Source organism: Notechis scutatus, chromosome 1 (genome assembly GCF_049901735.1).
Source record: "Notechis scutatus isolate UNSWTSFEM ecotype Mainland chromosome 1, rNotScu1.2, whole genome shotgun sequence".
Taxonomy (NCBI): Eukaryota; Metazoa; Chordata; class Lepidosauria; order Squamata; family Elapidae; genus Notechis; species Notechis scutatus.
The window spans coordinates 239,633,600-239,777,778 of record NC_142009.1 but is presented as its reverse complement, the minus strand read 5'-3'; the positions used below and the strand labels follow the sequence as shown (position 1 = coordinate 239,777,778).

The 144,179-nt window shown below is 38.4% G+C and overlaps 2 protein-coding genes and 1 long non-coding RNA gene across 5 annotated transcripts; 1 reads left to right on the top strand and 2 right to left on the bottom strand.

The window, feature by feature from the left end:
* Positions 1 to 80,366: 80,366 nt before the first annotated feature.
* Positions 80,367 to 96,116, bottom strand: MRPL23 (mitochondrial ribosomal protein L23). The gene is made up of 5 exons (XM_026668273.2): positions 95,588 to 96,116; positions 92,245 to 92,367; positions 91,152 to 91,234; positions 88,548 to 88,621; positions 80,367 to 81,885 (listed from the first exon to the last, which is right to left on the bottom strand). Exons 1-5 carry the CDS (start codon positions 95,659 to 95,661, stop codon positions 81,724 to 81,726), a joined length of 516 nt encoding a protein of 171 aa, XP_026524058.1. The 5' UTR covers positions 95,662 to 96,116; the 3' UTR covers positions 80,367 to 81,723.
* Positions 96,028 to 104,803, top strand: LOC148133288 (uncharacterized). The gene is made up of 2 exons (XR_015746663.1): positions 96,028 to 96,144; positions 104,186 to 104,803. It is a non-coding gene; the product is annotated as an uncharacterized LOC148133288 (long non-coding RNA).
* Positions 101,393 to 143,653, bottom strand: TNNT3 (troponin T3, fast skeletal type). 3 transcript variants are annotated; one of them, XM_087950918.1, is made up of 16 exons: positions 143,456 to 143,653; positions 131,831 to 131,865; positions 129,598 to 129,611; positions 125,966 to 125,983; positions 124,121 to 124,138; positions 123,285 to 123,296; positions 118,475 to 118,489; positions 113,604 to 113,628; positions 112,638 to 112,683; positions 112,267 to 112,383; positions 110,905 to 110,982; positions 110,591 to 110,704; positions 109,737 to 109,846; positions 108,896 to 108,986; positions 108,357 to 108,397; positions 101,393 to 101,894 (listed from the first exon to the last, which is right to left on the bottom strand). In XM_087950918.1, exons 2-16 carry the CDS (start codon positions 131,848 to 131,850, stop codon positions 101,846 to 101,848), a joined length of 768 nt encoding a protein of 255 aa, XP_087807044.1. In that variant the 5' UTR covers positions 131,851 to 131,865; positions 143,456 to 143,653; the 3' UTR covers positions 101,393 to 101,845. The 3 variants fall into 3 exon arrangements, with proteins under 3 accessions (XP_087807044.1, XP_087807045.1, XP_026524051.1); XM_087950919.1 differs by lacking the exon at positions 108,357 to 108,397 and adding an exon at positions 104,271 to 104,311; XM_026668266.2 differs by lacking the exon at positions 125,966 to 125,983.
* Between the last annotated feature and the right edge of the window lie 526 nt (positions 143,654 to 144,179).

Here is a 144,179-nt window from a genome sequence, read left to right as displayed (position 1 = left end):
CCTTCCCTCTCTCCTTCGCTGCTTCAAAATCTTCTTTGGGAAAATGTTATTTTTTATAGTTCAAATTCCAGGGTACCTTACGTTGTTGCTTTTTCAGTTCAACCCGGTCAACCAAAACTTTCTCTTCTTATCTTCCTCCTGCACATTCTTTTCCAGTCGAGTTCTTCTTTGAGGTGGCCATTTCTGACCACCACTGCAACCGCCTTCAGGAAAAGGAGTAATGGCCAGCTGAGGAGGAGAGATGTGGCTCTCCTTGACCCTGCTGGTGGTCTCCCCCCTCTTCACCACCTCTACGAGATGACTTAGCCCTGAATCCAGCCAGTTCGGGGCGCTCCGGCAGTGAGCACAGATTGAAACTGTGCACGATCATGGATTTCGGTCCATTGCCAAAGAAGCTCAAACCGGAAGTCCAACAAGGCCATTTATGTCAAAATTGAACAGCCCTCTCTCAGTAGAGGGGGAGGGATACAACATCATCTATCTCCAGTCTACAACACAGTCCTTTCAGCAGTTCCAAGAAGGAGCCACACCCATTTGCACTACTCAGGTGACCCTGAGGACACAGATAAACCTCCAGTTGGCCTCAATGTCTCACTAAAAGAATGCAAATGACCAGCTGTGTGCAATAAGTATAAATCCTTCCATTGCCCACCATCCAGTCAGAGCTGAAGAAGCTTCTTAGATGAGAAGCGAAACATTTTCAAAGAAAAACCAGAAAGTCCAGTTGCCGCTTTAAAAAGCACTTTTCAGACAACTATGACCTGGATGACTGAGAATCTCCATAGATATTTAGAGAAATACCAGGATCAGATTTCTACTTTAATTCAGAAGATTATTAAAATAAATATAAAACTAAAACCAGAAATTTTTCTTTTCCTTTCTCTTTTCTCTTTGTTTTTTTTCTAACTTTTTTTTTGATGTTTTTATCTTATAATGAAAATAATAATTAAAAAAATATTTAAAAATAACAACAATTTTTCAAGACAGAGTGTACCACTTCCTCTTCTAAATCAGCCAACATTAACCCTTTAACCCCACCCTAAGAGAGACATAACCACCTTCCAAATCTAGCCATACACAAGCTACCTTGCTGTCTCAAGGACTCTAATCCACAAATAGCATTGTTCATACTACGGAGCACCACATCTGCTTCCTCAGGTTCCATATGTTAATTGAAATTCCAGATTGCCATGCAAAACAGCAGCAGCACCTACCTCACATTGGTCTATCCAAATGCATCCAGACTTCAGCAACTATTAGCCACTAGATATGCTTATTATAAGCAAACGTTAGAATCAACGATAGCCAATCCCTGTATTATATTGTATTATTTGATTCTTAGCCAATCATAACTGATCTTAGAATTCTTAGCCAATCCTTGTTAATCTTAGAATTCTTAGCCTATCTTTGCTAATCTTAGCCAATCCTTAGCCAACAGAACTGTGTAAGGATTTAACCACATGTGGCTACATGATTATGACTTACCACATGGCACAAATTGGAATACTTAGTAATTTTTTGCAGGGCAGGCAGTGATTACTATTTTACCAAGACTGTGGAATTGGACTTAACCATTGAATAAGTTCTTCTAAAATTAACAGATCAGGCCTACAGTTGTGTTGGGAATGGGGATGCTCTTTATTTGAGGTACAATTAATGTATGTGCAATGCCTAAGTGGAGTTTCATATAGACATAGCCTGTATCCAGATTTAATTAGTTTCAGCAAGAATATTAGATTATATGACCTTAGACTGTCATGAAATTGATAGAATCACTCAATACAATGTCCCATAAAAGTTATACGATGAGCCTGTAAGCGCTAGCTTCCATTTCTCTGGCTCAAATTTTATTCTGCATTTTTAAAGCCAGAAGATGATGTCATCAGAACACTGTTCCACTAACCAGCAGTAATAAAGAGCTTATCATGAGAAATTAAAATTACATCCATTTCTGCATATGAAAGTAAATTACAGTGCAGCTCTTTTTATAAATCTTTTCTAAAGAGACAGTAAAATTTCTTAGCTGATCAATTGGCTAATAAGGGAAAATCAAAATATTTCTGGCTTGAAAAATGTATCTAAGACATTGATAATAATCATAACGGCATGCCAGTAATTAGAATATAAGCAGACTTCTTCAATGAATGTGTGAATATATACCAACCATAACATAGACAATTTCATGATAAATACAACGCCAAAACAAAAAGAAAAACTCAGCATTAATTGGAAAAATCATATTTTGCTTTGCTATTCTGGGAGAGGAAGCATATATAATAAGGGTAATTTCAGGCCTTAATTGCTTCTTAATCCCACAATACCAGTTTGAAGACCAACTGTTGTCATTTTTCAAACCTGCCACCCTCAAAACGCAAAACAGAAAGAAAAGCATTAATGTCTCATCTCAAGTTGTTGATGCAATTAGAGAAAAGGGGGGAAACATCCCTTTATTACTAATTCATACCAAACAAGTCTTAAAAATTGCTTGCAGAACATCGCTGTCTATGTCCTTCATGTGGTATCTCTTTGTCTGCTTATGTCAATGGTAAAAAAAAAAAAATCCCAATGGTTCTTATGGAAAAAAAGTCAGACCATCTCTCCGATGAAATAAACCCAAAAGCAGGAGCTAGGAAGTAAGGCAAGGAGGCAGGCTTCCTGCCAGCTCCATAAAACTGCATCCCTTTCCAAAAAAAAATTCCTAGTTAATTGAGGATTCAAATGCGCCCTATTTATGCTAGGAATAAATGGGCTCAGGTCTCAAATATATGTTGTGGCATCCCAGAGATCCCAAGCTGCTTATGAGTTACTTAGTGAAATATCTTTACTACAACTTGCCTTGTCTGGAAGTTGAGTCATTAATTATGATTTCACAATTTATTCTGAAAATGAACAATGTAATCTGTTATGTCTGCTCAGCAGGAAACTCTATTACTCTTTATTTAAATACGTCAGTCAATTTGGCAGTGGGGTTATAAACATGGACACTGGTCAATACAATTATTTACTGGGGTTCAATCAGTTGAATGTAACAATATGAATATAAATCACGAAAGGATAAGATAATAATAGATGTATAATCCATTATTCCCAAGACTACTGTACAATATAATTTTCTTTACAAAGCTATAGCCATAATAGAGATATAAACATCCCACAACAATGGTTTTAATACAATTTAAGGTGGGCATTCCTTTGATTTTCAAAGCAAGTAGTCTAAACTTTTTCTCAATCATTCAGAGATAAAGGAAAGAGTAAAATATTCAAAGATCAGTTAATGAGAAAACTTATCTTTGAAGCTGCTTCTGTTCTGAATTTCTTTTATGCACATAAGGTCTCACAAATTTAGAATAATGGGTTTCTGGTAATTCTTATTTTATGTATTTATGAGTCCTTCATCCTTCACCATATAGCTGAACAATATAGAAGGAACTTTTATGTGCTCTTTTTGAGCTAAAGGCAGTTTTTGACTTCAGGAGAAACTGACTTTCTTCTGTTGACCAATGCCTGCTATTTCTATCATGAAATATGTGAAAACAATTTAACATAGGTCCACTGGGGAGCTTCAGAAACCTTGTCGCCCATAATTCATGTTTACAAATAGCTGAAGGATGGTTGAATTTTGGCATTCCTTCTTGTCCTTACAAAACCCAACTAAAATCTCCCCTATGTCAACTACTAAATCTGTCTGGAGTCTTTCTATATGTAAATAATGCAACAATCCTTCCTTGAACCTGTGGGCCTGAAAATGTTTAAATTTGTAGTAATGAGCAGCAAGTTATTAATTACGGTAAACTTTCTTTCTTTCTTTCTTTCTTTCTTTCTTTCTTTCTTTCTTTCTTTCTTTCTTTCTTTTTCTTTTATTTATTTGACTTGTATGTCATCCATTTCACCTAGTGGGGTTCAGTATTGTAAATATTTTTATTTTCTAAATAGCTTGTTACTCATTGCTATTCCTGGAGAATTAATGGCTCTAGCATCAAACATATTCTTCAATTTATAAGTATCAGAACATGTATTTCCAAGGATTAGTCATTTGGAACCAGCAGCTAATGGACCTGGGACCCCAAAATTTTCAAAAAGGAACTCTGTATTGTGCTAAATCAGAATGGCAATACAGGTAGTCCTCAACTTATAACCAGCCAATCTACTCAACAATGTCATTTCTTTTATTTTAATCAATAAGCATAACACTTTCTCTTTTCTATGTCTCCAAAAGGATTTCTTTTTTCATCCCATGTTATAAATTTATATCATGGAATAAATATTTTTTTAAAATAAGCGATATATAACTTTAAATCTAGAATTGCTGAGCTCTTACCAGTAGAGCTCTTACCAGTAACAAAAGGCATAGTTTGCTATTTTGGGAGAAGCTTTAATTGGGCTTAAATCCCAAGGGAACTTGGGCATGATGCCTGCAAAACCTAGTGTCATCTTGATCCATGCCAGAATTCTGCTCTGATCTGAAGAATAAGATCTATAAAAGCATCAATGAAGCTTTTCCATCTTTGATTAAACAACATTAGTTCAAAGACTGGAAATATAAAGAATAGCTGAACTTTTTCCAAATGATCTGGCTCAACGGTTGAAATGGAAAATGCAAGCAAACTTGACATGTTTTTTGACATGAATAAACCATCACAAGAAGTTATTTCTGAGTCCTGTCACTTTTTAATTGTTTTTCCCATTTTTTTTCCATACTAATTTGGCCATTTTTTTCTCTTAAAGCATGCATGACATTCACATTTCAGTTTTGAGAATTTTGAATGTATACATTTGGGGTTAATGACTCCACTGAAAACATTCAGAGAAAGGAGACATCTGATGAACAATTATGTTCCAAACCACAAGCAAAAAAATCAATTCATAACAGAACTTACAACAGTATGGTATTCACTGAATAACCCTGTATATCGGGGACGGGGGAGAATAAATTCAGGAATAGGGTTGGAATCTTCACATGTAAGGGGCCCACAAATATATCCTGCATAGCTTGGTTGTTTCTAGATTCAGTCCAGGGACAGTTTTGCTATCACAGTTGCTAGCCCTGAATGTATATTTGACCCTGGTTTATACTAAACTACAGTGAAAACTGAATATACTGAAACAGCTGTTTTGATTTACTACATTAAAATGCTTTCTACTACAAGCTTCAGTGTTTCTTTTGCATTTAGCTAAGCCAGCTTTTCTGTTTTGGCCTATGGAACCTGTTAGTATTCGTATTAACAACCATTCCAAGGCTAGGACAAGAGTGTATTTTACTAAAGCGTGCAAACAGATGATGCCAAAGACCTGAGTCAGGATATTGGAATGAGAAAACGAGTCCCGTTAGTTCAAGGGTTGGGCAAGCTTATTTTGCTTGACTGTAGGGACTACCCAGTCATTGTGGGTTTGAAAGTTAGGCTCGACTATTACTGTGGCACTTTTTCATGTAGGAAAAAAAAATCTATGGGGAAAAGGAAGGGTGGAATAGAAAAATACCCAAAGGGAAAATAAATATATAAGTGAATGAGGAGCATCCCATCTACAAGTTGGATTGCACCACATAGGCCTGTTTCAAAATACACACTAATTAAAGAACACTGTTTTAATTGAGTGGTTTTTGAAAGACTGCTATAGCCAGACTATAGGGGAACATGAATTGCACTGGAAAGAGATATACACTAAATCAGTGCCTCAACTCAATGCAAAGCTTTTAGCCCAGCATGGTATGAAGCAATTCAGAATGGCTTTTAACTTTGACAAGTGCAGGATAAAATGCCTAAGTCTCCCTACCCCTGACTGTGAATTGCTCTACCCAGAGATGCATTCAGAAAATACAGCTCCTGGGCAATGCTAATGTAGGCCATAAAAGAGAGCAAAATCAAAACTGTCTTTAAAAAAGAACCCTACCTCTTAATTGGAAAGGAAAAAATTGGCAGAGAAGAATCCAATTATGGTGCCCCTTGCTATTGGTGGTCCTAGAAACAGCCATTGATGTGTTAGCAGGGTTATGGGAAAGAGAGAAATATATGTACAAATTAATTAGTTTTAACCATCCACTCGTGTCTGACTTTTAGCGACTTTATAGGCAAGTGCTCTCTATGTTACCCTGTCAAGCACACCATCTTTCAGTTGTTGGATGTTCATCTTTGTATTAGTTTTGATGGTATCAAGCCAGCAAAATCTTTGCTTGTCCCATCTTCTTGATCCACTAACCATTCCTAGCATCTTTCACTTCTCTAATAAATATTATTATTATTTCTTTTATTTTTTATTTTTCTTATATGTATCCATGTATTCATAACTATGTTTTTACTTATACCTATTATCTTGTAAGCAATTGACATAAATAAATAAATAAATAAATAAATAAACAAACAAACAAACAAACAAACAAACAAACAAACAAATAAATAAATAAATAAATAAATAAATGATGCATGACATGGCCAAAGTAAATCAGACATAGTTGTGTGATTTTGGCTTCTAGTGATGTTTCTGGATTTATATGATTCAGCTGTCCATGATACATGCAACAATTTATGCCAGCACCACAGTTCAAAGGCATCAATAATGTCCAGTTTTCAGATCCATACATGATTGTTATGTCCCACCTTCTAAAATAAACAGTTAAGGCTGAAAGCAGCAGTCCTTGTAAAGAAAGGCAGCAAACAGGAAAATGTTATGTCCCACCTTTTAAAGTAAACAGATAAGGCTGAAAGCAACAGTCCTTGTAAAGAAAGGCAGCAAACAGGAATTTTCACAGATAGCTCCAATAAGTAAAAGTTCCAACGAACTAAATCCAAGACTCAACAAGATTCTTCAGATCAAAATCCTTCACAAAATAATTCCAATAAGTAGAAGTTCCAACGAATTAAATCCAAATCCCAACAAGATATTTCAGATCAAAATCCTCCAAACTGTGCTCTTCAGTTCTCCTTGCAAATAGACACTTTGTTCCGGACAAAGTGCAAAGTCATATCTCTCCCTTTATAGAGTAACTAATTAGTCTAATTGCTGGTCTGCCCTCCTACTGTATCCTCGTTGGTTCCTCCTTGTCAGGAGACGTCTTGTCCTGACATCTACCCAGCAATCATCCAAATTATCATCTTCTTCACCTGAAGATATCATTTGTTCCTCATTATCACCCGTTCCCGGCTGACCACCTAATTGAAGGGTGGAGGAGTTTGAAGGTTCAAGCCGATCTTGCAAATCAAATGCATTCATCTCCTCCTCATCGTTAGAACTTGCTGATTCATATAAGTCCTCCTCGCTGGAGCTGTCATTCAAAAACCTGTAGCAGATGCCGGAATCACAACACTATCCCTCACCGCAGGGCCCTTCCCCTGGGTCTGGCGATCCGGATGCGGTTTCGAAGGGAAGCGTGCATGAAAGTCTCGAAGCAGATCCGGCATGAAGTGTAGACGCATCCGTCCAGGAACAAACCTCCGAGTCATCTACCCTCCTCCTGACCAAATACTGGAAGCGACCTTTGAGCCAACGGGAATCAAGGACGTCGACCACCGTATCGTCAACAGCAGGCTCCTCAGAAGGCAATGATAACGGACCCGGTTCAGCAGAATCACGTAATCGACAAACAGAAGAATCAGGAATCAAAAGAGATCGATGAAAGACGGGTGAATACGCATGGATCGTGGCAAAGTGAGGCGGTATGCCACGGGATTAATAACTGCCTCAATCGGGAACGGACCAATAAACCGATGATCAAGTTTTCTAATAGGGCGATCGACCTTCAGATGTTTTGTAGATAGCCACACTTTATCACCCACAACTAACGGAGGTGTATCTCGACGGGACCGATCTGCAAACCGCTTATAATCTTCTTTTGCCTTGTTCAATTGTTGTATCAGTAGACGGCGAACTGCGTGTAGTTCTTCCAAAAACTCTCGGGTCTCAGGAACCGGGGAATCCATCATAGTTAATGGGAAGAAATGCGGATGATAACCCATATTTGCAAAAATGGCGTGACACGGGTGGAGGTATGCTGCGAGTTGTTAAACGCGAATTCTGCTAACGGGAGGTATTTCACCCAATCGCTTTTGTCGCAAATTAACAAAACATCTCAAATATTGAGTAAGAATCCCAATCACCTTCTCCGTCCCGCCATCAGTTTCCGGATGGTGCGCTGACGCTAAACATACTTTCACTTGCAAAGCCGCCATTAACTGTTTCCAAAATTCTGCCGTAAACTGGACCCCACGATCAGAAACCACTCTATCAGGCAGTCCATGTAGACGGAAGATATGTTGCAAAAATAACTGAGCCGTAGTGCGGGACGATGGTAATTTCCGACAGGGAATGAAATGGGCCATTTTAGTCAACATATCCACTACCACAAGCACTGTTGTGAACCCCGATGAAGACGGTAAATGTGTCAGAAAGTCCATAGAGATCGCTCCCCATGGTCTACTTGGAGTCGGCAAGGGTTGCAAAAGTCCAGGAGGTGCACCGGATGCTGCTTTCGCTTGCCTACATTGAACGCAAGAAGCGACGTAAGAAGACACATCATGACGAACTCGAGGCCACCAAAAAGTCCGAGTGACCAAATGCAAGGTCTTGTGTAATCCAAAATGACCAGCGGCTGGGTTATCATGACATTGTGTCATGATGAGAGCCCTCAACGGTCTGGTAGGCACATATAATAAACCCCGATATCGAAGCAGATCGTCTTCAAAAGACCATGGAGAAGTTGGGCCAATGTCCTCCCGTCTCTGCTGCGTCCACACATCCAAACGTTGCGCCTCTCGTAGTTGGGCCCGTAAATCTACCGGTTCCTGCAGTACGGCTAGAGATTCCGGTGGTAACACTGTCCGTAAGGAAGAGGATCTTCGGCATAAGTATACTCCGGTTTCCGAGATAATGCATCCGCCCTCCGGTTCTGACCACTTGGAACGTAAGTAACCGAGAAATTAAATCTGGCAAAAAATAACGACCAACGAATCTGTCTTTGATTCAATTTCCTAGCCGTGGTCAAATGTTCCAGGTTCCTATGATCTGTCCGAACCTCCACCTTGTGTCGAGCTCCCTCCAAATGATGTCTCCAAATCTCAAAAGCAACCTTAATAGCTAACAACTCTTTTTCCCAAATGGTATAGTTATGCGTTCCGAAGCTGTAAGCTTCCTAGAATAATAAGCGCAAGGAAACAAAAGAGCGCCATCCTCCGAAGCTTGTAACAGCACTGCTCCGATAGCGACATTAGAAGCATCTGTCTCGACCACAAATGGGCAATCCGGATCAGGATGCTTCAATATGGGTTCAGTTATAAATGCTTTTTTCAAAGTGTCAAAAGCCTGTTGTTGTGGAGGCCCCCACAAAAATGGAACCTTCTTACAAAGAAGCTGGGTTATGGGATCCATTATCTTCGCAAAACCTGGAATGAAAGTCCGATAATAGTTGGCAAATCCTAAAAGTCGTTGCACATCTTTAACCCGACGAGGAGCTTCCCAACTACACAACGCCTCAACCTTTTTGGGGTCCATAGCAATGCCCACAGGAGAAATAATGTGTCCCAAGAATTCGATAGACGACTGAAAAAAAGAAACATTTTTCTAATTTAGCATAAAGTTTATGTTCCCGAAGACGCTGAAGCACTTGACGCACCTGCTGAAGATGTTGCTCTTTAGATTTTGAATAAATCAAAATGTCGTCCAAATATATGACAACAAACTTATCCAACATGTCTCGAAAGATATCGTTCATTAAATGTTGAAATACAGCAGGAGCGTTGGTCAAACCAAATGGCATAACGGTGTACTCGAAATGACCATAACGAGTGCCAAAAGCAGTCTTCCACTCGTCTCCCTTACGCATCCGAACCAAATTGTAAGCTCCACGTAAGTCAAGTTTCGTGAAAATTGTAGCTTCCCGTAACCGCTCCAACAATTCGGAGATGAGCGGTAAAGGATAGCTATTTCTCACAGTGATAGCATTTAAGCGTCTATAGTCACAACAAAGACGAAGTTCTCCCGACTTCTTCTTGACAAAGAGAACGGGTGCTGAAAGAGGGGATGACGAAGGTCGAATAAATCCCGAGCTAGATTTTTATTCAAAAATTCTCAAGTGCAACTAGTTCAGGCTCAGACAAAGAATACAACCTCCCCTTTGGTAATGGAGCGTCCGGTATCAAATCCACGGGACAGTCATAAACACGATGTGGTGGTAATTGATCTGCCTCCTGTTCACTGAAAACATCGGGAAATCCGACAGCTCTGAAGGAATCGAGGCAGCAGAAGCGACAATATGTTGGCCTGCGCAGACATGTCTCAGGTGGTCCACACATTGCAAGCTTGGAAAAGAAACAGCGTTCTGCGCCCAAGCCACCAACGGATCGTGTAGACGCAGCCAGGATACTCCGAGTACCAAAGGAAGATGGAGGTTCGAAGTGATATAAAAACTTATCGCCTCCTCGTGATCCCCAATACGCATACGCAGTGGTTGGGTGGCAAAGCGAATAGGTCCCGACTTGAGTTCGCGCCCATCTACGGTTTCCACCTGCATGGGGGATTCACAGGCACTAAAGGAACTTTGAAATGTTTTACGAAATCATAATCCATAAAGCTAGTCGTAGCCCCTGAATCCACCAGTGCCATGGCAGGGATTCCCTCCTTCCGAGATTGCAAGAATATGCGAGTGTCCAAAAGTAAATGTCGAGGAGGGCCAGAATTAACTTCAGCAATTTGAGATGAAAGTGAATACTGTGCCCGACCTAGGGTTTCCCTGAGGTCGGGCCTACCCCATTTCCCGACGGACCAGCAATGGGTTTTGATACAGGTCCACGAGTCCCCTTCCGAGTGCAGGAATTTGCAAAATGTCCCGAACCCCCGCAATAAAGGCACAAACCTTCCTGAAATCTTCTCGATCGTTCCTGAACTGTTAAACGAGGGCGGAGTGCGCCTATCTCCATCGGCTCCTCTGCTGGAATTCTGGATTGGAAAACCCTCATAGACGGGGTGCGTGAACGAGGAAACACAGGTGGCTCTGCAATGGTCCGTTTACACCCACGATGTTGTAGGCGAGCTTCAATACGTAAGCATTGAGTAATCAATGTGTCCAAAGTTGAAGCACGCTCTGCATGAATTAGTTCATCCTTGATAATGTCGGACAAACCCTCTTGGAATGCTGCCATGTGAGCTGGTTCATTCCAGGTGGAGTCCATACACAACAAGCGAAATTCTGCAACGTATTCTTGCAATGAGTGTTTACCTTGAATAATATCCCTCAATTTTCTGTCCACAGTTTGAGATTTAATTGGATTCTCAAACATAACGTTCATCTGTTGAATAAACCCCTGGAAATCGTCCAGTAATGGACTATCTTGTACTAATAAGGGAGTAGCCCATTTGGCAGCCTGCCCGGTTAACAAACTAATAATAAAGCCAATTTTAACTCGATCGGTTGGAAAATCCTCCGGCCTCACAGAAAAATACAATTGGCACTGACCCAAAAATGTTGAAAACATGTCCGTTTGCCCAGAAAATTTATCTGGCATAGCTATCGGAATTTTTCTCACAGGGGGTGCAGGGGGGAACTCCAGCTGCAGCTGAAACAGTTTGAGAATTGGCAACGAACGATAATAATTGTGTTACCTGATTTTGAAGGGATACGTTGCTCTGGAGTAATTGATTTATTTGCATCTGTTGCTGCTCCACCAATTGTTGCATTTGAGTTGAATCCATCGTTGCAAAGATGGTCTGTTGGGTCCGGAACAAAAATGTTATGTCCCACCTTCTAAAATAAACAGTTAAGGCTGAAAGCAGCAGTCCTTGTAAAGAAAGGCAGCAAACAGGAAAATGTTATGTCCCACCTTTTAAAGTAAACAGATAAGGCTGAAAGCAACAGTCCTTGTAAAGAAAGGCAGCAAACAGGAATTTTCACAGATAGCTCCAATAAGTAAAAGTTCCAACGAACTAAATCCAAGACTCAACAAGATTCTTCAGATCAAAATCCTTCACAAAATAATTCCAATAAGTAGAAGTTCCAACGAATTAAATCCAAATCCCAACAAGATATTTCAGATCAAAATCCTCCAAACTGTGCTCTTCAGTTCTCCTTGCAAATAGACACTTTGTTCCGGACAAAGTGCAAAGTCATATCTCTCCCTTTATAGAGTAACTAATTAGTCTAATTGCTGGTCTGCCCTCCTACTGTATCCTCGTTGGTTCCTCCTTGTCAGGAGACGTCTTGTCCTGACATCTACCCAGCAATCATCCAAATTATCATCTTCTTCACCTGAAGATATCATTTGTTCCTCATTATCACCCGTTCCCGGCTGACCACCTAATTGAAGGGTGGAGGAGTTTGAAGGTTCAAGCCGATCTTGCAAATCAAATGCATTCATCTCCTCCTCATCGTTAGAACTTGCTGATTCATATAAGTCCTCCTCGCTGGAGCTGTCATTCAAAAAACCTGTAGCAGATGCCGGAATCACAACACATGATTATAGGGAAAACTATTGCTATAACTAGCTTGCTTTTGTATTTGTATCAATATCTCTGCTTTTCCAGATCTGATTCATGTTAACCATTGCAGTGCAACCTAAGGTTTTCCTGCATTTGATTCCAGGTGTAGAACTGCCATCTTGAACAATTCTTGATCCATAGACAACAAATTCTTGAACTACTGCAATTTCCTTCTTGTTGATTTTAAACATCTAAGGTTATGGGAAAGGAAAAAATAAATGTACAAATTAGACAAACCATTACAGCAATCCAATTTGCAATAGTGCCTTGCATTGAAAAGTTGAATCCCTTCATCTTGACACCATGACAAAAATAGACCTCCTTGGTTTAGCTGGCTACTTCAATACAATGCAAAGAATCACATGTAGCTCCTGCAACAGTTAGGCCACTCTGATCCAGCAGTTCAGAGGGGATCCCCCAGTTGAAGGTTCAGCTTTGAGGGGACACTTCAGACAAAGCTTCAGTAAATCAAGGTGCCTTTCAAAGTTTCATGCAGCATACATTGCTGTCACTGCATTGCACCATGTTATTGCCTAGAGTTTCTTTTGAAGTGGTTCTATACATGACTGTGATCTGTTTTACAAAACACCAATTGACTTATAATTCAGTCAATGCTTCTCATTCCTACTCTCAATGGTTTCTCAGCTTATTTAATTTCCTGTCTTATTCTATTACTTCCATTCCTTCTGTTCTGGTACAATACATTCCATTCTGTTCCAATGTTTTATTTTGTTTAATGTCAATGATGATTCAGTTATGTTAGTTCTTACTAATTAGTTTGGGGTTTTTACTTAGCCTTCCTCTCAGGTTCATTTTAAAATATTCCATTCATTTTATTTTATTATTTTATTTTATTATTTATTTAACATTGGCAGGCTGTATTTTTTCCTCAACATATTGCTTCCTTCTTCAAAATGCTATTTATGTTTATTAAGACAATTTTCTGCTTGCTTATTATGGTTCTGAGGCAATGTACTTTATCCTCTGATGGGAATATGAATGTGTGTGTGTGTGTGTGTGTGTTTTCGTAGATTTTTACGGGTACAGGTATGTAGGTCTAGGTGTGCTCGGGTCTTTTCCCGTGTAAGATTAAGAGTATCTTGGTGACGTTACGGTGAGGTCCCACTCGCCATCCTCAGGCTGGTGCTTTCAGCTTCATGCCAATGCACTGGCACGAAATCGAAAGCATCAGCCTGAGGATGGCGAGTGGGACCATGCCGAATCGTCGCCAAGATACTCTTAATTTTACACGGGAAAAGACCCGAACACACCTACACCTATATATATATATATATATATATATATATATATATATATATATATATATATATATATATATATATATATATATAGTATTCAGCTTTGTTCGGGTATTTTCCCACGTCATTATAGTTGTGCTTTTAAAGTTGTAGCAACATTTCGGCAGAATCTCATTTGCCATCATCTGGCTTCTGTATTGTGTTCATCTGTGAGTCCTATATATATGTTTTCTTAAGTTTTCGCGGGTATTTATATGTATGGTATTCAGCTTTGTTCGGGTATTTTCCTGATACCTCCAGCTCAAACACACCCCAACCAGGCACCCAGATGAAACCTAGCTTCCAAATAAATGATAGCTGTCCATTTACTCGAAGCCAAGCCACACTAAAAGCCTCCAATTCAGGAAACACAATGTTGCCAGCCAGTCAAGACAAAAAAAGACAAAACAGACAGAAGATATTAGAAACACCAATCAAGCAGAACACAGCAAACTCCAAGACCAATGAACAAAGACCAAGACTCCCAACCAATCAGGATGAAGAAAAAACCATTCTGGCACAGCGTAGGCCAGCACCAAATTTAAAACAGAAATAGCTGTGAAAGTCTGACTCACAGACAAACACTATACAGAAGCCTGATGATGGCAGATGAGATTCTGCCGAAACATTGCTACAACTTTAAAAGCACAACTATAATGACGTGGGAAAATACCCGAACAAAGCTGAATACCATACATGTAAGTACCCGTGAAAACTTAAGAAAACACACACACACACACACACACACACACACACACACACACACACATATATGTAAATCAACAAAAATGAATTTAAGGAAAAAGGAGGCCTATAGTTCAGAAATTCAGAAGAAAAGCAAAAATAATCTAACAAGCAATAAAACTGTATTGAAAAATTGGTTGCTTGAACATCATTACTAAATTAATGGAAGATACCCTGTCTAGGCCATTTGTTTTTCTACCTCTTCTGTCCTCTCTTAATGTCATGCACCAAGCCATATATCACTTCTAGGTAGCCAAGCATAGTTCTGCACATTGCACCAGTGGCCAGACTTCAAGCTGTTGGAATGGAACAATCCATTCCATTTACCTGGAGGAGACTCTGGAGAGATGGACCACAAATTTTTCTGTTACCTACGTTGCCTACAAGTAATAGATATAATTTTGCAATTTATTAAGAGCTATATTATAATGTAGTAATGGAGAATAAGACACACAACTTAGAAGAATGGAATGTCCTCCCAAAGTTGACCATTTTTCTCACAAAGTACTAGCAATTCCTATCTAGACCTAGCCAGGAAACCAGTAATTTCCATGGAATGAGATATGACCAGGCATCTTATCTAAATTAGATAAGAATCAGTTCCTGTGCAGAAAAGAAGTGGGGGGGGACTGAATAATGTAAGATGAGGCTAGAGGAACTAATATGCTCAGAGATAGGGCAGAAAGCTGGAGGAAGGGGTATCACACTTTAAGCTTAGTCTTCAGTGCTCCTACTTCCCTTCTAAGTATGTTGCCCATTACTGAATATTTTGTATAGTGGATCAATGATATCAGGTCTCCCAGACCTTCCTCGGAAAAGTGCCATACCCTGACATTGTGCAGCTCAAATGTCAACTCTATAGCACAAAGGAAGCATGAGAATAGAAGCAAACACACCATGTCAAAAGAGCTACTCCACAGCCTTCCCAAAGGTTAGCTTCAAGTGTGTATGATTATAAGAACTACACACCAAAAAGACTGCCAGAAGACTCTGATTCTCTTTGTCAGGATGATGATAAGTCAGGATGATGATAAGTCAGGATGATGATAAGTCAGATGTAGAACTTATGGATCAGGAGTTAACTGGCTTACCTGTGCCAAAGTCAATAGAGGATCACTTGATTGAGTTAATCTGCAGAAACACAAATCTCATTTATGAGCTTTCTGGATTTGCCACTCATATGGTAGCCAGCCATAATCAAATGTCTAGGTTGGATCTTGAACCAGATTCTCATTTCATAGAGGAAAAAAAAATACTGAACTTCTTGGGGCAGCCTTGGAACAAATCTGCTGTAATGTCAAGAGATGAGCAGTGACATTTTCAAATCTAGCCCAGCATAAAGATGATACCCAACAGTGTAATTGAGCCTGCTAGGAAGATAGAAAATATGATTTGGAAGAATTGGTCTGTGTTTTGATAAGTGCATACTCAGAAGCTTGAAAGATGTCTAAGAGAAACAAGTTTCAATCAATGCTTTCCTTGTTGAAGATAATCAGATGGGGTTATAGTAGAGTTTTATTATGTCACCATAGACATAGCATTAAATATACAAAAGTCATGAGATGCTTGTCCAACAAATAGATTAAAGTGGCTCAAAAGATAGCATATGGCTTGATCCAATAAGGCTCTTATGTTCTTAGATGTTTCCTCAAGAAAAGGAGGGAGAGAATAGAAGCGCGCGCACACACACACACACACACATAGAGAGAGAGAATATTTGCTACCTCTCCATTGCTTGATAAACACATGATAAATTCCTAATGTCTATCTTGAACACTTGTAATCCAAAACAAAAGAGATTTGAAAGAACAGGTATGAGACTAATATTACCAGGTACCATTGATTTTAGAGGGAGTTCTTGTAAACCATAATAATTTACAGCCGAGTCTGTCTTTCCCTCCAGAATATGATTACAGAACAAATAGCAGTGTTTTCCATTTCTAAAATTCTGATATTGCAACATCAAGAGGTCTGGCAGGTAGCCAATCCTAATCCACAGAAGCAGGGGAAATAAGATTCAAGCATTACAATGGTAGAACATTAGGAAGGTAAATTCCTGATACCAACATATTATCCTACTTTCCTAGAGATGGTTTGGCAGCATCATTCAGTAACTGGCATTATTGGAGCATTATATCTGATTATATTTGTATTTATAAAGTTAGGCTTATATACTGATATCAAAGTGTTTTAAGTGGAAAAAAATGAATGAAAGAAATAACATCAAATGTATGGCATTTGGGAGTGGGGAGTGGGTGGGAAATATGATTCTTAGGCATCTTCTGGTATGATATTGATGATAATTGTTGAACCTGATAATAGGGTAAGCAATTAAGAATCAACATTTATATCCGTACCCTTGATTTGTCAGGATTTCCTTGGATGGTGATTTCTGACACATACTACAGAATATGGAAGAAGCAAAGCACCCATTTTACCTTCCTAACCAATTAGGGCCTTGAGATCAGGAATAACATCACTTTCAAACCAGCCAACAGGGAAATGGACTTTGATGATAGTCCTTTAAGTGTGCACATTTTAAAAGCAGACAGTCACCAACTGGGGGAAGAGTTTTTGGTTCATTATCACCAATTCACAGGGTATTTATGAGATGTGGTTGAAGAGACAACAACCCTCTGAGGTGCTTTCTGGAAGGTGATTCATCAGCTTACTCATATGGAGCCTCTAACCCAGGGGTGGGCAAACTTTTTGGCTCGGGGGCCTCATTGACTTTTAAAATTTGACAGACGGGCCGCTACCTGGTGTCGAAATGCCTGTCATTACAAGTCAAAATCAAATGAATGCAATCATTCAATCATTCACATCAAACCTTAATTCTTCGGCGGGCCGGATTAAAAAGACCAACGGGCCGGATGTGGCCCTCGGGCCGTAGTTTGCCCATCCCTGCTCTAACCATTTTTTAAAAACTTTATAGAAAGTTGAAATATCAAAGTTAATTTCTGTATCACCCTCCTCATTTTCTGATCTAAGGAGATGGTGAGCTCATACATTTCTCAGTTACAAACAATGGAACTAGAAGAAAGCATTCTAACGGGGGTGGGGGGTGGAATGTGAAATCATGCCTATGCAATGCTGTGTTGTTGACTATGTTTGGAAAGCTACAATACTTAAGACACAATTGTACCACCTTTCTGGCAAAAGGCCCTTCTTGCCTCTCTCTCTCTCTCTCTCTCTCTCTCTCTCTCCCCTCCCCCATTTCACAAAGAAAAAAGAGCATCAGTATCCTAGAACAATGTGTGTTAGATTTTGCCCCACTATTTCCTCTTTTCCTGACATCCCTCTCTCCTGGGGCATGATTCTTCCATCTTTCACAGCAAGTCACAGAATCAATAACCAGTTTGCAGACAAATTCAGCAAAGAAAAGGAGCATAGTCTGTCTACAGCTATTCAGTGTCAGCAAGGATGGTGAAATCCACACCAAGGGAATCTAAAAACCCTGAAGAGAATGTTATGGATAGTTATTTAATGAAAAGGAATCAGATTTATTAAAAAATAAATATAACAGGACATATTAACAAAGCCTCTATAGAAAGGAGAAGGTCCTAAATAGGAAATATGCATGACATTGTACTGAAACTTAAGACTATAACAAGCACCACTGAAAGCAGGAGACTTAGCGCTTAAGGCTTATAGAGTCTGCCTTGAGCAGACACAATTATTCAGCCACAGATTAAATAAATAACAGTGTGGAATCTGAGGAAATAAAGATAATTGCTTTAAATAGAAAATCCCCAAATCAATTTATGCCTATTATATTATGAGCCATTTCAGCAGAACAAAAAGGCTAAAATCTACTGAACACAACCCAAGAATAGAAAGATTTAGTCTTCAGATATTTGAGGTGGCCTTTTTCTTCCCTCATTCGTGGAAAAGTCTTCAGTAATTCCAGTAAAGGACAGTGTTTCCTATTTCGATCAGTCCATCTCCTATTCTTCTCTGGAAGCTGAAAATGACCTACTTTACTTCCCCTTTTCATTACATGGTACAATTTCATTGATACAGCTTTTAATCTCATAGACTATCTTTTAAGAAACTCAAGCCACGCACGTGGTCTTCCTCAAAACAGAATGTTTTGATTCTACACTTCAACAGCTGCCATCAAAAAGAGATTATGGCACGATGATGGTAAGATTGTGCATAAACCAACATAGACTGAACATATTAGGACTAGAAGATATCCAGCATAATTTGCCAATTGCAATAATCTTCTAGTACAATATGCAAGACAATGTTTTTCATCTCATTTCAAAGACCTTGATCTGCCTGACCCTATCATGTACTGTATTACATTTGAATAGTTGCAAGAAGTCTATTTTTCCTAGATCTGTTCAATAATGGCAGCTCAAAGGAGAAGAAATATCTCTATACATATTTTTCCATAAAGCTTTGTAAGGAGAATAATGAAAGGGAGTCATTGATGACTCTCACTCTGTCAAGGACCTTGGAGTACTCATATCTAACCACCTAAGCACCAGAGCTCACTGTAACAGCATTGCCAAAAAGGCATTAAGAGTTGTAAATCTAATCTTATGAAGCTTCTCCTTCGGAAATATTGAATTGCTAACTAGGGCATACAAAACCTTTGCTAGACCAATACTCAAATACAGCTTATCTATCTGGAATCCGCACTGTATATTGGACATTAATACAATTGAGCGAGTCCAGAAGTATTTCACGAGAAGGGTACTACACCCCTCTGCTCGCAACAGAATACCCTATATCACCAGGCTTGAAATTTTGGGCTTGGACAACCTAGAACTACACCACCTACGATCTGACCTAAGCTTAGTACACAAAATTGTCTACTACAATGTCCTACCAGTCAGCTTCAACTGCAACAATACAAGAGCACACAACAGATAAAAACTCAATGTAAACCACTCCAAACTTGATTGCAGAAAGTACAACTTTAGCAACAGAGTGGTCAATGCCTGGAATACACTACCTGACTCTGTTGTTACACCCTCAAACCCCCACTCCCTTAACCTCAAACTATCCACTATTGACCTCACCCCATTCCTAAGAGGTCTATAAGGGGCGTGCATAAATGCACAATTGTGCCTACCATCCCTGTCCTATTGTCCCCATTTATTCATACCTATTTCCTGTATTCTTACTCATGTTTATACTTATACCTATTATCTTGTAAGCGATTGACAAATCAAATAAATAAATAAAATAAAAAATAAAAATTTCTTCCCCATTGCTTTGCATGCCAAAGTCCAGCCCTGTATTGCTGTGAGAGGTGAGGAGAGAGGAGAAAGGAGGATGGGAGGTGAGGAGAGGAGTCAATTCCTTCTTTTTGTGGCAGTCCCTCAAGCATGGGAAAACAGTTATGTCCCCCTAAACCTCCTCTTTGATAGCCTAGACCAAAGTCTCCAAACTTGGCAACTTTATGACTTGTGGACTTCAACACCCAGAATTCTCCAGCCAGCATAGCTGAGTTGCCAAGTTTGGGGAGCCCTGGCCTAGACATACCTAACTCCTTCAAGTGTTCATTGTATTATTTAGCCTCCAGATCCTTTATCATCCTTGTTGCTCTTCTCTGAACATTTTCCAGGATCTCAATTTTTTTATATCATTGTGACCAGAATTGGGCACAGTATGCCAAGTGTGGTCTTACCAGCATGGTTAAAGCAATGCTATCACTTGTCATTGTCTTGATACCATCTCTCTGTTGATGCAGCCTAGGACTGCATTGGCTTTTAGGCAGCTGCACTGCTAGCTCACACTTAAGGGATAGTCACTAGGACACCTATATCTCTCTCATAGTTACTGCTATTGACCTGCTACCGCTTATTCTATACCTATGCATTTGGGTTTTTTTTCCCTAAGTGCAGGGCTTTACTTTTCTCACCACTGAACTGCATCTTGGTGGATAGGGCCCAATGCTCTAGTATATCAAGATCCTTCTATATTTTGAGTTTACCTTCCATAGTGTCGACAATTTCCCCAAGCTTCATGTCATCTGCAAGTTTGATGAGTTCCCTTCTAACCCCTCATGTAGACCATTTATGAAGATGTTGAAGAATGTTGGCCCCAAGACTGATCCTTGAGATACCCCACTGTATGTTTCCCTCCTTGTAGAAGTAGTTCCATTGAAGACTAACTGCCGAGTGTGGTTGGTCAGCCAATTGCAGTGATAGTGACATTGTCTATCCGACATTGTTTTATCTTACCAAAAAGTAGATTGTGGTCTACTTTGTCAAATGCCTTATTGAAATCCAAATATACTATGTCCACAGCATTTCATGGATCCACTAAAATACTTTTGGCTTTCATATGGTTCCAGATAGTCTTTCATCCAGGTATTGCTCATCAGAATTGACCTGGTCTTCATATGTGAGCTATCAGGATAGCATATATATATACAGTCTGTATATAGAGTTTGAATTTTACTTGTGTTCTTAGAATAATATTGAAGTACAAAAGAATCCTTGCTTGATTGCTTTCTTATGAAAAGCTAAAAACATTAAGGCAAATCACCGAATTTGAGAAAATCCTAATATAAAAGCATGCTCCTGACATTTTGTTTACAATGGTATTGTAAAGAAAGGAAAAGGGTGATTGGGGTATTCACCTCTGCTTCACTTAGCGGAACTCATGTGGGTGCAGGATTAGAAGGGAAGGGATTGTTGAGAAGCTGGAGGCAGTCAATGAGAGAGGAGTCCAGTTTCCATCTCCTTGTTCCCATTTCAGGGTAAGATTAAGCTAATTCCAGGAATAGGCTTGGACAGTACAGCTGCAGAGTTGGAAAAATACTTCCTCTGGCTATGACAGTTCAGTTCCAGTTGCACTGAAAGACAAAGGGGCTCTTCAGAGAGGAGTGGGGAAGAAGTGTAAAAACAAGAGTAGGATTAGAAACCTGAGACTTTGGGGATTTCCTGAACAAAGTGAATCAGTGGACTGAATTATTTGGTATTTTCCTTCACAAATGATTATCTGTTTGACTTGGCTCTATGTGTTGAGATGATTAATTTTCTTGACATCTCTAGCAGGTCATCTTCCAAGTGAGTTCCATGGAAAATGGCACCTCTGCCCAGAAGAGCCTATAATTTAGAATAAAAACACCTGTAATTGTAAAGTTGGATCCTTCCAGTTGGTTATTTGGATTTAGATCAGAACCTAAATTGCTTACAAAAGGAGCAGAAGAAATGAAAAGGCTCTAAAAAATCATATATAAAACTGGTTTTCAAGTCTTCAGGCATGTAATGAATATATGGTATCAGGTAATGTTCCAAAAACACCCATAGGTTGAATGGAAAAAAAGATGATAGCTTGGTGAACAATGCATGGATTGACCTAACAAGGCTTCATAAACCAATGAAGAAACAAGAGAAGAACATTATGACTCTTGCACAATTGACAGAAATAAGAACTTTATGTTTAGCTATGTTTCCATCACGTATAAAAGGCATGACTTCTTTAAAATATTTTCCCCCACTGAACTCCTATTTCAACTATTTACATTCTGCATTCCAGATTTTAAAATGGACTTGTTGCTCTTCTTTTGAACATACTGTTCTATAGATATCCTTTTATAATAGAGCTGCAGTGCCAAATTGACTGCCATGACACCATTCCTATATTATGGCGCAATAACCTCTTTTGGCCAGCTAAGTCCCGCCATCTGTATGATGTATCAGTGAAATATACAATATTGCAATCCAGATTTTTATTGGCAATAGAAAATTGTAATTTCCATACAATGTACCAAGGCTGTTTGAAAATATCAATGGAAAATATCAAAATTAAAAATATAAATAACATTTTAGAATCATAGAAAACTGACAGCAGAAAAAGACTGCTGTCTTTTCTTTCCTTTCAAATTCTATTGTATCTATAAAAATGCATAGAAAGGTACATTTCAAGGGTTAAAAACAAATGGAATCTATATTAAGCATAACCTAGAAAAAGCAAAAACTGAAAATCTTAAAGTAGCAGGAACACAGAAATCATCAATTGCCTCCTGAAGCATAATTAGCAATCAGAACAGAAACTATATGCAAAGACTATGATGCAATTAAAGTAATACTTAAACCACTGCAAAGAGATGTGTAGAAATAAATGAGCAGGCTACTTCTAGTCCATGTGATTAATGTTTGATCTATTATTTTTCTTCACATGATGTCTAATATTTTAAAATGGCACATAAGGTCTCTTGCAATTTAAGTGTGATAACAAGAAGCACATATAGGTTTCCTTAACGTTTCCTTTGATGAAAAGTTAGGGGAATTCCTAAAGCTGCTATTCATTTACTGACAGTTTGCCTGGTTATAATAAAGATATCAATCTGCGCAAAGCTTGTTTCTTAAGTGCCAATATGACTCATTGAAAGCTTTGAGAAAAAAAATAGCAAGAAATTGCTTTTTTTAAGTGATGGGTATTTTTTTTATTTGAACTAACACAAGCATTATGGGACCTGTATATTTTGTCTGTAGTTTAAGAACTGGTAAAATTTGGAAATATTTTGAAATGATACAACCAGACCTAATGTATCCTTTCACCATTAATTTTTAAGGAAGTTTAGAATAAAAAATTCCCATTTCTAACCTTGCACATGGGCAAACTTATCTAGGCTCCATTTGGATTTGCAGTAGAAGTTACTATCCTAGAGGAATGTTTTAACTTTTGCAGGTAGCTGATTTTATTAACTTCACCTCTTTTATGTATGGGAATAAAATAAATTAACTTGAATGGGAAGGGTTATTCTTTTTAAAAAAAAAAAAGTAACTGCAATTCCATTAAACACAAATCTTCTATTTGGCTATATTTTCATATAATTGTTCATGCCCATTGAAGTCTTGCTTGAACTGCCCAACCCAAGAGCATTACCAAATGGGACGGTAAGATGATGGGGGTGTTAAAACTGATAGAAACACTTATAAACTGAATCTACCCTATATGGGAATCAATAGAATGTAAATTCATTGACTTAGAGGAAATTAATTTGACCTTCAAGGCAAATCACTGAAGGGAAGAAGTGCTACAATATGACATCTTCCTCTGATTAATGTTCTTCAGAACACAAAATTAAAAGCATCAGACACAACAGTCTCTCCAGTTGAAATGATACTGAAACGAGTAACAAAATAGCAGAGCACAGTATGATGCATGAGATGGACAAGTGCCAAGGGAGCACCTGTCTTTACCTTGGACCAAGTGCAAAGAGTTCCCCGGGGTTTGAGTGAAAGTTCATATCTCCGAGTGCTCCTCAACATCAGAAATGGCTTCTCCCATGCATTGAAATGTAGCATGTCAAAGAAAGAATGCATCCAAAGTCAACTTTCTACATAACAGAAAGCCTCTTTTAACATAGGAGAGCACTGAAACAAGGAGCAGTGAAACAAGAATCTACAACCTCAAAATCAAGGAATCATAGAATAGGTTCCTGAAGATCTCTAAGAAGGCTATTGAAAGTAAGAAAATCCAAACCAAAATATTCTTGAACTATGTCTGCTTAGCCTGTGTGTGAAAATGTTCAACAAAGAAGATGTTATCTCCCTAGGTAAGTAGTTCCATTGTCAAACTGCTCTTACTATTGGTTGCAATTTGGTTTGGTATTTCTAGATTATCTACAAATAGAAACAGAACATTAGAGCTAAGGAGAAGTTGAAGGTTTCTTGCAAAATTTCTGTTATGGAGTAAAGCTGTTTTCCATTCTCAACCACAACCAAGTAGCAATTATAATATCCTGGTGTTGTAATAACTTTCAGTAATTAGGAGGTACCAGGAATACCACAACGTAGCTTTCCCAGAAATCTGATAAACCTAATGTTAAGTATTATTATAAACAAAAATGTTACTTTCTCCACCTAAAGAAACTCATAACCCTGACTGCAGAGGGCAAATTCCATTAGTTGCTACTATCGGTAAAGTAAAAGGAAAATGCCACAAACTCCCGTAATATCCTTCAGGCAGGAAATGAAGACAAAGTTCTAGAACATTGCTCAAAATGATTTAGAGAAAGAAAATGCAAAATATGGGGAGAAATAAGTAAAGACAGAAGGTTGTTCTTATCAGTACTCCAGATATAGTGAAAACACTAGTTTCCTTCCTTCCCAGGATTTAATGACAGCCAGTTCTTTCCAAAAAGCCTGATGCCATCTCTTAATCTTTTTCAAAGGATAAATATGGGAGAATGCATCATCAACATCCTTAGATTCATACTAAATTCTGAACAATGTTGGCACAAATAGCAATGTATAGTATGCTCTTAGGCTCTGCCCGAATGAATCATATGTGCAGAATATAGATCACATGAAATTTTTGCATATGAAAAGGGCTTTGTTGAAGTTTTCAGTGGAGGATGGTTGCTGTGTCCATGTCATACCTCCCAATTCTAGTTGAAAAAGGCAGTCCTGAAATACAGCACCTCAGCACCAAGCCATAAAGGGCTTTATGGATTGAAACCAGCACTGATGTGGCAGCAGCACCTTTGTGAAACTCCCTACTTTATTTTATTTTTATTTATTTATTTGATTTGCCAATTGTTTACAAGATAATAAGTATAAGTGTATACATAGTTGTGAATACATGAAATGGGTACATATAAGAAAAATAAAAGAAGAATAAGAGAAACAATAGGACAGGGACGGTAGGCACGTTGGTGCGCTTATGCACGCCCCCTACAGACCTCTTAGGAAAGGGGTGAGGTCAATAGTAGACAATCTAAGGTTAAAGTTTTTGGGGTTTGGGGAAGAGACTACAGAGTCGGGTAGAGTATTCCAGACATTGACCACTCTATTGCTGAAGTCGTATTTCCTGCAATCAAGTTTGGTGCGGTTTACTTTGAGTTTGTATCTATTGTGTGCTCTTGTGTTGTTATGGTTGAAGCTGAAGTATTCATTGACAGGTAGGACATTACAATGTATGATTTTATATACCATGCTTAAGTCAGACCGAAGACGGCGTAATTCAAGGTTTTCTAGTTCTAGAATTTCAAGTCTGGTGGCATAAGGTATTCTACAACGAGTAGAGGAGTGGAGAACTCTTCTTGTGAAATATTTCTGGACTTTCTCAATTGTGCTAATATCAGATACGTAATGTGGGTTCCAGACTGTAACTTGTATTGCATTTTTGTGAGAAGATGCTTTAAATGTACCAATAGAAGGGAATATTTGTAGCTCAGGGTAGAATTATGGGATCCTGGGTGCTCTCTGAGCTTGGTTATTTTCTTGCAGATGTTTCATTACCAAATAAGATAACATCAGTGCTAGAAGGGAATGGATTTGCTCTCATTAGATATATTAGACATATTAATTGATAATTTCCTGAACTGACAAACATGCTAAGCTAATGAAACAAAATACTATGATGATTAAAGACTGGGAGACTTTGGTTTATATCTTCCTTCAACCAGAGAACCTCATTGGGTAATTTCAGTTCAGTCTCCCACTCTACCTCATAGGTCTTTACAAGTTGGAATCAAGGAGTATTACATACATGGCCTTGAGCTACTAGAGAAAGGATATCATATAAAACAAAAAACAAAATACAATGCATGATGCCAGTACTAATATCAAAGCCAACTGTAGGTTGTCACATATGAGCTTCTCAGTAATACTCTGAAGCTAAACATTATAGTAAATGTAACCATATAGTGTTATCTTCATCAATATGAAAGATGCTACTAGTTTGTCCAACAATTAACTTAGGACCAGATCTTCTAAGGAACTGTCTGTAATCTGTCTTTTCAGACTAAAAAATTGATAATATGGTTTTATTTAAGAAGTTTTTGACAAGTCAACTTTTAAACCTGGAATTAATGGTTCCATGGTATAGTTTGTCTATGTGATAATGTGTGTATGGATAAAGTTTTTCCCAGGCTTTGGGCTAGGGTGGTTGGAGTCCCTTGCTGGGTATATGATACACTTGTTTTGCTGATCAGATTCACCAGCTTATTGTTTTACATTCCATTTTTGATTGTATATTTGTTGTCTTGTATTTTTGCTATGAGCTGCCCAGAGTCAATTAGAGTCAAGCGGTGTCAAATGAAATAAATAAAATATGATTGCCTTGAAGGTAACATGTGTGCCAAATTATAACATCAACAAATCCATGTTATTTAAAAAAGATGTCTAATGGGAAATGAAACTAGCATGTTGAGTGAGACATTACAATCCTACACTGAGATGAATGTGGAATGAAAATGCAACGATATTTTATAAATCACAGTTCATTCTGAGAAGGTATGTTACCATGTTTTGTGTACTGCAGGGATATTTAAAACAAAGAAAACTAACTAGGCAGAGAACAAGAATGCATTTGGATGTGCTTCCAAGAAAGTAGATATGGAGCAGCAGCCATGGTACCATAATATATGGTTGCATATATAAAGGATACAGCAGGCCTGTAAATACACTCTTTCCCCAGCCAAGTTGGCTCTGCAATTGCATTATTTATGATGATCCAAAAGAAATTACTAAAATCTTACAAAATTTTAGTGTTTTAGGCTTTAGGCAAAGTTAGGCAAATAACTTAGGCAAAGTTATTGGGGGTGGGGGGGTAAAGAGACTGTAGATTCTACCTGTCCGTCAACAGAATAACTCTTTCAAAACAAAATCAATATATGGAACTAAATGTAGTGTAATGAGAGAAACTGGCAAAAGAAAGTACACAGAAATACACAGAGGCTGTATATATATGTATGTATGTATGTATGTATGTATGTATGTCTGTATGTATGTATGGCATTCAGCTTTGTTCGGGTATTTTCCCACGTCATTGTAGTTGTGCTTTTAAAGTTGTAGCAACGTTTCGACAGAATCTCATCTGCCATCATCAGGCTTCTGTATAGTGTTCGTCTGTGAGTCAGACTTTTACAGTGGTTTCAGATTTAAATTTGGGGCAGCCTATTGCTGTGCCAGAATGGTTTTTTCTTCATCCTGATTGGTTGGGAGTCTTGGTCTGTGTTTATTGGTCTTGGAGTTTGCTGTGTTCTGCTTGATTGGTGTTTCTAATATCTTCTGTCTGTTTTTTGGCTCTTTTTGTATCTTGATTGGCTGGCAACATTGTGTTACTTTATTGGAGGCCTTTAGTGCACCTTGGCTCCAGGTAAATGGATGGCTATCATTAGTTAGGAAGCTAGGTTTCATCTGGGTGCCTGGTTGGGGTGTGTTTGAGCTGGAGGTATCAGGGGGGATCTGTTTGTGCCCAGGTGTTTGCCTGGCTTGTGGTGTGGAGATTTTTTTGTTTGTGAATGCAGGCTTCCAAATGATTGACAGTCTGGTGGAATCATCTCTTCTATTCATGCTTTCTGGTCTTTTTTCAATCTCTATGGCTTCTCTGATGATTCTGTGGCTGGGGTTTTCTATAGTGGCTAGGGTTTTGGTGCCATTGAAGTTGATGCTATGACCTGTGGCTTCCATGTGTTGGACTAGTGAGGAAGTGTGTTCCAGCTTTTTGACTGCATTTTTGTGTTCATCCAGGTGGGTACTTATTCTTCTATTGGTCTGTCCAATGTATGTGGCCGGGCATGATGCACAGGGGACTTCGTATATGCCTTGGTTTTCCAGGTCAGTTTTGTCTTTGGGGTTTCTGAGGATGGCTGCTATTTTTCTGTCTGTTTTGAAGGCAGTCTTGATGTGGTGTCTGTATAGTATCTTACTAATTTTGTCTGTAGTGCCTCTTATGTAGGGCAGGACAGCTGTTCCATGGGTCTGTTCATCTTCTGGGTCTCTATTATGTCTCAGTGTGTTTTTGTGGATCAAGTTGGTGATTTTGCTTTTGTGGAAGCCGTTGGCTGTCAATATTTTAGTCAGGGTGCATAGTTCAGTCTTAATGTGTGTCTTGTCTGCCAGGCGTTTGGTTCTAGGAATGAGTGTTTTAGCCATGGAGTTTATCTGTGCTGGGTGGTGGTGGGATTGGGCGTTGAGGTAGCGGTTAGTGTGTGTGTTTTTCTGGTATACGGTGTGTCCTAGTGTGCCATCTGTTTTTTTGTAGATTAGTACATCTAGGAATGGTAGTTGTTTGTTTGTTTCCGTTTCCATGGTGAACTTGATTTTGGGGTGTGTGCTGTTTAGGTGTGTTAGGAAATTGTTTAGGTTTTCTTTTCCATGGGGCCAAATCACAAATGTGTCATCAATGTATCTTAACCATAGTTTGGGTTTGTGGATGGCATTGGCCAGGGCTCTGGATTCAAATTCTTCCATGAACAGGTTTGCAATGACGGGTGACAGTGGTGATCCCATAGGGGCTCCTTCAATTTGTTTGTATCTTTGTCCTTTGTATATGATATGTATATGTATATGTATATGTATATGTATATGTATATGTGTATGTATATATATGTATGTATGTATGTATGTATGTATGTATGTATGTATGTATATGTATATGCATATGCATATACATATACATATACATATACATATACATATACACATACATACATACATACATACATACATACATACATACATACATGAAAGAGAAAGGCAGATATCTAGGGCTGGCAGATAGGAAATGCCAAAATTTCTATAGATTAGACTGATATTAAAGCAAAAGCTAAGAACCTTTTTATGAATATGTGGAAACATTCTTGGAAATAAGGATGATATTGGAAAGTAGTGCCTTACTTTGCAGTATGAAAGCTACTTTTTCTTTTCATTCATATGATTGTTTTATTAGAAGTCAGATGAGGCCTGGAGTCTGTGAGTATATATACAGGCACACTGGTGTCTTTACATTCTTTTGGGAATCTAACTAATGGGACAATTCAGCCCAGTTCTGTCTGAACAATTGCTCGCCCTACAAAGTCATAATTAATACCAGGATCTTCTGCAGTGAAACACCTTCACTGCAGACTTGGAGAGACAGACTTTGAACACTAGAATTGTCTGAGAAAGTTACAGGTTGGATGAAAATGAAAACAGAACCAATAATTTAAAGATAAGTATCCATTCAAATATTGGGCATATTTACAAGAGCAAATGCTATCAAGAGAGCAGAAAAACTAACCACGCCCATGAATAAAACGGCTTCAAGTCAAATCACTGAAACCAGTGGCATATAATAAATAAATCAAATAAAGAAACAAGTAATTTGTCAGCAGCCTGAGAACCATCTTGAAAAATATCCTAGAAAGTTTTAACAAGTAAAAAGATTTTCCTTGGTCCTGAAAGAACATCAGCCACGGAGCCAAGCAAACCCTATTTTAGAAGGATATTGTATTTCCATATACCACAATTAGGAAAAAATTCCCTCTTGATTGTCTTCATAAAAATAAATGTGGGCTCAGGAGAGAGCCCAGGTATGATTTCAACATCTCTAACTGGCTGAGTGGAGCAAACATAGTGTACAAGCCATTTGAAGACAAGAAACGTTTAGAATATAACAACCTTCCATCCAGGGGTGGGACTTAAATTTTTAACAACCGGTTCTGTGGGCGTGGCTTAGGTGGTGGGCATGGCTTGGTGGTCATGTGACTGGGTGGACATGGCTTGATGGTTATGTTATTGGCTGGGTGTGGCCAACTCAATATCACTCACATCGAGGCATGCATCTCCTTGCCTGGCCTCTCATGACTGTGGGAATGCTGCAACAGTCATAAGTGTGAAAAATGGTCATAAGTCACTTTTTTCAGTGCCATTGTAACTTTAAATGGTCACTCCACACAAGAAAAGTACCAGCAAAGGAGGGGAAAAACTCCAGAGATGTTCCTGAGACAGGAAGTCTAGTCCTGCCAAGAACGTAATAAGGGTTAACGGAGAGGCAGTTTCTGTAAGCAACACCAGAATGTTTCCTTCCTGCCTTCCTTACAGGATTAGGCCAGTAATTTCTTTTAACAACTGGTTCTCTGAACTGCTTAGAATGTTAACAACCAATTCTAGGGAATAAGTGCGAACTGGTAGAATCCCACCCCTGCTTCCATCATCACCTAGTTAATCCTGGCCACTAATTGCTCTGCTTCTTAGTATTAACTCATCTGTACTCACTGAACAAAAACAAAATAGATTGTAAAGAAGGGAGAGCCAAGCCTGTTCTGTTTTTGGTAGATATAAAACAACTGTGGAGAGATCTGTCAGAACTCTTCCACTGCTTAAGACCAGCAATCAGAGAGAGGTTTCTTATGCCACACAATTTGGTAACTTCTCCTAAGGGAATTAAAGCTGAATTTGAGAGCATGATAAAATTCTCAGGCAAGAGATTAACAAAATGCCATGAGACTAAGTGTCATTTTTTTTTTTTTTTTGAGCAAGTGCTGGCTCATTTTGTTATGTCTGAGGTTTGAGTCACTTGCAAAACAATATTTTTACTTGAAAACATGGAGAAAAGCTGGTTCAATATTCTTCTCTCCAGCTTTCATTATTTCTAACATCCACAGTCATCCATATTGAGTCCCCCTTCTTGAAACCCGAACACTGAGAAGTGACATAATGCATCATCACTCAGCTCCATGCATCTTCTGTAGAGAAAGCAGCCATGTTATTTGATAACAGAGCTCCCTGAAGCTTGGAGCTGTTTTTCTGACCAGTCTTATGTTCTTTGTTCCAGCTGTTGCTTGTGGTTATCTACATGTCATCTCACGTTTGTTTGCTCTTTGATTAATGCAGACATGAACAATCTTTAACCACACTCATGTTCTGTAGCCATCAAATCCCCTGCTTTCTGTACTTCTGAATTTTAGTGGTATGATTGCTGGAACTTAGTGGTGCAGGTTCCTATAATTTAATAGTAGAAATGCTCTAAAATTATGCAGTGTAAGAGGTAAACTGGAAATTATTCAACAAAATAAGCTTAACGTAAAAAGAACCAAAGAACCAGAACCAGCAGCATGCTGGGAAAACCAATGAAAGGTAGAAAGTCTATTGTCATGCCACTCGCTATGGTCCTTGTACTCTCCAAAAATATTAAGAGGGAGCCTCATTTTTTCTACCTTGCAATGCTGATTAAGGCTATTACAGTTTTTCAATTAACCATAATTTTAAAAGTCCCTAGCCAAGGGTAATGTATGAACCCAATTTAGTCTTCCCATTAATATCTCCTAACTTTTCCTTTGAATTGTAATAATACAAAGAGAGACATCTGCATACATTCCCATCTCTAAATGGAATATTTCCAGATAATGCAAGCCAAAAGTTTGTTTTCACATTAAACCCATTTATTGTCACATGATCCTTTGACAATTTATGCTGAAGAGTATCTGGTTGTATTTGTACATGTGTGGCAGAGAGACTTTCAGGGCACCAGATGTCAAATCACCAAGACTTCCAAGTAAGAGCAAGACAGTTAATAAAGAAAGTAATTGGTATAATTATATTTAATGTGCTATACAAGCCATTTTTTCAATGCATATAAATACAAGTGATGATCCATCAAAGGGAGGCTTTTAAAACAAAATTGGCTTCTGTGTAGTTGTCCTGCTCAGTGCAATCTATACATAATAATGATAACTCTGGCCAGGACGAACATTTCCACATCTACTATTTTCAGCTGTGCACAGAATCATTTTTGCCAGGATAAGAAACAGCTGGTCACTTCCTGATTCCCTTAGTCTTCCTCTTCCTCCCTCTCTGCCCCTAAGAGAACAGTGGTTAGAATGCAGTATTGCAGGCTCACTCTGCCCACTGCCAATAGTTTACTTCTCACTGCTCAATGTTGACTCTGCCTTCCATCCTTCCAAAGTCAGTAAAATGAGGTCACAGATTATTGGGGGTAGTATGCTGACTCTATAAATATGAAGTTGTATATAAGTCTAAGTGTAATGCTATTGCTATTCCTTCTGTTTTCCACTGGTAAGTGGTCTCCTTATTAATACCAGCAAACCATCCAATTAACAGTAATGGATTAATATCACGGTGAATAGTAGCTGATTGCAACTCATGTCCAGCTTACTCTTTGTTTAAACTTAATTACTTTTTGACTCCTCTCAGCCTATCTCCAAAAGCTCATGCTATTTATTTAGTGACTTTCTCATGGGTGTCTAGACTGAAGGGCTACATATGTAAATCACCCACACATGGCTCCTGGCACATTGCTTTGGAAAGGCAAGACAATAATAGACCATCAAACAAATACTATAGATCAGATCAGATACTGTTAAACAGAATCCAGCCAAGTGTGCTTTTTTCTCATTTATTTTTCATGTTTCATTTTGGAGCAAGGTACTATTTGTCTAGGAAAGCATACTATGATGATAATTGCTTGTTTAGGGAAAAATACTCTGCTCCAGATGACCAGTAAAATATTAAAAAATAATTTAAGAGTAAATATAAGACAACAACACGAAAGAGAACACAGTGAAATAATACAGATGTTTGTCATTACATTGTTCGTTTTGACCCAAGTCAGAAATATTGGATTAATTATCACATGTTCTGTTCTACATGAAGAACTTTTCTGCACCACAGTGGCAATATAAAAGATCCTTGAAGTCCTTTCCCTGGATGTTCTTGGTGTACCAGGAGAACTATGTGAACAGGGCTCAGTGTACTAGGGGAGCAGCAGGGAGTATTGCAATGCTCTATCACCATGTATCAGTCCATAAATTTTCATTTGATCTCTGTTTGTTTCCCTAGTGCTGTGTCTTCCCTTCTCTCCATTTCCCATTAGTTCTCCTTCTCCCAGCAAATCTTTGTTTCTTTCTCACTCCTCCTTCTCTTATAAATTGGCTGCAAACTCTGTTTTCCAAGATGTGCCTTCTACAATATTGCTTCCATGCAGTGGTGGGATTCATTTTTTTTTTACTGCTGGTTCTGTGGGTGTGGTTTGTTGGGCATGGCTTGGTGGGCGTGGCAGGGGAAGGTTACTGCAAAATCCTATTCCCTCCCCATCCCACTAACCTACTTTCCAGCTCTGTTCTCCTGTGCAGGGCAACAAAAGAAAACCCAGCCAATCAGCTGGGACTCAGGAGGCAGAGAATAGATGGGGGTGGGGCTAGTCAGAGGTGGTATTTGCCGGTTCTCCAAACTGCTCATAATTTCCGCTATTGATTCTCAAGAACTGGTCAGAACCAGCTAAATACCACCTCAGACTTTCACATTTCTACAGTGAATGTAGTTCAAAGATGGCGGTGTATAACTAGCAAGGTGAGGCTCTCGCTCTGATGGTCATTTGATCGCAAGTGGGTCCCTACCGTTTCCCTTCCTGATTAAAATAAATAGTTGATTGTGGGAAGATTTGTTGTTCATCCTCGATCAAAAGAGACTCTGTTAGGTCGCCACCTGTATCAGTTATCAGCAAAAATCACCCGATCCTGTGACTGAGGACCGGTTTCGGGAGCGCTTGCCATCCTTGTGGCCACCCTGAAGGACCGCTTGTGCCAGGGATCCCAGAGCACTGGAGCTACTGTTTCCTTCAAAACGCTGTAGCCCAGAGCCCGTTGGAGCCTTTCCCACCTATAAAAACCTATAAAACCATCGCCTGCACTGGAGATCCTGAGGAGCCAAAGCTCCTAATTTCTAAAGCAGTGCTGTAGCCCTAAACCCATTGGAGCCTCGATCAATGGCAGAGCTCCAACTGCTGAACTTCCAACGGCTGAGAGCCTGATCCCAGAGCACTAACCTTCCAGTAAAACTGCTGCCCAAACTGCCGCCTACATCATTGATCATCTGCGATCGTCAAATCCCACATCAGAGGTCCTGATCTCAGAGTGCAGCCCTGCTAATTCACGCAGTAGCCTAATTTCTAAGATCGCTGACCAAAGACAAGGGGATCTTTGAGAAGACAGACCTAATCGCTAAGATTGCAAGCTGATGATCTGAAGTAACGAGTGAAGATTAACCTTCTGCCAAAAGACTTTCATAGTTACCTTCAGCCTAATATATGCCCGAAGACAAGAAGATCCGTGTGAAGGGCCTTCCGGTTTAAGTCTCTTCAGTGACAGACTGAAATCCACGATCATGCACGGTTTCGATCTGTGCTCGCCTCCAGAGCACCCCGAGCTGGCTGGTTTCGGGGCTAAGCCACCCTGTAGAGGTGGTGAAGAAGGGGGAGACTACCAGCAGGCTCAAGGACAGCCGCATCTCTTTTCCCCAGCTGGCCATTGCTCCCTTTCCCAAAGGCGGTTGCAGCGGTGGTCAGAAATGACCACCTCAAAGAAGAACTGAACCGGAAAAGAATGTGCAGGAGGAAGATAAGAAGAGAAAGTTTTGGTTGACCAAGTTAAACTGAAAAAGTAACAACGTAAGGTACCCTGGAATTTAAATTAAATAACATTGTTCCCAAAGAAGATTTTGAAGCTGCGAAGGAGAGAGAGAAGGGAAAGGATTAGTGTTTTTTTTCTTCCCTTCCTTATACTGACAGCTAAGAGACTTAAGCAAGAAATTGAAAAAAATCCACTTTGACATTAATAGGCATCTAAGCTGAAGTCAAAGGGATAATAAAGATTTCTGGATATTTAAAAGTTTTTAAAAGCAGGAAAGGAGAAAAAAAAGAATAAAAGGGCAGGATCTGGAAAAATGGAAGAGACTGCCTGGAACTAAGGAATGGAACTGTAACTAAAAGGAACTTACAGTGAAATTTTAACAAGATTCCTCAAAGATACATTTTAACTGAAACTTGGTAACAAAATAATAGAACCCCAGGAAGATAAAGTGGAAAAAAGAAGCAAGAAGAAACAGCCTTGGATTATTTGGATTACTTGGTGATTTTTGGTTTTTGCATCTAGATGACTAAAATTAACCGGGTGGTTGTTTAAAAGTCTTTAAAATGGTATCATTCTTAGAAGAACTGAAACTGGAACTTAAAAAATGGAAAGAAGATGCACAAGAAGGGAGAGGTTATTTGGGCTTCATGTTTCAATTCTTAGAAATGGAGATCTGGAACTATGAGAAACAACAAGAAACGCTTGCAGAACAAGAAGATTGGGACAAAGAAGAAGCCATCTTTAATTATCAAATAATTTTAAGTGGGGGGGGGGAGAAAAGGGGGGAAAGAGAGTGAAAGGTTTAAAACTAGAAAAAACAACCAAAAAGAAGAATTTGAAAGATAAGTATAATATTAGAAAACAACAGAAGAGGGGATTACAGATGAGAGAGTTAGAAGTAGAGAGACGAGGGGGTAAAAAGGGGAGGGAGAAGAAGAGGGGTAAGAAGGCAATGAAAAGAAGTTGTAAAAGACAGAAACAAGAAATGGAGAAACAGGGAAAAGATATAAGGATTGTAACCATAAGCTTGTTTAGAGATAATGGGTGAAAATTTAATTGTAAAAGGGATTCTGCAAAGGTACATAAGATAGCATTGTTATATTACAAACAGAAATAATTTTAGAAAATATGACTAAAATGATGGATAAAATATTTACTGTAATGTAGTGGAATATTTGTTAATAAATAAATGAATTAAAGTGATTGAGAGAATTAAATGGGAACATTTTAATTATTAGTAATGATTTATAAAAATATAAGTGAGAAATATGGGGAAAAAATTAACTATGGAAAGTTTATAAGTGTTCCCAAGGAAGTATGATATTTAATTGAAAAGAAATGTTAAAGATGTTAAGATTTTAATGAATATTGATGATAGAATTGAATTGGAATGAAATGTGTGTTTTATTTACATATATATATAATTTTTTCTTTTTAAGAATATAGTGTGTATTTTAAGAATGTACCAAGCAGAATTCGATTGGAAGTTATGTATTATATTGACTGCTATAATCTTAAAGGTATACATTGAAGCTTAAATAAGAGTTTGAATGGATAAAATTAAAAGATATTGTGAGATTGTGGCTAAGAAAAACCACCAGGATTCAAAGTTGATCCAAGGAAAAAGGTTTTATTGTAACATTTCTGCAGAAACGGGTTCCTGCCCTGGCAGGTGGGAGGAACGAAAGGCAAAGCTTAAAGGCTCTACTTTTATACGCAAAACTACCCACTACTACTCCCCCCCCCCAGTATACAAATGGCTTGATTTACAATCTATCTTTCAGGATACAAGTTACATTTTATTATCTTTCATGGTGCCTATCTCGTAACAGACACTTCTTTATCCGGTATCTAGCATTTCAAAAGCATTCCAAAATGTGTGATAGTTCCCAGCACTTCAAAAACATTCCAAGATCAGTTCTAATCAGTGCTTGATACCGCATTTCCTTACTTCAAAAGGAAAACCTCCCTTTTTCATCTTGAGTTTTGAGTCATAAAATGAATACACTTCCCACAATCCCCCCTGTTCTTGTTCCATCTTTGACTCAAACTCACATTAATTTGTTCAAGATACATGGACCAAAGGTGAAGATTAATAATAACAAAATTAAGGATCCTATTAGAGTGGAGATTAGGGTGGTCATCCCTTTCTCTTTTTCTTTGGTTCAGTCCTTCCCTCAGTTTTTTATGGAGTCCTGTACTATCCCAGAATGGTCTGTATCAGACCACCTTTGAACAGAGGGTCCCACCAGATGTGTCCCGTAGACACACAACTCCAGGCTGCATAATAAAACTGATCAGCCCCTCCACAAGTCTTTTTGTAGCTTCTTTCAGTTTTATGTCCAGGGCAGACGTAAAGATGATGTTTCTTTATGAACGTGTCATCGGTGGTGGACAAGAGGACCCTTCCCAAATCAAATTGCAGTTCTGGAAACCAAGCATTGGGAGGCCTCTTTCCGCTAGTCCAATTGACTATATCTGAATGGGAATCAAGTACAACCCAAGTAACATTCTGGGGTTGATGTGAATCCTCGCTTCCCCAGGAAGTTCCCAGTCCCAGTCCTAGAATAAAGACAATTAGCTCAGTCCAGGGTTCAGACTTCTTCATCTTTTCAAAGTGAGCTTCAGCGGCTGACCATCCACTGGAACTGCCCTCCAAGGTTTCTCAGGTTCCGGTGCCTTCTTGACTCTGCTGTAATTGCATCCAGCCTCCTTCCCAAGTGCGAACTGCAGATTCAGTTGTCAACAGCACCTGGTACGGGCCTTCCCAGCTAGGCTGCAGCTTCTCGCCTTTCCAAGTCTTTGTCAGAACCCAATCTCCAGTCTCAAAGGGATGTTGGCTCCCAGCAAGAGGTGGTCGTTGCACCAACAGTCTCTGTTTATACAGAAAAAGCAAAAAAACCTGGACAGTACCTGCAAATATTTTCTCAAAAATAAATCTTTAAATTCAGGAATTGGATTCCCTATTTTCGCCAAGTAGGGTCGCCCCAGTATCATCTCGAATGGAGAGACTCCAGTGTCTTTCCTTGGACATGTTCTGATTCTGAGCAGTGCCAAAGATAAGTTCACAAGCAAGTATTTCCAACCCCACCCCACTTCTCTGGTAATTCAGTGAAATCAATTTGTGCTCTTTGGAAAGGCCAGCCCACTAGAGGTCGCCCTCCCTCATGTACCTTTTCCAGAATTCCCCTCATTGCATTCACAGAGACCACCCTCACCCCCTCTGAGGTTCTCCACCCATCCTCAGTTAATGTACACTCTTCTCTTTCCAAATCATCTTTCTCTTTTCCCTCAGGTTTCCATTCCTCATCCTCTTCCACTTCTAGCAAGGGAATTGATACCATCACCAGCTCTATCTCCCCTGCAGCTTCTTTTGCCCACTTGTCTGCCTACCTGTTCCCAACTACCTCTGGGGTGCTTCACACCCCAGGCGTATTTGGAATCAGTCCAGATTGTCACAACTGCGAATCCTGATTTCCTCTTTCCTTCCTCAACCCTACTTGATCCATCCACAAACCATCTTTCCCCTTCCTTCAGAGAAGTCTCTTCCAAATCCTCCCTCACCTTTGTCATCAAATCTACTTGCAATAAACAATCATGGTCCTCAGCTTCCCACTCCTGTCTTCTTCCTTCTAGGAATTCTGCTGGATTCAAATTCCTATCTGTCCCAATCACCACGTCTGGGCTGGTTCTCAAAATGGTTTTCATATTTGAGAATCCGCCCTTCTGTCATCCAAGTTGTTGCCAACTGACTTAGCACAGAAGTAACCTGGTGGGGTGAATGCACAACAAGCCCCCCCAAAGGTTAACTTCCTGCTCTCTACCACCAGCATAGCTGTAGCAGCCACAGCTTGCACACACACCGGCCATCCTCTCACCATCGGCTCCAGAGTTTTGCTCAGAAAAGCGATGGGCTGGTATTGCCCCCCCCTCTTCTGTGCCAATACTCCTAGTGCCGTTCCCTGTGCTGCTGACACATACAGATGAAATGGGAGCTTCAAATTGGGCAAAGCCAAAACCGGTGCGGATGACAATGCCTTCTTCAAAACCTCCCATCTCTCATCATCTCCCTCTAGCCATTCTATACTCTCTCCTTCTCCTACCAGCTTCCTGTGCAAAAATTGAGCTAACACAGTGTATTGATCCACACAAGCTCTGCAATACCCCAACAATCCAAGCGCTTTCCTGACTTCTGTCTTATTTCTGGGGGGAGCCAGGCTCATGATCCCTTTCACCCTTTCAGGATCCAAGGACCTCACCCCCTGCTGAATATAATGCCCTAAATATTTCACCTTCTTTTCCACAAACTGGATCTTTTCCCTTGAAACTGTCAATCCTTGCTCCTTCAGCCAATTCAGCAAAGCCACGGATGCCGCTCTAACCTCCCCCTCTTTCTCTCCAGTCAGCAACAAATCATCCACATATTGAATCAACATAATCCCCTTCCTTTTCTCAAAAGACACTAACTTTTCAAAGCCTGTCCAAACAACAAAGGAAACTGCTGTTTTCTTCCACTCTCAGGATCTTCCCATTCAAATGCAAACAGGTCTCTATTTCCCTCCTCAAGGGGGCATGCCCAGAAGGCATCCTTCAGATCTATCACAGTAAACCATTTGTCTTTGGGAGGGATTCATCCCAAGATCACTGGGCTTCTCCCCTCCTGCCCAGACCTCATCTGAAATTGCTCTCTCATCTTCCACAGTCATCTTACACATCCTTACTCCCTTCCCGGTATCCCACAGCTGGATACCAAACACAGGCAACAAATCTCTTCCCAATAAATTTACTCCAGAATCAGGAATATACAACACTTCTGCTTCTGTCACCACTTCATTCATCTCCAGTCTGATTTGTTCAAACACACTCACATCCTGTGATTTTCCACTCACCCCAACCACCTTTATCACTTTCTTGGATTTATGCGCACCTTCTATTGGATCACACACAGAAGTCCGGCTTGCGCCAGTATCTATCAGGAACAGCCGCTCCTGACGGTTAGGACCCACTAAAATGTTTACCAATGGCTCCCCGCAGGTCCTCTTAAAGGAGCCGGAACACCCCTAATCATCATATAATGCATAACTCCTTTCCTCCCGGTTGGTAGGACACTCGCGCGCAAAGTGACCTTCCTTCCCACACCTGAAGCAACTCCTATCCATTCCAGGTTGCCTCATTCCCATACTTCTTCCTCTGGAACCTCTTCCTCTGCCCCGAAAACTTCCCTGATTGTATCCCCCAAAATTCTCTCTCCTTTCTCCAGTTGGACCTTTCCCAAAATTCCCACCTTTCTTCGCCTCATTCTTTGCTGCAGCTTGTGCAACTGCAACCATCATTTGTGACTTCTGTCTGGTTTTTACAGCGTCTCTGTTCACAAAAACTTGTTGGGCTGCTTTTAGGAGATCAACAATTCCCACTGCTCCCCAATTATCCATTTTCTGAATTTTCTTTTGGATATCTGGCCAAGCCCCGGTCACGAACTGCATTTTCAGCATGGATTCAAAAGCAGGCATGCTGGGATCTACCCCTGAGTACTTGGCCAGACTTTCTCGGAGCCTGGTACAATAATCTCCAGGGGATTCATCTTTGCCTTGACTTACTTCAAAGGCTTTAGTTAAATTTTTTCCTTATGGGACTGCCAATTTTATCCCCTCCATGATCAGTTCTCTCATATCCCTCATACTTGCTCTGCCAGCCGCAGTGTTTGGATCCCAATTTGGATCGGCTATTGGGAATTTTCGATCTCCTGCCTCCACCCCTTGTTGCCCATTGTGTCTGGTGTTCCAGGCTCTCCATGCCGAGGTCTGAATGAGATTCCTCTCCTCAGGAGTGAACAAATGCCCCAAAATGTACATCATCTCCTGATAAGTGTAATCATTCGGACCCATCCATAGATCTAATTGTTCAACCACATCATAAGCATTTTCATGAAGTTTTGGAAGAGTCTTTTTTTAATTCTCATAACTCGGCTGGTTTTATGGGGACAGCCACAAAGACTGTCACTGGGTTGTCTGCAGCATTGACCCCATTAGGGACTTCCCTAAGAGGAAATGCATCCACTTCAGGTTTTTCTCTGAATGGAAAATCCGGAACACTTCTCTTTAATTCTTCTACTTCTTTTCTCAGCCGTGGGTAAAGGGGCGGCAGAGGAGGGGGTTGTGCCACCGGCAATGGCGGTGGTGCCATAGGAACATTGGTGGGCGCGTTATTCAAATTAGGATTTGCGGGCGGCGGATTCTGCAGCCAATCATCCGTCTCACTCTCATTGTCTTTTTGTTGTGACATGTATTGACCCTCAATTGGAGGGACGAGACCTTCAAATTTCACATGAAACCATACATCTATGTATGCAATTTGAGTAGTCATTTTGTGTTGGAGAATATAGTCCCGCAATTTGGTCATCCAATAGCTACTGGTTTCCCCCTCAGGACTCCAGTGATATGGGAATTTAGGATCAATCAAAGAGTATTTTGGCCATCGATCTCGACAAAGATAAATCATGTTTTTCTTTTCGAGATGTCTGGTGAATTCCTTTAAATTCGGGGAGATCCACTGCTGTAGTAGCTGTCCCAAAGGCGAATCTACTGGAATTGATTTTCTGCCATTGTCAGATTTTCCCTGTCCCAGACAGGCTTCTTCCTGGTCTCCCAGACCCTTGCTTTGTCCCTTCCCCATCTTCTACTCTTTCAGACTCCCAGAGCCTTGCTTTGTCCCTTTCCCATCTCTATTCTTCCAGGCTCCCAGACCCTTGCTTTGTCCCTTCCCCATCTTCTACTCTTTCAGACTCCCAGAGCCTTGCTTTGTCCCTTTCCCATCTCTATTCTTCCAGGCTCCCAGAGCCTTGCTTTGTCCCTTCCCCATCTTCTATTCTTCCAGGCTCCCAGAGCCTTGACTCACCAGTCCTGTCCTCCAGCAGACGCTGGATTCTCCCAGAGAGTTTAAGGACCCCTCTTTCTTCCAGACTCCTAGTCCTAGTCCTCCAGCAGATGCTGGATTCCCCCAGGGAGTTTAAGGACCTCTCTCTTTTGGCTACAAATGAAAGGAAACAAAGTTTACCTGATCTGATCACTCCTGGACTTTCCGCAGTCAGTCAAAGGATGTGTGGGCGTCCCCAACTCAGATCGATCTCACATACTCTCAGCCGGCATTTCTTCTCAGTTCTTTTTCCAAGGATCGTCTGGATTTCCCAGTCACCTCGGGAGTCTGACCGAATTCGGGGAGAGGTGCCTCTCAATGGGAGGTTGTGGCCACTCTCTTACCTGGTCCCCGCTTTCCAGTCGGCCACCGTCGAGGATCCCGGACGAGCCCCCAAATTGTGAGATTGTGGCTAAGAAAAACCACCAGGATTCAAAGTTGATCCAAGGAAAAAGGTTTTATTGTAACATTTCTGCAGAAACAGGTTCCTGCCCTGGCAGGTGGGAGGAACGAAAGGCAAAGCTTAAAGGCTCTACTTTTATACCCAAAACTACCCCCTACTACTCCTCCCCCAGTATACAAATGGCTTGATTTACAATCTATCTTTCAGGATACAAGTTACATTTTATTATCTTTCATGGTGCCTATCTCGTAACAGACACTTCTTTATCCGGTATCTAGCATTTCAAAAGCATTCCAAAATGTGTGATAGTTCCCAGCACTTCAAAAACATTCCAAGATCAGTTCTAATCAGTGCTTGATACCACATTTCCTTACTTCAAAAGGAAAACCTCCCTTTTTCATCTTGAGTTTTGAGTCATAAAATGAATACACTTCCCACAATATAAAGGTATCACACTCCAATTGGTAACTACAGGGAAAAATTTGTTTAATAAGAAAAGATAATATGAAATTGAAACAGGACAGACAAAAGTATGAATATAATGATTTGAATTGAGATGAGATAATTAAAATAAAGTTGAGAAAATTAGAAGAGGGGAAAAACTATGTAGAAAATATAAAATGGTAATAAGATATGGAATAGAATATAAAAATGAGCATGAAATTGAGTTTTGTGTCTGTATGAAAAAGTGATAAGCTGGGACCATGCTATTTTCAAAAAAAAGATGTTTTATTTGTATTTTGTTTTTGTGAAAACCCAAATAAAATTTTCAAAAAAAAAAAAAAAGAAGATCCATGTGAAGACAGATCTGGTTCCCCAAAATCACTAACTGAAGATCTGAAGAAACGAGTAAAGAGTAACCTTCTGCCAAAAGACTTTAATCTATACTTCCAACCTAATATATGCCCTCTTCCTATACCCCCCCAGGACCATCCAAACTAAATCTTCTCCTCTTCCTCCCATTATTCTCTTCCTGCCCTAATTTTTCCCAATATAACTCTGTTTAATTGATTAACTGATCTTACTAAATGATTAATTAATTTTTACAATTATTTATCATTTGTGAGTAATATATTATTATAGATTATCATAGACTAGTGGTTATTGATTAGTTTAGTTAACTATTTTGAATATTAGTATGATTAGTATGTTTAGTGCAAATTAATGATTAGGACAATTAATTGACTAGTGTGTTTATTGATTAGTGTAATTAATTATGAGGGTGATTATTGATTAGTTAAATTAATTGACTAGTGTGATTAGTATAATAGACTGTTTGGCACGATATTACTTTATTGATTACCACAATACCTTGTTTGATTGAACAACCTAATCAACAAACCATCTCAACAAACCCACCATGCCAGGAAAACAATCCAATGTCAAACCTCAACCTAAAAAGAAAGAAACCCCGACTAAAGAACCACAAGACTCTTGCTCTTGCCTTATTTGTAAGGAATCTTTAAAGGAGAATGAAGATTACATCAAATGTTCTCTTTGTAACAACTACGCTCACCATAATTGCTTAAGATTACCCAAGCAAATGGCTCTACTCCTACAAACATCTGCCAATGCTTTTCCATATTTCTGTCCGCCATGCAGACCCAAACTAGAAAAATACATTACCCTGTTTGAAAGAGTCGATACCATTGAAACACGTATAACATCCCTTGACACCATTGTAGCATACCTGGACACTATACAAACTAGATTGGCAAACCTTGAAAAAAAAGAGACAGCACTAAAAAACAAACAGCAAACATCTACAGACCATATTTCTACTTAACAACCACAACCAAAACCCAATCCACAAAAAACAACAAATCCTACAAATATTGATATCCCCATCCTCATCAAAGAAGCTGTTGAGCGTGAACGGAAGCGACCAAATGCCATCTTATTTGGTCTAGAGGTCAATGACAATGATGACATCTCTAATGTTTGAAACATCATCAGAGAAAATCAAGCATCAACCATCTCCCCTGAAGAAATACTTGAGCTGAAAAACAAAGATGGCTTGATGATCCCACGCCTCTGCAGGGTTGTTTGCAAAAATGAAACAAGCAAACGCAAATTCATTCTCTCAATAAATTCACTTGCAAAGAACAACAACAACCATAAGAACCTTCGTTCTCGCCCTGATCTAACCTTACAGCAACATGTACGATCCCAGGAGCTACATTCTGAGCTCAAAAGATTACATGAATTAGGTAATACAAATCTATACATTGATTACCATGCTGACTGTATCAAAAGCAAGAGCCTCAACCCACGTCACAGTATCCATCACCCAAACATCCAATGTTAGAGATGCATGCCTCTTACTTCCTCCAGACCCACTACTTCATATCTTAAATGCAAACTACTTAATGCAAGAAGCCTGACAAATAAAATGCATGAATTCCTCATCCTTCTAAGCTCAACCACATTTGACATTATATTTGTCTGTGAGACATGGTTAAATGCATCTTTCTCAGACTCCATTACCACTACAAGAGAATATCAAGTTTTTCGGTCAGATCGCGAAATCCGTAGAGGTGGTGGAGTTGCTATATTCTATAAAAAGTCTCTAAATCTAAAAAGATCCAAATTATACAAGAGCTTGCTCTTCCAGAGACCATCATCTGTGAACTGTCCTTAAACATCTCAATCTGCTTCTTACTTTGCTATCGTGCCCCTGACTATGATATAATTCATGCAAACAAGCTAACTTCACTACTGACGTGGGCTGCCTCCTGCCCACACACTCTCATTTTTCTTGGTGACCTCAACTTACCTTTTATAAATTGGACACTAAATGAATGTATATCTGAACCCATTCATACAACCCTGTACAATGCCGTTACCACACTAGGACTGGAACAACTAGTAACCAACAACACTAGACTTAACAACTGCCTCGATCTCATCTTCTGCAACAGTTTGAATTCAATTTATCGAATACAAATTAATGAACCCTTTTCCAACAGTGACCACAGCATGACTGACTTTTGTCTCAACATATGTCCTCACAAAAATCACCATAACGACAGGACCCCAATTATAACTTCAAAAAAGGCAACTATGATCTTATAGATAATGATCTCTCATCTCTTGATTGGCAAATTCTATTCATTGGATGCAATACTGTTGAAGACCACTACAACATACAGTATTTTTACTTGAAGTCAAAACAGTCATCAAACTATGTGTACCAATAACAACTCCCAAAATCAGAAAAAACAAATTACCCATAACAATAAGGAAGCTCCAATCCAAAAAGAAATCCCTTTGGCAGAAAAACAAATCTGGTCACGTTGTCAACTTTAAAAGCCAATACAAAAATTTATGCCACCAGATAAAGACTGAATGTACCAATTATCACACTAAATAAGAGGAAAACTTATACGCACCAATTCCACCTGCACTTTCTACAATTTTGTAAACAACAAACCAAAAGACTCAAGGTCCATCCCACCTGGTAAAGACTACAACGATGACACCATTAAAGCCAAACTCTTTAACACATTCTTTGGCTCAGTATTTGTAAACAGCAATGGATCATGCCCAATATTTCCTAGTCGAACCACAGACAACTACAATGATCTAACACATATCAATTTTACAGAAGACAATGTTGAAAAAGCACTACGCAATCTAAAACCATCTTTATCTATTGGACCAGACGGAGTTTGTGCCTACTTCTTAAAAAAGCTATCCACTGCCATAGCTGAACCTCTAAGCATAATCTTTGAAAAATCTTTCAGGACCAGCTCCTTGCCAAATCTATGGACACTAGCCACAGTCATTCCTATCTTCAAAAAGGGAGACCCCAACCTAGTTGAAAATTACAGAACAATCTCTCTATGCTGTGTCACCTGTAAAGTCATGGAATCAATTATTAACCAATCCATTATCTTCCACTTAGAGACAAACAATCTACTCTCTAACAAACAGTTTGGTTTCAAAAGGAAACTGTCCTGTAACCTGCAACTCTTGCATTGTAAAAACATATGGACTACACAACTTGATCAGGGCAAAGCAATTGATGCAATTTACATAGACTTCTGTAAAGCCTTTGATTCAGTGGTACACGACAAACTACTACTAAAACTAAGGTCTTATGGTATCTCTGGATACCTGCATAACTGGATAGAAGCATTTCTGTCAAACAGACAACAAATGGTCAAAACTGGGAGAGTCCTATCAAATCCTGTACCTGTCAAAAGTGGTGTCCCCCAAGGCAGTGTTCTAGGACAAACTCTCTTCATACTCTTTATTTATGACCTCTGTGATTATATTAAGAACAACTGTGTTCTTTTCATTGATGATGTAAAGATATTCTACACCATTGACAATGCTGCTACCCTTCAAAAAGACCTTGACTATGTGTCAGAATGGTCAAACAAATGGCAACTTCAAATCTCAATAAATAAATGCTCTATCTTACATATTGGCAAAAAAAATCAAAAAATAAAATACAAGCTGAATAGTCAAGACCTTGTTGATGACAAATACTTTGTCAAGGACCTTGGAGTACTCATCTCAAATGATCTAAGTGCTAGAGCCCACTGTAACTACCTAGCCAAAAAGGCATTAAGAGTTGTAAACCTAAACCTGCGTAGCTTTTTCTCCGGTAATATCACTCTACTAACTAGAGCATATAAAACATTAGCTAGACCAATACTTGAATACAGCTCATCAGTCTGGAACCCGCATTACATATCTGATATTAATACAATTGAGAAAGTCCAGAAATATTTTACAAGAAGAATCCTCCACTCCTCTACTTGTAGCAGAATACCTTATGCCAGCAGACTTGAAATGTTAGACCTAGCCAACCTCGAACTACGCCGCCTTCGGTTTGATCTAAGTATAGTATATAAAATTATATATTGCAATGTCCTACCTGTCAATGAATACTTCAGCTTCAACCATAACAATACAAGAGCAAACAATAGATACAAACTCAAGGTTAATCGCACCAAACTTGATTGCAGGAAATACGACTTCAGCAACAGAGTGGTCAATGTCTGGAATACTCTACCTGGCTCTGTGGTTTCTTCCCCAAACCCCAAAATCTTCAACATTAGACTGACTACTATTGACCTCACCGCTTTCCTAAGAGGTCTGTAGGGGGCGTGCATAAGCACACCAAAATGTGCCTACTGTCCCTGTCCTGTTGTTTCTTTTTTTCTTATTTGTATCCATTTCATGTATTTATAACCATGTTTATACTTATACCTGTTATCTAATAATTGTTTGACAAAATAAATAAATAAAATAAAAATAAATAAAATAAATGTAAAGGTGGCGCCTTTATCTGAATAAGGGAACAAGAGATCGGCTTCCGGGCCATCTTTTGAGATGGGCAGGTTCACCTCCCAGTTTCAGACTACAAGACTATGCAGCCCTAAACAGCCTTAGTCCAACAATCTCTCCTTGTACCAAACTACCCTTTTGTGAAAAGCATCTTAGCTGCCTTTCATCAACAAAGCGCAAATTCAGAGGCTCCCATCCAACCTTTCTCTTGGAAGTTGCCAAAGAAGTCTGGTGCAGCTAAATTGGTAGGAAATAGGGCTGGCCCAGCAAGCCAAATCAGAAATTTTAGTCTCTTCTGAACTCCTTTATTATTTTCAGAATTTAGATATTTAAAATTTAAAGCAGGACAGGCAATTTGGTGTCTTCTACATAATCAACATTACAGTTCCCACACAGCTTTCCTATAGGCTTACAGGGATTAGAATCTGGAAGGCTTTATCCCTAAATTAAAATACAGTACTCTAGTTTTCAGTATCACAGCTAAGGATCTATCATAACTAATCAAAAAATATGAACTAATAAAAGAATATGAAGAATACGCATATTTCCCAGAGCATGCTTTATTGTTTCACAACATTCACAAGTTTAATGGGTTCCTATCAGGGATGGGATCCAACTGGTATAACTACCAGTTCTGTTGCTCTGCGTCGCGTGCGCATGCGCGAGTTGCACGCGTCACATGAGTCACGTGAGTGCAATTTACGACCTGCTGAGCTGCCTGGACAGCTGAGCAGTGCTGCGTGCGGGTGCACAGCAGTTGGAAAAACCCTTTTTTCTTTTTCTCTCTTTTTTAAGTTTTTATTTTTTAAGACAAACATATACAAACAAAACATAAAAACATAAAAATATCTTCCATTTTATATATATACAGTGGGTCAGTTAGTTACAAATCTTTTGTGCTATCCTTTTGTAGTCATTACTCACAGTTTATGTAAATTTTCACATTGTCAAACTAACATATGCTTCTATATTTATCAGTTATTAATCATCTATGACTAAACTATTTATTCCATCATTTTATATGAGATGTTCCAAGTTTTATCTTAAAATTTATGTTATACTTTCAACCAATGGTTATATATATCTATATTATGTTTTATATCAGTCTATTAAATTTCTATCACAGAATTATCTAGCCTATTACATTACCATGTCTTTTTGTCCAACCATTGATAAAACAAATCCCATATCATATAAAATTATTTATCTTCTTGTTCTCTAATTTCAAATGTCAATTTACTCATTTCAGCAGTCCATAATTTTCTTAATAACTTCCTCCTGCATAGGTATTTTATTGTTTTTCCAATTCTTAGCAAATGCAATTCTAGCCGCTGTTAAAACATTTACAATCAAATATTTCAGCTCTTTGTTGTATATTTCTGGTATAATTCCCAATAAAAAGATCTCTGGTTTAAAGTCTATATGTTGTTTTATCATTTTTTCCAACCATGTGTGAATTTTAGTCCAATATTTTTTTGCGTCCGAGCATGTCCACCACATATGGTAATATGAACCAGGTATCTGATGACATTTCCAACATTTATCTGATTTATTCTTAAACATTCTCGCAAGTCTCATCGGGGGTAGATGCCACCTGCAAAACATCTTATACAAATTTTCTTTATATGCAGTTGACATTGTCATTTTATAATTTTGAGACCACAATTTTTGCCATTTTTCTAAATCAATCCCATTCCAAAATTTTTCCCCTAAGCAATCAACGTTTCTTTAACTTGTTCCTCCTCCAATTTAAATTCTAATAAATGTCCATAAAGTTTTTTAATTACCTTTTCATCAGTACCCATCAAAATTTTGTCTAAATCAGTCAACTTGGAAAAGCCCTTTTTTCCTGCTTTTTCAACCGCAGCTGTGCCGTGCAAAGCAGCTGTGGTTGAAAAAGCAGGAAATAAAGGACAGGTAAGAGCCCAGGCGGGTGGGTGGGCTGAAACAGCAGCAGACACAGAACCGGTTCTGGGTCTGCTGCTCTTCAGAACTACCGGTTCTGTAGAGCCGAACAGAACCGGTAGAATCCCACCCCTGGTTCCTATCTCTCACATACACCCATGTATTTTTTTAAAAAGAGAGGTCCATCAAGGTCCATTTTCCTTTTATTTCATGAGCCCTTTCTATTCTCATATAGGGTAATTCTGCTTCACACTAAATTTCCATGGTGTTGAAAGTATACTTGAAAGTATTAATTAATCATAAGAGAAGCTGCACTTTGATAATAGCAATAGCATTTAGCCTTATTGTTGTGACCTGCTAGCGGCCAGCAGAGCTGGCAGCAGGTTTGGACAGTGAGGTAGTTGGGGAGGAACATGGGCCAGTCCTGAAGTCTGGGGAAGGTTCTGACGAGTGCTCTGCATTGGAGGCAGAGATGGGGCCAGAGCCATCTGACAGTTATCAGCTGCCTTCGGAGTCAGACATCAGTTAGGCAGAAGAACAGCTGGAGCCTGTTCCCAGTGTGCGCATGTGCAGATCTGCCAGAAGAAGGGAACAACTAAGGAATGAAGGTCAACTTGGGAGTAAAGCCACAGGTAGACAGCAAATGGTCCCTCCCAGAGGGAATAAAAGAGGAGCAAAAGGGGAGTGGGGTTTTGCAGGAGACAATTAGTTCATTTGGGTGAAGATCTGTTCCTGCATTCTTGCCAAGTATTGTCTGCTACAGTGTGGCATCTGAAAGATATCGGCCTGGCAACTCTCCAAGCCTGATAAAGGTCTGTAATTGTGAAATATCTCGAAAGACTGTTGACTTTGCTGGAGAGGAATTCACTGTAAACTAAACAAAAGGGGTTTATCGGGACAAGGAATCAGCTTCATACTGTTGGGGAAGCCTAGGTCAGAACACTTATATACCTCTCCACAGCTTTACATCCCTCTCTAAACAGTTTACCTTAGAGTCAGCCTATTGCCCCCAACAATCTGGCTCCTCATTTTACCAGCCTCAGAAGGATGGAAGGCTCAGTCAACCTTGAGCTGGTGAGAATCGAATTGCCAGACTGCTTGCAGCCCATAGCAGAAGTAGTCTGGTTGGTTTTGCAATGAAATCTAATCGTGAAATAGATTAGAATATAGTGATTTGCACTGGAATATAGTGATTTGCATTAAACCCAATCCAGATTTAGTGCTAAGTAAGCTTACTTGCAATACTTAGATCTGATGTTGAAGCTATATTGTGAAGCAAAGCATGTTTAAAGAAATGTTGTAATGGCAGAATGATGGATTAGTGCAAGTAACCGTCAAGGAAAAAAAAGGGGATTGCAGGTGCATTTTTATGGGAACTCACATGTGAAAAATTACTTCATGCTCAGATTGCAAGCAAGAAAAATACTGAGCAAGCAGGCAGGAATGGTAAAATGTTTTCAGAAGAAGGAGACAGAGAGGCTGGTTGCTTCATATATAGCGGGGGAGAAACAAAAGGGATATGTAGGGAAGACTAAGCTATATGCTGCATGCTGTATGGCCAATCTAATGAGATGGAGTAACTAAATAAACTTATCTTCAGTTCAATCTTATTTAGAATAATTATTTAGAATATTTAGAATAATTTTATCTCAGGTTTCTGGCAGTTTCCAGCTTATCTAGAAAGCATCAGCATGGATAAGATTGGACTAGCAGAAATAAAGGAAACCTCTCAACATTGTCATGCCTTGTATGCGGTAGTAACTTATGAGTAGCAGTGAATAGCATCTAAGCCAGCACTGAACATGAGTGTATTGTTAATTATCCCAATAAATTGCAAGTAGCATATATAAGATATGGGAGCAGACAAAATAGAATGTGCCAGTCGGAAAGAATCTTTGTGCTCTATGGAAACTATGAAATTAAAATATCTACATAAGGTAAACCATCCGTACAGATAGATCTACGACCTCTCAAGTAAGGAGTGGAGGGGATGGAGCCATAGAGGGTGGGGGAGGCTGGAGGAGACTCTGGGGGGCTGATGCAAACCAGATGTGAGTTGGGGAAGGCTTGGGGGTTTGAGAGACCTGGTACAGGCTGAGTTCAAGCACAGAAAGTCCAGAGGATGGTTGGCACAATGGGGGTACAAGTTCAGAAAGGCCATGGGGAAAGTCTCCAGAGTGACTTTCAACATTCCCTACCAGCTTGTGGGAAGCCAGCAGAGAAGAATTAAGGCAATCACATGTCCACAGGACTCTGCAATCCTCGTAAGTGTGAGTCAGTTGCACAAGTTGCATAAACTTGTATAAGATGTTTTATAGATGGCACTTTGCACCAGCAAAATTAGCTAAGATGTTCAAAGATAAATCAGCTAAATGCCACCAGACACCTGGAACATATTACCATACATGGTGGTCTTATATAGAAGCTAAAAGATACTGGACAAAAACACATGGTTGGTGTTAAGCCTGGATTCCCCAACGGGTGTTAAGGAAAACAAACTAAACAGAACGTGCAGCGAAGTCAGATAGGAAGACAGGTAAATGTGTGAGATAGGTTTTTCTAGTTAACACGCAGTAAAAATACAGATACGCTTGTGCTATCAAAAATATGGTTTATTCCATTTAAGAATTATAGCATAGTCAAATGTAACAGTCCATTAGTCATATATCAATTTCAGTCAAGTCTTGTCGGGGATACTCTATTTGCAAAGTCCGTGTTGAATAGCCAATGTCAGTTCACTTACAATAAATCAGTCCAATCTTTATCTTCTCTCCGTTGAGAAATATCAACACTCCTTTTTCTCTCCCCGTTCCAGCAAGAACGCAGTCATCAATCCATCCAGTAATTAGGGATCAGTAAGCCAGAGAGAGAGAGCTGCAATTGCCTCGCTTCTTATATAGTGCTTTTACAACCACACCCTTAATTACATTCTGCAGTTAAAGTTACACACACTTTAACTAACAAACCATGATACCATATTTATTATTTTTACCCAAACCAGTTAGGGTAAACAATGTTATCCCTAACAGTTGGAAAAAATGATAAAACAACACATAGATTTGAAACCTGAAATATTTTTTATTAGGAATGGCACCTAAAAGTTGCAGTAAAGAAAAAACATATTTAATTATACATGTATTAACAGCAGCCAGAATTGTATTTGCTCAGAATTGGAAAAGTGATAAGATACCGATAGAGGGAAAAGTAATTGAGAAAATATTTGAATGTGCAGAAATGAATAGGTTAACATTGGTAATCAAAGAAAAAGAAGAAACAGAATATTATATGGTATGGGATTTAGTTTATCAATGGTTGGAAAATAAAGCAAATTAAAATGGATCAGGTGAATATATAGAGTAATAAGTTAAGATTGTTTAAAAAATAATAATAGATATATTAAATAATAGCTATAAGAAAATGTGATTATTGTTATATTGGTGAGAAAAGTATTAATTATAATTGTCAGCACAAGATATATGTACCCAGTTGACACACGGTTGAAATGAAATGGAATTATTGTAAAATATAAAATAAAATAAAAATTTTAAAAAGTGTTGAATCAGTTGCCAAGCATAGGAAGCAAAATCACATGACTCTGGAGGTACTACAACAGCCAAAACTTTGAGGACTGGTCAAACTAACACTCTTTCAATGCAATTTTGAATGGTTGCTGAATAAGTGCTCAGTAACCAAGGGCTACCTGTATAGGCCAAAAGACTTTAGCAGAATACATTTTAAAACAAATATTAACCTATGGCTATGTTTATAACCAGTTTTTTATAACTTAACAGATCTGCCAACTAATCTGAAACTCAGACAGAAAAGATGAACTTGATGACTGTTGAACGTCTGGGGTATCTCTTTCATGATATATTCTGTGTCTTCTCCATATTTTCCGACACTGAAGAGCATTGCAATCCCAATTTCCCTAAATGATCAGTTGGTGAGAGCAGAAATGCTCCTCTGGCAATAGGGCAGAAGGCCCATTTTGCAGGGACCTTCCCCACCCCCAGAAGTATAAAGGGAGAAGATCTGCTGCCAGCAGTATTTACATCCAAACCAGAGGTGGTATTCAGCAGGTTCTGACCAGATCTGGAGAACCGGTAGCGGAAATTTTGAGTAGTTCAGAGAACCAGCAAATACCACCTCTGACTGGCCCCGCCCCCATCTGTTCTCTGCCTCCAGAGTCCCAGCTGATTGGCTGGGTCTTCTTTTGTTGCCCTGCACAGGAGAACGGAGCTGGAAAGCAGATTAATGGGGGGGGGAGGGAATGGGGTTTTTGCAGGATCCTTCCTCCAGGAGTGGGGAGGGAATGGAGATTTTACAGTATCCTTCCCCTGCCACGCCCACCAAACCATGCCCACAGAACCGGTAGTAAAAAAAATTTGAATCCCACCACTGATCCAAACAAGGCATCATTTTGAATCTAGTGGATCTAAAGGTCACTCACTCCTTGAACTAGTTTAGGCTAATGCTGCTATAATGGAGTTCCCTCCTATTGGTTGCAATGAGAGATAACACTCAAAATCAGAAGAACTGCAGATCAAACAATTCAACTCTCTCACACACAGTTCTATTTTTAGTCCCAAATGATTATTACACCAGAAGGATACTAAAAGCTGTGGATTACCTGCCAACTAAGCCACCTCTCCCCCTTCCCAACTCTTCCTAGAATTGCTAATTCATTCCTCCTTTGAAAGGTACTCCCCACCCCTAATTGAACCTTTAACGTAACTATTTAAAGCATACTATGAATCAATTGCCCATTTCAATTGTCTTCTTTGTATCTGCTTTTAAAATACTAAAATCCTCATGCTGCTGTTTTTTGTCCTGTGATATTTAATATTGAATATAGTGTTGAATATTTTACACCCCATGAGTGTTCTGGCTTCAATTTGGTTCCCCTAACTCTTCATCTGAATAGCCCTGGCTATTATGCCAGAGAATTGTCCCTTTTAATTGTTTGACAAAGTATGGAACCTACAAGGACTAATGGGGCCAACCTATATTAAGCTTTTTCTCAGCACATCTGGCTCCCTCATGCAACACACAATTTATTCCCAGCCCCAATTCCTGATCTGATTTTTCTCAAGATACAAATTTTCCCAACAACTTTTATGATAGTTGCTGTTGTTGCTGTTGATTGTGGTTTTTGCGTTGAATGCATGTGTTCCATCTAGAGAATTATAACTTTTACTGGTAGGAATGGCTTCAAAGCCAGTTTTGCAACACTTTCACATGCAACGTGGGTAGGGAAGAAAATATTTGCAGGCAGAAACTTCATGGCTCTTTTCCACTTCTTCTCCTTTGAGGACAGAATGGAGGTAGTTGGTCAGCCAATTTTTAGAGGTTTGTTTTGTTTGAGGATTGTAATTTTCAATGCAAACTGACCCAATTGTGCAGCTGTGAAGAACTCTGCAATATTTAATTTGTAAAATCTGCAATCCAGCACAGCTGCATACACATTTACTGGACTTTTTTGAAAGGCACCTAACTTCAACCTTGTGTATAATGCATGTGCTCCTGCTATAAAGGAAGAATTTCTTGCAATTACAGTGCTATGTACAGTGCTATGTGCTGAGGCAACACTTAACTCCATCGCCTGAACTTCGTTAACATTAATAACAACAAAACAACAATGACAACAACAATAACAACAACAATAATAATAACCAGAGTGCAGCAAAATCGTGCAAACTGATTACAAATCTAGACATGACACAGTTGCTAAATTAATCCACTGTCATTATGTAAAAATATGATTTACTTGTATCTGAAAAGTCATGGGAACAAAGTGGAAAAAGTTGTCAAAATTAAGAAGGTGAAGATCTTGTGGGACTTTCAAATACAGATGGATGGTCATTTGGAACACAACACATCAGATGTCACAGTTGTTGAAAAGCAAAATGTACAATTTATTGATATTGTTGTACCAGGAGATGCCAGAGTCGAAGAAAAAGAACTGGGAAAAAAATAATCACGAAATAACATGACCTGGCCATCGAAACTACACAATTATGGATGAACCATGTATCAGTGGTACCCATTGTCATTGGGGCACTTGGTACCATGTCCAAGAATTTTACACAGTACATCAAGAAATTGGAGATTCCTGCAATAACACCAGCAGAACTGCATAAAACTGTGCTACTCGGAACATCTTACATTTTAAGAAAATCCCTGGTTGATACCTAGGATTCTGGAAGCAACCTGTATCAACCATCAGCGCCAGTCAGTGATATTTGTGACACATTTTTAAATGTCCAGTTAACTGAATTTCATGTTTAATCAATAATAATAGTAATAGTAGTGATGATGATGATGATGATGATTCTTGCAACTCAAGAACAAGCCATCTGAATGAATGCAACCAAAGCCAGAATAGAAAAATCTACTGATGACCCCAAATGCAGACTCTGCAAAGAAGCGGAAAAAATCCATCAATCACATACTGAGCTGTTGCAAGACAATCGCTCAGAGTGACTACAAACAACGTCACAACACAGTCGCTCAGATAGTCCACTGGAACTTGTGTCACAACTACCATCTTTGCTACATCTGCCTGTAGCAAAGAACTGGTGGGATCATAAGCCTGAAAAGTTGGTTGAAAATGAGCATGCAAAACTACTGTGGGACTTCCGAATACAGACTGACAACATTTTGGAACACAATACCCTGGATATCACAATTGTGGAGAAGAAAAAAGTGTGAATCATCGACATTGCCATACCTGGAGACAGAAGAATCAACAAGAAACAACTTGAAAAAAATCACCAGATATCAGGACTTGAAAATCAAACTGTAGAGACTCTGGCATAAACCAGTGCAGGTGGTTCCAGTGGTACTCGGCACACTGGCTGCTGTGCCTAAAGACTTAGGCAAGCACTTAAAAACAATTGGAGCTGACAGAATCACCATTGGTCAGCTGCAGAAGGTCACCTTACTGGGATCTGCTCGCATAATCCGCCGAGACATCACACAGTCCTAAATGTTTGACTAGTGATTTGTGATACGAAACCCAGCATAGTTATCTCGTTTGCTGTGCATACTGTCATTTTTTGTGTCAATAATAACCATAATCATAATCATAATTTAAATTGGTGGACTGCCAAACTTTACTAGACTATGTGTGGTGTACAAAACTAAAAGAAAAATGGCAAGAAACATTTAATCAACAGCCAGCCCAGATTAAAATATTAATAAAAGCCAAAGGGGCCACTGAAGAATGACAAACAACAAGCCCAGGCCTGAGGCCATAGCCAGGTTTTCAAGGCTTTCCAGGACCTCAGGAGAGAGGGTGCCATCTTTCTCTCTGAAGAGATGCTGCTTCAGAGCGCAGGGGCCTCAACAAAGAAGGCCCAACATGTTTAATGGAAGGGATATGGATATGCTGAAGACAGAGACCCTATGTAGAGCAGCAGTTGTTTGTGTGGGGAGGGGGACTTTGAAAAAATTATATAGATTCCAATTAGAGTTCCAATCTGAAAAAGGATGAGCCTACTTCACTGTAGCCTATCTGAAAAGAAACTTCATGGTTTTTTTGATGGGGACATAGCAGTGAGATGACAGGTCACAGTGCCATGCAGTGGAAGTTGAGTATTGTTGCTCAGCTTCATCCATTGGAGAGAACAAAGGATTGGGCTGCACCTATAGGAGAAAGAGTGGGGGGGGAGTTAAAAGAGGGACCAGGCCCTGGGGCTGGAGTTAAAAGAGGGATCAGCCTAGAATCCCGACATAGCCACAAGTGAGCTAAGTTCAACCTCCCCACCCCTTGAATTCCCTCGACCCTTAGTTGAAATATTTCTGTGCATAGGCCTGAGTAGCAATAAAACAGTTTAATTGGACCGTGTGCAGACCTGATCTTTCATGCCTGACAGCGCCACAGTGATCATTTTTATTCCAAATATCTCTGATACATAAATGGTATTTCAAGGAAATCCTGAAAGTGAAGATGATTTGAGAGTAAAGAGGTAGAAGAGTACATGGATTGTGAAAAATGCCTTATATATGCCCATAGAAACTATGGAGGCTGCAATGAGCCCACAAATTGTGTTATTATTTTATTAAATAAACCATAAATGGATAGTTTACACATTGCCTTAAAATCAGGTCTGTTGTTTACAAAGTACAGTCCATTGGTTCACATATTGTCTCAGCCAAAACCAAATTAATCAAATTAGAAATATTTCTGAGTTAGCAGCTTATAGCATCACCCATCCATCCATCATCGTGGCAATATAAAGCCTGTCTGCCCAAATGATTAATTGCTGCAGTGATGATTGGATGGGGCTATTAATCACTAGTGTGGGCTTCTCCCATGTCTTAATGCAATGCGTGAACACAGTCAATGTACAACTGATCATTGCAGAAACTCAAAAGCTAGATCAGACAAGGTAGTTTTCACATTGCTTGGTACTGTAACTGTCCAGGACAAGCAGAACACAAATCAATTTTGTATCACCAAATCTGTGAATTATTTTTCCAGCTATTCCAACCGCTAAAAGGAAATCTCTGAAGATTAATAAATACAAATATTTATTAAGCATTATCAAGCATTCCCAACTCCCAGTGAAGCCGCTAATTGATTCAAAAGATTTGTAAGGCCAATTGTAGGACTTTGGGCGACTTACACCAACAATAATGTTGTACGCTGTCCAGAGTCACTTTGTGTGTGGATGTATTGGGCAGCTATATAAATTTGTTTAATAAAATAAATAAACAAATAGACAGATAAAGTAAGTAACAAAAGGCAGGGGTATCCGTCTCAGTGGGGAGATCAAAAGTATCAAGCTGGCAGCTATAACTCCACAATCAAAACCTCACCCCTTTTGACATGTTTCACATGTACAATGCTTGTAAAAAGGATAGGGTTTCAGTCACTGGTATCATTTTGAATACCCGTAGCTCCCCTCCCACTTCTGCAGGAAGGAGAAGCAAATGGTTATGTTCTGCACCTCAAGATAAATGAAAATAGCACAATGAACTTTGCCTAAATTTTTCAATTTATATACTTTTTTCCCCTGCTTCTGAATTCTTCTCATTCTTGCATTCTGGCCCTTTCAGATTCATATACACAACACACACACACACACTATCCAGCATGCAAAATGGTTTTGATGTGCAGACACCATCTTTGTATTTGATTCTTTGATGCCGAATGGATGACAGATTTACTTAATTTTTCTTTCCTATGGGCAATACCCAGTTGATTCATTCCTATGAATTCCTCATACACTTTGTGTGGCCCAGATAACTTTATAGTAATGCTTTTATAGAGGCATTTCTCTATATGAACTGAAAGGTCAAATAAAGTCTCTTATCTAGGTTCATATTTCTGTTTTAATAACCCTTTAAGCAGCTATGGCTGATGGGGAGCCTGCAAGTTCCCAAAGGAATTGTCTCTTTCAGGGCCAGAAATGAACTTCTCTTGTAGGTCATAATTGGATGCCTCGGAATCAGTGAAGTCTCACATGTAAACCAGATGAATTTCAGGCAGCAGCCAAGCTAATTAGTAGGCTCCCCCCCTTCCTTTCCCAACTTCAACTGCAAAGGAAAAAATCTGTGCCCTCTTCCCCTCCCTCTCCTTCACCCCCTTTTACAGCCATAAGTAACATCTGCAGACGGAAACCAATCAAAGCCAGATGTGGAAAAGGTCACTTATTATGACTAGGAAGCATATTATTAAAATAATAAAGGGGAGGGGATGATAAAACAAATAAAGAGGAATAAGAAAAACGCAGCATAAATGAAAAACAGGCCAACCAAACCATATGCAATGAACCCCCTTTTAAAGGATGTTCATGAATTTCATGGTATTCGAAGCAGTGGTGGGATTCAAATTCTTTTTACTACCGGTTCTGTGGGCGTGGCTTGGAGGGCGTGGCAGGGGAAGGATACCGTAAAATCTCCAGTCAGAGGTAGTATTTGCTGGTTCTCCAAACTACTCAAAATTTCCACTACCGGTTCTCTAGAACTGGTCAGAACCTGCTAAATGCCACCTCTGATTTGAAGGCTTCTTGGCTTGTTCTGAGGATTGATATCAGAGAGCCCAAACTAATTGCATCTTTGCTATTGTCTCTTGGATTGCATGCTCAAAAGAAGCCAGAATGGTGAGATTGCTACAATCCTTAATTGCCAAATAATCTGTTAATTATTTTCCCTTTAAAACCAGGCAAGAGGAAATTGAAGTGAACCCCATCATGCCTGGATACAGTTTCCAGGATTCTTCAAAATAACTGGAACTGCTGGGGAGTTCCTATACCTGGTCATTATTTTAACTTTGGTAATAGTAGGAGGTCTTTCTTCCCAGTAAACTGGAATGTGTTGTGCAATTCTTGTGGTAGACGTAAAGTTTTGCTTCAGTTATGCAACTTTCAGCATCTTCCAAAGAGGAGGGCCAGGAGCAAAATTGGCTGAGGGATGTTGCTGTGGTCAGACTGATGGGAAAGTGTTGGCTATACATTTTTAGGCTATAGCCTTGGAAGAGGTTTAGGACAACACAGCTCTAAATCCAGCTGCCCCTGAATCTTTCATCCCAACCTGCTTGCTGGAAGCATGCCTTGCAATGGCACAGTTTTGCTATGTCTGTGAGTTGAGCAAGAGGAATGCTGGGAAATTAGTTTTTTAGTATTGTGTACCATGAACAATAGGAATGGCATTGTTTCACTGGGAAATATGGATAGGTAGGCAGATAGAGAAAGGAAACATCGAGAACATTGAGAAAAGACATTCAGAAAAGACCAGATTCAGTTGTATGCTCATTAACTTAATGTGGGACATGAATAAATCTAGTGAGACTTGATCCTGTTTTAGGACCTGGGTCCATTTCTTATGCTATCCCCTCACTAAATCACAATTGGTTGGGTTAGTACTATACAGTACTATAGTACTGAAGCACTATTAATCAAAGGCTATATTACCCAGGGTTAACTTAATCATGCTTCTCTCCACTGGCCCAATGTTTCGAGTTCACATGACACCCTGAATTGGACAGCCTGGGTTCATGCAATATGCTAGGTTAAAATGTAATCGGTTAGCTTGCAGTTCAGCCTGTTATGCGATACTTCAACATAATCCCCACAAAATCTTGCTGTAAAGCAAATAGGACATTTGGGAAACATATTTGAGGTAACAAGAGAAAGGAATGGGGCAAGTTGATATATATTTGCTAGTACTAGGCGTTCCAAAATAACACCCACCATGTTTGACGGCAGAGTTCCTGGAGCCTGCTCCAAGCGAGAAATTTATCATATTTTTCTCTTCCTAAGCCAAAGAAAGCAAAGGAAATGTCCAAATAGAAAATAAATGACTACCCGTGGGGGTGTACTTGTCCTTCAGTAGAATCAGGACCTATTAACTTCAGCAAGGATAATCTCTACTTCAGGTAGTTCATGGAAGTTAATTATCAATGGGGTGGAGCTGGGGGGGGGGGCTTGGGGAAATAGTACCCTACTATTTCCCCAAACCCACCCACCCCTCCCTTACCAATGGCCTTACCAAATCCATAGTTTATAGCCAAGGAACTTTCTGTGCAGGAAATATGAAGCAAAATGCATGATTCCTTAGTGGAATCTTCAATGGTAGCAGCTAATTTCATATCAGAAGTTCAGGTCCTACCGCTGCCTCTACTGAGGTTCTGTGTTTGCAATCAGGTCCAAAGCAGAATTTGTCATCTTAACTTTCTAAACTCTTACAGCTATAATGCAACCCTATTGAACAAGATTGTACAAGCTTTATTCTTGATAAGAACAGCACACGGTCAAAGAAAGGAAGGAAGGAAGGAAGGAAGGAAGGAAGGAAGGAAGGAAGGAAGGAAGGAAGGAAGGAAGGAAGGAAAGAAAGAAAGAAAGAAAGAAAGAAAGAAAGAAAGAAAGAAAGAAAGAAAGAAAGAAAGAAAGAAAGAAAGAAAGAAAGAAAGAAAGAAAGAAAAATAAGCAATCCAAATGAAACCCTTAATAAATGGCTATTAGCTTCTTCTTGGTTTCTTGCTCCAGATAATTGGTTTTTCTATTATTCTTGCTGTTTGATGTTTTTTTCCTAATATTTTCTGGGAATCTGCTTTCTTGAATGTTAAATTCTTTAATATCCCTGTGGGTTGGGATGAGATGATTTCAAATTCTTGAAATATGTTATTATATTTCATTTCTGTCTTTTTTCTTCTCCAAGCAAAGTGTTCCCACTTCCTTCAGTCTCTATGCAAAAACCTTGGGTTCTGGTCCCTTGGTCACCCTTATTGCCCCTTTCGAAACTTGCTTCCATTTGCCTTGAATCCTTCTTAAAGAAGACACAATAGTCAAAGTGGAACTTGACCAACACAGAATAAATAATTAATTTCTCATTATTGGAAAATTATATTTCTGGTTATGCAACCTAAAACTGCCATTTTTGCAGCCAAATGCTTTAGACCAGGGGTGTCCAACCTTGGCAACTTTAAGACTTGTGGACTTCAACTCCCAGTATTTGCTGGCTTTGCTGGCTGAGGAATTCTGGGAGTTGAAGTCCACAAGTCTTAAAGTTGCCAAGGTTGGACACCCTTGCTTTAGACTATCCCAAGCTCTCTTTCAAAAGCCAAGTCAGGAATTCCCCATCCTATACCCATGCACTTTTTCTATTTCTTACATTTGTGATCTTTTCAACTCAATTCTCTAATCTGTCAACAATATTTTGATTCTTGATTTCTCTTTTTGAAAGTGCTAGCTATCCTGCATACCTTGGGTTTTTTTTCTTTGCAAATTTCATAAGCTTTTCTGTCATGCCCCTGGTGGAGACTGACTCTGAGGAAGAGGGGGAACAGCCATCAGGGAGTGGGAGTGTGGCTCCAGAGGTGGTGGACGAGGCTGGGGAAGAGCCGAGGCCGGCTGAGCAATCAGAGGAGGATCCAGGCCCATCCCCTATCCATCCTAGGTCACGCAGGGAGGACTTCAGGGAAAAGTGAGGTCTACTCAAGAGGAGATTACCATGATCCTCCTCGTGGCTTGCAGCTGGGAGCTATGTATATAAGTTTGTAACTACATAGTCAGAATTGCTGGAGTTAAAGTTTAGTTTAATGTTTTCTTTGAAAGAGGTTTATCTTTGCTGGCGTTCATCCCATGGACTCTACTCGGTTATCTTCCTGGAATGTATGATTACTTATCTTGGCTTGCTTCGGAACTCTCGTCAATGCGGTTTGTTTTGGTTTTCTTTTTGCCTCATTATTTACTTTTGTGACTTTAAACTGTGCCTAATAAAACAGTGAAGTTTACCGGACTTTAATGTATGTTTTGGGTTTTGGGTTATTTTGAGAGACTATGGGTCATCACATTTTGACTCCAGCCACCCCTTCAACTTATTTTTGCTTTTTGTGGGGTGACCATGGATCAGCTCAGAGCAGAGATTGCCCAGTTAAGCCAGCAAGTGGCTCTTTTGACTGCACAGGTGACACAAATGCAAGCTGCCTGGCCACGCCGAAAATACCCAGTGGCAGTGCCAGATAAATTTGATGGTTCGCTGGCCCAATTTCCAGCAGTTTTTGGGCAGTGCCAGCTTTACATGAGTCTTCAGCCTGAGGACTTTACCACTGACTGGGATAAGGTGGAGTTTTTGATGAGTTTGTTGTCAAGCTCTCCAGCACATTGGGCGATGCCTCTGTTGACCCAGCTCAACCAGGTGTTAGACAATTACGCCGAGTTTTGCCATCAGTTTCAGGCCATGTTTGAGGACCCTGTTCGAAGCCAAACAGCAAACAGACATTTGAGAGAGTTGAAGCAGGGGCGTGGCACGCTCATGGATTATATTGCTAGTTTTTGGGTGGTTGCTCAGGATGTACAATGGAATGAGGCAGCACTATTAGACCAGTTCCAGGATGGTTTGTCATCAGAGCTCCTGGATGAGTTGGCGTGCACTGAATGCCCTAGCACCCTCCAGGATCTCATGCATCTGTGTCTTCATAGTGATGCTAGACTTCAGCAGCGACGGGTGTGACGATGGACAGAGAGCGTATCTGTTTCCAGCAAGATGGTGCCCTCAGTGGAAGTGCCTTTGGAGGAACCCATGCAGTTGGGGCTGGCCGCCCTTGCCTGACTCAAGTAGAAAAGAATAGACGTCGTCATGATGGTTTATGCCTCTATTGTGGCAATCGAGGCCATTTTGCGGCCAAGTGTCCTGTTAAGACATCCACAGCAGCGACGCCTGCGGTGGCGGGAAATGAGCACCGCTCGACCTATGGGGGTCTGTAGGTCGGGGTGTAAAGTCCTTAGGCCCGCCATCTTTACCAACCTTGCCATCCTCGCCACCTTTGACATCTCCACCACAATTATTATCGGTGAAGCATCTTGTGCTGACAGCAAGTGTGTTCGTGCCTGGTGTGGGAGCGGTGGAGATCCAAGCCTTGGTCAACTCATGGGCCACAGCCCATGGATGCTCATTTTGTGGAGCAGTGGTTCATTCCTCAGCAACAGGTGTCCCTGCCAGTAATGGTAGAGATGATTGATGTTCAGCCCCTTTATTCGGGACCTGTGGTTGCTGCAACCAAACCCCTTTGCATGCATATTGGGCAGCATGTGGAGGAAACCGTGTTCTACGTTACTGCAGTGCCTCATTTTCTGATGGTGCTGGGTTTGGAGTGGCTACAGGCCTATGATCCACAGATTGTCTGGTCGTCTGGAGCTGTGCAGTTCCTTGATAGGAAGTGTGCCAACCATTGCTTGCGCTCCTGTGCAGGGAGTGTGGCTACGCCCGTGGACCTGGATCTACCTGCGGAGTTGGTGGACTTTGCTGATGTGTTTGGGGAGAAGGAGGCAGATCAGTTGCCTCCACGTCGGGCGTATGAATGTCCAATTGACTTGTTGCCCGATGCAAAATTGCCGGTGGATCAGATATATTCCCTGTCAGAATCGGAGTTGGCCGCGTTGCAGGATTTTATTGACAAGAACCTCCGGAAAGGGTTTATCTGGCCTTCTACCTCCCCATTGGCTGCACCGGTGTTTTTTGTAAAAAAGAAATCGGGGGAGCTATGTTTGTTGTGATTACCGCAAGTTGAATGCAATCGCAGTGAGGAATCGGTACCCGCTTCCCCTCATCCCTGAAGTGATTGAGCGGCTTCGTCAAGCTAAGATCTTTACGAAGTTGGACTTGTGTGGGGCCTACAATTTGGTTCGCATTCGTGCAGGGGATGAGTGGAAAACAGCTTTCCGGACGAGGTACGGGCATTGTGAGTATACCGTGATGCCTTTTGGATTAACCAATGCCCCAGCTGTGTTCATGCATTTCATGCACGATGTTTTCTGTGATTTGTTGGATCAATTCATGGTCATTTATTTAGATGACATTTTAATTTACTCAGACTCCCTGCAGGACCACTGGCAACATGTGCGGCTGGTGTTGCAATATTTGTGTGATAACCACCTGTTTGCTAAACGTGAGAAGTGTCAGTTTGCACAAACCATGATTGACTTCTTGGGACATCATATTTCACCTGCCGGGGTGGAAATGGACCCGGAAAAGATTGCAGGCGTGGGAACCTCCACAGCGGGTTAAGGATGTGCAACGACTGTTGGGGTTTGCGAACTACTACCACACATTTATTCCCCACTTTGCTGCCTTGACTGCTCCCCTTTCTAATCTGCTCAAGAAGGGGGAGAAGTTCCATTGGGGTGCTGAGGAGCAGGCAGCTTTCGAGGCATTGAAAGTCGCCTTTGCTTCCGAGCCTATCCTCAAACACTCTGATCCAGGCCAGCCATTTGTGGTAGAAACAGATGCTTCTGATGTGGCTGTTGGTGTGGTGCTCCTCCAGGCCTATGCTCCCGCAGGCACCTTGTTCCCGTGCGCTTATTATTCCCGGAAGTTGTCGGCTCCAGAGCACAACTATACAATTTGGGAAAAGGAGCTATTGGTGGTTAAGATCACTTTTGAGACATGGCAACACCATCTGGAGGGGGCTCGTCACCAAATCGAGGTTCGGACGGATCATCGCAATTTGGAACACCTATGTACAGCTCAGACTTTGAACCAGCGGCAGGTGAGATGGTCCTTATTCTTTGCTCGATTTGATTTCCAGGTGACCTATGTTCCGAGCGGAGGGAATCAACGCCCCAATGCCCTATCTCGGAAGCCCGAGTATATCCAAAGGGAGGATAAAATCTTGCCCCGGACAGTGATTCCATTGGAGTGGTTTGCAGCCACCGAGGAACCTTTGGACCTTCGAGTGAGGATTCAGGAGGTGCAGCAGCAGGACCCATTTGTGGCAGCTCGACATCAAGAATTGAATGAGAATGGGAGACAAGAGACTCCTTGGGTGTATATTGGGGACCTGTTGTGGTTCCGTGATCTCATTTACGTGCCTGGAGGTCCTCTTTGTGGCCTTATCCTTCGTCAATGTCATGATAGTCCGGCGGCAGGACACTTTGGGGGTGTTCAAAACACTGCACCTCATCTCTAGGACATTTTGGTGGCTGAGACTTAAACATGATGTGTCAGGATATGTGGTGTCCTGTGGCATCTGTCGCCAAGCCAAGTATGCTCCTGGTGCACCCCCTGGTCTCTTTCAGCCCTTGCCCATGCCAGAATGACCATGGGGGGCAGTTTCATTGGATTTCATCATTGAGTTACCACCATCAAATGGTGCCACAACCATTTTGGTGGTGGTGGATATGTTGACTAAAATGGCCCACTTTATTCCGTGTGTGGGTCTTCAATCGGCCAAGATAACAGCTCAATTGTTTATCTTCCATGTTTTCTGGTTGCATGGGTTACCAGACCGCATGGTATCAGATCAGAGGATACAATTTACGGCACGCTTCTGGCGGACCCTACTCGCAAAACTGCAGGTTCAGGCGTGTCTGTTGTCTGCTCATCACCCTGAAACTGATGGGGGGACAGGGAGAGTGAATGCTATTTTGGAGCAGTACCTCCACTGTTTCAGCAATACTCAACAAGACAATTGGGTGGAAGTGCTGCCGGTGGCAGAATTCGCTTATAACAATGCTCAACATGCATCCACCCGTGTGCCCCCTTTCTTTGCTAACTATGGGTTTCATCCATGACATTTTCCCTTAGCCCTGTCTGTTTCGCCAGTTCCAGCAGTGGATACGTTCTTGCAGGAGTTAAAAGCCATGCACCACATGGTCTTCTATCAACTAGAGAGAGCCAAGGAGGACTATAAACAGTTTGCAGACTGACATCATCGCGATGTTCCGCCTTTAGCGATAGGCGATCGGGTTTGGCTCTCTACTCGATACTTACCAATGATGTGACCATCGAAAAAGCTCGATCACCGTTACTTGGGACCTTTTCCGGTTGAGGCAGTGATCAATCCTGTGACTTATCATCTCTCCCTGCCATGGACCATGAGTATCCATCCTGTTTTTCATCATTCCCTGTTAGTCCCTGCCTCAGCCAACAGTCCGCATAGACCGGCTCCATCACAGCTGGCCCCAGTAGCCCCTCTGGGAGAGGAGGAGTACGAAGTGGATAGCATCCAAGATTCATGCCAGTTGTGAGGCTGATTTCAGTATTTGGTGGCATGGAAAGGTTATGGACCAGAGGACTTCACCTGGGTCGATGCCACTGATGTTCATGTTCCTTGTTTGGTCCAGGACTTTCACACTCAGTTTCCTCAACGTCCTCGTCTGCCTGGTCCCAGGGGAGGGGGCCATGAGGGGAGGATAGTGTCATGCCCCTGGTGGAGACTGACTCTGAGGAAGAGGAGGAACAGCCAACAGAGAGTGGGAGTGTGGCTCCAGAGGTGGTGGAGGAGGCTGGGGAAGGGCAGAGGCCGGCTGAGCAATCAGAGGAGGATCCAGGCCCATTCCCTATCCATCCTAGGTCACGCAGGGAGGACTTCAGGGAAAAGTGAGGTCTACTCAAGAGGAGATTACCATGATCCTCCTCGTGGCTTGCAGCTGGGAGCTATGTATATAAGTTTGTAACTACGTAGTCAGAATTGCTGGAGTCAAAGTTTAGTTTAATGTTTTCTTTGAAAGAGGTTTATCTTTGCTGGCACTCTTCCCATGGACTCTACTCGGTTATCTTCCCGGAATGTATGGTTAATTATCTTGGCTTGCTTCGGAACTCTCGTCAATGCGGTTTGTTTTGGTTTTCTTTTTGCCTCATTATTTACTTTTGTGACTTTAAACTGTGCCTCATAAAACAGTGAAGTTAAGTTGAAGGCATTACCGGACTTTAATGTATGTTTTGGGTTTTGGGTTATTTTGAGAGACTACGGGTCATCACATTTTCTCTATATCTTCATACAGATCATCATTGAAGATAATCATTTAAGATCTCAGGGCCCAGGACTGAAATTTATGTCACTGCACTTCATACGTCACCTCAATTTGATGACGGATTATTGATGAGTATTCTTTGACTACAGTTTTCCAAGTTCTCCAAGTTAATATCCAGCTGTTGAATGTAAAACCTAACTTGCGATTTATCTACCAAGATCTGCTAAATGAATAAATTAACTACATTTTGTTGCAAGTCCATCGTCAAATATAATAAAATGGTAGCATTGCTGTGTATCAATGCATATCACCTACCCATCTCTTATCCATCTACGAGATACTGACAAATGCAAACTTATCTGTTGGATACTGTCAAAATACTGCTTGCCAGGTATTAGTTACTCTCAAATGCTACATTCTTGCCTCATTGGTATTTAATATATTGTAGGCCAGATGATTATTGCTTCTGAAAGCAAAATGTCAGATTTGGTTTAATTTACTAAGCATCAAACTTCCATTGAACATTTGGCAAAAATCTCCCAAATTTGTAGGGGGGGGGGGGAGTTAAGATGTTGAGTGACAATGAAGTCCAGTTCTAGAATGAATTACAAAACTCATTTTTAGGACACGGATTGCTTTTATTGCTCTTTTAACAGCCTGATCAAATCATTAATAAAGAGTTTTTCCTCAGGAATAACTTTTTCCATTTATTTATGGAACTTAATCTATCCCTTGTTGCATACCGGGTCCATAAAAACGAATAAGAAACTTCCATGGATAAAACCTTGGTTCATGGCCTATGAAAGCTCTCCACATCAGAAATGCCTCTTTTGTCATTTGTTCAGTCACTTCTGACTTTTAGAGGCTTTATACATTAGGTTTTATTTTCTATTTGATGCTGTTCCATAATTTTGTTTAATGTTTCTACTTTTAAAGCTGTATCTTATGCGATCATTTCTATCCAATGTGTTGTGTGCCACGTTCCTTTTCTAGAATTTCCATCCATTTTTAGCATAATCAACCTAATTACTAGCCTTGGTCCGGTAATCTTAGATTTGACTGCGTGATATAAACATAGTAAGACAGCCTTAGTTTAGTAATCTTAGCTTCCAATGATATTTCTGGCTAGATATGGTCTAAAATCTCATTCATTATTTTTCTGTCCAAGATATGAGCAGCAGCCGTCTCCAACCCCATCAGTTTAATGGAGTCTAGTATTCTTTGATATTTTTTTTAAATTATCCAACTTTTACAACTGTGAGTTATTACAGAAAAAACATCGTATTTATTATTCTTCCCTTGGTATTAAGCCTGATGAACTTTTTCCCAGGTCTTCTCCATGCTAGTAATTACAGTACACTCAAGTGGTGATTTCCATTTAATATCTAGTCCAGTGTCTCCAGCATGGTTAATTTTGAAACTGAGAAAAAGAATCCTGGTTTGATTCAATTTCTTCATTGCCAATTTTTATCTGGCTGTCATCATTTCCAACTACAGTCATTAATTTAGTCTTCTTGATATTTCGGCACAGTACAACCTATTCAATTTCTGCCTTAAGTTGTTTTATATTCTCTTTATTTTCTGCCAATAGAGTGGTATCACCTGCATATTATTAATGTTTTCACCACTAATTGTCTTAGATGTTTACATTAAGGCTCCTCAAACCTGTCTCTACAGTATAAATTAAAAAGTACTGGCAATAAAATAAATATGCCATTATATCCAAGTCTTATGTATTAACCAAACTGCTGATATCTGATTAATGTTATTAAAGTGTAGAAAACCATTTTGCTAAGATTTTACCCATATATTGATCATACAGTGTTATGATCATGTAATTTTAATAGCAAAAACAGGTTTCACAAGGCTTACAATTTCCCTTGCCTGCCCTCCTCATTTTTCACAATCCTTCCAATAAAAGCTTTGCATGCAAAACAGCTCCTCTTGCATCTGGCCTTTTTCCTAGCAAAGTAAAAAACTTCTGTCCTGAAAAGCAAAGCAAACAAGTGGGCTGGGGTTATTGAAAGAATAAAATATTCCTGCCATATTTACAATCAAAGTACTTTTGTGATGAAACATAAACTGTGAAGGTCTCCAAACCTTCCTTCCTTCCTTCCTTCCTTCCTTCCTTCCTTCCTTCCTTCCTTCCTTCCTTCCTTCCTTCCCATCATTAACTAAATTGTGTTAATGTGGTTAACATTATGTGTGTGTGTGTGTGTGTGTGTGTGTGTGTGTGTGTGTGTGTCTTATGAGCGGAAAAGAGGGTAAAAATCTATGTGTACAAAACTCATTTTTATGTCTCTCTCTTAATTTGCTGTCTAGAAATGTTCCAAGCCAAATCCATCTTTAATTGCTGACCTTTCAAATCAACTCTTCTTTTCCTCTAACACTAGAGTTGCCCATTATGTTTCCCAATTCTCTGAAGCTGTAGTTTGTTAGTCTATAGTAGCTGTACATTAGAAAAAAAAGTCAGGTGGTATCTTTTCAGACTAACACATTTTATTAAAAGACATAAAGCATCCATGAACTATACCTCATTTAACATGCATATAATAAAATGAGCTATACTTCATGAAAGCTTCCACCTTTTAATAAAATATACCGTATTATTCTAAAAAGGTGCTACCAGAATCCTGGATTTTCACCATTCTGAAAGAAGTTAAAAGGCTTCATAAAATATGTCCATACATTTGGTCTGAAACCCAAATACGGAACACAACAGAGAAATGACAGAAAGTTGTAGGGTAATATTCGCATCTAAATTATACCACATTTTTAAAAACTACTTTGAGTTTTAGAATCACACAGGACTCTTTCTAGGCTGAGATTTTCTGAGCAACATAAACAAAAAGAAAATAAGAAAATATCCAGAGACACTGAGATGGAGAATCCAAAGGCCTTCTTCTTGTCTACTTCCTCTTTTACCACTTTGGGTGTCAAGGGATTCAAAGATGAGTTTATGAAAATGTGATTAAAATGGTGTTATATTTTCTTGTTCACTGAACTATAGGTGAACTTAGGCATACTGAAGTCTCACTGAAATAAATGAGTCTGAAGTCATCTATTTCTGCCCTGCAATTAATGGTTCTGATGCTGTTCTTCACCAAAATCAGGACCACAAAACCCACATCAAAAATTGCAAACAATTGTGAACAGGCAAGGAGGCATTTAAAGACAGCTAATACTCCTCAAATAAAACAAGCCTGGTTGGACCCTTTAGGAGTTCCTGCTGTTGTGCTCCCCAGTCACTAGCCTGAGATAGCTTGCTATATAGTACCCTGATTTTTTTTAAAGTATCAATAAGCCATTATAAATCCTCCAGATTTATAAAACAGAAAACAGCTCACAAAAACAGAACAATATTAACAGTTGAGACAGTGGAGGAAAGAATGAGGCCAAGAATCAAAAACTAGCTGAGAACCTAACAGCCCAAGCACCTGCCATCTGTGGCTTACCACAAATGAGCCACATCTCAATGTCCCATTGGAAAGTTGTTTGTAATGAGACCTGCTGTAGACATGGAAATGGAACTCTAGCCCATTACTCTGCAAATGCAGAGTAATCCCAGGCCATTTGCTTTACTGCTTCATGAGATCACATCTTTGTGCAAGAGCGACATATATTTTTCCCCCCACATGAAGCCATAGGCTTGTTTTAGAACTAGGGGCAGACTTTAGATACTCACGTTGCCTTCAAGAGGACTTCTGTGCTGTGCATCACTGAAGCTTAATGCACGGGATTACATGGTCAAGTGTTAGAAGATAACCTAATCAAGTCAGTGCCCTTTGTTGGCCTTCAGCATGAGTAGACAGAGAGTCACCCAACCCTTGTAGATGAAACAAGACAACATAAATCCCTTCATGTTCTCCCTAGTTCACTTCTTGCAAGGATCTGCCAGAGGGGAAAGAAACCATTCCACAGCTACACGACTTGACAGGAAGGCCAGCAGCTGCAGCCCTTCCTGTGCCAAATGTGAGAAAAAAATTTGTGCGTCATTCCAGAAATGATATTGCTTCATTCCAGGCACTGTTGTCAAATAATTGTTTCATTCTTCAGAGACATGCACCCACTTTGGCACCCAGAAGCTGATTCCTAAGTCCAGTCATTGGTCTGTTTAGCCACCAAAAAAGGCCAGTTACCAGCTGGAAGTTGGGAAGTTCTCATGTCCCACAAGGAAGTGTTTAAACAGAGGGGTGACTGGGGCTGGGATGTTTATGTGGAGACTAGGAGAGGAAGGCTAAAAAATCTCAAGTAGGATCATACCCAGAAAGAGTGGGTATCCCTCAAAAGGCTAAAGTCTGCTGCAGTCAAATTCCAAACATGGCATTCTTTGGAAGGGAATGTTACATTTTGTTCTCTAAATCTGGGAAAAGATGACCCCAGAACATGCAACCTTTGGGAAGCACCAAGCATCAGTGTCAGTAACAACAGCCAGCTCCTTAAAATGATGAATATTTTCTGGCTGTAGCTCATGTATCCTATTTCTGTGAGAAGAGATGCTGGCTAGGTCACATCAGCATCTGCTAACCAATGGATTTTCTTTATTCTGTCTTTCATTCTGTTCTAACCAATGACATCCCTCAAAGGCCATATTTGGGAATCTCTGTAAGGTTTGATGTTAATTCCCTCCTATTGCCCGTTTAGAAATAAGACTACCTGCACTTCAGAGGACTTGTTAGAACCTATGTCTAGTTTTGAATTTTCTGTGGTTCTGTGCAAGGATAAGCAAATATTATATAAATTACAGTATTGTGATTTTTATAGAATGCTTTTGACAGGGCTGGGACTATGAATATTTTATGCGGCATGAGTGTTAAGCAATGGCGAGTCCCATTTCCCTCCCCATGACAGAACAGACACAATCATACCTGATTACAAGAACTGAATAAATATGTTCAACTCCCACCTAACAGATGCTAATGGTTTTGTTGGCTATTGTAGGGCAGTTCCTAGGGGAGTGAAATCTGGATGTCAAGAAGCCCATTTTTGAAATATACAAAGAACAAGGTACTGAAAATAATTTTCTTTGTACAAACATTAGAGATTGCATGAGCCATTGGGATTCTGTAATTCATTATCTTATGCAGTCTCTTCTCCCTGAATTGAAAAAAAAAGACCTGATTTTCATTAGCTTCTGCCTTCTGAATGCCCTCCAAATTCACACAGGGTTTTATTCCCATTATGAAAAGAGCTCAACTGTGTTTGGTTCCATGAGGTGGTCTATGATGTATGGATGACAAGCAAATATTCATGGAAGACGAATGAAAACAATGGATGTATTAGCCAAGCTAATGTCCTCCCTTTTGTTGGCATAGTTACATGATATAGTCAATGTGCCAGAAGCCCCATTCCTGATCCTATAATATAAAATGCTCATGAATGTTCAAAGTACGACATGTGTAGGAACTACTCTGTACAAAAACTTTTAAGTAGGCCAAGTGACTATCATTTAGGGCAGATTGGAACTGACGTTGAGAGTGAATGTCTTGCCTAAGACCTCCTAGAGAGCTTAGGAAGATTAAGAAATCTAAGCAAATGTTTTCCCAGGCCACTGTCAGATATTAACCCATTGCAAGCCATCAAGATTCATTTTCAGTGCTGGCCCTTCCATTAGGCAGAAGAAAACACTCAATTTATGCAGCAGAACTTGAATATGGCTGCTGGGTAGAGGAAGAACAGGGATAACTTAGCATGATGCCTTCAGGTTTGTTGGAGGATGCTTTAAAACACATTAATCAATGGAATGGCTTGTGTGTGCTTCACCACTGGAGGTTTTTAAGAAGAGATTGGACAGCCATTTGTCTAAAATGGTATAGGGCAGTGGTGGCTAACCTTTTTCGGCTCCTGTGCTAGCATGCCAGCATCCAGAAGGCAATGTGTGCTCTGCACATGCATGTGCAATTCCCCCCACATGCGTTGTGCATCTCTGAGTGTGCGCGTGTGTCTCCCATGCACCCCCGCCCCCTGCGCATGCATGCCAGATACCCAACAATAAGCTGACATGTGGCGGTGCATGCACACATGTGCAATGGGGCTCTTCCGGGTGACCTCTTGCATGCTGGCAGAAGTGGCTCTGCGTGCCACTTCTGGCATGTGTGCCATAAGTTCGCCATCATGGGTATAGGGTCTCCTGCTTGGACTAGAAGACCTCCAAGGTTCCTTCCAACTCTGTTAATCCTATGATCCATGTCATAGTAAGATGCGATAGTCAGTTGTTTGTAGTGGGAAGTCATCTTCAGGTAGAAAACTGCCTTAGAAATGTAGAATCATAGAACTAGAAGGTGGCATTTCTGCCAGATTCCAAGTTCAGTGCAAGAATGCAGACAGAAGAACTCCAGACAAATGACTGTCTAGCCACTACTCAAGTCAAACCTTGCATGAGATGCTGCTGTGCACAGATGGTATTTGGTACCTGATGCAAAATCTCTACTGTATCATTCAAATTTACAGAATACTCATTCATGTGCTTTCAAAGTGAGGAGCCAGTGGGCTCTATGCCCAAGACTAGCTGACTACTGCTAAGGGAGGCAGGAATGGATAATGCCAGACAGCTTTTCCAGAGCCAGCTGGCACTGCTAACGTCTTGGCTCATCCTGGTCATACTGTATAGCAAACAAGGAGGCAGAAGGCCAACACTGAAATCCAATGGCTTACTTTAAATTATTGAAGGATTTGATTTTGCTTTAAAAGAGGCACGCAAACTGAAGGGAAAGCAAAACCAAGAAGCACCATTCAAGATGTAGATCTTCCTTTATCTTCCTTTGTCTGAAATGAGTGGAAGTAGGGGAGAGAGTAGGCTAAGAAATGGATTTTTCTGCAATAAGGTCTAGCAACATTAGGCTTTTGCCCTTCAGCCACAACTTTTTATTCTAATGTTTACCCATCCAGTACTCCTGACATATTTGAAGAACTTTAATTCACCCAGCATCCTCAGCTAACGTAGCCAAATGTCAAGGTCCAGAATTTCAGAAAAGGACATTATGCTCAATTTTCAACAACCTACTTCTACCTGTTCTTTAATAGTCCTTGTATAGGGCTAATTTCTTCAGCAAAGTCTAGTGGGATTACCTCCCAATTGGCTAAATTTACCTGTTGAGTCTTCTACTTCCATCCTTTCATCAATCTAACAAAGAGAATAAGAACTGTTTTCCTAAATCAACAACCAAGTTTCAAGAGCAGTAAACCTGAACTATTCAGGGCATTAATAGGCAGGTGTTCAGCTGCCTTTGAATATGAAAGTACCATTCTTAACACCATGACTGGTACTTCTGGACTCTATACTAAGGTAAGGAAGATCCCTTTTTCTCCTTCTGCAACATCTAGCACAGAGATGGCACAAAATGTTTAGTTTTGGCTATAAGGCACTGCATTAAGCCAGCATAGTGTAGCTACAACCAATGATTCTGGGGATAAAAAAAGACTTGCCCAAACAATAAATCATCTCCCCTCTTTCCTTTGGACACCCGCAAATGTTCGTATTTTTAAAAATCATTGTGGGTGGAGCCAGGACTTTTTCTCATGTAGTAAGATCTTCCCAATCCTTAACTATTTTGGATCAATCTTTCTGCTAACTTAATTTGATTCATGACACACTCTGCAATATTGTTTTTGGTTACTACACTCAAAGGAGGGAGGCAGCTCACCAGAGTTGTAAGCAACCAACTACGCATCTGATTAACAAAAAGGAGATGCTGGGTGTGGTGCTAATTTTAGGCAGCCAATGGGTTGAAGGGTGTAGATGTAATCCTATTTAGATGGTTTCTCACAGGAACAGTTGTGTCCTTGTAAATATTTTGAGTATTCAGAATTCAAATCTGAATGAAAAACATTGATTGTAGCCAAGGGTGAGGGAAAGAAGCAAAGAAAACAAAGGTGTTCATTGAATAACAGAATAGCATCAGGTTGCAGACACTCAGATGAAACCTTTCAGACTGAGTTACCCGTTCAGTGTCTGTGCAAAAAAAACAAACCTGCAGGCTTTTGTTCTCAAGTCTACAAGAAGAGCATGAAGGCAGCAGATTTTCTTCATTGTTTAGACCCCAAAACCAATGTTCAAATGTATGCTGCTTTTAAAGGGGAAATTTCTATTGAACTATTCCTTATTAGTTGATCAACATTATCCTTGGTTCCTTAGTTTTCTAAAAAATAAAAAGCTGCCTAAATTGTTAGACAATTACTATGTTCTTTATGTAAAATGCTTCTTTTCATCTGCCCCAAATTTACTTATTGTTTTACAAAGCTACTCTTGAGCTATAGTGTTACGATAAAGGTGCAATCATAATTTTGTAGATCTTCCTCCAGTTTCCCTATCTTAGTTAACTTTTCCCCAACTAAAAGTGCTCAAATGGTGTTTGCCTTTTCCTGGAATGGTGCTGTGCACAGATGGTATTTGGTACCTGATGCAAAATTATCACTTTTGATCCTTCGGGTTGCATTCTTCAAGTACCACATTCTCTTTTGGAGGGGCTGATCTCCCTCCTTTTTTTCTGAAGCATTTTTCTTGATGAAGGCCTTTTATGCTGAGCTCACAACTCGTATCTACGTCACTTGGTAACAATATATTTAAGGCCTGGTATTTGAACTGACCTTCCCAGTTTGTTTGAAGTGAAGCAGAGAAATCATATTCGGAAATTTATCAAATTTTGCCATTTTTAGTTCCATATCTATTTGTTGAAGAATTCCACAAGCTTGTACTAGCATTAAAATTCAATACATGCCATTCTCAGACAATCCTCTAGCCCAGACATCAAGGCTCTGAAACTTAGGTGGGGTTTAATTTTTATCTACTCCCTTTGCAATTCCTGGCTCTCTACCACTTTTCATCTTCAGATGTGGAGACAGATTCAACTGAACTGCACCATATAACTGAAAATAGGCTCTTCTGTGACTATTATTTGTTATTTTATGCCTTTGAGTTAGAGATGACTCCTAGCAACTGCCTGGAAAGTTCCTAAAGTTTTCACTGCAAGGTTTTTCAGAAGTGGCTTGCCATTGTCTCTTACTTAGGACTGAGAAAAAGGTGGCTGGCTCAAGATCACCCAGCTGGCTTTGTGCCTAAGACAAGACTAGATCTCATGGTCTCCTGGTTTCTAACCTGGTGCCTAACCACTAGACTAAACTGGCTCTCCTGTTCTATTTCTCCATTTCTCTTTGGCCAGGAATAACAAAACTAACATAAAAACTGTGCTTAATCTTGCCCAGCCTGGTATCTAATGGAGGTTTACTGCAAACTCTAACAGTTATAGTCAAACTCAAGAGTGGGAAATTGGTCTAGGTAATCTCTTTCCTCTTGCTTAACTTTTGGCATAGAGTAGACACTAAGGAAAAGAGTAAAAGAGACACCAGTTAGAAGCAGTTGAAAGCTGACAAAGCATCAAGGTGCTGGGACACCTTGTCCCATACCTATAATGAAGCTTAAGAAGCATTTTGGGACAAAATACATGTTATGTGATATGAACTATGCTTCTTGAATTCACCTTGGGCTCCATACAGAGCACTCAGAAGTTGAATGGGGAGGGAGGAAGGGGGAATACCTATATGGTTAAATTACCTTCGCTAGGACTACTAGAATTGGGCTGTCAAACTAAGGATAGCCACTCAATATGTTCTATAATTTAATGGTGATCTAAATTAGTAGCCTTAATCCAGTAGCCCTAATTATGTTTTCCCCTGTCTAATGCTAAATAATGAGAAGCATAGGTTTTGCTAAATTAAAAAGAATTGGTGAGAGCAAAAGGACGTGGGGAGATGGTTAAATAGCTGAAAAGCCAACAACAGATTGAGCTAATACTGCCTAGGCCAGCCAAAGAATCATTTTGGGTTGTTTTTCCCACAAATTATGTTGTGCCGTGTTAGTTTAATTGATGATAAACTTAAGTGTTAAGAGGAAAAGCAAAACTGGCTCTTAAAATCCGCCAAAATGCAGCTAATCTTCTAGCTTGGTTGAACGAGTACCTGCCAATTAAATATTGGGGAGTAATTTAGCATGATACAAATGTTGCAAAATAAGACTCTTCAAAACATTTCATCCTTAGAACACTCCAGCATCAATATGTAGTATCATTATTTCTTTCCAGCAGGGGATAGTTCTTGCCCTGGTCTTATTGGCTGAGAATGGATGGGGTAGGGAGGGAGTAGAAGAGAAGCAGCACTGATTTAAGTACATGCTGCCAGAAATGGAAATAGATGACAGAGCTACTAAAACTGCTGTTGGAGGCCATTGTCCTAAACCTGTGTCTACTCCAAATGCTTCTTCCCCATAAAATAATTTTTCTTTTAGTCTGAAAGAAGTATAGGCCTGGTAGATTATATAAGAGGAATTTCCCATTCCCTCCATTTATAAAACTATACACACTTCTGTCTCCCCTATGTCACTCTTCCCGCCAATCCTCCCTCTTCAGTAAATCATCCCCATTACTTCATACAAAGCCTTAAAAATCCAATCAATCAATGAATCAAATCAGTTTGTTTTGGAGCAATTATCTTCAATTGTCTCAGTAAATGGCAGTACCTATCTTGGAAAACAGATTACCTGATTAGAGGCCAATCTAGAAAATCCAAATTGTTGACTAGGAATCAGAAGAAAAATGTCAGAAGGTACCAGTGGTATAGTACAGTGCTGCCAAGAAAACAATATGGATATAGAGTTAAATCTGCCTCTCAGATATTTTTACTTTTATGTGTGGTATAGTACAGTGCTGCCAAGAAAACAATATGGATATAGAGTTAAATCTGCCTCTCAGATATTTTTACTTTTATGTGTGAATAAAAGCCACTTCCTTCCAAATGAAATTTCAGCCATGTGCTTGGAGAAAGGTATCCCAACAGGTAAGAGACACAAAACTTACAAGATGTCTGCCATGGACATTTTGTTTCTTGCTATTTAGAGGAAACCCAGTGTTCCCTATCTTTTTGCTCCCTGTATCACTATTCAAGGAGGGTAAGATTTGCCTACCCAAGTTCATATGTATGGATCTTATAGTAGGGAGTATAAAGCCAGGGGAAGCCCTAGGAAGCTTGTGTCCTCTCTTCCGTGCTGAACCGTTGGTCATCCAAAGTTGTTTTCAGTACAATGCCATGGTTTTGTACTAATCTCACCCTTTGTAGTAATGGTTTGGTACTATTTCACTTTCTGCCAAAGGCTATATTACTAACTGTGGCAGAACTTGCTGCAAGTCGGCAATACTTCTTATAGCTGTCAATGGGAGAGTCAGCTGAAATGTTCTAAAACAGGGTATATTATCTCTGCCAAAATGTATTCTGCGATGATAATGAGCAGCATAGCACATTCCTCCAACACCAAATCACCTCTGTTACTATGGGAATCATCCTGCATTGGATTTGACCTCTGCTTCATAATGCCCATCGAGTGACACTTCCTGCTACCAAACGTTCAGGCATATTACTAATGCTTCTTCTGAGAGCTGCCTTCCATTCTCTCTCTTCTTTCCCTCTCTCTTCCTCTAGACTTTCCTTCTCAATCAGGGTGACTTTAGCCAATGGAATTTTGGGGAGTAGGGGAGATGGAGGATATAGTTAGTTGTCTAATTTGGGGGGGAGCCTATTTTACAAAAGCCTAAATCTCTGTGCTTGACTTATGCTTCTTTTCAACAAAGTACAGGCAAGGCTGTGCCCAGGCTGGCAGTGCCCATATTTCATTTATTAGAAAAAGCCTTGATGAACTCCAAGGGAAATTGACTTGACCTTGCAGTTCCATGATGCCTGAAGCCCCTGAAGAACAAGCCAGACGGTGAGACAGATAGTGATCCAGAGAATAGTCATTCATGACAACTTCCCTGATGGACCTGGTGCCTTAGGTATCCTAGGCCAAAGAGGGTAGGAAACAGACAAGAGGAAGAGGTTCAGATCTCTAGCTGATGCCCCACCGCTAGCAGAAACCAGACTTTTAGAACAGGTTTCTCCCTGGCTAGCACAAGAATCCCTCTTAAGGCAGTGTGTTTAGTCATGCCAGAAGAAAAAGTGGTGCCATCTCTAAGAGGATCTGCTGTAGTTGCCATCTGAATACTATATGTATGCAAACTTTTCAAAAGAAATAGAAATTGTTTTTCTCAGTAGAACTTACAAGTAGTCCATTTTAGAGGGACTTGGCCCTCTATTCCCTTTCCCTGCTTTAAATGTTTGATCAGTACATTGTTGAGCAGGAGGAATTATTAAACCTGCTTAAATTTCCTCTAAGAGTTCTTCTGCAGCATGTACTTTTGGCATGCTTAAAATGGATTAATCTGGTTTCTACCTATCCTCTTCAGTCAATAAATCACTCATATACTGTAGGAAGAACATTATTAAAGTAGCCGATTAACTCACACCTGAACATCAATTTGTTGGAACAATTCTTAAAAGACCAATCTCCCCTCCGAGTTTTTTCCTGAAGCTAAGTCCCTTACCTCAGTCCCCAGGCTAGCCACCACCCACCTATTGTCAGCTTAAGGCCGAGACTCTCCATTGCCAGATTAAGGCAGATGACGGTTACCAATTGGCTGAAATTTCAGCCTGCGTCACTTCAGTGGCATAAGCTGCTGCTTCTATCCCAGTCATTAGCTCACACCCCCGGATTGATGCACATTGGGAGCCTGCCAGTCTGTGGCATCATCTGAAATAGAGACAGATCCAGCCACCAGCCTCCATGGACCATTTTTCAAATATCAATGAATGGCTAATGAAATTTACCAGAATTTGATAGGTTGTACTAGTTTTGAGGTCCATGCGCCCCCCACGCACTAATGAAAAATGCAATTTGGGCAGCCAGTTGAAGTTGACTAAAGCAATTTGCTTTTACAATATATATATCTGTATCTCTGACTATCGTTGTATTGTAAGTATTATTTGCTGTTAAAAGTCCATTAGTTCAATTCAATGTGTATGCATTGTATTTTCTTATATGGGCAAGGAACTGGTAGGCAGATGCCACACAATGAGTACAAATATGTACTCATTGTATGTAGTGCATAAGCATTGCTAATATTGTTTCAGAGTTCAAATTCTATACAAAATGTATACAGCGTGAATATAGAATATTTTATTGGTTTTATTGGTTTATTGATCAATGCCTCCTGACAAACACGGTACTGGGGCAGCAGTCATAATTGTTAACATGCCACAATTTAAGCAATTTGTTTTGCAACATTCCTAGTACAAACAGGAACAGAAACCCACCCAAAAGCAAAATTTTATGCACTAAAATATACTCATGTTTACTAGCCACAGTGTACTAGAACTGGGTAAAAGTGATTTCTTTTGATTACTACAGGATTTTTAAAAATTTTCAATATATATGTATTTTAAAAATCATGCCCTTGATCTACATTTCTGTACATTGGATGGCATGTAGCAGTCAATAGTTAAATAGGGATGTCAGCAACAAAATTTAGGCAGGTTTGGAGTTCCAAAATTGTTTTTGAAGTTATCGTTCTAAAAAAGTTGAAAAGCAGAAATTTCATAGATCTCCCACCCTTACATCGAAAACATGTAACTCAAATATTTGTGCAGACTGTAGAAACCAAGCTAAATAAGATCACTAGAGTTATGTTCATTTGCATAGAAAAATTCCTTGGAAAGGTTTTCAGAAAATAAATTGTTTCAAAGTTTTCTTGCAGCCCACATCTAGAGTCAACGTAGCACTTGTTTACCTGGTGTGATCCCTGAAGTGAAAATCAGGGAACAATGAGATTAATTCCAAGCTTCTATTGTTTCCTATTGCCAGAATGCTCAAAACATTTTAAGTTTTGTTCTGTCTAGCTACAGCCAACACAGAACTTTTTGAGTGGGCTGTTTTCCCCTGAATTTTAGAAATGATCATTTCCCATTTCTACACACCCATGTTCTCTAGAGATGGAGCCAACAAATAAAGAACATAGGCCAACAATGGCTTTTACTGGATGAAATTCAGCTGGAATATGTATGTTTTGAGAACTTTAGGCTCTAAGAACACATTATACCATTTCCACCTCCAAACCAATATTCTATTAATTTGAGAAGAATCAAATTCCATCTCAACCTCCAAGGGTATTACCCCAAAGCAGTCCAACAAACCCAAAGATTTAGCGTGTCTCATTTTAGTGGTAGCCAAATAATTCAAACTCTTAATACCCTGATCACTACAATACCCATTAGATATTGTCCAATGGCTTAATGAAGTTTTCAATGCCTCCAAACTTGAAAATTAACTGCAGTTTGAAGCTGATGTCCCACACTTGCCATCTTCTATGTCCAGAGCTCTTCATTTTTTATCAAAATAATTGCTGCACAAAATAGGGATTAAATATATTTGTAAAGCTCTTACAAATACAATGACATTTAAAAAGGAAGTCTAAGACTGGATGAAAAGTGTTCATATCCCTCCAAGGTCCCCAACCTAAAACAGCAGATCTTCTATCAATGCCAAAACCAGTTGGGAACATCTCCACGTTTAAGATCATTAATTTTCTTCTGTTTCTCTTTTTCAATTTTGTTCTCAATTTCTTCAGAAGACTCAGGCTCAGGAGCTTTGTCCTTGTCTGGAAACAAGTCTGGAAACTGGAAAGTCTGTCCTTCAGCCTAAAGACAGAAAACAAATGTTTAATCATGCGTTCCAATAGTATCTGTTTCTTCAGATAACCATGGGAAGTTTCAGTTAGTCCAGAAAGGAAAAGATGCAGAATATTATCCTTTACTCTATCAGTCTTCCTGCCAAGGGACTCATAGTAACTGAATCAACTTCACCCAGTAAACATATGGATAAGCAGAGTTTCTAACCTAAGTTACCTCTGTTAGAGTCCAAAATCCTAAATAGTATATCACATTACATTTTCCAGTTCTGTATTGCTCAGTTAACAAACAAATATCCATTGCTAATTCAATACATTCACGGTTACATTGGAAACACAATCACTAATGAAATACAGTGCAAGAATTTGTTGTACCATTTGAAATAACCCCAAGTCAATAAAATCCTGATCATATTAAATCATGAGTGGGAGGAATGCTTTTGGGGTTTTTTTGGTTTTTTTTGGCCTTCAATTTATAAGTCTTGATCTTAATTCCTTGTGATTATGTAGACAAGTCCATGCAGTTTTCTAGGTAAGAATTCTGGAAGCGGTTTGCCATTACCTTCTTCCTAGGGTTGAGAATGAGCAACCATCCCAAAGACATTCAACTGACTTAATGCCTATACCTAAGGCAATAACAGAAGTCCAGTTTCCTCATGCTGGTCTAGCACCTTAATCTTTAACCACACTTGCTCTCAATTAAAAACCAGAATATTAATTTTTAGCCAAAATTATAACCAGAAAAGCACAGTTCTCAATTGTAGCAGCTGTATCTGCATGAGTCCAAGAGAAGGTCTTCAACAGTTTCAGAATGCATGATTTTCTTCCATCTAATTATAAAGAGAAGACCAACAATACCTTAACTCTATATACACATTACTGGAGACCAAGACAAGACAATGGAAGGGCACACACACCTAAGGGCTTCCCAAAGAACAGATAGTGGATTGCACAGAAAACAAGGGTAAGGGAGGAAGACTGAAAGGGGAAGCAATGCACTAGAATGGTACACAATTATATGCAGATTTCTTTGCTCGGCTCAGATTGTTCTTCTATGATAGTAATTATAAAAATATCATCAACCAAACTGCTATTAAAATGCATCTATTAAACACAACTGTGAGTAGTTTAACTTTATTTCTCTAGCTTCTGTCAATAAAACAGAAAACACCATGTGTATGCATTAAAGCATGGGTCATGCCTATTTAGTGTCTCTGTATTTGCTGAATAAAGAAAATATACTAAACAGAACTGTATAAATAATATGATTTTAAAAGAGATTTGTGAAGTTATGTAATTCCTGAAACGCAGTATTAAAAAGGTTTTAGCAATCATTCTTCATAATGAAGAGCGTCAATGCCAACACAGAGAGCATTGCCACAGACTCAACGTCTCCCATTTGGAAAACAATAATCTACTGACCTTTTAGCTTTTATTTAGCAGCAGGAACCTATTATTCAAGAACAGCATTTTACTCTGTTGACATTATCTATTTTTCCATATTGTATGCAGTGTTGACAATCTTGTTAAAATCAACCCTTGTCAGCTTTCCATTCTCTTCAAGTAGAAGACTAAGACTAATAAAATGTATCAGACAATAGTGTGGCACAGAAAGATGTGTTATAAAAATAATGTCTGGAGCTATTTTGGAAGGTATTTTCCAGAATACCTTAACAGCTTTTGGCCATCACTAAAGGACTAAAAAAAGAACTAAAAATCAACACATAAACTTAAGACTATAAGAGCACTCTTGCTATCCTTTAAAATGAACCAGGTTTTGCCAACTGTATCCTAGTCTTCAGCTATTAATCTGAACCTATGAGTAAATCAATTGGACTCACAAAAGTGCAGCTGTAAGTTTCAATTTTACTTGCTGGTATGCATTAACAAGCATCCTATTTCTTCTTGGACTCATTGAACATGAATAATTGGTTCCACCCCTTTCCAGTACCATTAATTCTCCAGAAGTGTTACAGAAGTAGATTTTCAGCATCAGCAAGAGACTGAACAACAGAGGTGGTATTCAGCAGGTTCTGACCAGTTCTGGAGAACTGGTAGTGGAAATTTTGAGTAGTTCGGAGAACCAGCAAATACCACCTCTGACTGGAGATTTTACAGTATCCTTCCCCTGCCATGTCCATCAAGCCATGCCCACAGAACCGGTAGTAAAAAAAAATGAATCCCACCACTGCTGAACACCCCTTCTAATGCTGTGATTAAAGTCAACAGAAGCTCAGTGTACAACATTGGGGTACAATACAAAGTTCTACTTTGATCCAGGTAGTATACACCTACCATAACTACAACTACTCAATGCCATCACTGTGGTTTGCAAAAAGTCATTTCCACAATATGTATTCAATGAGGAAAAACTAGGCACTGTTTTGAGAAGTTGCATAGCTCTTGAATATTCTCTTCGGGAGTATGCGTATGTGTGAGTGTGTGTCTATTGAAATCAAAGCCCGGGTATTTTCCAGAAGCAACATATTAGTTGTTGTTTGCTTGTTTGTTTTAAGGAAAAACTGAACGGGTTCTTATTGGCTGGAAAAAAAGGTTTTGTTTTATTATTTGAATATGACTGTTGCTTGCATTATTTTTAACAGGATCCGTCAGAATAGAGACATTTAAAAAAAAAAATACTGAAACAAGAAATATAACTCCAAAGAGAGCACTGGAAACCCATCAGGCAATCCATGGTTGCCACCTGCGTGTTATACTTGCATGTACAACATCATCATTGACTGATGTTGCTACACATACCAGGGTTTGGCTTACTGCCAAAATGAGAACTGAGAGGCCTTGTCTATGATAGACATAGCCGTTCTGTCCAAAAAGGAAGGATATGGCCTACGAAGATGAGCCATGGTTCTAGTCCTTGCACTTCTCTTCTACGTTGGTTACATTTGTCACAACATTACTAAAGCAAATGACTCACAGTGGATGTTTCCATGAAGCACCACGTATTATCCCACCTTCTCATTTTATTTTAAGGCAATGGAGGAATATTCAGACACAATGGAGAATCTGGTGGATACAAGCTCCCTAAGAAAAAGCTCGCAATTGCCGTTTCAAGGCTGGTCAAAACCAAATATTGAGCAGAAATCAATCTGTATCTGGAACCTTTTAATAAACAAAAGTCAGTGCAGACAATTTGGCTCTTTCCATCCCTTGTTTTGCCGAGAAATGCTGATCTTGGCTGGCAGCCAAAAAGGATTTGAAACCGCCAAGATATTGAACTCTCAAAACTGAAAGCTTTATAAATCCTCCACAATACGCAGCAGTAATTTTGCACTGGTTTGACTCTTGCATGCTGAAAGCTTTATGAAAAATAGTTACTATGCATGTTCAGTAGTTGCTATATTTTGACCGTTCTGTAACTTGAACCATATCTCCAGGAATAACTGTACCATAAGTCTTTTAACTCATTTGAAGTCACATCTGAGTATCTGTAATAGGTTCAATCATTTGGCTTAGTAAAGAAAATGGTTAATGGCCACTTGTTGATAAACTGTTTAGCATACATTATAGCAAAACACTTCATAAATGAAGGAAAATGTAGACTCCAAGTCAATTAAATTCTGCTCAACTTGTTCTTGGGAATATTGTCACATCTGTCAAGTGGTCACTACTACAGCTTCCATAAAGCCACCGAGGAAGCACATTTATGGAACTTAATAATTACCTGGTTAATATAAATGACTGGCTCCAAATCAGGGGGGAAAAAATGTTTTTTAGGCTTTCTAACAGAGGCAATTATTGACTCTGCAAACAAGCAGAAACAAGAATATAATTTTCAAGGCACAGAAACAATTTTCTTAGTAATGAAGAAGTTGGTTCTAACTTTTAAAATAGAAAAGGCAAGGAGTAGTTCTGTTTTATAACCAAGGTTACAAAATGTTTTCTCCTGAGGAGGAGGGGAAAAGCACAGAAAGAACAAACTGAAACTACAGAAGGTGATACTGACCACAAGCAATAATTTGAGGTCATTTGCAATGGCAGACAAATACTATCTAAACTAAGGAGGGGAAAAACCCTACCTTCATTTGCCAAGTTTGGGCTATGAGAGAAAAAGTTCTCTGTCTTCAAGATAACCTGGATTGCTACATATATGTATTAGTTCTCTCCTTTCGCCCATAATGCTATGTATTATATGTTGTCCAACCATCAGCATTTTCATCTTCCAACACTTGAATGCAATGATTAATGTATGCATATTATATTGCATAAGTTGGCCTGGAAATCAGAAATCCAGAGTAGAGAAACGTAACTGCTGCTGCTTTCAAGACAAAACGGTATTTCTCAGACACCTAAGAATGCCAACTAGTCAAGAAACTAATGCAAGGAAGAATAATGCTGCCATCTATTGACTATTTAAGAAAGCCAACATTAAAAAAAAAAACTTTCCCAAACAGATTGCTTTCCTACAAAATTACCTGGAACTTGCGATAAACGTGAACTTGCTTAAGCCATGGATTTGTTTGTGCCAATGTAAGGGTGAACCAGAGGTTGAATTAAGGCAAAACAAGGGAGATATTTAAATGATCAGCAGGTATGCAGGAATCTAAAATTAAAGCCTCTTACTTCACCTATGTAAATAAAGTCTAGGTAAGCCTGCTGAACTATGATAACCATTTCAGCACAGAAGTGACAGGGTACATCAAAGATACAAAATAGGAATTAGCTATAACTATAAACAACTCTTAGAAGCTATTATTGGTGAAATACTTTCCAGTCTGGAGCAGATAACAGCCAGTGTTTAGAATAAGATCAAAATCAACTTAAAGTATTATATAGGTAAGGCTACATTTGTTAAGACTGAAGAAACATTCCATTGGTCTACAAGCAGTTAAAAATAAATAAAAGCCATGTCCAACATCAGCTATTCTCACAAGTATGTATGGCAAATTCTTGAAATCGTAAAGATGCCAAAAACCATACACACACACACACACAAATGTAACACCGAGCCTTCAGAGTCACAAGCCAAGATCAAAACACCATAAGGTCAATTTAGGTTTTGGTATGTAAGTAAACAGATTTTAAAGTGGGGATGGGGGAAAAGAGACATGTGCAGGCTCTGCCCCACTCTCAAGTCCAGAAAAACAGAGGCACACAGCCAGACTGAATTTCAGAGAAACTCAAAAGCACCAATGCTTTTTATCTACTTCTGTCTGATGCATCGTTCAGAGATGAAATCCTGCCCTTTGAAAGAAGATGGAGTTATTTGTGGACGACTGATTTTGCAAAAAGCATTATCCAAAAGAGAGAGAGAGGGAGAGAGAGAGAGGGAGAGGGAGAGAGAGGGGTGGGATTAGTTATCTTGAGTCCATGATATGCAACATTAAACGAACAGAGCAGAGGAATCAATAACTGGATGTAGTTTTGATCTTTATTTCTTTAATGGAGAAACAACTGCTATTGGAACAACATAACTAACAGTGTGATGGGGAAAGAAATCAATCTAATGTGCAGCTTAATGAGATCCATCAAGGACAGTGGTGGGATTCAATTTTTTTTACTACCAGTTCTGTGGGCGTGCCTTGGTGGGAGTGGCAGGGGAAAGATACTGTAAAATCTCCAGTCAGAGGTGGTACTTGCCGGTTCTCTGAACTACTCAAAATTTCCGCTACCGGTTCTCCAGAACTGATCAGAACCTGCTGAATACCATCTCTGATCAAGGACCTACAATAGTGCACCAATATATCTCTTCTACCTGATTTTCATATTAAGTGACAAGAATATCCCTGGGCCATTAAAAAAAAATCTCCTAGGTACTTCTAGAAAATAAACAGTAGTGCATCCCAGTGCTTTGTTTTCAGCTTTACCCATCTATCCAGAAAAAAAGGGAAAAGGTAAAGAGTGAATTCTATAAGCAAGGAAGAGGGTAACTGACAACCAAGTGACTAGTTTACCCTTTGGGGCATAGGTGCTTCTGCAAAAACCTATGGCTGGGCCATTTTGTGAGCAGCAAAGTCTCCTCCCAAACAGCCAGCTTATCAGAATGCCTGCAACAAGCTTACAAAAATCCAAACATGCCCATTAACTTCAAAAGCGTTGCCTTCTCTTATATTCTACCATACAATTAACAAACAAAAACCCTCCGTGTATTTACCTCAATAGTTTTCAATCTGTAGGATTTGCTCTCTTTTGATCTAGATGCTCTGAGAGCTAATGGGGGAAATAAGGTTTACTTTTATAATTTTTTGTCTAGGAACTTATGGCAAATCCGTATATTTTCAATCAGAGAATTTCACAACATCTTATCCTAAGTACTAAAGCCAAGTTTAGCTTTGTAGTGCGGATTTTCCAAAAGAAATCTCCATAGGCCTTTTACCATGCCACATACGCCAACTAGTACAAAACAGAACATTTTAATATTAATAGGTTAAGTTACCAAGGACAGCGTTCTGACTATTTCTTACTCCTTCAGCAGCTTGTCATCCAAGTTAATGCCTAGGATTTTTTCACCTTCAAAGAACTTAAAAGCAGATCCCTCAGTCCAGACTGGCTGAAATTTGCATCCTGTTTCCCCAGGGCTCAATCGCTTTTCAATACCCTTTAGAAAAACAATGTCTTCATAACAGAATTTTGAAACCCATAAATAATTGACTCAACTAAAATCTACCACAACTCCCTCACTTTCCCAGCTTCCAAACAGATGCATTTACTCACCAGCTGTACATAGGCAACCTTGTAGTCTGGCTTCTTGATTCGTCTATTTCTGTCATCCCTCTGTTTGTTTGAGCCTGTTAAATAGACCAACATATTGACTTACCAAAAGCTAATGGTTCCTTTTCCCTACCCCTTTCAGTTAGAGAAAACAGGAATCATATTTACGTGATGTCTAGAAAGAAGCCTGTGGCTACTCCTGAGTGGGTAAACTCTTCCCTCAGTGCAGAAGTATTTAGGACTGGCGCATTAATCATGTAGCAATTTTACCGCTCACAAATTACTGAATCTCATACTCACACATTATAGTTGTCTCGACAAAGAAACAAGAGTCTCTCAAGGTTAAACATTCCTAGTTTCTTGCATTTCTTTTCAAAAGATTTCATTTCTAGTTCCCTGATCGTCCTTACTCTTCTCTGAATCTATTTCATTATTTTAGGGTTAGCTGAGGATTTTTTTCCTTCTTGTGATTTAGAAATCATCCTTTTATTCATGCAACCTTTTATTTATAGCTACATTGCACTCATCTTTTCAGTTCAATTAGTGTTCCAAGATCTTTTTCATAAATGTTGTAATTTGTGTAATGTATTGTAATGTTTAATTGTTGTAAGCTACCCAGCATTATGCATTTGTGAAAGGCAGCTTTACAAATCTCAAGTTATTAACACAAATATTGACTTCTGTGGCAGCCCACTTAATATGTTTGATGAGCTCTCTGAGAATATTTTCAAGGTAATTGAATATGATTGAATATTGCTAATCAGAAAGCAATGAGATACATTGTCCAATGATTTGCTGAAATCAATATATAATACATTTACAGCATTCCTACAATCAGCATTCTTTCTGTACGTGATATCATTATGATTCTTCTTTCTTTCCTATAAGCTTTAGAACTGGCAACTATATTAAGTAATGATCTATAGTTCTCTGTTTCCTACGACCCTCTATCCCTTTTAAAATAAGAGTTAACATTTGTCTTTTTCCCCATCATCTAGCATTTCACCCATTCTCCAGGGTTTCTCAAATATAACACACAAAGACTCAACCATCTCAATAGTATCCTATGATGCAATTCACTTAATTCTGGAGATTTAAATCCATATTTCTTTTAGCCTTACATTTCAATCTTACCTCTTTATCTCATTCTTCACCATTTTCAGGTGAAATACAGATCCTGTTTGGAGAACACTGAGCCAAATGAAGAGTACAGCAACAGTGCTTGCCCCTCCCATCCCTGCCCTCCCGCGTTCTAGTCTTGTTGTTGCTGTTTTAATACCTGTTAACATTTTGCCATTTTTGTGAAGTAGTTACTATCTTTTCTCTTTTATTTTGAACATATCTAAAGAAGCCTTTCTTGCTACATTCATCAGCCTCATTTCATTCAGAACTTTTGCTTTCTTGACAGTAGTTTTTCAGCTGCAAACTGCTTCCTTTCTAGTTATTTTTTTTATTTATTGTCAGTATGGATCCTTTTTTTCAGATACCCATAAGTTCTTTGTGATCTGACATTTGCTTTTCTTGCTGTTCTCCCTGCCTCCTTTGATTTGCTTGTAATTGTGGTTTTATAAACTCTCACCCACTATAAGCAACTTTTTCTATCACTTTTCCAAATGAAAAATTCATTTCTTCAGAGTTCAAGATATGTGTTGAATTACAATCCATTCTTTTCAGTTTTCTTCAATATCAAGAATTCCAATTTTACACAGTCACTTTTCCCCATCATTTCATATGTCTATATCACCAACTACAACTTTGTTGTAGGCTAATATAAAGTCCAGGGTAGTCAATCCTTTTGTGCATTCTTGCATTCTGGGATTAAAACAGCTGACAGCAAAACAAGTCATACATTTTCCAGAAAGCCTATATCTGGCAGAGTTTATCTCCCCATTTCCTCTGTATTTTCAATTTCCTTCATTTATTTTAACCCAAATGTTCTACACTGTCACCAAGTTCATTCACTAGAATTTTCTGAGGAGATGTAGATATTTTGAAAATGCAATTCCTCTTCCCTTCTTTCTATTATATCTGTTCCTTTTCACTAGACTATATTCTTTAGTTACCATACTAAAGCCATGGAAATCATCCCATCAGCCTCTGTTACATCTATTAAATTGTGTTTTTCTGTTAACAGTTTAAAGTCATCTGACTGAATTCCCAGTCTCAGCAATTGTTTCAGATGGTAAAAGCCATGAACTAATTTCTTTAGAAAACTGGCTTCTTACCTTGTCTTACAAATATACTTTCTTAAATTTGCTGTACTTAATCTGCAATTCTACCTTGCACAAAACCCAACAGGATTTGAGGCTTTTCCTCTTACAGTGTTATATGAAGTGAAATAATAATTTAAGAAGTTAAATCAAGTATCAGTTTTGAACTAACACAACACTTTTAAAAATTAATATAATCTCAGGTTTGATTATCATAAAAACAAGGAAATGACAAGTCCCAATTCATGCAAGAAATGACTATTTTGAAAAGGAATATAACTTGCACTACAACAGGCTACAATTGTTTCTTTAAATAGCAAATATTTGGAAAACAAAAAGTATGTGAAAGTGAGTTTGTCAATCATGAATAATCAATGTTCTTCAATTGAAGACTCACCAAACTGTATCCTGGTTCGTACAGCAGCTACTGGCACATTATATATTTTTTCAAGGTACTCTTTCAATTCTACTCTTGTCATGCTGTACCAAAAAGCAAGCAAACAGTTGAAGCACATTAAGGAACAATGTCAGAATATTAATTACAGTAAGCATAATGGTATTCAGTAATTCCTGTCTTTGATAGAAGCATCCTGATATATTGGAAAACTGTTTTTTATTAACAATGTGAAAGCTAAGAAAGCTCAAGCCAGACAAGAGAAAAGATCTTATTATGCAGGTCCTACAGATAGACAGGAATCGTTAACTGCGAGGTTACATTCTCCCAAAAGAAATGCTACTGAGATTTCTGCTGGAACTCAAACTAAATATTAAATGGAGCCTGGATGAAGTCCAGATAGCATTCACTTTTGACCACCATTCTGGGGACAGACAGGGTTACAGTATTTAATTTTTTCCATTTTGAAAAAGCTTTTTTAAAACATACAAAAAACCGTGAATGCTTACAGTAGTGCTGGGGTCTGTGAAGAGCAGAAGATTCTTTGCTGACATTTTTAGAATCAGTTATGTAATAATGCAGCATGGTGTGTTTACAGGGCTATTCCAGGAAGTACATGAGAAAAAGTAAAATCTTTTTTAAGTATAATATATATATATAGAGAGAGAGAGAGAGAGAAAAACTTCCAGGCACTTAAAACATTTATAAAATATGCAATCCTGATCTACTTCCAGGTTCAATCTGGAAAATTTTACTATAGAGCAGTGTTTTTCAACCTCAGCACCTAGGGAGGGAAACAGACTATTTCAAAATTCTCCTAAGCCTCTATCTGATCCAATAGAAAAGAATCAGTCCACCGAGATTTGGACAGGGAAGTGTAAGAACCATCATCCTTTATAAGAACTCCTCAGAGTTGTGGAACAGCCTACAGGGAAGAAACACAGATGAACAAGCAAACCGGCTCCAGTTGTTACTGATAAGGTTGCATAATCTACTTGCTTCACTATTATGGCACTCTGAGAATCTGGATAACATTATTCCCAATAGTTTCAACTCAAGAAGAAATGTGTTATCTTCTTCGTTTGTATGTACTTACTCCATGGGGATGCGGAACTGTACCGTATCTTCTGGCAGTGGGACGCCAGGCCTCACCAGGGTCAAGAAGTAATCTGTCCGGAAAATTCTTGTTGGAGGATTTCCTAACTGATAAAGGGGATAACTATGGACAAAGAAAAAATATATATTTCTGAGAACTATGGAATTCTTGTAAATGTAAAGCATGTGGAGAATGTAAAATCCGACTAGACATTTTTTTAATATAAAGAGAATTTTTGTCTTATGCATACATGGCTAAAGAAAGGAAGCAATAAAAATTAATGTGCTATGTTTTCAATAATTATCTCCAATCCTTAAATACAGCTGTATTAGGCTTTCTATTCAATGGTATAGCACAGTGATGGCTAACCTTTTTCACGTTGCATGCCAAAAGTGCACACGCCCTCGTGTGCTCACGTACCTGCATCCATGATGCAATGCTTACACAACCCCTCCTACCCTTATGCATATGTGCACGCCCCCCCGTGTGCCCCTCCCCCTGCGCATGCATGCATGTCTCCCCCTGTGCATGTGCGGCAGATACCCGACAATCAGCTGGCTAGCAGGGAGCACGCACGCACGCGCAGTGAGGCTCTTCCGGGCGACCTCTCGCATGCCGGCAGAAATGGCTCTGCATGCCACTTCCAGCACACGTGCCATAGGTTCACCATCACGGGTATAGTAGAATAAAGCAAAGAATAAAATAAATAACAAAATAAAGCAGTAAGAAATTAATTCTTCATTCAGAACTTTCAGTGTTGGTTAAATATTTCAGCTGTTAGGGTGACATACAACACCCATGTACATATTTATATACATATTAGTGAATTATTATTAAATTAGTGAATTATATATGATACATTATAATTAAACTAAACGTTCAGAGGCTTTTTTTCACCTTAAAAGCAATATCCCCATATGTTCCAGAAGACTATTTAGACAATTTCCAAACCCCTTAAGAAAAAAACAGCTATACTATTTCTTGTGTAAATAGTTACTGAGAATATCATATGAACTTACAGATAGCAGAATAATTATGAAAGCTGCAATATTATGTTAAAAGCAGATACTGTATATTTGATTTATGGGAAATGTAACAGCTATCATATTAGATGTAAACAATGCAAGAGCAGGAACAAACAACTGAAACAAACAGGTAAATAATAATTATAATCATAAAAAAGCAAATGAGGGAAATAATAAAGGGCAATAAAAACACTTTACCAGAATAATTTTATACTTATAGCACTTAAACTCTAGATCTACTTCAAATATTATAAAATCTTGTACAAATAATGTTCTCTAGAAATTAAATGGGATTTTTTTATATGCCTTACGAGATATAGCATCGGTTTGTATAAAACACTGTGTATGTTTTTCCAGTAACAAGCTTTCCCATGGTAGCTGCAATGATGTGATAATGAAAATATTTTTTAAATGACACATGAGCATTTCTAATGTGAAGCTATTGCAAAAATTTTGGACATGGAAGTACTTAGGAAAGAGAGGCAAGTCATTCAGATACTCAGCTGATAAATTTCACCGACAATAAACATGAAACATGAAACTTTCCAGGTATACTGAGCTACCAAGGGAAAAGAAATATAAGAGGAAAATTACTTCACTAGAACCAGTATGGAATTAACATCTTACTAAGGAGAGGTCAGGATATATATGCAAGAACCAGAGAAGAGAACGTAAAGCTAAAAGTAATATAATTGAGCATATTCCTACAGTTCTGTGGAATACATTTCTGATACCGTAGTTTATGTGCCTCAGTGGCGCAGTGGTTAGAGTGCAGTACTGCAGGCTGCTTCTGCTGACTGCCTGCAATTTGGCAGTTCAAATCTCACCAGACTCAAGGTTGATTCAGTCTTCTATCCTTCTGAGGTGGGTAAAGTGAGAACCTAACATTGGTGGGGGCAATATGCTGACTCTGTAAACCGCTTACAGACAGCTGTAGAGCACTATGAAGCGGTATATAAGTCTAAGTGCTATTGCTATTGCTATGCAGATAACCCTACAGAAAGTCAAGAATTATTGAAATAAAAAGTAGGAGAAAAAGAGCAGTAGGATGCAAGAGACTCTTTGAGGTAATATTTTTATTCAAACTTTCTACCTACAGGTAAAACAATCATGGGCAAAAAGCTAAGAAGTATCCCCTCTTTCTAAAACTGAAAACTATGACTTTTGTAAAATGTTAACGGGTATTAAAGTTGCATCTAAAAACAGTGCATATTTAGATAATCATTAATAAAACTTTCCTGACCAGTTATATATTGTCTGAGTCTTCCTGCAAATGTAAATCATATCCCTCTGATTAAGTAATCGCATTCACATCTATATAGGGTCTGGCTTCACTGTAATATGTAACCGTGAAATAGGAATGAACTATCACCAATGTGTTTAAATTTGATTTAAATCTGAAATAATCCTAGAGAAGAGGCAATGGCAAACTTAATAAGCACATTTCAATAGTTGGATAATAAAGATCAGAATAAAGCAAGAATTTTATGGGTGTGCGTATAACGAATAGCTATGAAAGTTATACACCAAGAAAGTGCTCATCTTCTGAATTATGGATTTAAGAGATAAATACTAAGAGTACTTATAAATAGCAGGAAAAAAAATTAATCGGGTTTGGATGAAATAAAGACTGATTGTTCCTTTGAGAGGATGATCAGCCAGCAAAAACGAGCACACTTTCAGCATGTGATGGGAGGTTGTTTTGGACCACAAACCTCTATTATGCTTGGCAAGGTTGATAAAAGTATAAGAGGAATCGAGTAGATGGACAGCATCAAATAAACTGCTGAAATGTCCTTGGAAGAGCTGCAAATTGTGACTAGAAACAGATTGAAACGGTGGGCATTTGTCCAGTCACCTGGAATCAAACCAAGACGATGACATTTAATAACCACTAAGTATCATTCTCTACTACACTATTAAAAAAAAAAAGAAAAGCAAGCATTATACAACCGATAGTCACATAGGAAGGAATGATGAAAAAAAGAAAACCTCTCTTTCTCTCGTTTGAAAACAAGGGAAGCCGAGCGCGTGAGGAGGCGTTACGCATGCTTTACAAAGCACCTGCTGGAACAGGGCACTGCACAAAACTAGCATTCCCAGTTTCGAAGTGTTTGGACGACCGAGGAGCGTGCAACTTGCAAACAAGCATCTAGCCCAAATTGAAAGCGGAAGGGGGAGACCGTGGGAAGGCACACGACACCCCACCGCCACCTTGCTCTGCAAACGGGGAGACCACCGGGACTGTCCGCGCTCAACTGAGCTGCCAAGGTCAGGGAAAGCCCGGGACGGGCGGGCGGGGGGGAAGTAATACTCACAAAGCCCGCCGAGCCATGATTCCTATTTGGCCGCCGCCGCAGCGCTCAGCCGCTGCGGAAGAGCACAAGAACATCCGGGGAAAGAAAGCCGTATAGAGGTAGGAAAGTCAAGATCCGCAACACCAAGAGTGCGGCAAACTTGAACTCGGTAGTTTTAAAAGAGTTTTTTTTTTTTTTTTAAAGCGCTTTTCCAGTTTGGCGAGAAAAGCGGCGAGAGCCGTCCGGAAGCTGCAAATCGGGTTTCCATCGTAAATTAAGGCGGCAACATTAATTCTTTTTACCAAACCTAAACTATCCCCGAAGAAACAAGTTAAAAAGTCTCGGGTTGGACTCGCATGTGGCGAGGGATATTTCTCTAAGATTTCTCTCTAAGAGAGCCCAGGTAGGTAGGTAGTTTAGTTTAGTTTACTTTATTGTCATTGCACCTCGTACAACGAAATCAAACACCATCTTCAGTGCACATCATGACCATGAAAATAAACACAAACACACATCCTTTACACTCCACACATTGAACCGAAAACCCGCAACACCGCATCACCACCGCGCCAAGATAGGTAGGTAGGTAGGTAGGTAGGTAAATTTCTATCAAAATGTTTCTCTCTCTCTCTCTCTCTCTCTCTCTCTCTGTGTGTGTGTGTGTGTGTGTGTGTATGCATGCATGCATGCATGCATGTATGTATGTATGTATGTATGTATGCATGTATGTATATGTATTGAAAATTTAGAAATAAAGAGAATGACATAAATACAGTATTAAATATTCTTGGGGGAGGTTGTGCATGGCTTGTCAGGTGGTTCTGGGCTAGTGTGATTGTTAGCCCACCTTAGATGAACTATATCTGTATGACCTTGACTCATTTCTTTAAAAAAAAACTATGCAGAACCGGATCTAGAAATATCAAAGCTGTAAATTGAAGGGCTGGAATTGTTAGGAGAGTGAGGGGCACATCTCAGAACTATGCAAATCATTTTACTGCATAAGAGCAGTTCCCCCCCCCAAACTGAGGTGTACCTCCTTTTGGAAATCCAGAGAGTCCAGGAAAGGTGTGAAGAATCTTTTAGTTGTGCATTGTTAGAATAAATGTTGTAAACCATCCAGAATCATTTCGGTGATCTGGATGGTGTACAAATTTAAATAAATAAATCCAACTTTCCCAAAGTTGCATTGGATTGTTTTCATCATTCGTGTTCATTTTGGTATTTGGATTTTTAAGGGAGGTGTGTACATTAACATTACATCAAAAGAAGTCTGATGGCAAAAAGTTTAAGAACATCTAGCATCATCAAGGTTACAGAGTTATGTTGTGTTTTGTTGTCCCATGGTGCTTGCTTGCCTGTCCTGTTTGTTTGGACACAGTGGACACACTCTAGATTCCACCAATAAAACCATGTCATTTCATGATACCCCGGAAACAGGTCTTCTGTGTAGTTGCTCTGCATTCTGGCATAGCATTCATCCTGAGATTTCCATGGATCCCACCCTAAATATTCAAGAAAAGGCCCAACTCTCTTTAAACCTGTCATTTTCCCCAAGCCTTGGACTAAACTGAATTGGGGAGTTCTCAAGAATCTTCTGTCTAAGGTGGGGATTTGGTCATTCTTCTATGTCAACATTCATCTTTTAATAAGCTGCTGTGTTTTACTTGTTTTTAATGTTGTCTTTTGAAATGTTAGCTATCCAGAGTTGTTATGGTGAAAGGGGTGGCCGCATGAAGTATATTAAAACAAATAAACATGCAGAGACCTAGCTCTCTGAAGAAGTCTGTAATGGTGGGAAAAGTGGCAAGAAAAAGTAAAACAAGACAACCGGCAGCAAATGGTTGCACCATTGCAAGACTTGAAGTGCCAAGTTGAGGACAGATCTCCTGGAGAATATCTCTTCATGTAGTTTCTAACAGTTAATGATGACTTGCTGGCACATAATCGATAGCAGAATTAAGCATGAATGACTTAATGATTCCTGGGGATGAAATTATGACAACATCCTGGGAACATGTCGGAAAAAAATGTAGCTGGGATATGTTTGTACAATAGCTAGGTACAGGTAGGAAATGTGTAGTGAGTAGAACTACCCTAACATACACCAGTGTTAATAAAAGAAATGCAGAAAATTAGATGACTGGATTGGATTGAGTTTAAAACTAATTGATGAACAATCAATTTGATTGCTGTATTGTTTTCCAGAACTGCAAGTTGGATTCCCCCCCCCTCAAAAAAAAATGATAGCATGAGAGAGCCGATGCAAAGAAATGGGACAGCAAGATTAATAACGCTGCCTCCTATGGCAACTTTCATTTGAAAGGCGAAACTACTGTAAATGTATACTGTATAGCTCTTTACGTTTTCTATCTCTATAGGATTTCTTAGTAAATAAACTTCATAAGGATACAAATGTAAAAATATTATCTATTCCACTGCTACCCCCTTCAGGTAGAGACACATATGTCACTTATTTAATATGAATTTGCAAGTTCTATCAAGTTATTGTTGTGTAGAAAGTTAGCACCCACCCCTCTCCTAGAATTAAATATTCTAGAAAATATTAAAAAGGAAGAATATTATATTTCCCTGGATGAGAAAAGGAGAAACATGCCTCCTCCCCACTTCAGTTCCAGGGTGATGGGATTAAGACATGGCCCTCCAGACATGATAGGATTAGCCCTCTACCCGTCTCACCACATGGCACCTGGAAAAATTACATCACCCAGCAAGATTCAACCAAGCCTGGGACTTAAGATAACCTACAAAGTTACCCCTGTATGGCCCCATGGGAGTCTGACGACCAATCAGAATGCATTTCTTTCACAAGAACAGGAAGCAAGTTCAAAGCCCAAGAGAGGATATAAATATATCTCTCTCTCCACTCCATGTGGTCAGCTACCCAGGACTTCAAATCATGTGGTCCTGTCCACCTTAAACCACCTTTCCAAACAGCCTCCATGTTTCCAGTGTCTTTCTCCCCACTTGGAACTGAACTGATGGACATTTCTTCCAACAATTGTTTGTTTATTTACTTGTTTGTTTTGTGCTTTGAGCCACTAACTGTTTTCTGTGGAATTTTAAAAAATAAACTAAAGGCTACAATCTTGAATGTAAATCCATGTAAATCCACCGGTTCTGTGTCTGCTGCTCTTGAGAGCTACCAGTTCTACAGAGCCGGACAGAACCAGTAGAATCCCATCCCTGCACTAAACTACTTCTGTATAAAGTAAGGCTACCAAATCTGGACTACAGAAATCAAGAGGTAGAATTAAGAAGTTTTTTCATATTCCTTGGTTATCTGGATTTTTGCAGACCCCAATATTTATTTAGCTGTTTGTTTATAATATTTATAGACTGCCCATCTAACCTCAAGGTAACTCTGGGTAGGTTACAATTATAATATAATCCCATGATTATTAGCAAGATCAGATCTTTAATATGGCAAACCTTCTGCTCCTGGATCTAAATTAGCAGAAGCCAATCCATATTCTAGGATATTCCATGGATATATTAGCTGCCACTAAGCCTCCAGATAGTTTCCCTAAATTAATTGGTTGATTTATTTATTTCACTATTTATTTATCCATCAATTGCTTGCTTTGTAAAACAGTGTATCTGTTCTAATAATTATTCCAAGAAACGTTTAAAAATTTGGTCTTGCAGGGTGAAAAGTGCAAAGTTCAACACATCTTGATCCCGTTTGGAAGGACAGTTCTAAGAATATATGAACCATCACGCTGTGTCCAATCTAAAACCATAAGTAATCTAGCATTCTGTGTCCCAGAATGGTACTATGCAATCCCACACATGACAGGAAGTCTATTAATCTGTTTGCTCCCCAGCAGCTAGTATTTAAGCTATTCTGTACGTGAACATTTGTGGAATGCCCACAATGCATCATGTAACAAAGCAATTTTCCAGCTTTACATACATTCCAGACATTTTTAAAAAAAACTTACAAATTTCAACATCAGCATTTTTTCTTGATTTACATATCCTTTGTTTTAGAAATTTAAATTGGATTGAGTTAAAATAACACTTGCCAAATGTATTTGCAGAAGTATATTCCCCATCTAGCTCAGAACAGTTTCCAAAAATGAAGGGCAGCATCTTTCAGGAAAATAATCTTGACTATGGTGGTTGGATCCCAATCTCACAGTGGGCAGGGTTTATTTCCAATATAACAGCCCATCTTAAACAATTTCACAGCCATTTCTTTTATTTGGCACTTCAAATAAAATTAATCATCACAGGGATATTTTTGTTAACAATTTCACATGTTCCATAGATACTTTCTCCTGATAGTCTATGGGATTGAAGCATGGGGCAGAAGAGGAATAGGGAAATTCTCTGTCCCAGGGATATAATAAGGAACTCTATAAGATGCTGTCAACATCACAATTCTTTGTGGATGTATTGTGAAAAGTTGAAGCAAAGGATGCTTCACTAATGTTTAAGAATTTGCCTTTTGTTGTAAGTGAATAGTTCTGTAGAGAATAACTGCTCAAATAAGGAATCAGCAAAGATTTTTAGGAAAGAGATTGAAAATAAAACTTCCAAAACTATACTGCCAGTACAGAAATCTAAGATGTATTGATATCTAGAAGTCTTATCATTTCAATACATGCATATGTTGTGTAGAAATAGGCAAAAAAAAAAAAATGAAAGAGCTATGGATTTGGGCTATTGATATGTAAGAAAAAGGTGAATGATCAGCCTATAAAATTATGAATTAAGTAAAAGGAGCAGGTGTCTTTCTTAATACAACTTGGGAGTTACCCAATCAAACTGCACAAAAATAGTTCAAAATAAATTCTTCAATGCCAGCTGCAGGATTACCATCACAAGATGGTACCATATGGCAGCCATTACTTTAGACTGCTTTAAAAGGGAATGGAGATGGCGATCAATGTCCATATTGCCCTAAGAATAACAGACACTACATTTTAGGACCATAGCTGCCTTCTACAGTTGTTTTCAATGCTGTGAAACCAGATGTCTGTGGAAAACCCAAGAGTAAGGCTATGTATGAAAAACCACCGCGTGCAGTTTTCTCTCTTTCCTCTAGAGCGGGGGTCCCCAATACCTGGGCCACGGCCCATTAGCAGGCCATGGCCTATTTGGAACCGGGCCCCGCGAGTGGCAGGCTTGCTTTCATGCACACAGCTCAATTTGCATGAGCGGCAGGGCAGGTGCATGCATACGCATCTCAACTTGCGCAAGTTGAGATGCGCACATGTGGTGGCATACCGCTCATGCAGCCGGGTTCCCTTCTCTCCCCCCCCCCCCCCAGGCTGCCAAGCCACAAAGGTCATGGACTGCTGACCTAGAGATTCAAGGTGGCCAAGCTGATAAAGACTTAAAAGTGTATATAATAAATAACTAAAGACTAGAATGTTTTGAGAGTTTGGTTGCTCAGGCTAAAAACAGGGAGAAAGTGAGCTCTAGGCCTCCCTTAGGGACATAAGCAGGGACATAAGCAGCTGTTGACCTTGGACCAGTCATTTTCTCCCAGCCCGAGGAAGAAGGAAGTGGCAAACCACTTCTGACCAGACCTTGCTAAGAAAATTGAAAGGATTAGTCCAGGCGGTTACTAGGAGTCCAAACAAAACAAAACAAAAAACATCTAACTCGAAGGAAGAAAAAAGAAGTTTTAGTTTGGATATATGTATGTTTCCACCACAAGAACCACCCTTATTATCTTGATTTTTCCATTGGGATATTTCGGCTTTCTGAGTGCAATCTTTGAGTTCTTCAATGGAGTTTACTTTTGAATAAGCATTTGATCAGCATCATACATAAATAGTTTACAGTCATTGGTGGATGTAAACTAGTATACATTTATTGACTTCAGTGGTCCTTTGCCAGATTTTATTGACAAGGCCAATAAATTCCAGGGTTTGGTAAATGAATCACTATAATGGAAAAAAAGAAGAATGGCTAGACAGGAATTGCAGGTCTGAAGTATATTATTGACTACGCTTTATTTACAAAACCAAAAGATTTATACACTGCAATCTATGTGGCAGTGTAGGGCTGGAGTCAGGAAACGATACACATGGGACAACAGGTATCAGTAGGGACTCATCATTATTCAGAGCTGAGGTTCTGAAAGATGTGGGCACCCTAAAAATAAGCAGTAGGCAATCCAGGCTGATGTTGCAACTATGGTTTTGTTCAGGCAAGAGAGAGGAATTGAAATAGAGAAGATGAGCCGGTGATGTTTGGCCATGCCACCATTGATGAATCTTCCTGCAGGGACCTTCCAGATCTTTACTTCCAGCGTCCTCCAACTTTGCCCTTGGCTCCGGCCTTCTTGCTGCTGTAATACAAATAGGATAAAAACATGTCTTGCTGCTGCAATAGATATACCCTTACCTGTTCTTGACCTTGCCTTTTTAGCAACAAGCTAAAAGGAATAGTTGCTGGCAATCTGTTCATGTCTGGCTCCTGGAGCTAGCGAGATTGTCAAGGTGACAGTCAACATTTTTTTTAAAAAAAAAGTCAACGGTTGCCTGAATTCTAGTCAGATTTGTAATAAATGTGGAGTCCCATACCTTAATGGCAGAGCTATCTTTGAACTTTAGATGCAAAAATAGTTGCATATTAAAACTATTAAGTGGTATAATTTACTGTACATTTAGCTTCTACCAACTTTTCAATTTAATCTGAACATCCACAAAGTGATTGCATTATCTCCTAAATAAAGTAATCACCAAAAATCCAGAAGTTAACCAAATTTGACTTTAAATATTAATAAAAAACAGGTGCAGAGTTGAAACATAATACATTCAGAATTTCTGATAAATCATGGTCCACAAAGTGTTATTTTTTGAAGTAATAACTTCATCAAGATAAAAAAAAAACTTCTAAAGACTGGTGGAAAAACTCATATTTAAATTGTGCTACTCTTGACAAGATTTTAAATGGTTTTATTTTGCATGCAAAAGAAACAATATCTGAAATATGCAATACTTACCTTAATTCTGAGCTCAGTTAAGCACTATTAAGTTCTAAATGAGTACATTAGTAAGTACAGAACACCACACTTGTCCTAGTAACAAATTACAGCTGCAATACTATTAGTGGCATGCTATGTATCCTTAGATGATACTATAAATTATACAACAAGCTAACTTAGATTAGTAACTTGGATGAACCGCAGTTTAGAGTACTTGCTATTTGGACACTTCCAATATGAATTCTTCCATAGAACATGAAAGAAAACAGTAGAAGGAATATCTTTAAAGCTTACATGACAAAGGTGATTTTTTTCAGTGGTAGTTTCACATACGGGAACATGTCAGTGACATCACGATTTGTACACACAACAAGTGAATAAATACTTTACCTGTCGTTTAACATAGGACTTTTTCTCCCCTAAAACAACCTTTGTCCTCAGAGACAAGTGGCTATTGGTATCTTCTGATGATAATGGACATTTGTGCTAGAAACTTACATTTATGTGATGTCTTATCTTCCAGTAATGTCCGCAAGTATCAATTATAAAAATACTTTATTGATGCAATTGGCAAAAAATTGGTATACCTTCTTGCTGTTAGTTTTTTTTCCCTTTTATTATTTCTCTGTAAGATTTTGCAGCCTGATCATTTCATGAAGCTCATAATCTTTAACAACCCTCTTAGAATTGTTGTACAGTCTATGGTCCAACACAAGCATGCTCAGTTCTTGTTCAGCATTCTTTTTATGTTTTGTCGTCTAAAGAATGGCACATCATCCTAAATAACTTTCAGCATGCCCTATTGCCTCTATAATAGCAGAGATTTATCTAAATTGCCTCCAGTTCTGCAACAAGGATTATATTGTGCATGAATTAAGGTCCAATGAAGAACTACTAATGAGCCCAAAGGACCATTCATTGAATGATGTACATAATATGATTTAAATAAGCAAAACATCTAGAACGTGTATCCAATCACACTTGGCCAATAAAGAATTCTGTTCTATTCTATTCTATTCTATTCTATTCTATTCTATTCTATTCTATTCTATTCTATTCTATTCTATTCTATTCTATAATTATATGCATTTTATAGAGCCAGTGCACTGGTTTTCCTTTCCTATATGAAAAGAGAAGTTTTCCCCGTACAGCAATTTCTTCTAGAACTGTCTCCTCTCAGTCCTTGCTTTCATTTCATTATTCTTTCCTGCTGCCACTGTCTTTATGTCTAAAGCATTAGGTTTCTGAATTGACACATGCAGCAATGAAACTATAGAACAAAACAAGCAGGAAAAAATCTGAATTAGATGAAGGGAGATAAGATTATATGATGCATCAAAAGAACTATTGAGCATGCCATGTCACATGATGTCCATGTGGCAGTGGCAAATATTGAATATTAGTGTTATTAAATCCTGTTCCTTACAATCTTGGAAAGTATGCTTTCCATGCCAACACAAAGAGTAGTATATTGGCTGGTGAGCCTCACCAAGATTGTTGGGGGGAAAAGGGGGTTATTTTGGGGGAGGATTATGGATTCATTTCAGTTTCACCAACATATTTTTTTAAAGGAAAGAAAAGAGTGGGCTTTTCCACTTTATTCTGTTATTATTCTAAAACTGTGCTTTTCCACTTTATTCCCTTCCAATAAGAAATAGATGGAAGAAGACTGAAGTGACTACTGCAAACAGATGGATATTCCAGTCTTCAGACTGGAAAAGTAATCTGGGTACTCACTGTTTCTGGGCTTGATCAATCCGATTTCTGAAGGTGGTAATCTGCAAACAAATATGACTACGTTTTTAAAAATGACCTGCTTCCCATCATGGAGAGAGGGATTTACCAGCTGTTTCACCACAGTAAGATATGGGCAGGAGGTTTGTGGACTCAAGAGCAATATGCCCACAAATGAAGTCAAAGCTGAGTGAATTTATTCAGCAAAGCAGAGCAGAAGAATTTTGACTGCAAAGCATAAGTAGGCAGGAAATATCTACAGACAAGGCAGATCTATCAGAATGTAAAAAGCACAAATCTTACACCTCTTCAGTAACTGGAAAACCCTCATCCTTATCCAAGGCAATTATGGATGTCCGCCAGATCTTTTTCCGGCTAGTATATACCACCTTTCCTGGGTAGATCTGGGTACTTAAGTTGTTTGTCATCTTTTATACTTTTACAGAACTTAGGAGGTATAAATAACACAGTACCTGGAGATGGTTTGGTAATATACTTTATCAGTAATTTGAATTAAACTCAAACTTTTAAATAACTGTGGCAAGGATCATTAATCTATTTTTCCTTCCTTCAAAAGGGAGTACATGTTCTGGAAGCATGTATTGCAAACTCATCCTCCTAATTACGTGCATTTTTGTTTATACTTCTTGCTAACAAAAAAATTGTGTGAGATCTATCAGACCATTCATCCTCCCATCCCTGCCAGCCACCTGGTCTTGGCAAAGCTTTTCTAAAAGAAAGAATTCACAGTTTCAAACTAAACTGCATGGAAAAAATGGCCAATGAAAAGTGGAAGGTGTTATTGAGGTTTGAGTATTTTGAGAAAGCTAAAGCTTTAATTAGCTGTATTATGTATAAACATTCGAAGAGATGCCACTATGCAGAAAAGGGCAGAGGGAAATGGGCATGCCATTCTTTGCCATTACAATTGTTTTCTATTAGAGTTCAGGAGAAATTGCTATGTTAAGATATGTATGTATGTATGTATGTATGTATGTGTATGTGTATGTGTATGTGTATGTGTATATATATATATATATATATATATATATATATATATATATATATGCATAAATTCATTTTATAAGTCAGTTATTTATACAGCCTTAGTTATCTTAGGACATCTCCCAAAACCCATTTCTTACATAGTGTGATCAAGTTGTAAAACATGAAACCCAAGGACAACTTTCTGTTCACCAAAAGATTACATTTATTGCATGTCCATACTTCCATGTGTGTATGTTATTTTTTCAAGCTCACTCAATTTTGTTTGAGTTGGCTTTCTTTTAATACTTTCTTGATATTGTTCATTTGAATTTAGTTTCTTATTTTTCCAAAACAAAGGAAGAAAAACTAAAAAAAAACCCTCACTTTTGAAAACTGGATTGAGAGTTTGAAAACATTCTGATTTTAGATTAACCATAATAAAACAATTGTTGCTGAAATGTATATATATTGCAGATAGTGGTCAAGAAGATGGAATATTGATTTGTTTAATTGATGAAGGGCTAGAAATAGAAAGGCTCTAAAACTAGAAGTAAGCCAATAAAAAATAGTTCAACAGTAATTCATCCCTGAAATTAATACTGAAGAAATTCAGATTTCTTGGGAAATGCTATACTGAAATGATGAAAACTTCAGGTAAAAATGAAAGAAAAAGAGAGTGTAAGAAGTAAAGAATATAAAATGGGAACTGATGGTTACTATTAAATTAAGAAGATTCAAAAAAACTGCTCCAGCAATAGAAGTTTTCCTATGAATAAATCAAATCAGAAAAGCTGTCAGCAATATTTGTAGAAGTAATCCTTCTAAATAAAACTATGCCCTCAGTAATGACTTACAGTGTCTTCATAGTATCACCAACCATCACTGATATAACTTATCTCATTATTATTTTGGCACAGCAGTGGCCGAATGACTCTGAAAGAAGCTATAAGCTGCTATTGGATAAATTATTTAAAACTTCATTTGTTATCATATCAGCACAATTATTTTTTCTCATGTTTTCCCCTCCTGTCATCAGAATAATCAAGAGTAATTCATTCGGGTGAATCATAACAACCAAGAGTAATTCATTAGGGTGAATGCCTAGCTGAAAAAAAAATTATATGGCTGATTTAATTCTATGCTTGTAATTTTAATCATCATTAAGCAAAGGAAAGAAACGAAAGAAAACTAGCTCTTAGAATTCTGCAAGGATAAAGGTTGGCCAATAAAAAAAAGGCCAAATTTGGGTTATTACAGCTGTGAACAGACACTTTCTATTTAAAAGTGATCCTGTTATTTCACAAATCAATGCAGGGCTTTTCAAAGAGTAAAAGAAAAAATATTCCAGGTTGTAGGGAAGACAGATGAGGAAGCATGCTGGAAATTTAAAAATCATTTTCTAAATTTTGGGCAGTTGCAATTTTATGAGGTGAAAATGCTTCAATTATAATAGAAATCAAAATATAATTTCCGATTCAAGGAAATAAAGAGTAGGAAAAAAATATTTTTTTACCATTATTTACACCATCATCCTTTATATTTCCATTGCTTTGTTCGCTATGCAATAAACATGCTACTTTTGTCTTAAGAGACAGCTGGCCAATTAAGCATACTTTTTTCTTCTAAGTTTCTTCTAAGCAGTTCTAACATTATTTTGCAGCAATACAATTTCTTGTACTGTAAATTCACAATATTCAAACCATAAGATGTCTTGTTCACCATCTTGGGTTCACAGGGTGGGACTTTCTTCCATGACAAGCAACATTGGAAGCAACAGGACAACATGAAAAAGGAAAACTCAACTACCGGATATACTTACTTGCTTACTTGTAGATTTTGAACATGTGCCTTGTGGAACTGAGGGCACAGATACGGAGTCTACCTCTTAACCAGGGGTTTGATTAAGGAACTTTGGTTACCAGACTAGCATTGGTGCTTATGACTTACCTTCTTTTCTATGTGTGAATTAAGATAGACAATAGGCATGGCACTTAGATTCGTGGGTAACAAAGTTGGACAAGAAATGGCTCTAAAAGCAGGGCTTCCTTTATTTTCCTTTCTTGTGAACTTTCCTAGCTATCCAGCTATAGCTCAACTGTTCTTAGAGGTAATAGCAATTTTCCCTTTAATTGTACAATTCTTAAAAAAAAAACATAGGTGTTGCCTTGGTGGCTCAAGAATCAGAATCAAGTTCCATCTCCCAATTCAGTTTTCTCTGGTTGCTGTTTGATGCCTGCTCCAATCATCTGCAGCTAATTTACTCAATTGTGAGGAATTCAACAACTTCTGGTGCCGCTTCCGTATCTTTGACAGATTTCTTTAAATTTGCAAGACAAATCTGAAAAGACTTGTCTCTAATTTGTCCTCTGGCTCTCACCTACTCTCTAGTGTGGTTTTTGTATAAATATAAGCAAACAAATGGTGTATTGAGCTGCTAACTGATCTTTCTTGCCTGGCTTTTTCTAAATGTCTGGAGAGTCTCAGTCATCCAGGTCAAGAGTTGTGTCAAAGGTTCTTTTTTCTTAAAAAGGCAACTGGATTGTTTCTTTTCCTTGAGGAAGAAGAAGAAAATGTTTCGCTTCTCATCCAAGAAGCTTCATCATTGGATGAGAAGCGAATTGTTTCCTTCTTCTTCTTCAAGAAAAAAAAAAAACCAATCCAGTTGCCTTTTGAACAAAAAAGGAGCTTTGAGACTATCTTTTTCTATTTTCTTTTCTTTTTCTTTTTTTGGACATGTGGGAAATTACCATAGATAATTTGGAGAACTGATCACAATCTTTCCAATCTGCTGCCTTCTACTATCTTTCGCTATGCTTCCTGGATTATAGGAGCTGAAAGCCAACACATCGGACTGAGAACGGCTGATTTACAGAATACATTAAATCTCTGTTCAGCTACTTCTGAATTAATGCAATAAAGGTTGATGAGAGAAAAAAAGAGGAAGAAATGTGGCTATTTCTTGTTTTGTAAGCCAGGAATTGAATGCCAGCCTGTTGATTATCTATGCAAATTTAGAGTTTACAGACTCCCAACATGCAGGAGGCTCATGCATGTAAAAATCTCTTGCTGCTTATATCATCTGGGTGAACTCATTGTACTTACAACTTGGACAGTGCCTCCACCCTGCAACGTAGTGATAAAATCTAAGAGAGATTAAGATCATTATTGGCTTTGGGGTTCTTAACAAATTGAGGGTGGTTTTTTTTTTTTTTTTTTTGCAACAGGTACTCAGAAACAGACAAGTATTCACATTTTAATACTGTCAGAACTCTCTCATTGTTTTGTAAATGCATTACAAAGGTTTATCTCAACATCATAAAAGCAGGCAACTGCTGTAAGAGGGATGCCTTATTGTTCCCTATTTCTAAAATCAAATTCCAAGTTTGGCAGAGAAATAACACTTGTGCAATCCACCAGCTTTCCTATATTCCTAAACTCAATTTATTGTGTCCCCACCATGTACTGTAGAGTGTAAAGCATGTACCATGAGCAATTAAATATGGCAAATTATTTGGCTCTATCTATAATAACAGAATTAAAACATAGGTAGAATGGTTATAACCATGCTCAAGTTTGTAGACAAATTTCTTCCACCCTGGAAATAAACAAAAATCATAGCCAAGATCTCTTTTTCTACTCACATCATATTTTTGCCTCTTAATCTTCTCTAAATACTCATATTTTTCTGTCTCCAGCTGATACAGCGAGTCCCACAATTCTTTGGCTTTTTCCCTATTTATTTGTGAAGAAGTGGAGATACAACAAAGAATGATATACAGCTCAAACAATTAGCAACTATAAAAAGACATATTTACATAGCTCAATGTTTCTTAAATTAATGGTTAAACTGGTTGGGAGATTGTTCAAATAGAAATCCAACACAACTGAACAATTCTAGTTTGTGGATTTCATTAATTCCCCCATGGAGAGCCTGACCACTTTATTACTTACCCTATCTCTGGATACTTAATGAAAAACACTGAAGTATCTTGGACCCATTATAGATACTTTGGAGAATCTTATTGTTTACTTTTCCCTTTGGAAATACTTGTTTATTTGTTCTTATTCCCTGCTAATCTTATTCAGAAATATTTCATATGCTTTTGTGAGAACTATATTTTATATTTTTATTTATTTATTTATTTATTTATTTACTTAAATATAGAGGCCTTAAATTTTTTTAGTAAATTACTAATGTTGCAACTGTAAGCAGAAGTTATAATTAAATCTGTTCTTTTTCTTACCATGTTGATTATTTTTACATTACCCATTAAAGTTAAATATTATATATTAATGTTATATCAAATTTGATACAGTTCATCAGGATTAAATAATTATCTGAATAATAACAAATATTATTTTCTTAAATATCACCTCCTATTTTTTAATACCACAAAAATTTTTAAAACAAATTTGAGCACAAGCTCAATCTTGTATGTAATACAAAAAGCAGTAGGGGAAGTGAGGGTTATTTTTTTTTACCTCAGTTTGTCTTCACTAAGGTGATCAACATTCAGAGGTTTGCGTCTTTCTGCCAAAATTTTCTTCTTCAATTCCCTTGCAGTTTGTTTCTTTCCTCTCTTTTGATCAGCCTGTGCAGAATGAGTTTAAAGATTATTAAAGAGCCAGTTTGATCTAGTGATTGAGGCACCAGGCTACAAAGTCCTGCTTTAGCCATGAAAACTAGCTAGGTGTCCTGGGGCCAGTCACTCTCTCACATCCCAATTCACCTCAAAGGGTTGTTGTGGGGAAAATAGGAGGAAGAAGGTGTGTTGGATATATTTATGGGATATAAATAAACAAATAATCGCCAGATCCATCCCATTGAAGGAATTAATGAAGAACATCAAAACCTTGCAGGAGAACAGTAATACTGACTTGTAAAAGTGCTTGATCACAACTCGTATCATCCTCTATCAATGCCTAAACATAATGCCTGGATTGTAATCTGATACATTCAGATGCCATCAGGTTAGTACTAAAGTAATTCTTTCTAAGAATTTGCCAATGCACCTGCTTTACATGTCTTTCTGATTCACTGCAAGAAATGCTCTAGAAGCCATAAGACTTGTCCCTCACGGCTGAAGAACCATTAGATCAAAGCTAAGGAAAGCTGTGAAACTCTATCCCTTTAGCCTGAAGAAGAAGAAAGGGGGGGGGGGCTTAAAATAGAGACTAGCAGGTCCTTTCTTTGCTGAATTACTTTGATCTCTTGAAAGTGAAAGTTTTTGCCATTGTAGAATTGAAGAATTCCAAGAAACTCTTGGACAATTTTCAGATGAGCAATGCTCATTCCTGATCACATTCTGGTTTTCTCTGCCTCTCAGTAGATTTACCTTAGCCAAGTAGCTGCTGTATGTGGCACCCATAGAGGAGAGGGCTTTCTTCTTCTTCAAATCATCTTCAGCCCTCCTCTTGGCATCTTCTTCCTCTCTTCTTGCCTTTTCCTCCTGTGAAACAGATAGTAGAAACAAACATTGCTTCATACCTGGGACTCACAAAGGCAGAACAGAGAATTTGGGCCTGGGACATATTTTTTGGGAAGTGGTAAAGATAAAGCCAAAAGTAATAATCATAACTCTTAACAGATCATTTTACATTGAGGGCAATGATTGAGATACCAGTGACAAAAGGTTATAGATAGACTCACAGCAAGTCTGGCCTGACGCTCCTTTTCTTTGTCAGCTCGGATTCTTTGCTGCTCAGCCCTCTCAGCTCTACGTTTTTCCTAGGCATTGCAGAGAAAGGGCAGTAATTTAGTTAGAACTGTATTTGGTTCCAGAACAAAAAGGCTTTGAAAAATGGTCCTGAGAATGAACAGTTGAAATTAAATTGTGAACAGTATTAAGATGAGACTCTATAAGGAGTTCAGAGAAGAGCAAAAAAAATTATTAGGGGACTGGAGGCTAAAATATATGAAGAACGGTTGCAGGAATTGGGTATATCTAGTTTGATAAAAAGAAGGACTAGGGGTGACATGATAGTAATCTTCCAATATTTCAGGGGTTGCCACAAAGAACAGGGAGTCAGGCTATTTTCCAAAGCGCCTGAAAGAAGCAATGGATGGAAACTAATCAAGGAGAGAAGCAACCTAGAACTAAGGAGAAATTTCCTGACATAACAATTAATCAGTGGAACAACTTGCCTCCAGAAGTTGTGAATGCTCCAACACTGGAGGTTTTTAAGAAGAAATTGGACAACCGTTTGTCTGAAATGATATAAGGTTCCTGGTTCAGCAGGAGGTTAGACTAGAAGATCTCCCAACTCCATTATTCTGTTATGACAAAAATGTTCTTAAGCTGATATTAAGGTACTCCTTGACTTATAACAGTTCATTTAATGACCATTCAAAGTTACAATGTCACTGAAAAAGTGACTTATGACCATTTTTCACACAACCGTTGCAGTATCATGATCAAAATCCAGACGGTTGGCAACTGGTTCATCTTTATAATGAAGGGTCCCAAGAGCACGTGATCCCCTTTTGCGACCTTCTGACATGCAAAGTCAATGGGGAAACCCAATTCACTTAACAACTGTGTTACTAACTTAACAACTGCAGTGATTTACTTAACAACTGTGACAAGAAAGGTCATAAAATGGAGCAAAACTCACTTAATAAACTTAAATTTTGAGCTCATTTGTGATCATAAGTCAAGGACTACCTGTAATATTAAAACACTACCTGTACTATTCAACTCAGAGGTACCTAAGGCAAGGCCAAGAAAGTTTTCTAACATCTACAATGCATATGAGTGCAGATTTAACAGGGCACTAAAAGGATGACTTTTCTTAGGTTCCAAATGACTAGTAACACCATTTGTGTAAGAATTATATATTGTCCTTTCAAGCTGTATGAAACGGACATACAGATATGACTACTCATAAAATTTCTTACATGCAATTTATGTTCAGCAAAAAATATCATCAGCTCCCTTAACATTTAATTTAATTCATGGTCTATCCTCGTGCTGAAGACCTTATAATAGTTGACTACTTGAGGAAAACTTACAATTCTTTCTTTAAGAGCCAATATATCTTCTTCCTCTTTTTTCCGGCTTTCAAAGTGATTATCAATCAAGGCTTGAAGCTCAACCAAGTCTTTGTTCTGCCTCTTCTTCTGAATATCCTGGGAAAAGAAAGGAGAGGAATCAAGGTTCTATGACAGCCAGTATAATTATTGGGATGGCGTAGATTCCCCCCACAGAAAAAACTTTACACATTCCCATTTATTGAAACTTCAATCAGTTGCATCATTTATATCTTCTCATAGTTACGGAACTTATTCAGAAATAATTTTTATACTGGGATGAAAACCACTTTCTTGTCTAAAGTTTAGACAAGCAAGATAAGAGATTCACTGGAAGAACCAGCAATACTCACATCAAAGTCTACTTTCTCGCCCTCTGGGATCTTAGGTGCAGTCAACCTTTGTGGATGTTAAGAAGAGGAAGAAAAACACATAAGTTCCTGAGGAAAGAATATTTCAGAAGTAAAGGGAAGAGACATTTTTGGAAAGATTTGCTTGCATGACAATTTAATTGAAATAAATTTGCCCAAATACTATTTAAGAAAATCGTACTGCAGGGTTTGATGCACTGTCTAGCAACAATCACATCTTTCCTCCAGTTCAAAACATTAATTTTACAAATTATCCATCCCAATTCTATTAGATAGAGAAGCATCAGAAATAATTTGACAAGTTCTAAAAATGGAAATGTAATTATCATGATTAAATTGGATTTTTTTTGGGGGGGGGGGGCTGTTGAAAGCGTTGGTTCTCTTAGAAATGAATCTGGATGAAGATGTTGTATGTTTTTCATTTAATTAACATGTAGTGGAAAGTGTGAATGAACATCTGTACTTGTTGTGTGATGTCCTACTTTACCAAATAGCTTGGGTTTTTTTTTCTCTTATCATCCTTTAAACATTAGAGAAATATTTATGCTCTCGCTCTCCAAATTAATCATCCCCTATCTAGTGTCTTCTAGATGTATGGACATTGCAATTCCATAATCTCCAATCAATAGAATTTATAGTGGCAAAACATCTGCAGGTATGAGGTTAAGACCAACCATCACAACATATCTAATAAGATTAGCTCTGTGTGTATTACTGGATAGACCATATATGCATCCAATTGTGAAAAAGTCTTTTGTATTCAAAGGAGATCTTTATATTTCATCCTTTGAAATATGTGGAAATTACAGATAAATAGAGCTAACTAAAGGTGAAAGACACCAGATATCTAACTGGCTATCCGCATTTACAATACATGAACCATAAACATTTAAAACCAAAGACAAAAATGGCTGTAATATTTCTCCATTAAACATGTCCTAAACTTACGTTGGTACTGGTCTGTGTTTCTTCTCTAAATATAGCAAAGGAGGAGGTAAGCAGGGGAGAAAGGGGAAAAAAAAGATGAGAGCAAGAAACAAGTGCAGAATAAATTCTACTTCATTTACTAAAATCAATATGTGCATGTGTGTGTGTATATATAAGCTCTGTGTGTGTGTGTGGATAGTTTTATGAAATTAAATATATGAATTATACTTTTTACATATCATACATACTCTTTGACAAACTAATTTTACTTAGAAGAAAAAAACTTCAGAAAAATACAAGAGTAATCTGCGTGAAAGCTTTGAAATAATATCCGGAAGACATTAATTTCTTTTAATGACTGCATCTAGATCTCAAAATCTAGATACCTTCCATAATCCCATACATCATATATGAGTTCAAAGAATTCAGTCTTGTGTTGCTCTGACTGCCTTTTCTTTTTCTTTTGGTTTTGTGGTGATACTTCAACAGTAAAAAGTTCATCGCTTTTTAGACGAAATACATTGTACAGTACATAATCTAACATCAAAAAACTGATCTTTCTGCATGTATAAAATGTCTAAAGAATACAGGTGATTGTGAAAACATGTTATATTATTTATTCAGTTCAAAACCAATCATCTTAAAGCAAAACATGACTCTCTCCTTCCTCTCTGCTAAATGAAAATAACATTTAATAACACCACCCTTAAAATAGACAATTTCCTTTGGATTAAGAATTGCCTGATAATTTTATATAGAGACATATTTTTATCCAGTTTCTGAATTATTCTAATCAAAGCCAGAAAAGGAACACTGCAGAAAAAAATAATGAATGCTGAAGGGGAATGGGAAAATGATATTTGAAAACTATGATAAATTACAAGAAAACCCACTGGTTGGAAACATTTCATTGTCCATCTAGCTAATATTTAGATAATGAAGTTGTCTAGTTGGGCAATTAAATATCTCCAAACAAACAACTGAGCTCTGGGAACAATGAGAACTCCACAGTTTAACCATGAGCTACATATATTCTAGTTCAATTTAAGTTAGGATATTTCTTTTTGAAGAAACTGGATAAAACATACAAATAAAGATTCTTCTGATGTCATTTTTATTTTTTAAACTCGGTCACTTTCTTATATATAAATATTCAGAGCCATACTGTAATTTCTATACAAATCCTGCCAAAAGATAAAGCTAATCCTTAAAAAGAACAAATAAAAAAGTGGAAGATAAACACAGGAGCTTTTAAAAGAAAGAGGAAATTGGTATCATGTCTTGATCTCTCCCTTCTGAATCTGAAATGTAGAAAGCAGCAAAACTCATCAATAAAAACAGCTGTTATTCATCCAGTGTCCTTTATAACTTTCTACGAGGGCAGTTTAAATTTAGAATACCTCATTAGTAGCATAATGAAAATGTCAGACTATGAACAAATGCTAAATACAGGTAGTCCTCTACTTAAGACCATAATTGAGACCAGAATTTCTGTTGCTAAGCAAGGCAGTTGTTAAGTCAGATATGTCCTATTTTATCAATTTTTCCACAATTGTTAAGTGAATCACTGCAGTTCTTAAGTGAATCATGCAGTGGTTAAGTGAATCTGGCTTCCCATTGCTTGTTGGAAGCCAGCTAGGAAGGTGGCAGAGGAAGATCACATGACCCTGCAATGGTTGTAAATATATGGCTTTTGCCAATTGTCCAAATTTTGATCACATGACCGTGGGGATGCTGCAACAGTTGTAAATGCAAAGACAAGTTACGTCACCTTTTTTCAGTGCCTTTGTAACTTTGAATGGTCACTAGGGAATGGTTGTTAAGTCAAGGACTACCTATATTTGTAGGTGTGGAGTATATGGAAGCTGATGTTGGTGGAAGTAGGCAGGAACTGTTTTGTAGGCCAAAGGGCCTCAAACATGTTTTAAATCCAGAACAACATTTGGAAGCAGCTCAGGCAGATGCATCCCCAATTCACTGGGGTATAAGAAAGAGCCAGCACAATTAGACTTGAATTTTTTTTTACTGTAGCCCATGTCAATAAATGTAGTGGACTTGATTTTCTGGTCTGATCTATCTGATCTGGAATAGTCATTAAGGGATTTTCTTCCAGGGGAAATATTATTTTTAAAGGAAATATTTTTTTAGACCATAGAAAGTGAATTACTATAAGATTGTGAATGGTGGGATAGCGGATGAATGTAACACCATATTATAGATATTTTGGACCTGAATGAGAGTTCTTTTTCATCTATTGGGATTAACTAATAGGCACTGTACATTTGTGAAAGCTTGGCTTACAATAAAGCATATTCCCAACAAAATGAAAATATTAGAGGTTGTGTGACAGTTGCAATGATTTGGTCCAGTTTCTGGTATTATGACGAGTAAAGATTCAATGTAGAAGAAACTTGTTAGTTGCAAGAAGGATGTTCTGCCTCCAAAATCCCATAATCATATTCTGCTTCTTCAGATGGAAATGGAAGGCAAAAGAAGGTAGCCAATAAAATGCTCCTTCTCCATGTCCACTATTTGGTCAATTGTCCTTTCCGTTTTTCAAACTGAATAATCCATTTCTTGAAATGCCAGTAAACTATTTATTAGAAATTTCTCCTCCTTTCCTATCCTCTTAGTTCTCCATACTTCTGCCAAATCTGTTCTGAAATAAATGCTTGGTCTTTCAAAATAGATTTGGGGAGTCCATAATGGGCAAAGGAATCCCTTCTGCCCTTATTCTTATCTCTGAAGGCTAGATTATACTCTTGTAGGTCAACACCCAAGAAATTCTAACCTTCCTTGAGCATGTGCTAGTATGTACAATGAAACATTTAAAGATAATCTAAACTATAAACTCTTGAAGTAGATTCTTGCTGGGTTTTTTTTCATACAAAGTATCCTGTGTATTTATGGCCCTAAGTAAATAATTTAAAAAAAAAAACTGTTACTGGAAATATCCAGAAATAATTTCCCCAGTTCTGCTAAAACTCACCCCAGCTCCATCAAATAAAGACCTGTTCTACATATCCCCAATAGGTTTTCATGTCTTGGTTATTCATAGGTTATGGCATGTGCAGTCCAAGGCATTAGGACAGCTTGTGTAAAAGGGGAAGGGGAGATTAAATTAGATTAACATGCTCCCAGAGCAGCTGAATGATGCTAAAAAACTGTCTTTTCAATGTTCCATCTGGACCAGAAATTCCCAAGCTCCTCAGGAGCTCTATAATACTGAAGAGACACTGAGGCAGGGAGAGGTTGCACAATATATATTTGGCAAAAAAGAACAAAAAACTTCCAAGAATATGCGTATGGTAGTTAGGCAAGGTTTTACCTACCACCAAAACAACAACAGATCACCCTAACTTTTAAGAAACTGCTTTGAAAAAAAGCCTCTAGTTTCTAAGACCGTTTGCCATATTGTATGAAAAAATAGGTTGAGATGCATTGGCATTATTCAAGAATTAGAGGGGGGAAAATAAGATACAAGTAGAATCCTCTGGATCTTCAGATATTTCTAAAATAAAAGCTAAATGAACTCATTGTCTGGGGCATCCCATCTGAGGACAAAAGGTGTTCCTGTTAATATTAGTTGGCAGGCTTAACTTGGTACCATCTAGATATCTTGAACCATAACCTAAAGATAATGGGAATGAAGACCATGCTTGCTAGGAGTTTAAGCACTGAAGACATTTGAGAATTCTCGGACTTGTAGCCCAGCATTTGGCTGGTAATTTTTAGATCCTAAGATTTAAATTGATCAATTGAAATGAGGGTGACATACATACATATTCTTTAATATGTTGCACATACATATTAAAACATTGTAATGGGCTGCCTACAAAATAAAAAACAAAGCCATTCAATGTTTGACTAAGTTGAAGGAGAAATGCCAGTTGTAAACACAGAATTTCCTGGGCTATCACTTGGTCTAAGTCTAGCTGTAATGGACAATAATCAAACAAGCAACTCATTCAAGAAACATTACTCTCACTAGATCATGACAGTTCAGAACACAGTTCAGCCTACAGGCTGATTTAACTGCCAGGAATATGGATGTAGTCCAAATTGTAGGCAATGACTCCTCAATGGTTTTTCCCATATGTACAGGCATATTCTATTCAGGCACACTTTCTCTCTTATACTATAGTTCTTTGTCACAGGTATGCACACCTTTCAGTCAGGAGGAGGAATGCCTACAATAGCTGAAAATGACCAATGGAACTGCATCAACCTCACCAGAGGCTTTGTAGAATGTCTGTATGGCAAGACAAAGAAAAAGGGAAAAACACTATCTTAATTTCAAAACAACCAAAAATGAAAGTAAGCTGCTTCCATAACATGTTGGGGACAAGATGAAGGTGATGTCAGTAGGACAAGATGAAGGCGATGTCCGATGAAGGCTATGTCAGCAGGACATGTACTCTAAAAATAGTAGGACATTTTGAGGTATGTTGGTTGGATGTGAGGTTAATCCCACTGTCACACAATGCAAGCAGATTTAACACAGTTTTGCAGTTTGGGAAGGTAGTTTTTCAAGGCTACATCATCAGAGAGAGTTAGCCTTATCCTTTCCAAAAGAAAATCCCTCAAAATCCCTCCTATCATACTAACAAAGCTCTTTTTCATGTTATGACACTTTTAAATTTCATGTAAATATATTTCAGCTTTGCTTTGTCTCTAAAGAATTCAAGGCACTTTAATGGCATTCTCAAGTGTGGGGCTCTGGTGTGTGTCTATGTAGAACATTCTAGACCAATCTCCTAAGAAAAACTCAGTATTTTAACATCGTCCAACTTATCCTCAAGTCATTGGGAATATTGTTGAACACTGTTGATGCCACCCTAGAGAAAATAAGGAAGAGATAAAATAAAGTTGATTGAATGGACAGTACATACCTTCTTCCCAGACTTCTATCAGAAGCATCATGGTGGAAAGAATAGTGATGTGAAGCAAAGAAGGAAAAAGTAAAAATATATAAACATATGTATGCCTAATGGGTAGAATGGAAGAAAAAAAGAAAAGATCCACAGGCATTTGTAGAAGCTATGAAAATCTGAAAAACTGTAATGGCAGGTTAATGCAGCTATGAGTATGGAGCAATAAAGCAAAAACATACTTGTTTGTGATAGTAGGTTAATAGTACTCATTGATCTTGTTTCTTCTCTTTCAATATCCCATTCACACAAATATATATTAAGTACATATTAGAGAATAGGAGAATTTGGAAGTTGTGTCACATACCTGGCTCATGAACTTCATCAGGTAAGAAGTATCATGGATCAAGATGTAACAAACCGCAAGAGAACAAAAACAAGAGTGACATGTTAATTTGAGTGTCTTTGAACTTTGAGGTTGAAAAGATTAAGAGAAAAGAAAGTAGTAAGCAAAAACAGTAGTCATTTGTGAAGAAAGTTAATAGACCATGTAAAGGCAGCCAAATAGGGAATCCATAATGGTGAATTTGCCAAGCCATAGAATTAATGCCGCTTTGCTCATGAATCGTTTGTCAGCCTTGTATACACAAAAAGGAATTCACAGTCTTATTCTGCAAATGATTACTATTGTGCTAACAGTACAACAGTAATCATTTTCTGGGAGTGAAATTACAGGATACTATGGAAATGCAGGTATTCTTTTATTCTACTGAAGCATAGTAATATCAAAAGTGCTCATGAAAAAAAGAGGGTTGGAAATAAACATGCTGCTTTATGTTTATTTTTCTCTGATTAGATGGCGTACTTTTATTCATTTATCTATTAGATTTAGAAGCTGTCCAATTGAATAACACAACATAAACGCTCCCCCACATAGAACAACAGCCTCACCCAATAATTGGCAGGGATTCAGCAACCATATATTCCCAAACCATCCTAGGCTATATTTATGTTGATGCATTAAATTCTCCAGAATAAGGTGCTTCTTAAGAGTGTTATACGTTTCAGTTTTTTAAAAAGTTGTTCATAAAGCTATACGTATAATCTTAGGATGACTATGATTTTTATTTTAGCTTTTTAGTATCAAAGAATGCAAGCCCTTGCTGTGATTATTGAGCAAATATTTCATTTATTTTTTTCCTAATAAATGGAAATAAAGATTCTTCTGTAAATGTTACAATATTTATGACCAATAAGATAATTTTTCTCTTCAATTCCAGAAAGGGAAAAAAACTCCAACATTCATTTCTGCGGGACCGCATAAAGCTAGGACCAAATAGTGTTTTTGCAATAAAACATTCACAAGGAATAGTCCTTTATGAATATATAAACTTTTTATGAATATACGCTTTTATGGCTATCATGTCTCCTGCCCTTTTCAGCATATATTAAGAAAAATCCTATTTTTCCAAAAGCTAAAACCTCTGGAGCTTGTAGCCTCAACATACCAGAAAGGCACTGAGTTAGGGCAGGTTGCTGTTGTGTGAAGAGAGGTCAGTCCCTCACTAATTCCGCCACATTCTTCCCAATTCTATGTCATTTTGCCCTCAAGGTTCTGGGCAGCTCCCTGTTCCAGCCCTTTCTTCTTATGTATAATGTATGTTAAACAGCATAATTCAAGGATCGTCTGGGAGTATCACTAAGACCAAGCAAGAGTTATTTTCCATTTCCTTGCTTCACCTTTGAATTCCTCCACACACACTTCTGTTTAAAACAATTGGTGGAATTCAGAAGTTCATGCCACATATCTGGTTCAGATGAAGCACAGGGGTCAATAGGGGAAAGGGAGGACAAAACAAAGAAGAAATACAGGGTTGTTACAATAACCTTTAACATCTGCAAGCCAAGGGTAATATTCTTAACTCATTTTAAAAACAGAAGGCAAATCAATAATGTGTGGAAAAAATAATGGGGAGTTTTAAAAACAGAAGGCAAATTTTAAAAACATTTTAAAAACAGAAGGCAAATCAATAATGTGTGGAAAAAATAATGGGGAGTCAAATGTGAATGAAAAAACCAGGGCAAGCATATGTGAACAGAACAGAGGGAGGAGAACCATGCAAATGACTCATGTTGCCAATTAACAATGAATTTTACAAATCATCTGGAATTCAGTGTGATTTATTCTGAGATAACATGTATAGAATTATAATTCTAGATGCCACAATTCACATAATTGTCCAATATTTACAAAGGTTTCATTCTTGCTTGTTATTGTTATAATATCCCAACTTTTTAGGGGGGCATTACACATGGCATAAATGGAAGCCTTTCCTCATTTTAGTACAATACAACCCTGTGAGATATTTTGAAATTAAAGACAGAGGCTAGTCCAAATTTAAGTTCAAGTTCTTAATTTTACATAGAACTAGATGACCTAGTGAGTTCTGTATTGAGTTAAGAATTTGAACCTAAATTTATAAAATCTAACCGTAACACCTAAACTATGCAATTCACATGGTAAACCATTTCTAGACCAGCTTCTGAAAGTTTCTGAAAAGGATGGGACCCTGTCCAGAAATATTTCACTTTTCCAGTTCTAGAATTTTTAATAAAATCCTGGGCTAAAAAGTAATATCAATAATATTATATCCCAAAGTTGTTATATAAATTTTTTATAAACATAAATAAGTTTATATAACAACTTTTTACATGCTAATGACAAGGCTGAATGTCCTTGTACATGGTAATTGCACAATTTATAAGTCAACAGAGATAGTTAAGGAAGAAATAAGTTGTTAAGGTAATGTGTTGTTCTCCTGTTCTCTTCCATCAACTTCACATTTCTGCACACACCAACATGAGATGGAAAGAGAAGAATTCAGAAGTCAAATCACATACCTGGTTCATGAACTTCACCAGATGGGAAGTATCATGGATGAAATAAAATTTATAGAACAGAAAACAAGAATATTAGAAGAGGAAAAAATGCAACAGCCACAAAGTATTTTAAGATAGTATTGAGAAAGACAATGGCTTATTATAGAAAGGGTAATGCAGTTAAATCTTAAAACATGGAATTATAGTATGCATATTAGCAAATACTTTATTGGAATGCAGAGCATGCAAATGCAGCTTAGAAAAACATAAATATCAAAATTTGCACAAAACCAATAAATTACAGATAACTAAGTTTCCAGATGTTTAATCACACAATGTGCTGAGAATTTTTTTACATTTGCTCTATCACACTAACACAGTTACCTATCTGGAATTGGTTTTATTGTTTGAAAATTATAGGGACCAGTTATTTGTTTTCATTATTTGCTGTAGACCAGCTTCAAGGGATCACTTCTTGAATCATCCCAACAAAAGAAGAAGATGAAAATAATGAAGTTCCTAGAATCCCAAGATCTCTTGTGCCATCAGGCCATCACAATATTGTTTCTAGCAGAAATATTGATACAAATATTCCTTATCTGCAAAACAGACCATCATCTGCATATCTGAAGACAAGCATCTGCAGTGAGCACCATTGGCTTTCAAATGATAGGCACAAATGGGTGATAAAAATCTCACCACTTTTTTATGCGTAAGTCATGATAAAAAGGGTGGGGCTTTAATTGTCCAGTCCCTATGGCCATTTTGAAGGATTGTCGGGAGACATGGCAAAATAAAGCCAATCTACAGGCGATCCAGGAAGAAGCAAGAGTGCACACAGAGAATAACTCCTCCTTCTACTAAAACTTGAATTAGAGTTGCAAACACCAGACTTTACAGGTCTATAGCTATGTATGTAAACATGTAGCTTTAAAAGCAGAGAAGATTCAGCCACGTTAAAAATGCAGGGCTAATTTGATAGGAAGATGAATTGAAAAAGGTACAGCGGGAATCCATTTACCACCTTTTTCAAGTCTCATATCTGTGATAGATTTAAATCTTGTGCAAAACTGTAGTTTGTTTAACTATGATCTGTTAAACCAACTGGCTAGCTAGGCCAGCAAAACTTTTTTTTAAAATCACTACTCAAGATTACAAACCACAATGCCTGAATTCACATAATATACTAAGTTAAAACCAGCCAAACTATATTATGCCTTTGCATAATGTTGACCCTGCTTGTATGGTACATTCTTCCTTCACATTTTTTTTTCAGAAACGTATAGACTACCAAGTAACTACAAGCTAGATAACTTGGCCATCTACATCAATTCACAAGCTCATGCTTTGAACTACACTTTTCCAAAAATCCACGCAGGACTTCCAGAAAGTAGCTACTTATATAACTGATACATCTCAAAAGCTCATTATGGCAATATAATTTTCAACCACAAATACATAAATGAAAGCTGTCATGCATGGAAAGAAAAAGAAGAATTTAAAACCCCAGTTTATCATGGTTTCATTAGCATCTTCCTTCCTGTATTTCTTGAACATCTGTTATATTGTAATTAGCAGCCATATAAATCAATGGTAAGAACTGTTTGTTTAGAGAAAGGACCGTCTATTTATCTAACTAATTGATACAGAATATCATTTCTTTTATTCCAGACATATGTTAGCCGAAATATCATAAAATCAGTCACTGAATGAAAGTGACTTTCTCTCCTGTCCTCACTAGCCAACAAGCCCACTGGTCACAGAGTTTGGACAGGAATTATAATCCAGCAGATCCATAAATTATGCATTATGAAAATTACAGCTACTTCTGTTTCTTTTCATTTAATTAGTAGGGATACTAAATTTAACCCTCCCTTCTTCCATAATAGTTTAAATGCTGAGAACTTAAATGCCCTTTAAATGCTGAGAACTGAGCAGCATCAACACATACCTTCTTGAGCTTCTTCAGGTGGGAAGCATTGTTAAAAAATAAAGAGAGAAACAACAGAAGAAAACAATATTATCGAACAGTATTTGTTTATTTGATTAGTAACCCACATTTTTTATTAGTAACCCACTTCCACAGGATTGAAAACAAGAAGCATAAAATTAAAATGCTTCTAACTGCGTGAGGAAAATAAAGGGAGAGGATTTAGAATAATTAAAATGTTGTAGAATAGATAAAACAAGTCCATGCAGATGGTGAACTGAAATGTTGACTATTTGGCTCTTTTACTTGGATAGGAAGAAAAGGTGAGGGGGGCGGAAATCAAGGGGTAATCAAGGCTCAAAAAAGGTTTCCATAATTCGTTGTTTGGTTTATACATTAATATAGTGTCTCTCAAATGCTGAATTCCTAAGAGAAAGTATTGGGGAAGAGTATTATCCAAGTGAGGTGGTCTTGGGTAAGTTCTCAGTGTATCAACTTTTGAAAAACAATATTCAAAGGAATTTTCTGGATTCTTCCACCTCAACAGATTGAGGGGGGAACTATCCAGGAAACAAGCCTTTACACCAAATACCCCATGCTTTTGCAATACACTGCCCTGAAATGTGTATGCCCCACTCCCCACACACACACACCTATCTTCTTGCGGAGCAATGACACTAAGAGAACATTTGGACATTGAAAGCCACAACATGAATGATCTTTGATTCTCATGTGTACTTTTCCCTGTCCCTTTCCTCATGTGTCTTTTCTTCCGTCATTTCAGGATTCCTTTGTATAAACAAACATGCGCTCTTCTAAAAAAAGGAAGAGAAAGAAATATAGAAGCTATTACATACCTTCTTCCTGGGCTTCTTCTGATGGGGCATAATGGAACAAGAGGCAAAGATAAAAAGATTAATACACTTAATAGAGCATTAATAGTTGTGAGTTAAGACTAGAGAAATGTAAGGTTAGAGAACATATACCCTGGAAATGACCACTTTAGAAGAAGACAGATACAGGTTAGGCAAAGATGTAAAACCAGCAACCAAAAGATATAAAGGAAATACCCCCCGCCCCAAGGGAAAGAGGCATGCATATTATAGAGCCATCTAGTCAAGAGAATATATTTAAGAAAGGGGCGGGGGGAGAGAATTAGGAAGAAAAGAAAGCCCTTCAGTGGGAGAAGTTGCCTGTATCAGGTTAGCATCCTTGATCATCTCTTTGTAACTGGAAATAAAGTGCTGAAGATGGAGTTCAAAAGGTGCCTTCGTTCATTTAGCAAGCACTGGGTTTTTCTTGATCTAGAGGAGGGGTGTCAAACTCATATCATCATGATGGTGTCATATGACGTATGGGACTTTTTTCCCCTTTGCTAAACCGGGTGTGGGTGTGGCCAGCAGGTAACACATTCGGCCCTTAGGCCAGGAGTTTGACATCCTGATCTAGAGCAACCATGCAGGGGAATTAATAATAATAATAATAATCTTTTATCATTCATGTTTATGGTGCTTTTAATATGGTTTTTATATTGAGTTATGTGTGGTCGTGTTTAGCTCCAAGAAAGACTATAATTCCCTGTGTGGGAATCCCACTCAGAATTCCCACCTCAGTTCCAGTTGTTCTCCATATTGCACCATAAAGGTAAACAATGCACTGTTGAAAACATCCTTGCTTTTTTCATATGGACTGAACATTTCATGCAGAGCTTTTTTTTTTCAACCTTTAAGATGTGTGGGCTTCCACTCCCAGAATTCCCCAGCCAACGTGCTGGGGAGTTATAGTGGTTTATAGTAAATGGGACACTACTGAGACTCACTGTTCCTGAGGAACAGCTCTAGACAAAATACCAACTTCTTCTTTTACAAATGAACATACTGTAGAAAGAGACTACTTGCCATGAAGAAATACATGATGATTTGATCTTTCTATTCAATACTGCTGGATTTCTTTTAGTGGAAAAATAGTCTCCTCGTTTTATAAACTGAGAACAGTGTTTTAGCAACAAATGCCAAGGCATTGCAAGTATTCCCCACCTCCAACTGTCTTCACATTTTGTACTTAGTGCACAGCAAATGATATTAACTTGATGACATTATATTAGAAATCCTATCAGCAATTCTATGATTTAGTAACAGTATCATAAACAGTATTGTATTCCTATCTTAAAAGCTTCATTTAAGAGGATTCATGGGTCAAATTCTGGAAAATAATAAACTTAAAAATGGTGATCCTCTGAGAAAGCAAATCTTCTGAACTCCTTCTTCCAAAGAATTGCTATGCAGAAACATATCAATTCATGAATCAACTAAAAATGATAGTCATTTTCCAATTAATGGTACCTACATGAACATTTAATTTAGCAGATTATCAAGCTGAAATATTATAATTGGAGTTTCTACTACTAAAATTTGTAATTAACAATGGCTACAAAATAAATTCAGTTGACTGCACAAAAGAGCAATCTTATAACTACATGGTCAAGATTACTAACTGCATTGTCACACTTTGATCTTAAGCCTTTAGAATTAAAAACAGAGGCCAATTCATAAGAATTGGGTTTGCTTTTTTCCCCCAGGCTTTTAGATAGTCTTTCACAGGCAGTAGCAAAGAGATAGATGGATGAACAGGCAGTGAAAGAACTGATGATCAATGGATCATCAGAGAAAGAAAAGGTTCATTCCAGGGTAAGTTTCTGTTACCTTCTTCTTCATATTCCTCTGCATTGAGAGAGAGAAAACAAAAAAGGAAACAAGAAAAGCAGCAGGATCAAAAACATGGCTTAGCATGACATGGTGCAACACAAAGACTGACATTGAAGATAAACGCTTGCTGAGGATAAAATAAAACCAACCTTTCTTACTAAAGGACAGAAGACAAAAAAACCCCACCACTTATAATCCTAAAAGAAATCAGGGGCCAATTAAATGCAAGCAACAAATAATAATGATACATTTGGTCCATGTAAGAATGAGAGATTTGAATAAGAGTTTGCAGAAGAGACTTTAGATTCAGATCTAAGATTGCAAGATGTTAAGAATCCCACTAAAATGACAGTTTTTATTTCTGCAAAGTAAAATATATACCGGTTGAAAGAAGAAATTCAGTGGCTGATCTGGGACAGCTGCAGGATGGATAAAAAAAATCAAAATAGTGGCTGCAACCACACAATTGAAGCCCCATCCTGGTGGATGTCCTTAACACTACTCAACACTACTCTGATACAAGGAATTTAGTTTTAACTAAATTCATTAAATTAAGCTTTGCCTATAAAATCATTAAACATGCAAAACTTGAAAAGCCTTTGTTTTCAATCTGAAAATAAATTGATTATGCTTATATCTGAACCATATTAAAGCTTTAATGATGAGGGGGAATGACTGAATGACTGTTTTATTATTGTATGCTGCCCAGAATCACCTTCCTTCGATGGGCTGCCCTATAAGTTTGATTAGTAAATAAACTGATAATGCAGTTTCCTTCATGATTTTCCCCTTAATTACGTATTTGCCGCGTATAAGACGACTTTTGCCCGAAAAACATGCCTCCAAGTGGGGGTCGTCTTATACGCCGGTATATCCACTGCCGGCTTTCGGAGGCTTGTTGACGCAGCGAAGGCGCCTCTGGCTTCCTGGATCCCCTGCGTCGCTTCCGCTTCATCCCGCTCGCCTCGCTCCGCCCGAGGCTGCAGCCTTACTGCTCTTCCCACGGCCCCTGGCACTCTGCCCTGCCGCTGCAGCCCCGGGATTTCTGGAGGGCGTTTCCGGTGGTGGTGGGGGTCGTCTTATACGCCGGGTCGTCTTATACGCCGGCAAATACACGGTAACACTGTTCACACGTTAAAATCAGTGGAATTTTTTCTGTGGATAGGATCACTGAAAGTATTCTAGTGATCTACTGTTTCATCAATCTAGAGCTCTTATGAATAAATATTGCTGCTATTGTGGTTGTTATATTAACCGGAATTCTCCATATACACTGCATTATTATTTCTTGCACACCTACAGGCATTGAATGAATAATGGTAACAATATATTTTTGTTCTGATATGATAGAATCACGATGACTGCTTAAAAGCTAAGATTCCATGCTGATATTTCATGAACAGACTCACTCTTCAAATCTGTTCCTCTCAAATGTTCAAGCTGAGATAAAACTTCATCTCAAGATTTCTTTAGGGAGATTCTGGTGAGTGACCTCTGACCAAAGCAGAGAAAAAGGCATCTGTATGAGATAACCATCTTATGCAATGTCATCAAAGTCATTATTGAGCACTTACACTACTTCTTGACTAGAACTCAGCTGAGGGACAATAAGACAATACATGAGCACAATTCATGTATCAGGAAAAACTTATGATAAAGTCATGGAAGTAATATGATTTAAAAATATGGGAAAGGGGTACTGAATTTGCCTTTACCCAGTCATTTTTCTTCCATAGAATTATTTCTGGTCATGAAAACTCACTGGGAGCAAAAAAAGATGAGGAAATACAATTAGAGTAAAAAATATAGTTACTATATATGTTTCTTTCGTTCACACAAGTTATGCTTTAAATTGTAAGTTAACTTTAATATACCATATACATTCGTTGATGACAAATGAAGTCAGGAAAAATTCATCCAGCTAAGCTATATTATACATGTTCAGGTTGATTTTTTAAGGACCAGTTAAATAAATCAACTTTCCACTGAGGGCAATTAAAGACTGGCTCTCCAACTGAAATTGTAATCATATTAAGCCGAAAATAACCCGTCCAGTTGAAATCCTTGGGAATTTATTTTATTTGTTTGTATCTATAGAGGCTGCTCAACTCCTGATAACTCTGAGCAGCTTATTTTATAAAATAAAAGTTAAGTAAAAACAAAAATAAATATTCTGAGCATTAGAAGGAATGTACACAGAGCCTCCTCTCCCCCACCCAAAAAAAGCTCTTCAAGAAAAAAACCCATAGGGGCTCAGCACCAGCCAGGTAAATCTGCCTAGGATAAGAGTTTTAGAAATATGGCATTCTATTATAGCTTTTTCTAATCCTCTACCGTTATGTACCATGCTGTGCTATGTAGTGATTGTGGGAACTGGAGTTCAATATCTCTGGAGACCTGCAGAGTGGGGAATTTCTCTGTTGTCAAAGATGTTTGTTTCAGATCCTGCCTCAATACAAAAGTTCATTCTATATGTATCCTCGGATGTGTTCAAGCAAAAGAGTTTTGTGATTTTAATATGCCATAAATAGCATCAATTTGAGCAAAAGACTTTTAAAAATGAATGTTATTTATTTCTGAGAGTAAAAGAGCTAATAAAATCCAAAGCTAATAAAAAAAATCCTTTTACTTTTGTTTGCAATACAACAAAGTCTGTTTCCAAACACATTATACACAAATGCAAGATGCAGACATAAGATGTGTAATGGAAATGATGAATGTATTTAGTTCATGAATCTTGCTCAAGGAAGGCAGGCACAAAACTAAGCAGTACCCAGTAATTGTGCCTAGTCTGCTATGCCACAAACACATTTTAAAAGGCTCCTTCACTCTTTAATGGGTCACCAACAGATGGCAGCAGAAGCTTTATAACAACAAAGCGGGAAGATAAAAAATAACAAGGGCAGGGCGAAGATGGAATAGGATAAGATGTCTACGGTCTGGAAACCCAATCAGATATTGATTTTGTGGTAAATTCAATACAAGCCAGAGGTTTGGGCATCTGTAAAAACGCTGCTATAAAACTACAGGCTAACCACAATTTTATGTTGTATCTGCTGAACACAGAATCAGAAATATTTCTAAAAAACACACACACAAGCACATACTTACCTCTGGCTTCAAAATTAAGAAGCTCAAGACAATTGGAAATTCTTTTTTGAAGCATACAAGTACCATATACTATGCCTTTTAAGGCAGGGAGAAAAAGGGCTCAATTTCCATATTTTTCCCCCCAAGCATGGAAAGGAATATTTACTTTTAGAGGCTGTTGGACCTGAACTAGGTAACCTGATGAGGCTTATCTTAGACAACTAGTAAGAGATATTGTGGAACAAAGCCACAAAAGGGAGATGAAGAACAAGCTGTGACTGTTTCCTGAATATCCTTTTTTGTATTGAATGGTTCTTATTTCTCAGTGAACTCAGTGGGACAACAGGTGGAATAAGGGAGCATGAGAGATCTGTTTAATTTTTAAAATGGTCTCCATGGTATAAATCATGACAGTTCAATTAAAAACTAAAGTACATCAAACTGGTCAAACTTCGTTAACTTTAAAACCACTATGAGCCACAAAATTAAATTGGAACAATGAGCTATTTTACAACATATACATATAAGTAATTACTCACCCTCTACTTGTTCCCTGAAAGAAAGAAAGAAAGAAAGAAAGAAAGAAAGAGAGAAAGAGAGAAAGAGAGAAGAAACCAGAATCATTATTCTGAGTTCATTTTGTTAAGATATTTCAGGTTTTCTCTCCAAAATCTAATTTTGTGAGCCAGTTCCACCTTCACCTTCATTATCCCTCTGCCATTAACTAATTTGTGGTTCTCTTAGATAACATCACTTCAGCTACCAAGGTTAGACTCTACAAAATTGTTTTCTTCAATCAAAGTCAATCAAAGTTGTAAGTCAATCAAAGTTCCTGAGCTACATCAATAGTGTTTTCATAGTTACAGAATTATCTTTGTTCCTTGTTCTTGTTATTTATAAGAATGGAACTTCAGTTGATTCCATTTTATCTGCAGTACCAGGAGTTGAAGCCCTTAGAAATACTAAGAATTAAGAAAAATAACTGAAAACAAACGTAAATATTTTTTGCAATTATTGAGTAAAAAGCATGTTTTAATAGGTGCATGTTTCCTGATTAGTTCATGTTATGTTATTTTATATTCAATTAAATTAGATTACATCATCCCTTAATGTCCTGTTTTAGATATTATGTGGGAATGTTAACTCCCAGCAATCACATAAAGAGATTTATTCTTTGCAGGAGGATCTATCCTCATGTGATCATTTGAACTTCTCTCAGTGTGTCCATTACTATGGTAAGTGAATCCATTCACTTTGCTGCTCGTCTTCTCCTTCTTTTTCTCTTTTCTTCCACATTTCCCAGCATTATAGACTTTTCAAGATGATCTGAGATACTATAATTTTACCATGGCCATGTGACCTTTACCAATCTGATGGCCACTGAGTCAGATTTGCTAAATTAATTTGTTTAACACATTTACTGATTCTTCTTCAGTTGTTTGACATATTTCTATAGATATTCCATTCCCAATAGCCTTACAACTTAGTAATGACCAGAGGACTGATCTGACTTCACTTAATGGTTTTTCTAAGTAGGAAATATCTTTTAAGGTATCTTGGAAATGGACATCTCTACTGCACAGAATTTCAATGTATTTCTTATATTGTTGTTTCATGTCTTTGAATTAGTTACTATTTGTCCATTGGCATTTTTAGCATACTGAATTGAGGTTGAAACCATCTTCTGAGTTTGGAGATACTTTGAAAAACTTCTCCATTTTGTTTCCATCAGCAACATCTTCACAGATAACACTATCAATTGTTTCTTGTCTCTTCTGAATTTTTTTTATTAAGTTCCTTCAGGAGATCATTGCCTTTGTTGTCTTTGTCTTCTCTTTTCTTCTTGGCAATTTCCACCATTTCTGCTGACATTCAGTTTGTTTCTTCTTTTAATATTTGGAAGGGTTTTTTACACATTCATCCTTCACAACTTTTTGTATTTCATGCCACAGTTTTTCTGTGGTTCTCTTTCAGGGGAGTTCAAAGCAATTCCCAATGTTCTCCTTAAACCAATGGGTCACGATCATACAATGGAAATAGTTCGGTTTTCTTCTTCTACTTTAGCTTGATTTAGAACTTGCACATGAACAGTTTGTGATCTGTTTCACAATCAGCCTCTTGCCATGTTTTTGCTGCTATAAGCTTTTTCACCCTTTTTGCACAAATAAAATAGTCAATTTGAAATCTCCATAACCCACCTGGTAAAGTCCACATTGTTTCAGTTGTTGGAAGACTTATTAATAAAACACTTACTAAGGACACAAGGGTGCATTCTCACTTTGCATATGATCAGTTAAAATTAGAATGCTTTCTATCTGCTTTCTTATATACAGTTATGCATACATGCATACATACATGTGTGTATGTATAATCTGTATTATATATAATACACATATACATATATCCATATCTATTCCTATCTATCTATTCAGATATACAAAATTATATTTACATAATCACATTGCCTCTTTCATAATTACAATACACACTGTTAAGAAGTTATATTCTACACTTATATAAGCAATAAATATATATATTATATTTTAATAAAATTATATTTGATAGAAGGCTAAATGGTATTTTTTTTCTTTTTGGATATTTGAATCAAGCAACTGTGATACATTAATCTATTTCACTATTTAACACCTTGGTTCGTTGTCTTTGGAACAGAATTTTGATCCATCAATAATCTGGTAGTTTGGCTCTACCAAAAAATGCCAACCAGCAAGGACCCTTATAAATGAATTAATAATCAAGTCTGTTTCTACTTACACTTCTTCGGTGTCAGACATTTTGGCAGAAGATTTCTGGATGAAAAAAACAAATAAAGGCCAGAGTCAGTCTCAGCGCATTCACTTATAATAATTTATCTATACAAAGATAGCAGTTTAATTAATTGAAAACACTTTTTTAAAAAAATAGTACATTCATAAACTTTAAATATTCTACAAAACACAAAGCTAGTTTGAAGCAGGACCTTAACTTTTACTCCTCTAAATTTTATAATGTTGATTTCCCGGTCAAGATAAAATACCAAAAACTCTCCCCATCAAGCTCACCCAATTGGATTCAAACTCAAACCAATATTATTAGGTTCAGTGGGGAAAAAATTCAACCTACAGCATGCCCTATGCATAAACAGCCTCTTAAATCATGCCGAAGTGATGATCAATAAAGTGGAACATTCCATGAGAGGAGCCTTCTGCCATCTGGTATCCTCCAGATGTGCTTGATTATGACTTCAATAATTTTCAACAAATATATCCAATGGCTGGTTTGATTGAGAATTAGGAATATTCCAAATAAACCTGGAATCTAACCTCTAGAATGCAGGCTGAAAATTGGTGCTTTAGACCTGAGCTGCCATGCCAACCCTAGCAACAAGAAAACAGTCTAGTATTATTTAATTATCCACACATTATCTTCTTATTAATAAGTATCAGGATTGATGATTCCTAATGCTACCAAACAAAAGACATTGGGGAGCTAGTTCCTTACTTTTTTCTTAACTTTTTCTCCCATGAAGTAAAATAACAAACAGTTATGGAAGGATTGCAAATGGTTGAACCCTCATAAATTTGTGTAAATGCAACAAGGCAGTTTTCTAGGAGCATCCATGTTCATAGAGGTGGTTTGTAATTTATTTACTTACTTATTTATCAAATTGATCTCACTCACAGAGCGGCCCCTTGTGATACACAATACTATATAGCTTCATAGTTCCCTCCCCTTACAGTTAATCCTCAATTCACAACAGTTTGTTTAAGTGACCGTTCAAAGTTTTATAACGGCACTGAAAAAAGTGACTTATGACCGTTTTTCAGTCATCACCGTTGCAGCCTCCCCATAATCACATGATCAAAATTCAGATGCTTATTGACTGATTCATATTTATGACCGTTGCTGTGTCCTAAGGTCAAGTGATCACCTTTTGTGACCTTCTGACAAGCAGAGTCAATGGGGAAACCAGATTCACTTAACAAACAGGTTACTAACTTATCAACTGCAGTAATTCATTTAGCAACTGTGACAAGAAAGATCATAAAATGGGGCAAAACTCACTTAACAAATGTCTCACCTAACAACATAAATTTTGGACCCCATTGTGGTCTTAAGTCAAGGACTACCTGTATTTATCTTCCTGAGAATTGAAACTGCAAGTTGGTGGGATTGATTTGACTTTTTATCCCAGGCGCAAATATAGTATTTTACTAACTAGGTCACACAGTCAAAGTATGCATAAAGTATGTATATACCATGCCGAGACCCACCCTCAGTTTCCCATACACAGAGCAGTTGTTATGGTTACCAGGCTCGTATTCATACCAAGACAAATATGACCAGATCAGCTGCATTTGTACTTATGATGAAAAAATGCCAGAAATTACAAGGCTATTTAGGTAATATTATCCCACAGGTCCTTATATTTACTACAGTCAACTTTCATACCACAGGATGTGAAAATCAGGAGGAATTTTTTACTCTCACTAATAGCATAGATTATCTACAGAATATGGCTTTGTTTCACAACTACAAGCAAAATGCCTTCTCTTTGCTTAAGAAACTAAATGCTAGACCCTTTTGGCTTATGTTTTACCTCAAAGAATAGGAATTCTTGTCTGCTTTGTGCAAAGCAAATTTTTGCATCTTAGATGAGGATGGAAACCACAAAAGCTGAATTTCCTGGGAGACATAAGTAATTTGCAGAATAATTTGTGAAGAGTTCAAAAACCTCAAGGAGGTCACTGGTAGGTTTTATAGGAATATTTCTTCTGACACCCACTGAAGTCCTTGAGGGACAAAGCTTTAATTAGAAAACATAAAGCTGCTCCCAAGGAAACCGAAGCCTGGTCTTAACTTAATTACTCAGCTGATACTTGAGAGGACTCTTGAAGGAGCAGCAGATGGATGGATGTCCCGAAGAACATCTGCAGCTTACAAGGTTTCTATTTTAGAAGATCAAGGATTCCTGGAGGCAATCGCCCTGCCATATAAGGGATAGTACATGACTCCAAGTGACAAAATGTACATAATACAATATACTGTGAACACCAAAAAGGCTATGTGCTTATTTGTGGAGGGAAGGTTTGTACAACACTTTGAAGTTCCAGGTGCTCCAATCGTAAATAACTAGAATAGTCAAGGAAGGTATTATTTTAATTTAAGAGGACAGGGCAGAAAATAATTTTAAAAAAATCAAAAGAGCAACTAATTTTTTTTTCCTATACAGTATTCTTCAAAAAAAGCTACTTTAGATAGCTGAAAGAAAGTGGTGATTGCTACTAATGTTGGCTCAATATTAAAAATTGGCCAATAATTTGTGTCAACTTGATGTTATTACTAGAATAATGCAGTGGTGCAAACCTTTCTTGCCCACACTGTGGAGGAGCACAAGGTCAAGCTGAAATGTAATATTAATGATATTTCATTTACATTTAAACTGAAAGAAATATTCTTCTAATATTTAGTGATTTAAAGCTTCTACCCCTCTACAATATTAACACAATAAATTTAGGGTCTCTTGGGTCACATTTAAGACTTTCAGAAGTCACATGTGGCCTAGGAAAAATAGGCTGATCACTTGTGGATTGTGGGCTCATGTTTTCAACCTTCCAGATGCTAAGTCAGCAAGACAAATCACTTCAAAATTATATTATCCCTTGTAGGTTTGTTTGCAAAGTAGAGGCAGAAACAAAACATGCATCATGATGTGAAAACACATGTTCTGTCTGTGTCTTTTTTGTTTATTTTTGTCATAGCAGTTTGCATTAGACTCCTATATCTTCTCTTCATGACAATATCTAAAGCAGGGGTGTCAAACTTGCACCATCACGGTGTCGTCACATGACATATCGGGACTTTTTTCCCCTTCGTTAAACCGGGTGGTGGGGGGGGTGAGGACAGCACCAGAGGTGGTATTCAGCAGGTTCTGACCAGTTCTAGAAAACCGGTAGAGGAAATTTTGAGTAGTTTGGAGAACCAGCAAATACCACCTCTGACTGGAGATTTTACAGTATCCTTCCCCTGCCACGCCCACCATCATGCCCACAGAACTGGTAGTAAAAAAAATAAATGGAATCACACCACTGGCCAGCACACAAGTTTGACACCCCTGATCTACAGTATGTTAATAGAAAATAAATTGAGATTTTGCAACTGTATTATAAACCTTTTAAAAATACATCTAAATAAATAACAGCAGGTTTGCAAGTAGTTATTATGATACCCTTTAGTATTCTTGTTTTACTGACATGTCATGGAAAAGCTCCTACTTAGAGTCTGAGTACTGAGTACACTTGTATATAAACAGATCACTCTCAACAGCACTAGCTTTGAGAACAATTGGTCGTAGAATTACTCTCAAAGACAATATGGCACTGAATTAAAATCACACTACTTACAGCAGCTTAAAAATAGTCCTTAAACTTAAGCTACTGTAGTTGACATATTTGGGGAGAAAAAAGTTGGCATTTTTAAATCACTATCCAATACGGGGACTTCAATCTCTCTCAAGAATGGACCGGCTTTGATCTCAGACTTCTAAAATGAAAGGATCTCTGAATAGCAATATAATACAAAGAGAAGTGACAAGTTTGCAAGGACTCCTCCAGATCAGAGGTGGTATTCAGCAGGTTCTGACCAGTTGTGGAGAACCAGTAGCGCAAATACCACCTCTGACTGGAGATTTTACAGTATCCTTCCCCTGCCATGCCCACCAAGCCACGCCTACAGAACCGGTAGTAAAAAAAATTGAATCCCACCACTGCTCCAGATGTCACAGATCTTCAATTGGGAGTTCCTGGGAATAAAAATTATGACAGCAAGGGCACGATCTCATTTTTAAGAGGCATGAATGTCCCAGTCCAAAATATCTCAACTTTTTATTATGCTCTAAAAATGCTCATGTGGATTTGTAAGGTTCTGAGACAAGCACAAGGGTACAGAAAATTTTCTGTTACATTACTGCTAACTTGTATGGCTTTCCTTCTGTTTAATAAACACCCTCCACAATTGTGTGCTGCTTTCTCCCTTGCATCGGCTTGGTAGCTGTAGTTCAAGATAACTGTGGAAAGCTGTTATTGCATTTTGTTATTGCCTCACATAATAGCCACAGCAGAGGCACCCAGCAGAATCTGGCTAAATTAACCAAGACGTTCTAATCTGTGGTGGGGGGGGGTTAGCAGATGGTCATTAACCAACTTTAACATACCAAACCAGAATTCAAATGCCTAATAAATATTAGCTTTAAAAGACATACATATGGAAGCCTCCTGTTTCAGCCACTGTTGATATGCCTAGGTCATAATGCCATTTTCTTAAACTTATTAAATTGCTGAAGGTACACATGACCACAGCACTGCCACAGTGTGCAGATGTGAGAAAGAGACTCCAGAGAATTTTCTGTTCTCATTGAAAAATATTCCATTCACACATGAGGGGCACTTTGGTCTAATGGTTAAGGCACCAGTCTAAAAACCAAAGGACAGTGAGCTGTAGCCTCATGAAAGCCAACTGGGGTGACTTTGGGCCAGCCATTCTTTCTCAGCCCAACTCACCTCACTGTGATGTTGTCATGGAGAAAATAGCAAAGACTGGCCTATAAAAGTGTAGGGTCAGTTCAAGACACGTTCCTGCTATAGTCAAATGCCTTTTCACCTTGCTTTCAAGTCCAAGTTCATACAAGCCTCAGCTTTACAGCTTCTGAAGATGAAAATCCCATAGACAATCCTCCAGAGCAGTGAAAATACAGTAACAGCTTCAGTAATGAAGAATTTCCTATCGAAATTAGCTGCCTAAGATGCAGTCTGCCTAATGGTAACATTGACCATATGGACTTCATAAACATGTTTTACTCTGACAAAATACATCTGAAAGGAGATTAATCTTCTGATTTCAAGTCAGGTGAATTGCCAGTCTCTAACATTATGGCAGTATGGTTGGCTGCCTGCCTGCCACACTGACATCATTTTGCTGATTCTGATGGAAAATAGCTGTCCATCCCAGTAACATCATCACACAATCAATCATATTTAATTACATGAAAATATTTCTCAGTTTCATGTTAACTGAAAGCCAGCACAAGCCAATGTTTCACATGTTAAAAGCAGCAAATCATCTGAATTGAAATAAGTTGCCAACCTGAGTTTCCAAAAAACAAGTATCCCTAGGAAATATTTCAATTCAGGTCTAGTCTGGCTTCTTTTCTAGACAAACTTGTTCTCTATAGCAGGGGGGGGGGGGGGGGGGGGGGGGGGGGGGGGGGGGGGGGGGGGGGGGGGGGGGGGGGGGGGGGGGGGGGGGGGGGGGGGGGGGGGGGGGGGGGGGGGGGGGGGGGGGGGGGGGGGGGGGGGGGGGGGGGGGGGGGGGGGGGGGGGGGGGGGGGGGGGGGGGGGGGGGGGGGGGGGGGGGGGGGGGGGGGGGGGGGGGGGGGGGGGGGGGGGGGGGGGGGGGGGGGGGGGGGGGGGGGGGGGCATCGGGGGTGGATCTAGCCAGCTGATTTTGTACAACTGTCCAAATTGAATCTGCCTCTAGATAGTAGCAAAAAGATTTTGTTTTTCTGACCCATATAGCTTTCTTACTTCATTTTAGTATTATTTCTTTTGCAAACACAGTTCTCTGGGTTAATTAATGGTTCAGTATGTTGTGTGAACCCAGTGGTATGGCTCAATCATTGTTATTAAGTCACTGATTTTTTTTCTTTTTCTTTTTTTAGATGGAAAGGGAAGGCAATCTATCCTGATTTCACTTGTTTCTTTCTGTGGTTGTTTCTCTTTTTGAAACAATTAACAATATAAAATCCTGTATGTTTTAGTGAACGTTTTAAAAAAAACAAATGTGTTATCTTCACGTAGTTCAAATAATATTTCAACATTCAGTGGGGGTTTTTTGGTCAATGATATAGTTAGGATGATGATGATAATCATTCATGTCCAACTCTTGGCAATTCTAGGAGCATCATTATACTTCGTAAAAGACTGTATAAAAGACTTAGCTATGATAAGCCTTGGAAATATAACAATCCAAAACACAGAACTGCCACACAAGCTAATAAAATCACAGGCTATAGCCAAGTGACCTGGGGTTATTCAGATGATACAGATAATCATTACCTCAGATATATGTATGTAATATGAGACTGTGCTGCATGCACAGCTAATACAAAGTTGGTGTTTCACTAGAAAAATATACAGCTGGGGTTAAAAATGATTATGCATTTAGTTGCATCTCCAAAGAAGCTTCATTCAGCTTCTGTCTCAAGAAAGTCTTATGTGCATGTTAAAGTGGCTTTTAAGTCAACAAATTTAATATTTCTAAAGTTTCTCTTAATATTATTACCCTTAGCCATTTCTGACCTGACAGGTAAGTTAGACGGCATGCAAGTGTCATGTGTTGTGATGTTTTCCTTAGTTCTATATTTATCATATGCAGTAAAATGAGGGAGATTGAACTGGATGAAGATCCTTGGGTGCCCAGCTCAATCCTACTCGATTCAATCTCGCACAGATATGAGTTTTTGTCTCAATGAATTATATTGACTCCAACAAGGTATTGTCCTTTCTTTTCCCTTCAGAGAAATCCTTCTCCACAACAAGCCATAAAAATTTTATCAAGAGCAGGATGACACATAAGGCATATATTATTTTGTTTGAGAAATCATGCTAATAAAAAAAAAAAACAGGAAAACTGGGATCCTTTGATAAACATTAGAACCATAAGGATGTCCTTTCTCCTTATCCTCCAGCAATATTGTGGTTAACTAAAAGTGCAATAGATGTACCCTAGATAGAGACACTCCTTTAGAAGCATTAATTTCCTTCTTAGTACAATTGCAAAAATGTCAGCTGAGTTCTAGCATTGAACACTGGTTCCAGGTCACATCTATGCTCTGTTGAAATATTCTACCTGTTTAGCAACTATATTTATAAATTGAGATTACGTAAATCCTGAACCTTTGTGAATTAATTTTTAAATGTCCTTAACCAGTCTGTGCTCCGCTTGTGCTTTTATATATAGCATCAAAACAGGAATTTGATATTTTTCCTTGTTTGCCTCATGGTGCTTTCCTTATGGTGCATAATATTATTTTAGCTTGATAAAGCAAAACAAGTTTTTAAATATTGTCTTTGTGAAAGGATAGGATCCCCCTCAAATATTATCATGTCAAGGCTCAGTGAAGGAACAAGGAACTCAAACAATGTAGAGGTGCCAATGAAACAGATAAATCCAAATCTCCTTCCCAGTGTTGTCCCAAAATAGTTTTCAGATCCAGGATGATCATATATTGTAATTATCTGCAAATGATGCTTATGGTATTTTTTTGGGGGGGGGAGGGGGGGTCATCTCCAGCCCATCTTCAGGGCTTTTTGAGGGAATCGGTTTCAGTGATTGAAATTTAAGCCTAGAGAAGCCTTTATTAAAATATAACCACTATTTTGTCTACTTTATCCTAAAATTACATATTTGGCACTGAATATCCAAAATACATCCAATGATAATCTGCTGCTCTTGAATACAATATGGAGACCAGTCTGGTAACATATGGGTAAATACTGACATTGGTCCTTTGCTTGAGGACCAAATCTTAAAGCAGTTGATTTTAAAACTTCAAAATCATCTCTTTCGTTTTATTTGATTTTCTCTATCCATTTCCGCACATTTTGTGGGCTCTCAAAATTATTTCTAACTACCTATCCATCCACCTGTCCACCACTACAAGCAAACATAGAGGGGGAGAGAGAGAGGATCATTTGTAATATGTATAGATTCCCCCCACCCCAGCTAAACTGAGGAAATTGTGTTTTTTTTAAAGCAACCCTGCTCTGTTGTCATCAAATCAGAGTTCACAGTAACTCCTTCAAGGTTTAAAAAAAAAAAACACCTGCAGGCCTGACTACTCAACCCGAGACATTTTTAAGTCAGTTCTAAAAAATATACTGTTGACTCAATTGCATATGATGTGTGTTTATACCAGCAAACCAACTCATTTCTTTTTTCTTTTTTAAAAAAAAAGACAAATTCAACTCAGATAAATCCGACAGGCTCTGACCGAAGTGCAAATGTTATAAATGCCTGATATTGAGCCAATCTGCAGCAGGGAAGGTGGATCATAATTCTGTCACATAAATCCCAACCAATTTCTCCTCCCCGCTCTGAACTATATGTGCCATTTGGCTGAAATCTCTTCCAGTTCTTGGCTGAAAACACCCAGAGCCCATCTCTTGAGGAGCTTCTTAACAGCTGAGAATGCACCCATCTTCCCCTTGATAGATTGAATTCACTCCCGCTCATCTAGGAGACTATTGATGGAAATAGCTGTCCTCCCATCAATCATTCTCTCTCTCCTTGGCCATACAAGGTGAAGCAGGAAGATTATAGGAAGAATGAAAAGGAAAGCTGGAGGTACTAAACAAGGGACTTGATAGGCCTAGCTGGATATCAGAAGGGAAAAATTGGTTCATGGACTCATTTGGCAGATGAAACCATTCTCCTGGCAGAATATTTAATCGATCTGATGTCTCCAGAATGTGTTTTGCTATGTGCTCTCCATTTGTTTTTCACTGTCTCAAAAATTCTTCTTGGGACTTTAGCTGGGCCGCAATGCCATTCTATATGTGGTTCAAGAAACCAGCAGCTGGAGCCTAAGAGGTTCATTTTTAACCCCACCCATTTGTCCAGATCTTATGCTCAATCTTTAGGCCCAATCTGTCTCTAAAAAATCGAGTTCACTAAGAAGAGAGTCTCAAGAAGAATACAAACTCTCTCTGATCCTTTTTCACATAGCTGTGTAGGCTTATGACATTTCTACTCAAGTTCTAGACGGGTTCTTCAAGGGACTGGGTACAGCATTAAAGACCTGCTCTCTAAACAAAAACTATGCCTAGGTAAAGCTAGTTATAAATGCTTTTATGCCAAATGTTGATGTGGTAATTTTATTACAAAACATCATGAATGGATAGGTAATTGCAAAGAATTTTGAGAGCAGGCAAAACTTTATAGCCAACGGTGTTGCATTAAAACAGCTGGACATATGGATACCTATATAGCCCAGGTAAACCTTTCTCTTCTTAGAAGCAAAAGCCTTGCCTGCAAAACAATCCAAACATAGGCAAACTCATGGTATTATGTTATTAGAAAGGTGCCAGAATATATCATAAGAATATAAAAAGAATAACTTCTATTATTTATCTGCTTATCTATTATTTAATTCTATTATTAAATTGGATTTCCTGTACATTGCAGGGTGTTGTTAGATAATTCTTGTGGTCCCTTCTAACTCTACCATTCTATGAGTCTAAGAAAAAAAATGTCTGCTTATCAGGTTCAAATCGAAACATGGTGGCCATATTCAGTTGGATCTAGGGCACTTCAGAATGAGGAAAATTTTAAGGATGAGGCATTAGAGCTTTTCATGCTGTCCTATTTTATTAGAGAGAAAACAAGGGAAATGTTCTATGTGGCAAGGTGAAGCAGAACTAGCCATAAAATATGGGTATTATTCTCCTTAACAGGATTTATTTATATATTTTGTAAAAAAGACAAAAACACACAAACACCATAATAAATTTGGAATGGGGGTGAGATGCAAGTAGAAGGCCACAAAATCTGCTAAACCTCCATGAACTTAAACGTGGGTAAGTAAAGTAATTGGCCAATAAAAGGTTACCTAGGAATCCAGCAAGTCAGACTAAGAACTGGTGCATATGTTGGAAGCTAACACATGTGGCAATCTTTGTGTGGTGATTGCCTCCATAGTTCCCCAATCAAAAAAAAAAAAAAATCTGTCATGATGAGCAGTATCCAATCTGCCCTACCATATACAAATGGTTTCTAATATGGGACAGCTGCCATACAGGACACAGACGGTACATTAGTTATAGTCCTAGGTTATGTCTCAGCCATATCCAATCAGGAGGAGAATTCAGGAACAGATAGTCAGCTTTTCATCTTCCCTTTTTTAGAAGCATCAAAGTACTTTCATGTATGGAGACATAACAGAATATGCCATTATATAATAAGGGGTACGTTACTCAGATGCAATAGTTGTGATGATTCACAGAATTTTACCCGAGTGATTCACTCATCGTCAGAAAGTATCATCTAACAATAAATAAATAAATAATTGAAAAATTAATTAAAAATAAAACAAAAACAAAAAAAAATTCAAAAGGCAAAATTTCATGGACCACTAGGTCTTTTTCCTGCCATCACTTTTCTACGTTTCTATACACCATTGAGAAGATTCTGTTAAGAAGATATTTAACACTGATTCCTGACTATTTCCAGGTCTGTTATTTACCATGGACCACTTCATCTCTGCCATCTCTTCTTTCCAAGAAGACAACTATGTTTCAGTTAAAAGTTAATCCTTTTGCAGATTTTATAGGTCCAGCCTGTTTAAAGAGCTAAGATAGATATATGCTTTTGATACTTGGCATCTTACAATAATTTAAAGGCCTAACTCACGTGTGCTGCTTTCCGTTCAGAATCAAACAATACCCATACCTTCGTCTCTCCCTTTCATATAGCTCAACACAAAATGTATAATTTGCAAAGAAATCAGTAGTTTTCAATATTCATAAGATCTGGGAACAATCCTCAGGATTGAATGTCTCACTAAAATATACAGTATATAGCTGGGGTTAAATCATCCCCATGGGACAATATTTTTAGTGCAAGTCAAACAAAGCTCTTTTGCTACAATACATGATAACTAATTATTACTACTTCTAACTTTTTCCTTGCCCGAACTTAGTGAAGACTCAACAAGCTGATTTTTGAGTTCACAAATGAAATAACCTCAACGGAAAAATAGTCACCACAGTCCTTTATTTTACCAATGGTGCTGAAATTATCTAACACACTACTGAAATATGCTTTTTTCTTTTAGAAATGTACACGTTGTCCATCATATTCAAGTGCTTTATTTCTGCAATAACCTGAGAGATGCTTCTATTCAACGGACCTCCCAATGAATTTAAGCAATTGTCAAGGTCTCTCCACCCAGTCCCTTTCTGTGGGGATTCAATCATTTAGGCTGTATTTCAGTTGACTTTGGAAAATTTTGAGTGTTTTGTGTATGCGATACATATCACTTTTGACCATAGGTCACAGGACCATATACTTCTCACATATAGATACCTGTTTGATGGATCGCCTTCCTTTTTTTTAAATGGACAGGTGCTACCACTTATTGTTACTAGCTTGAAGCAAACCCTCTCAAGGAGAAGTCCTGCGGTTCTAGGATCTAGAAACCTACTTTTATTGTAGGCCCAAGAACCTCTGCCTTCCTGTTTTGCATTCCACCCTAGACTGAGTAAGACAACTTTGGACATGCTTTTTTCCTTCTCCTCTCTCTATACTTTACCAATATATGTCTCACTTGAATCTCTTTCTTACCTGACAGGGGGAGCTGAGAGAAGCAAGGAGCTTTCTGCCGAATGGATCAGGCTGCAGGCTCTGCCAACTCCAACAGGCAATTAAGTCCTCCTGTTATAGTGACATCTGATCTTCTAGAGAAGCTCATTGGCCACCAGGCTCACAAGGGTAAGGAGGGAACGAGCAATGGAAGAAAGAGGGATGGGAAAAAGGTCAGCCCAAGTATAGGAGCAGCTGAAGGAGCTGCCCTAGATCAAGATGGGAGGGACATGTTTGGCAAGAGTGAAAAATAAAACACCATATAGCTTAGGTTTCTATATTTAAAATCCCATCAGGCCAGCGAAATTTAAAGGACAATCAGTTCAAAGGAACCGGACCTTGTCATATATGCCGGGATGAGCATGGTAATCAATTGCCGGTGTTCTTTTAAAGCCTGTCTGTTTGCAGAATTGTTCTAACCTCAACAGCACACAGGTGCTGTAATTGTAATGCTGGGAGAGAAGGCAATGGGGCAGAAGGTTTTCCTGGAGTAAGCAGAGAAAAAGTAAGGGGAGGCCCAGTCGGAACTGCAATTGGCTTCTTCAGAGCAGCTAAGAAGGGATTTAGGTCTGCCACTTAGTGGAGTGGCTGGCAACAGTGGGAATCGTCTTGGCCTTGCCACTCCAAAAAATTACAAGAGAAATTAAAAGATTACCCTGAGAGAAGCTTGGTAATCTGACATAAAGCATCCTCCTCTGATATAAAG

Excerpts from the sequence above, each read along its gene's own strand:
- TNNT3 (XM_087950918.1), bottom strand. The coding sequence starts at position 131,850 with ATGTCTGACACCGAAGAAGT. Across the intron at positions 112,684-113,603 it reads AAACACAGACCAGTACCAAC|GTTGACTGCACCTAAGATCC; the intron begins GTAAGTTTAGGA and ends ACATCCACAAAG. Across the intron at positions 109,847-110,590 it reads ACAGCAGCTACTTGGCTAAG|GCTGATCAAAAGAGAGGAAA; the intron begins GTAAATCTACTG and ends CATTCTGCACAG.
- MRPL23 (XM_026668273.2), bottom strand. The coding sequence starts at position 95,661 with ATGTTCTTGTGCTCTTCCGCAGCGGCTGAGCGCTGCGGCGGCGGCCAA. Across the intron at positions 88,622-91,151 it reads ACGAACCAGGATACAGTTTG|GCTCAAACAAACAGAGGGAT; the intron begins GTGAGTCTTCAA and ends TCTATTTAACAG. Across the intron at positions 81,886-88,547 it reads AGGTTGCCTATGTACAGCTG|GCTGAAGGACAGACTTTCCA; the intron begins GTGAGTAAATGC and ends TTCTGTCTTTAG.